This window comes from Sceloporus occidentalis, unplaced genomic scaffold (assembly GCF_023333645.1).
Source record: "Sceloporus occidentalis isolate IW3139 unplaced genomic scaffold, rSceOcc1.0.p SCAF_110, whole genome shotgun sequence".
NCBI classification, from domain to species: Eukaryota; Metazoa; Chordata; class Lepidosauria; order Squamata; family Phrynosomatidae; genus Sceloporus; species Sceloporus occidentalis.
In genome coordinates, this window is record NW_028317090.1 from 21,140 (window position 1) to 165,318 (window position 144,179).

Below are 144,179 nucleotides of genomic sequence, written 5' to 3' on the forward strand. Positions count from 1 at the left end.
CTCACATTTGCCAAAAAACATCTTGATGACGCCCAAGACTTTTAGAATAATATTCTGTGGACTGATGAATCAAAAGTGGAACTCATTGGTCCTGTATATCTAGCGTAAAGCTTACACAGCATTCGACAATAAGAACATCATACCAACAGTTGAACATAGTGGTAGTAGGGTGATGGTCTGGGGCTGCTTCAGGTGCTAGGCGACTTGCCATTATTGAAGAAGAATGACAGGACATCAGTTTGTGACCCAAAGCTCATGTGCAATTGGGTTATGCACATTGATCTGAAGCACACAAGCAAGTCAACCTTTTAACATTATGCTGTGGCATAATTTAAAAAGGTGGTTAAAAAATCCAGCTGGCCAAAATTGATTGCAGTTGTCGCCAACCAGTTATCAGGTTTAAGGGGGCAATTACTTTCTCATATGGTGTCAGGATCCACCCTGCCTGCCAGGACTATGCACTAATTATTCACTACTTATTGACGCTCATGTTGTTTTACAACCACTAGTGGCCGCCCCTCTCTCTCTGGAGCACCCAGACCTTGTTATTGCAAGCAGTTGGGCCTTGTTACCTGGATTACCCTGCCTTTATGAACCTGCCCTGCCCTCCAGACAGGGCCTTTGTATTGAAGTCTGTGGACCTTTCTGCTGTGGCTCAGCACCTGCACCATTCCTGGTTACATGCTTTGTGTCCTGATCAAGTGGGCTCCGTGCCTTTCGTACCTTTCCAAGTGGGCTCCGTACCTTTTGTACCCTTCCAAGTGGGCTCCGTGCCTTTTCTTACCCTTCCAAGTGGGTTCCGTGTCTTTCGTACCCTCCCAAGTGGGCTCCATGCCTTTCGTGCCCTTCCAATCGAGCTCCGTGCTTTTCGGACCGTTCCAAGTAGGCGCTGTGGCTTTCGTACCCTTCCAAGTGGGCACTGTGCCTTTCGTACCCTTTCAAGTTGGCTCCCTGCCTTTCGTGCCCTTCCAAGTGGGTTCTCTGCTTTTCGTGCCCTTCCAAGTGGGCTCTCTGCCTTTCGTGCCCTTCCAAGTGGGCTCTCTGCCATTCGTGCCCTTCCGAGTGGGCTCCATGCCAAAAGACTTATTACCGGTATTTATTTATCCTGCCATACGTCCGGTTTCTTGCTTACAGACTGTAATACCCTTATTTGCTTGTCCTGTCATATACATACAATACATTGCGTTACCTAGATTTCTGCTTGTGGTATCTTTGTTTGTTTGTATAATCATGCATCGTGGGTTACAGACCGAACCCAAAGTATCCCCTGCACATGGGCTCCTACCCGACCTGATTACCCGAGTCCTGACATATGGGTGATATAACTAGGGCTGCAACTAACGATTATTTTTTCGATTAATCGATTAATCGGATAAAAAAAGTTTGTAAATTTTTCATTTATTTAAAATAATTTAATAAACAAATGATGTTAAATACAAACAGCAGAATAAAAAAAAACTTTGATAAAATACATTTCTTGTCTTTATTTCCCAACCAGCCCCCCCAATTTATGCACATTTGAGCCCAGGCTTGCCACGCTGCCTCCCACACATACCACTCCACGCTGCCCCCCACATATGCCACTCCACGCTGCCTCCCACATATGCCACTCCACGCTGCTTCCCACATATACCACTCCACGCTGCCTCCCACATATGCCACTCCACGCTGCCTCCCACATATACCACTCCACGCTGCCTCCCACATATGCCGCTCCACGCTGCCTCCCACATATACCGCTCCACTCTGCCTCCCACATATACCACTCCACGCTGCCTCCCACATATGCCGCTCCACGCTGCCTCCCACATATACCGCTCCACTCTGCCTCCCACATATTCCACTCCCCGCTGCCTCCCACATATGCCACTCCACGCTGCTTCCCACATATACCACTCCACTCTGCCTCCCACATATTCCACTCCCCGCTGCCTCCCACATATGCCACTCCCCGCTGCCTCCCACATATGCCACTCCACGCTGCCTCCCACATATGCCACTCCACGCTGCCTCCCACATATGCCACTCCACGCTGCCTCCCACATATGCCACTCCACGCTGCCTCCCACATATGCCACTCCACGCTGCCTCCCACATATGCCATTCCACGCTGCCTCCCACATATACCACTCCACGCTGCCTCCCACATCTGCCACTCCACGCTGCCTCCCACATCTGCCACTCCACGCTGCCTCCCACATATGCCACTCCACCCCCACATATGCCACTGTGCCTGATACGCCTTATACCCCCTGATACACCACTCCATCCTCCCCAGACATGCCACACTACCTCCCAGACATGCCACGCTGCCCTCCCCACATATGCCACTCCAGTCTACCCCCAGATATGCCACTGTGGCCCCAGATATGCCTTATACACCACTCCGTCCTCCCCAGACATGCCACACTGCCCTCCCCACATATGCCTTATTTAATGTATATGCCTTATACCCCCAGATATGTCACTCCATCCTCCCCTGATATGCCTTATACCCCCCAGATATCTCATAGTCCCCTCATAGAGTCACAGACCCATTCACAGCACACTGACACCATACTTTTTTAAATAAGTACTGGGTTAATCTTCACTGCCCCCAGGATTTAGATTCCCCTTAGTTTGCCCCCCTTTATCTCTAACTGCACCTTAAGTTAACTTTATTAAATTAATCAAATTAACCCTCAGTCCTCATCATTAAATTAACCCTAAACACCCCATTAACCATAACTACCCCTAAATTAACTCTAAATACCCCATCAAAACAACTACCCTAAATTAACCCTAAACACCCCATTAACCATAACTGCCCCTAAATTAACCCTAAACACCCCATTAACCATAACTGCCCCTAAACACCCCATTAACCACAGCATCCCCTAAATTAACCCTAAAGACCCTGTCAACCACAACAGCCCCTAAATTAACCCTAAACATACCATTAACCACAACTGCCTCAAATTAACCCCAAACACCCCATTAACCACAGCTGCTCCTAAATTAACCCTAAACACCCCATTAACCATAGCTGCCCCTAAACACCCCATTAACCATAACTGCCCCTAAATTAACCCTAAACACCCCATTAACCATAACTGCCCCTAAATTAACCCCCACCTAATTTTATACTTACAGTTAGATGAGTGTCACAGCCATGTGGTTCTGGCCTTCTGGGAGAAGGAAGGGGCGGGGCCAGTTGTCACAGTGATTACAGGGAGGGGCTGGTAAGTAGGAGCTGCTGCTGTGAGTCAGACTAAACGGATTATATAATGAGGGGTAGTTTTCAGAGCGTTTGCTCTGAAAAAACCCTCATTTTATAATCGATAATAATCGATTCAACTAATTTCATTATCGATTATTATCGATTTTATCGATTAGTTGTTGCAGCCCTAGATATAACCTTTCATTACTCTTTTACCTTTCATAAATGAAATGATCATTTAAAAGCTGCATTTTGTGTTTACTCACTATATTTGTGTCCTTTATTAAAATGAGTTTGATGACCTGAAACATTTAAATGTGACAAATAAACAATGATACTACAAATAACCCCAAAAAATAATTTATTTTTGCGGTACTCTGTTAGTAGAGATCTATTTCAAAGTAAAGAAAAATCTATATTGTGTAGGCTCCAGAAAAGTAGTCTATCCTAGCCAAAGGAATACAATTATTCGTTCTCAATAAGTGAAGGTGAAACATCTGTTTTCATCCTTCTTTTTCACCAGCAAGGCCTCAGGCTTCAACTTCAGCTGTACAATCGTTCTAGCATGTTGGGCACCAAGGAACATTAGCAGCCTCATGTGTAGCACTATAAGCTTGCATTAGAAATGTCTGCTTTTATGTGAGTGGAATTTTTCTTCTTCTCCTTAACAATCCATACAATGATTTTTTTTTTCTTTTTTGTTTTTCCTCTAGCTCTAAACCCCTGCTAAGTAAAGTTGATAAAATAAGGCTACTTGTGTAATGCTTCACTTGCTTATTCTCTTTGTACATGTGCGTTTTATTAATTCATATACACAGATTGTAAAAGAAGATCTCCCCTTAAAATGTTTTCCATATTAGCCATTTATATATGTTGTGACTCATATTGTTGTTATTTTAGCCCAATCTACTAGACAAACACTGTGCCCTCTAGGCTTGTGGTAAACAATAGTAAGGCTCAAACACATTGACTGATAAAAAGTCTATGGAGGAATGGACTTTTTTTTATTAAAGCTTGGGGTAAACCATGCTTCACATGTGAAGAAAGCTGAAATGGTGCTCCAAGTGGAAACCAGATCCCAAAGTTATTTTACCCTAAAAGACAAGGGAGTCAAGGGAGGGTCAGATCTGAAGAGGGGACCCACTGAAATCTTTAAGGAGTGGCACAGACCACCCACACAAAAAAGCCGAGCCACAGTGGACTTTTCAGTGCAAAACCAAGTAAAAATAATCTATATAAAAAACCCACACGTTTACAACAAAAATGGTGATAGCAAAACATGTCAATTTCAGTGCTGTATGGGACCCAGCCCATGGCTGGTTTTATAAAAATTAATCCACCACCAGCCATAAACTGGTGTGAGAAAATAAAAAGTGCAGGTTTTAAGGAGCCAAGTGCATTTTGGTGCTCTTACCACTTCAGATCATGTGCAGTGGAAGTGCACCAGCGAAATGCATGTGGGCGAACCATACCAGTTGCTTTAAAACGTACCCTGAGGATTGTGAAATCTCCTCGGCCTCAAGGCTGAAGCACCGAGCTTTCCCTCCACTCAGTTACTCACTTGCTCTTAGTCATAGTTCAGTGTGGTGTTTAAGCAGGGAAAGTCAGTGTATTACATAACTGACAACCATTGCAACCCCCGGGTCCGCAGACAAACGAAGTTTATTGGAACTAGGGGAAATAAGACAAAGTTTTGTCAGTGCTAACCTACGTTACTGTATACACCACTGTATTTTATGCTTAGGGAGATTTTTTGAGGAGCTTCCCGTGGAATGATATTGTTAAAGTCTACCTCACTAGTATAGTTGCTCCATGGTTAATGTGCATTAGCTTATCCTTCATAATCTAACTTTGTAATTTGACACAAGAATTCTTTGATACAGCAGTTTTTGTTTTTTTACAGCTGTTGTGACGTTGTCAAGGATCTCACACTGGTTGTGGAGTCCAGTTGCAAAGGAATGCACACCTTGGCAAAGCCATATGAGCATACCTTTTGGGCTCTGGCTATCCTTGCGGGATGTGGCTAAAACTTACACAACTCAAGAACTATACTAGTATTTACTAAAAGATCCTATACAAATTTGACTTCTAACTAGTAGGTATACACAGTAAAAATGTGTAGTTGTATAAGATTTCTTGTGCCTTACATAAAAGGAAATATATACGTGGGGAGAAATACCTTAATCTCCACGTGGTTATGAATGTTCCAGCTGCTTCTGGAACGATACCATTGGCAGGTTTTGAGCTTTGCTGCTGAAACACATGTGACTGTGGGACACCAGAATATGTACAATGTTATACAAAGAACGTCTTCCTTTGATTTTGTGCCTTCTTCTACCATCTCTGGAATTTGTATTGAAGAGACTGTTGGCAGACAGACATAGCTACTGTATAATGCTGCCAGTGCAATACATTTTATGATGAAGACCCCACAGTATGTATAGAAATGTAATTTTATTAAAATGTTCCCAAAGGTTAATTCTTTTCAAGGTTTATATTCCAAATATAAATGTTATATAATCAGTTCTCAAGGTTGTATAGACAATGCCAGGATTCCAGATCAGGATTGTGGCACATTCGGGACTTCACAGCTGGCCTTCAGATTAGCTTTCTTGTCTGTGAAAGTGTTATTTAGCCACGACTACTTTTATTTAAAAAATTCAAATGTCTGAACTGGCCATTGTACACATAGTGCAAATGCCTATAGCAATGTACTTTTTTATGAGGATTGTACCAAATCTGACCTCTCAATCCTGTATCACCCAAAACCTCTGGTTCCGAGCATACAGAAAATGCATATATATTTTCTATATCCAAACAAAAAGTGGATATTGCTGTAACATCTGAAGAATAACACCAGATGTTTGGCAGTATATGAGAAAACCACTCCCATTATTATTGTGTGCCATTTGCTTTCCATTTCTGCTAATTCTTCTGTTTGTGATATTTCCATGGCTCATTGTAACCTGGCCCATGTACAGAGAGAGGGATCCTGAGACATCTGCTATACTATTGCCGTAGTGCTTCTTCTATGTTATGCTGAAGTTAGCAAAATGAGTAAAGAATAGACAGAAATTAATTTCCCTAAACTATTCCCATGCATTTGTTTAATTAAGCTGTTATAATTATCTTTAATAATGTTGTATGTGATACAGTGCAGTGTATACCTAGTGTCTCTGCGTGAAGTGCTGCTTCCTCCACTCCATCTCACTTACCCGCCTACTCAATACTGTCCTTATGTGCTGCCAGCCCCCATCCCATACAGGTAGCCCTGCCACCTACCCCCGCTCCTCCTGACGTTGTCCCCCCAGAAGAGGAAGAGCTTTTGGTAGCACACCCTGGGAAATTCCCAGGTATCTATATAACCAATATAAATAATGTCTGCCAGGGCAATTATTATTATTATTATATTTATAACATAATTTATTTATAAAATAATGTATTTATTATTTATTTATATAGAGCCAACAGTTTACGCAGCGCTTAATACAATACATAAATTCAAGGGATATGACAAGACAAGAATTGACAGACTAAGACAAACTGATACATTTGGTGGAGAGAGCCCTGCTATTATGTGTTTTAATACCCCTACGTCTGTTACATTTCAGTAGTTACTTTATTTTGTTCAGGGTTATAAAGTGACACTTTTACGTTTTTAAAATGATATCACATCTACCTGCACCAATGATAGCCGGGTGATTTCATGCAAACTGTTATTTCCCCTGATCTGCTAGTCAACATTGTATTTAAAACCTGCAGATACCGGTATAATATGCTTCCCTAACATACTGAAAATGGGCATGAGCCTTTTGCACTAGAGATAGTTAAAGCCACGCAGATTCCCTGTAAAGAAATTATTGGAAACATCCTAGCAGCAATCCTAGGCAGAGATTAAAAACATTTCATGTGGTACTAAGATGACAGTTCTTGCATACAGTTTCAGTACAATATAGTCTTCTGGGCTATGGATGATGGCTCCTTTTGCATTGCAATTATTTAGTTTTTTTATGAAGCTTGCAAAATGAGAACTCTCATTGGAATGCTTTATCCATTATTAAATTCACCTTTTTTAGCAAAGGATTGAACTAATGCCCTGTAAATGGTTCATCTGTCTAGCACAAAGTGCCTTTTAAAAGATTGTGCTTCCGACACATTTGTGCTTAATCCAAAAAATAATTTCAACACAGTCCAAGTAGTATGTGACATATCCAAATATAAGTATAGAAATTAGATCAAACACATACAGAGAGAGAGAAAGAGGCCAAACTGGTGTGAAAATTAATATGTGCTTAAGCCCCCACCGGATTCATAACCCAACCTCGAGAGATGCACTTGACCTGATGTCAAGTAGCTGATGTCAGCTATTCTACTCAATTACTGTTACTTTATAACTGATGGGGGGAATACCCTGTTGCCCCCCACCCCTATGAGCTACGCTAGATCTCTACAATAGGTCTCTACTATAGTAATAGTAATCAAAATGTGTTCATGTCAGAGCTCACTAATCACTGTACGCCAGGCATTGATTTGCTTAAGTATACAATGGAATACTTAGAAAGCTTTGGGTTATTAGGCATGACAAAATGCTCATAAATTGTGGCTCATTTTCACCTGGCTTAGCTAGCAATCATGCCAAAAGGCACAGATTCCACTAAAACAAATAAAACAATTCAATCTTTTGTTTTGACGATTTTAATACCATGTTTAAATAATTGGAACATACTTTATCAAGTCAAAAAAATTAAAAAGTCCAAACTGTCGGTTTTCTGCAGAACAATCCTGATTTTTGGACAGTGTCCCACTTTTGAGGGATAGTAGTGATCGTGGGCAGGTTGGGGAGATCCTCTAAGCTCCCCTGACTGACACAGTAGAATTGGTGGAGCAGCACAAGTCCTCCATTGCAGCTTCAACTTGGCCAAGGTGGCTCTTTGTGAAAAAATTAATAGTCTTGACCCGGCCACACACTTCAGCAAAGGTGTTAGGACAACTGATATGTTAGGACATGCAATTTATTTCATACATGTTAGTAGTTTGTCTAAAAGGAAAAAACTTGCACATTTCAAAAATGACTTATACCTCAGTGGCTTTACAACCAATTACTAAACAATGTTCCAGTTAGAAATTCCAGAAGGGTAAAAAGTTCTTCTCATTAACATTTTCCATGGCATTTCATTTGCTTTTCTGACCTTGTTTGACTTTTAATACTGTAGCACCACTTAATGTCTGCAAATGGAACTGGGAAAAGATTTGAAAGTAACTAATAATAATAACAGTGGCACCCGAGACTCTGCTTTTGCACTTGTGACTCCAAAATAACTTGCATGTTGAGACTTGGTGACTATTTTTATTATAAGCCAAAAAAAAAAAATGAAAAGTTATCTAGTACTCACACCCTATTGTGTAACCAAGTATCTACATTTCTAGTACTGTTTTTTTTTTGTGGGGCAGACCATGATTACGATGAGGTGACAATTGAAATGTTGTAGTTTAGAATGCAACTTTTGCATTTCTTATTTTATTTCAAACACAAAAGTCCATAGAGGTTAGGTAAAAATGATGGAGACAAGATGTACATACCTGGGATGTCTCCGGGTTAGACCCAGAGTCTCTGGGATGAAGTGCTGCTTCCTTGGGTCTCCAGGTCACGCCTCTCTTTCTCCGGGGCAGGGTAGCAGCATTTGACCATTCCCGATGACTGCTATATCCTAACCGATTTAATGCTATGTGGGGCTAGCCCCATTTCTAGCTTGACGAGCCCTGTCCCTGAAATCACTCACTCAGATCCAGGTAGCTGGCCCTAGGAAATTCCCAGGTATGAATATGTAGGTTAACAAATAGCAGCACTGGATTCTTTCTGTTCCCATTTATGTATGTATATAAATTTGTATATATTTATTTGGGATATGTAGGTGTTGAAAATAAGTTTATAGTGGGAGTAAATCTTTGTGTTTTTCTGGGCAATATATAACATTGCCGATTGACCAGGATTTATCTGTAAACTAGAAGCTGATAGCCTGCCACAAATTAATCTAATTTTCATTAGGGAGAGCATACGTTCAGGAGTAATTCAAATTTATAGGGTCTAAGCCTTAAAACAAATAAATACAAAGAAAATGTCAATCCTAAACCCAAACTATCCATGGTTCAGAAACATAAAAGGCTTGCAAGTTGCCCTAGAGCTCAGACTTGTCCGACATGGGCATACCATCCATACACATTTTTCTGGAAGTAAGAAAACCAAAGCCGTCTGTAGTTTATTTTCAGAGAAAAAACTATCTACAAAACATTGGTTTCTGATTTTAAATAGGGAAGCATAAAACTTTCATGTGGTGCAAATTGTCTGGATGAACCAAAGCCTGATGAAAAAGTTCTATGTATCTAAAATTACTAAAGGTCTGCAATTATTGTACGTGGGAAGATAAAAGCTACTGACTTAAATCAGGCCAACATCGTTTCTTGTATAATTCTTACGGATTGTGGCTGCTTTAAAAAAATCTCATGTCGTCAGGATACTTTTAGATATGTCAAAATCTTTGGAGTTAAATAAATATAATGTTTGTTTGTCCCACAGCTACACTATACTACAGTATAAACAAGCTCCTTAGAAGAAGGTAGAACACAAGGGCCATGTTTAAAGTCTTCTTCATGACAAGTCTGAGACATTCTTTTTATAAAGTAGTTAATACATGGAAACATCTTGTAAAAGCTCCAGGGCATCTAAGAACCACAGTCTGCTGGAGTAAAAGGAGGTCTTTATTCTGCTTTGTCTAGTGCCCTTCAAAAGTATTATTTCCCACTGGGAAACAATGGTGCTGGCTTGCCTTAGATCCATGACTACATACTGTGGCTAAGTACTCAAGGAGGATTGTCAACAGGTCTTTAGTGTTCCTAAAAGAAAATATAGAAGGGGTTGTAACACATCCTATTTATATATACTTATGCTTAAAATCAACTGATAATGTCATGATCTGTGTGACACTCACCTTGAACCATCGTCTGAAGTGTCCGTCAGGGCAGTATCTCTTGGAAACTAGACACCATCTGTATGTCTTTTCTTCCCCGATGTTCATTTTTTTTCTAAATAATTTCTGAGCAAAATAAATAGATTGTGGGCTCTGTTATAAGATCAAAGCCTTTGTACTGTATGTAGACAAAGACACATTTTTTTGCTCCCCCAGTATAAGATTGTTGATTCTCAGTGTATTTAATAGTTTCTGTCATATGCCTTTATGTGTACCCCTGGTTATCTAAAGTAGATTAATAGTTTTTTCCCATGGATCTCCTCTAGCTCAGGTTAACCGAAGAAAGTGAAAGATATGAAAATGCAAGCAGGCTATTGCATTAATCCCCTTTTAACAAAATAAGCAGATTAAAAAATATGTAATCGTATTAGACAGTGTTGAAGGCCCTGCACTGAACCAAACCGTAATGAACACTAAAGAGGAGTCTTTAGACACTGAAACAGAAAAGAAACTTCCACAAAATGTTACTGTGTAGGGTAGTTTTCATGTCTGTAATTTGTGATACATGATGGTAAAGGATTACAATTGAACAAAAAAGCCACCCCCTTCAGCTCATACACTGAAGTGCAAGTGAATGTATGTCTGTAGAAACATAAACTTTAACAGCAAATAAGAACCAGATTCGGCCCATTTAGTCTCGTCTTAGATTCAGGATAGTCATATGCGTATTTCATCGATGTTTTAATTCTTACATTACATCTAACCCTCTAGTTTTAGATTATGACTTTTTGTTCTAACCTTTCAAACATAATTATATAGCTATCTACCTAGTTTACTATGCATGATAACAAAACAAGAAAAGGGTAAGTGTACGGGAATCTGAGAAGCAGACTACACACAAGATTCACTTGGGTTATTTAAATGTCACGTGGGCAGCAGAAAGAATCTTGGTCATCCCAGGGTGAACCTGTCACACACTGGGTAAGCAGGTTAGCGAGGGGCCTCGGTGCAGGGATAGGGTTGTCTGTTTGTACACTGCGATTCATGGTGCAAGGTAGACAGGCACACGGCAGACAGAAGTGCGGGACTGGAACTGGCAAGGCTGATGCTGAAATAGAAGCCCACCGGCAGGGCACATGACTGGAAGCTCACTGGCAGAGCACAGGACTGGACATGCTGCTGGAAGCCCTCAGGCTGGGCACATGACCGGAAGCCCACTCGCAGGGCACACGACAAGAAGCCTACTTGCAGGTCTGAAGGCAGGAGCAATACAGAATCAGGTACAAAAGGAAGCCAGGAATAATTCAGGAACAGGACCAGGGCAAAACAGTCCTATTACTACAATGCCAAGGCCCAGTTTGCAGGAAGCTACAGCCCTTTATACTGCAGGGCAGCAGGTAACGAGGCCAGGTGACAACAAAAGGAGGAGAGCAGAAACATAGGCAGAGCGGCCACTAGAGGCTGAACAAGGAACAGTCTAAAAACCTAAATGCACAATACAGGAGGCAGGAAACCAGGGCAGAATGTCACAGTACCCCCTCTTTAAGGAGCGAACTCAGGACGCGACAAAACTTGAAACGAAGAGGGACCTACACGCTCCTGCTTTGCTCCGGTCTTTTCATAGGAAATTTCCGCATAAACCTAGTATGTGCCGGCCTATGGCCGGCCCTCAAAGGGGGGGTAATGTCACTGTCCCGGCTCCGGACGCAGCACTAGTCCTCCGCCCGCGGCACTAGTAGCGGGCGAAGGGTTGTCCGCGGGTCCCGGGAAAACATCCTCCCGGACAGGGGACGACCCTCCGCCCGAGGTAGTGGGACACGGGGAGGCTTCGGCCCCGGGAACAGTAGTTCCCGGAGCCAGTATACTTACCCGTCTTCCGGTCGTCGGTCCGCCTCCCGGGCACGCTGCACGTTGCAGGAGGATTGATGGACGGCTGGGGGGCGTGGTTTTGGGCCTGGTCTGGGAGGGGCTTGTGGAATGGCGCCAGTTTTAAAAGCCGGCTGTGCCTTTCACAAGCACCCTGTTGTGGTCTTCAGTTCCTGTATCTAGCTCGTGCATCTTGTTTCCTGTTTTTGACCTTCGGCTTGCCTGACTCTCCCTTGCTCCAAGATTCGGTACCTTTGCTTGTGATCTCTGGTTTTGACCCCTGGCTCGTCCGACTACCTGCTCCGTGTATCAGACCCCTGGCTCGTCCGACTACCCGCTCCGTGTATCAGACCCCTGGCTCGTCCGACTACCCGCTCCGTGTATCAGACCCCTGGCTCGTCCGACTACCCGCTCCGTGTATCTGACCCCTGGCTCGTCTGACTATCCTGCTTTGTGCTCCTGTCTCGTGCTGTGCCTTGCCGCGGCTGCTGCCGCTCAGAGTCTATCTCCAGCTGGTGGGAGGTTGTCCACTGTTGGGATCGTCTAAGTCCTGGACCGCTGCTGCCGGGAATTCCCCTCTCAGTAGCGGTAGTTTGGGCGGAAGAACTTCTGCGGGGACGACCTTCCTTAATAGTCCAGCGAAACAGTGACAGAACCTCTGTTGTGTCTATAGCTTTCAATTCATTGTTAGCTGTATGTTTTTTAATACTTGATATCGGATAGTAAACTGATCTGTCTGTAATAGATATCTGCATCTCCTACTACAATAGTTCATGCCTTAATTGAATAGTCGTTGGCATTGAGATTTGGGGACATCTCCCCAATAAGAAGCCGTTCGGTGTATATTTAGCATGCTTGTTTTTCTTCCCCAAATGCATAATATTACATTGATGTAAAGTGCATCTTCCACTTAGCTGTCCAGTTTCGTATTCTATTCCAAATCTTCTCCCTGTTTTAATGTTAGCAGCTTACACAATTTTGTATCTTCTGTAGATATTGAGAAATTGCCTCTAGTCGATAAGTAAATTAAAAAGGAAAGGGCCAATGAAAAACCTTGGAATAATCTATTCAAAAACCTTTGTGCATCTGGAAAATACTCCATGCATGTATTCTGTTTTTCAACAAATTCTTTATCCCAGTCCTTCAAATAACTATCCCACTATGGTTTACTTGTCTGTAATTTCCATGATCAGAGCATGTTTCATTTTTAAAAGACCACTGTTAAAACACTCGTATAGGCAGTGCTGGTGCACGGATTTTTGCCACCCTAGGCAAAACATAATCTTCCCGCCCCCAGGCTCCACCCCAACCCCCCCCTTTGCCCACTCCTCCCCATAGTGACTGCGAGTCGGTGGCTCGCGGCTGGAGCCTGCACTGCTTGCGCGGCTGCCTGCCTGCCTCCCATCAAGTGACCGCTAGCCTCGGCCGCGCTTCTAATGCATGACCGGACCGGCGGTTCGCGGCTGCAGGTTGCGCGGCTGCCGGCGCCCCCCCCCAAGTACTTTGCCTATAGATTGCGCCAGCCCTTGATATATGTTACATCAGATTTACAATGTGAATATGCCCCTCCAATAATCAATGAATACAAACTGTCTACTTTTTTATTAAGATAACCGTACAGGTACACATGCATCTATGAAAAAATATTATATCTTCATTTTATTCTCAAATCGTTGTTACCTACAACGTGGGTGTGTTTTACAAGAGTGTCCTATAAATAATAAATATAGCAGCATACTAAATTGTAACTTTTATGTAGTTTTAATGTTACAGCAGATCCAGAATGACATTATTCTTATACACAGTGATGTTTGTTACCATGTTAACAGTTTTTAATGGTGAGTAGCCCTCTGGTACTCAATGGTTAAAAAAAAAAATGGGAACAGACTTGCAAATCTGACTACATTTTATAGCAGTTTTGTAGCTAAGCTCAAGTAAGCTAAATATGATTGTTTTATGATGTCATATATAGGGATAGTGTTAATGGATGTTTGGTTAAAGCTCTACATTTCCATGAAAGCAAAGCTATATGGTCTAATGTTTTACACTATAGATTATTTTACCTCCCTGTGGCACTGTGAATTTTCTGATGTTCATCCTCCTTTTCAATGATTTCAAAATGTAAGCAATGAAAGTTTATAGCACATCTGCACATTGTAATTCATTCCCATATAGTATAAACTCACATGAGGAGACCATCATTCTGTGCAGGAGACCTATGTCAGATAAATATTTATTACTGTGACGCAACCCTCCATCACTGGGGCCACTGGAGAGGCCTGACAGCCAGCCTCCTCCCTATTGATATCAGGGCCGGACTGGCCAACATTTAAAACAGCCGCAGAGCGGCTGCGAGCGGGATTGAAAGTGGCTGTCGTGCAGCAGCCGGGCTGCCTCCTCTGGCCGCTGGCGCCTAATGAAATTAAAGGGGGCGGCGTGCATCCACCTCGCTGCCCAATTGCCGTGCCTCAGCACTTCGTCCCACATCTTTAAAGTGGTGGGAAGAAGAGCTGAGGCATGGCCATTGGGCGGCCCGGTGCGTGCATGCTGGCCCCTTTAATTTCATGGATGCTGGCCTCCACCCACTGCCCCCACGAGACACCAGGGAGTCAGAAGCAGTGGTAAGTCGGGGGGGGGAGTGTTATATGGGGGGCACAAGGCTTTTCTGGAGGCAGAGTGCCCCATGATATGCTGCCTCCAGAATTGCCTTTTAACCCCATATATGCCACTCTGCCTCTAGAAATGCCTTATACCCCCTATATGCCACTCTGTCCCATGATATGTCTTTTTACCCCCTATATGCCAGAGTGGCATTTCTGGAGGCAGAGTGGCATATAGGGGGGTATAAGGCATTTCTGGAGGCAGAGTGGCATATAGGGGGTTAAAAGGCATATCATGGGGCAGAGTGGCATATAGGAGGGTATAAGGCATATCAGGGAGGCAGAGTGGCATAAAGGGGGGTATAAGGCATTTCTGGGGGCAGAGTGGCAAGCCTGGGGGCAGATGTGCATAACTGGGGGGGCAGGTTGGCAAATAAATGGAAAGAAAAACAAAAAAATATTTTTCTCAATCATAGCTTTTATTAAATTATGAAAAAATAGTTTACATTAATTAATAAAAAAATACAAGTTTCTTACAAGAATATTGTGAAGAATAATGTGATCACTGTTTTGTTCCACTGAATAAAATGGAACTTTTTAATCAAAAAATTTTTGCAGTAGCAAATGTTTTGATTCCATTATATCTAATGTATTTAATTTATTAGGGCCTTTAAACACTTTTGCGTTCTGGAATTTTAATACAAATAATGTGATAAAAGAATGTTTTATAGTTATTTGTATGGCAAATAGTGTGACTCGGGTATGTATAAGGGGTGCATGTGGGTATAAGAGCTCAACCGCGAGATAAACTATATGGGGCTGGTCTCTAAATGTTTCCAGCGCGGGCTGCTTTTCATTCTCAGTCTATGTAAGCTAAAAGCTGTTATAGTGACAGTTCCTCTTTAAGCAGTCAAGGTTACGCCCTAGGATCATTCTTCTGAATGACACTTTCAGAAAGTTTCTTGGAAACAGAAACAAGTTTCAATGTAAAGTATCGTTTTTTTCAAATAGTATAAGTTGCTATTACTTAATACCTTTTTTAAATTTAAAAATGTAGAAGCAGTGCTGATTTTTGCAGGTACTGGGGATCCACCAATCGATTCTGGCTGACCCAGGTAGCTGTAAGATTCATGGAGATCCACGGAGGTGGGTGCTGTTGTAGGTTAGACCTCTCTTGCAAAGGTGGCTCTTTGGGTAAGGTGGGCAGGTAACCACATCTCTGACACCCCATTATTCCAAAAGGGTTTTCTAATAATCAATAAGACTTTTAAACTTAAACTTGGATTAGATAACACAAAGTGCCATTGAAACACAGAATTGATGGTTGCTGATAAAGAGCTCTGTACCCCTACAAAAGATATTCCATTCAAAATCAGCTGTCTTCAGCTACAATAGTCATTTAGAACGTTAATCATGTCTATGTTGTATTTTGGAACCATTTGAGCTTATTGTAATGGCTAAAATTAGCTTTTCTTTCAACAACAAGAAAAAGTGACTCAAAACTTTTTAACGTAGTAAATGTAATGTAAATTGGACAGAAGTGGATGGTGCACATGGTTTGCTTAATTTCTTGGCTATTTGCCTTGTCTTGCCAACCAGCCTAAAAGTTGCCAGCCTTTCTCAGGCTGTGAACTCGAAACTTACAACACTTGTTCTTTAAATTGGTGGTGTTACAATATGCTTTAAATTCCATTTCAATATATCAGTCCCTGAAACTCTCAAATGTATTAACGTGTATATTTGATTAATTGTACATGGTCTACTGACAATAGTTTCTATATTGCTGCTACATGCTGCCTGTGCAAAACCAGACCTTACCTGGCCACCTATTCTCATAGCATTAGTAATATTTATAAATATAAAAGGATAGAAATCACCTGACAAACACCATCCTAAGGAAATGTTAAAAATGCTATAATTCAGAGGCAAACTATTAGTGCACACACGTACAATTTTTATTTTTAATTAAGTCATTTAACCCCTTAACATATGTTCCATCAGAATACAATTATCTGCATTTTACCGAGCCGTACGCCAGTCACATTGACTAGAAAAAAAAAGTTTGTACAAGGCAGTGCCTTTCAAGTTTAAACAAGGCAAAGGCTCAGCTTCTTCAATTATATATAATATTCTTAATTCAAGCTGTAAGTTTCAACAAGCCCTAATACGCTTTAGACCACTGAACAAAGCTTAGTCGTACAATAATAACTTATTTGTTGCAGCAAGAGGTGCAGATTTATTTCTGAAGTGTATGGTGATTGGTGCACAAAGGAAACTCCTCTTGGTACCAGAAAGCTTCATTTACATGAGAAAAGAGGTGGGCAGTTAACTGGCTTCACTTCTACATAACACAAGTCACAAGAAGGAGACTCCCAGACCTCTGTGTAAAAGTTTTCCAAATCCTTAAACAGGCTGATTTTCATTTTCAGTTGAACTGTTGGTAACTTTCGTAGGATGAGGTAACCAACTTCAGATGCATACCTTGGAGGGAGCAATTAAGGACATCAGACAGAAGAGCGCTTGCTTGGATACTGGGGTATTGTTACTAATCATCTAGAAGATACAATGAATTGGATTTTGTGGTACTGTTGCATTATGACTGGATGCAGTAAGGTACTGGGGCAATGGTGGTGGTGGTGGGGCAGCACACAAACCACCTTAGCACCTACAGAGTCTTTGCCACCTACCACGCTTGGCACTGTCCATATCAGTGAGATGACCACAGAGGCTGCTGCTAATGCTGGCACTAGCATCCCAGCATCACAGCCTGGCTCTGAGAAAACCCCACCAACTTCTTCCCCGTACTCAGAAACCCCAGCGCCCCAGCCTCATAAAAATATAACAGAGTATTTGGGCCAGCAGAAGAAAAAGAAAAAAACCTATAAAAAGACAGGTAAATGATCAATAACAAACTTTTTCAAGGATCACAGATTTTTTTCAACTATAATTTATGATTGTTACGAGGGAATTATCCTTATGACATAACACAGTTCAAGTGTACTGGCAATATATTCTACTAGGTCACAGATGAGACATATGTAGCTTGTTTCTAGAGACAACATAACGAGAATGTTTTGTTGTGACAGATGTTTGTGTCTTTACTAAAGAAAATGCCATTCTGCTGTACTAGCAGATAAAGTAACTGACAGTATGGATAACTTTACATTAAAGATGCTGTTCCACCTACTCTGCTGAATTGAATTCTTTTGAAACAAAATTGCGAAGCAACATTTCCTATGATTTTCAATGCCCATACCTTTCCAAGAAATAATTCTTCAAACATGTCATGTTTTTCTCTCTGACGACACTGAAGTGTTCTCTAATAGTCACATAACCTAATTCGTGCATCTCAGATATTGAAGATTGAGGATTTACTCAACAGTGTGACATTTCTGTGTTTATTTGGTGGCTAGTTAAGTAATATATATAGTAGCCATGTGCTCCTTCCACGCAGAGCCCGCCTGGAGATGATGGGGTCCTGGCATTTTAGAGCCAGCGGCCACCTAATTATGTATGTGGCTGCATGCTACATATTCGTGTAGCTTGTGGGCATGTCCAGTCATTGACCGCAAACTGCAACTCCCAATCTGCCGCAGCAGGTCAGGTGATTATGCAGTGCTGCTTGTCACTGGAGCACTGGGCATTTCCCTGGGGTGCCAGATGGTCAGTCTGGGCCTGCTTCCATTTGATAAATGATCAGGAATTTATTTAAACCTTGAACCAGTCGATTGAAACACTGCCAAAATCACTAGACCATTCCCCAGATATCATATAACTAAAACTCTTATGAGGCTCAGTAATTCACAGTATGGCCCAGGATGATGGGATTTGTGGGTCCACAATATCTAGAAAGCTACTAGTTGTCTACCTTTGTACTATAGGCTTAATTTAATTATATCATTAGGTTTTTGCTTGGCCAAGCCAAGCAAGAATCTTTTCCAAATTTGGCATATAAATAATTCAGGATTTTTTGTTTTTGTTTATTTATTTATTTATTTTTATTAGCAAAAATAGAAAAGACATTTGTTTATTAATAGGACAGTAACAGAGAACCATTTACTCAATGTCTTTATTATTCTGGATGCACTACTACCATAAAAATATGTATACTGAACTACATAGTGTCTGATAATTGGGTCCCATGCTACATAAATACTTAAACTGTACAGTCAAACATCTCCATAGTGACTCTTTAGCAATTGTAAAGTAAAAGGAAAATTTTCCGCCTGTTATGGGGTTTGGAAAGGATATGCCTGCATCTTTTAATTGAAATTGTTTCTGAGCAAAAAGCTAAAAGAGACTTAATTTTGGAAAACCTAGTAAAATCACAGTGTTATTTTTTCAGTTTGAAAGCTTATGTTAAGCTATCAAACCACTGTTTACAGGTTATAATTAATTTACCCTTTAATGTAAATATAGAATTTACAATCCCCAAAATTTGCACTGAAATTTGGGATTTTGCTCTAAAGGTGCTGATTTACCAACTTCGCTAAATTTAACACTTTAGCAACTAAATTTAGTGTTAGAAATGACTACATTCCTAGTACTGTACTGTTGAATGTCTAAATCAGGGGTTCTCAAACTGCGGCCCTCCAGCTGCTGCAGGACTACATCTCCCATACTCCTCGGCCAGCCCCTTAGCTGAAGGAGCATTATGGGGGATGTAGTCCTGCAGCAGCTGGAGGGCCGCAGTTTGAGAACCCCTGGTCTAAATTGTAAATAGTTCTATAATTATTAAAACTTTGCTTTGTTCACAGTTTTCCAGAAAATGTTTAAATGTCATGTAAGAGGCACTAATAGGTTGTGGACATGGAAACTGCAAAATGTTTCTTTAAAAAATCTCTCCAGTTTTTATGTTATTTGCTACATATTATTTAGCATACTAGCACTTTCTTTCTAAAGTACCGTATGTTTTATTTCCAGCTTATTTTAGACACAATGACAAAAAATTAAGCAGCTGAAAAAAATTTGTTCTCCTAGTTTGTTCATCAGAAATCTAGACTAGACTATACAGTTCATTCGGTAAGAGGACCCTAATATTTTTTGGGTTTTTTGTGGTAGGCATACAAGGGGACTCTATGGGTGAAGCTCTGCTTCTCTAGGTCTGAGGGACACTTTTCTCTTTCTCTAGGTAAGTGAGCGGCACTTGACCATGCCTGCTGTCTGCCAACTTCCCCTCCTACTCCCCACTTACTTAAGGCTGTCCCAAGTGCCTACTCTTTACCCAAAAGAGTATTTATATATGAAAAAGTTTTCAGAGCCACGTAGCCACCACCCTCTTGCCAAAGTAGTGTCTTATTGTTTCAGATGGATGCTTGCAGGGTTCAATCTTGGAGATTATACATTGGGAGCAAGAGAAACGCATTTGCCAGCAACTGCTCATGCATAGGCAGGGGACTCGTGCTCTCTGTCAGGAGACTGGCAGCAACAATAAATTAAAATGAACATCTTTTCTTCCTGAAGTAACATTTATTTAGGGTCAAAGAAGGTCCAGTGAAGCTAACATGGTCAGCTTCAGCAGCTTTGAGAAAAGAAAAATAAATTTGTGTAATGACAAATTAGAGAGAAAAAAAACATCTGCAAGTATCTGGCAATAGTTGTTTAATAATACATAATTTATAGAAATCCTTTTGGTTAGTGAAAAATAAAGAACAGAATATTAGACAATTCTATAAAACTGTAAACAAAATATCTTTCTGAAAGACTGTATGCTACCTAAGCCGTGTAGAAAGGGTTAACTCTTGCATTGTCAGTTTCATTACAAAATGTTGCCCTTGACATTTTTTTCTCAATATTAGGCCACTTTACAGTTATCATCTGTTTTGTCTGTATGTTGACAACATGATTCACTTTCTTCTAAACATCATTGTAAATCTTTAAAAAATATATGCCACATTTTTCTACCAACAACCACATTTGAATCTTGCTAATACAATGCTATTATTTTGGGAAAATGGAAGTGAATGACTTGTGAATATTGGTGGATTAATTCTAGTTCTCTTTGTCCTATACACCACTTGGGGTTAGTTCCATATCCACAGTTGAAAATGGGATAATATGTTTCAATTGTTGAGTTGGGACTGGGCTGGAATGATACACGTTGGGTAGTGCCACGTATTAAATGTCATACATTACATTAGGAGCAATCATACATAGAAAAAATAATGAACACTACCAAACCATTTGCAAAGACAGGATAATGTTATACGGAATGGTACATAACAACACTGTTTTTCTTTTAGAACGAGGAAGTAGAGGACATCTTGATCTCCTAGAACTGATTGGCGTTCCTCTTCCACCTTCTGTTTCTTTCACCACTGGATATGAAGGGTTTCCAGCCTACAGTTTTGGCCCAGATGCTAATATTGGCCGTCTCACAAGAACATTTATCCCGCAGCCATTCTTTAGAGAATTTGCTGTGATTGCTACAGTGAAACCTAACAGCAATCATGGAGGAGTGTTGTTTGCCATAACTGATGCATTTCAGAAGATTATCTACCTGGGCCTCAGGCTATCATCTGTTGAAGATGGGACACAAAGGATAATAATGTACTATACAGAGCCTGGTTCACCAATTTCCAAAGAAGCTGCGTCATTTAAAGTGCCAATAATGACAAACAAGTGGAATCGTTTTACAATGAACGTGGTAGGAAATGAAATTGTTCTATATATGGATTGTGAAGAATACCATAGAGTTCCATTCCAACGATCATCTGAAGCACTGACATTTGAAGCCAGCTCTGGTATATTTGTTGGAAATGCTGGAGCAACCGGCCTGGAGTCATTCACTGTAAGTATCATTTAAAAATGTGTTTATCGGTTGTCCACATGGCACAGATGTAATTGACTGTGGGAAACCAGTGGTATCTTGATATTTATGCAGTCATTTCTTGCGCACACATGGAATATTTCACAATACAGCCAGGGCCGGCCCAAGGCAAAATGCCGCCTGGGGCGAATTTTAAAATGCCCCCCCCCTTATCTACCCTTCCTCTCCCTCCGTCCCTGCCCCCCCCTTATCTACCCTTCCTCTCCCTCCGTCCCTGCCGCCCCCCCCCCTTATCTACCCTTCCTCTCCCTCTTCCGGCACTCAGCATTACAAGCCGGCACCGAGACCGAACAGGAAGACTCACTGCAGAGGAGAGAGAGAGGGGCGCCAAGCGGGTACTGACAGCTTGGTAAGCGAAAACCACTCGGCGCCCCTTTCTCTCTCTTTCGCTTTAAAAAAAAAAAAAAAAAGGGCTTGGGGCGGCAAAGTGCCGCCCCTTCAAAAGTGCCGCCTGGAGCGGTTGCCCCACTCGGCTCCATTGTCGGGCCGGCCCTGAATACAGCTAAAAAGACAGTTCTATTAATTGGAACATGTTTGTCTTTGGAAACCTAAACTTACCTTATGCCAGGACCAGTAGCAAACTATTTCCAGAGCTAGTGAATCATCTTTAAACCAATTTAGCTTTTAAAGTAGCATATTTTCTAAACGTTTCAATAAAGCACTAGCCGGACATTGCAAGTTTTGCATTTAGTCATTATTATGTAAGGTCATACAAATGTTTGTATATTTTTGCACCCTGTGATTATTATAAATTTAGATCTTTGTATAAATGTTCACCTTTTATTCGCCTTATTATAAATACAATTGCTAGCGTTTAGTCTAAAGTCACTAAATTCAACACCAGGAAAGAGAACTCTTGGTTTTTATTATATATTTTAGCTTTTAATGAGAGAAGTTTTGATAATAGTTGAACTAAAAGTGCTGTTTCACTTAGACAAAACATTAACTGAACTCTCTAGTACATTAACCCATTGAGGTCACCAAGGTTTTTTTTATACATTAGTGAGCAAAAAGATTTTCACTATGATTTTGTTTAACCCTTATTTCCCCTATGTGCCCTCACAAATAATGTATTCATTTCAGATCAAGCAGTGCTTTCTCTCGAAACAATACCTATATAAAAGCTATCATTTAGTATAGAAAAAATATTTAAAAAAAACCCACATTTGCACATCCTTAGCAACTGTAAATGAGATACAGAAAATGAACACTATTGATCTCAAAATGATTTTGGAAATATCTTATATGCCTAGCATTTTCATCAGTTCTCGGTATTTATAGGCAAATATTGAAATGATAAAAATGTTTGTACCGTGTTAGTCGTTGAAAAACAGGAGAAAAGTATAGTTAAAATGATAGCATTTATTGGCTAACTGAGAGTTTAATTGCAAGCTTTCAAGACCAAGTTGTTGGGTCCCTTCCTCAGACATTAATGAAGCTAAAAAAGAATTTCCTAAATACAAGAGCACAGTTCACAGGTTAACAAAAAGTTAAAATAAACACAGAGGTATTGGGGAATTTGCTCAGCAGTAAATTAGCTGGACTAACAGAAATCTAATAGATAGATACAGTTCAGTCAGAACATCTTTGGTCAGTTTACTCCCTGGTTAGGGGGGCCATAAAACCATTAAATCGGCAGATTAGTTTGACCTCCCATATTTTTCTCTCCCTCTGGGTGCGAAATTTTCCCATCAGTACTAAGAGCTTCACATCCCATATGCTGTGTCCAGGCTGACAGAAATGTTCTCCAACAGGTGTATCTATTTTTTCTGGTTGATGGTATGTCTGTAGGAATTAAACCGTTTGTGCAATACTTGGCCTGTTTCCCCCACATCGCTGTTGGGCATTTAACACACATAATGAGGTACACCCGTTGGAGGATTTGCATGTAAAGCAGCAATTGATTTTGGGGTGTAAGTGTGAGCCTGGTATCTGCATTTTATCTGTGGGAAGGATGTGTGCACAGGTCTCACATCTCTTTTGTTGTCAGGGAAAGGTACCATTTGCTGTTTGCCTGTGAAGGGTACTCTTCACCATCCATTGTTTGAGGTTGGGAGGCTGTTTGAATGAAACTAGTGGGGGATGTGGGAATATTGTCTGAAGTCTTTCATCAGTGTGCAAGATTGCTTGTAGTTCCTTAGAGATCTTGCGTAGGGCTTCCATTTGTGGATTGTAGGTTATCACCAACGGTACTCGATCTCTTTTTTTGTGGCTGCTGGTATCTCAGGAGGTTTTCTCTGGGGATATTGATAACTTTCTGTGATTTTTATACTGTACCCATGGTTGATGAATTCCTTCCTGAGATTCTGGAGGTGTTTATCCCGGTCCATAGGATCTGAACAGATGCGGTAATATCTAATGGCTTGACTGTAGATGATTGAGTTTTTGGTATGTCTTGGATGGAAGCTGTTGTGTTTCAGGTAGGTTGGTATATCTGTTGGTTTGCGGTAGAGTGAAGTCTGAATTTACTTGCTCTTAATGTAAATGGTAGTGTCTAGGATTTGGATGTTAGTTTGGGAGTAGCTCAGTTTCAGGTTTATGTTAGGATAAAAGGCATTATAGTCTTCGTGAAATCTGAGGAGTTCCTCTTCGCTACCAGTCCAGATGATTGTGACTGTAGCCTTAAGTGCTAAAAGTAATAGTATTAGTATTTCTTAAAAGCCGACACCCTATGTCATTTCACAAGTGTCATTCTATTCTTTGGCCACTTCTCTGACAGTATCTTTTAAAGTATGTGGCCACAAAATAAAACTGCATTTTTGCAAACCCTTTGTAATTTTGCTTATGTTTTCCTATACTAGTTACATGCCACTAAAATCAAATTTACTTTCAGCAAACATGCCCAGGAGGTGGGGCAGCTTTTAGATATCCGGCTCCATGGTGTACCGCTTACTTAGTGGGCCAGTAGGTAGAGATTACCATTGCAACCATCCCATTTGCACTATGGAGGTCTATGCCTAGCTGACACAACCTTTGTAGCTCTGCTCCACTGTACTGATGCACTCTTGTAGAGCTCAGAACAGAGGATACATAACGTAAGGTAGGCCTACAGCCTATGTAACTACTTTTTTTCGATGTTGGCCCAATAAAAGTTTTCACCTCCGACTAAAGACACCATATTCTCTTGGGCCAATATGATATATGCATTCAGCTTTAGGCCAAACATTTTACTAGTAGTTTTAATATCATGGTCAGGTTGTCCACTGAAATGGTTACATAAAAACATCTATGGTTATTAAGGAGATTCCATACATATTTTCACTTTGTTCTAATTAAACTCATCCCCAGCTGTGAAAATGAGATTAATGAGGTGATGGGGAAACTCAGCTCCAGTTCCTAGCACAGTTGTGTTGAAGTAATTGCATGCACCTGACTTTCTCTAAGAATGATGGATAATTGAACAAGATGAAAAATATGTTTTAAAGTGTTTTATTCATCTTGTCTCATCTCATCTAAAATGTCTGCCTGATTTTCCACTGTATGAGATATTTGCACATTTCAGATGTCTGATTTTAGTACTGGTAATAAACATTTGGCAGACAACATGTTTGATCATCAGCACCGATTCACCAAAAAGTGATAGTAAAGAAACTTTAGAAAGGGAGCTGAACTTTCCATTCAAAATGTAAAAGCCTTTCATTTTTTATATTTTAGACATCAGCTATGGAATCTCATAAAAAAGCACAAGCTAGTTTTAGGTAATCTCCAATTGTGACATCAATTGTCCCCCTTTGAATATTATTTGGTCAATATATTGTCCCATTTCCAATACTGTTGGGTAGCTGCCCCACTGTTCTGGGGATCATAGGCCAGTGGGGGAGGTCAAATGGTAACTTTGGAAATCAATGGCGGTCTTTGCAGTTGCTGTGCACTGTAGCTCCAATGTGGTTACCTTGTGATGCTCTACAGGTAAGTAAGGTGAATGGTGACCAGACCTAGGCCATGACCATGTCTAGCATTCCTCCGTCCCTCTCTGTCTTTTGTCACACTACCCACACAGTTGTCCTGATTTGGATTCCTAAAATGTTGAGTGGTATGTTGTATTAGACACAGCTTTGGGTTCAGGACCACACAATACTAATATGGGACTATAAAGATGTACTTCTATGACAAGTCTGGGTCATATTTGCCGGTGCCTCTATTTTTCATCTTTAAGATGCTGATCGACAATTAACAATGGGCTGAAGTATTCGATATCACCACCTATCCATTCTATCCTTTTTCTTTTGTGCTGCATTGAAAAGATTTACCATGAAATTCTTTGTTTTTCTCTGGAAAAGTGCTAAATAACATAGGTTCATGTGCTGGCAAGTCAATCTCTGTTGCCAGACCTCTTCTCGAGAATTCAATAATTCTGACAATCCATCGGACACCACAGTTTTTGCTTTCCTGTCATCCCCACACATTGATCCAAATGTTCAATCCAAATTGTTACAGATGCACAGATGCTAACTACAGTGTTGGGTTAGCCACAACCTCCCAACACAACAGAATTTAAAGAGAACTGGTTTTGTTTCAAACAGGCTTTGAAATCCATGCAATTCTGCACATGAAACCTTTTTTCATAACAGGCCTACATTAATACACTGGATGACTCACTGAAGATGCAAATACAGTAGTACACCGTACCTCCTGGTATTTCTAACAGACTCACAGGGATACCCAAGCTATTGTATTGTCCTTACAGACAATATAGATAGATGCTAAGGGCAGATGGGAGACACGTTGACAAAGCTGGCAGGGATAAGATCCTGTTTTCTCTTTTGTTACGTTGTTATAGTTGAAATTAATTAGTTGTTAACTGGTATCTTGCACAACCTTCCTCATCCAATTTCCTACACCCAACCCTAACAGAACTATGAAGGACAAGGCCAGACTGGGAATAAAAACCAGCCCTGGAAATAATAGAATACCCTATATTTGCACACGGCATTTATGTGGTTTCCCAGGCCCATTTTTTTTTTGTTTGGAAAAGAGACAAACCATTCATTTTAAAGTATATTTGAATAACACAATAGTCATAAATAGGAGAGTTCCTAATATTACTGTGGGTCATGACATTATGTAATGAGTTGGGACCAATTGGGAGAGCATCTGTATAGTCTGAATAATACGAAAAACAATTAAGCTAAAGTATGACATTAACCATTTTTTAGTTTATTTAAATAAGTTACTGAAAACCAAGTTGTTCAAAATGCAAAAATCACTTTCACAGTAGATATTAAACAGCACAAATAAACATGTAGCTCTCCTAAAACATTTTAAGAGCTAAACATGTAAGGCGGCGGTTGGGGGTGGAGGAAGTATGTGAACTGCATGGATGATCAGAGAGAATGAGTGTGTAAGTGTATGTTGTTAGAGTGGCTATGTGTATGTACTGTATGTATATGTGTATGGTGCTAGAGCGGGTGAGTATGTGTATGTATGTATGTATGAGTGTATGGTGTTAGAGTGGGTGGTTGTGTATGTGTTTGTAAGTGTATGGATTTATAGTGGCTGTGTGCATCTGAATGTATGTGAAAGGTGTAAGAGTGGGTGCGTCTGTATGTATAATTATTATTTATTGTTTTAAATAGCATCATCATGTAAACAGGACATAACAAGTAATATATATATAAACATATATATATATATATATATTTATATATATCACAATTTGACTTTCAAAAACAACAGGTGAGGGGGGCCCTGCTTAAACAAGCTAGAGCAGTGGCTCTCAACTCATGGGTCGCCACCCTGTCTTCAGTGGGTCGCAGAGGGTCAGGGCCGGACTGGAGGCATACCGGGAAAATTTCACTTTCTTGGGGCTGCCTAACACATTCTAACGGCAATCCGCGAGCCGCAGGCTGTCAGAACCGCGGCCGCAGCGATCAGGGCCATCAGGCAGCCTCCGGTCCGCCATGTACTTTAGCATTACTCCCCGACCGCAAAGCAAGTTGCTTGATTGGTTTGCGGTCGCTGTGTGCTCCTGGTGGGATCTGAATAAAGTTTTTCTCTGATTTCTCCTCCCCTCTTCCTGTTGCAGTCCGCAGACAGCCTTTTCACTCCCTCATCTTTTCTGAGGTTATTTTTGGGTCGCGACTTAATGACCAAAGACAAATGTGGGTCCTGAGGATACACGGGTTGAGAACCACTGAGCTAGAGGGAGTTAGGGTGTATTACACAAGAGGTAAAAGTGCCACTGCCATACTAGTATAAGTATTGCAAATGAAGTAACAGGAAAGGTGAGCTAGGGAATATGGGAGTAAAGAACTAACGTGTAAGTTCACAGGCATCCTTAAAGTATGTATGCATGTATGTGTAAATCTAGAGCTGCCCCTGACATCATCATATCCACCCACATCCCCACTACAATCATTATCCCCAACCACCATATACATACCCCCCACCATCATCATCGTTCCTCCCCACCATCAATTCGCTATATGTGCGATTGCATGCTCAGTATTCTGTGAAGAGGATTGTACGTATGCCCATGCTTGTGTAGCCCACCTTACAGCTTTTTTTAGTAGTCTTTATTTCTATCTAAATTACATGATCTCATGATTATTAGCAAACCTTCCTATAGCTAAATGATGACTGAGTGTGATAATATGTGAGATACACAACTGTCCAAAAGCCATTTCGCATTACATGTAGATGGTTTAATAAGGTGATTGTGCCTAACTTATGTTGGGGTCATTTCATGTTGGGATTGTATCTTGTATTAGCAAAGTCTTGGGATAAAAAAAAAAAAAAGTTACCATTATGTAAGGTTAAATTTACATTAAATGCATTTATTGTAGATCTTTTAAAATCACACAATCACTAAATTACACAAACTTTGAGTCAGCCCAAGACGTTTAAATCATCAACAGAGCTATTTTAAAAATACTATTGTCTCCTTAGTTTCCTTTCCTTTGTAAGGAACACAAATGCATTTGTCTAAATCAGAGTGTTCTGAAACAGTCTTCCAGTAAATCTTCCTTTGTGAACATGTGTTTACCTGACAAGCATAATTACTTTGATTCATGCGCCTGATGACAAGATATGAATCGTTAAGCCCAATGTAAACAACAAAAAACTTTAAAGCTGGTCATAACAATTAGATTTATGTAACCTACAGCATCTATGGGTGGGCTGAATCTAACATGTTACAACAGAAGTGTATAGAAGACATTACCAACAATGATCACCTTGCCTTCAGTGGCTTTTTTAATCCCTGTTTTAGGGTTATTCCCAGTTTTGTGAAACTGTCCTGTTTGTGGGATTTTTTAATTCAAATGGTTATGCAGAATAAAAATGATCTCCTATCGGTTCTCCATATGTATAGCTTGGAAGAGCGAAAAGAGATGTGATAGAAGCATTAAAAAACATAAATTAATTTAACACAAGGGAAGTTTATTTCACAGGAGGAGAACAAGACGCCAAAGTCTAAAACTAGAGGGTCAGAGGTTTAGATGTAATGTAAGGACGTTTTACTTTACAGAGAGGGTGGTAGGTAAGTGGAACAGCCTCCTGGTAGAAGTTGTAGAGGCTAATAAAGTGAGGGTGGGGTAGGTGTAAAACTATCTTGAATCTAGGCCAAAAGTAAAATGGTTGCTGATAAGAAATGCTTTTGACTTGATAAAGGGGAGAGTCCCGAAAACCTGTCTTTACAATAGTACTAGTCCAATAAAAAAACTATTTCAAGATTCTGCAACATTCTGTTACTTTGCATGTATATTACTGGACTATGCAGCTACTCTTAACTAAGGGTATACTGAATGCATTCCTCTCCAAATGTCAAATGGCTAAAGAGGGACACTTATGTTAATATCCACATTGTCTATTTTCACCCAGTCAGCCTGATGCGATGCATGCGTCACCTCCCAAGTGTTCTGGTTTTTTGGGCACTGTGCCGCGTAGCTGCCCTGCTTTTTGTGGGCTTTGGAGATTATAGGCCAGCTCAAAAGGAAGCTGTAAAATCAATGGCATCTTGATATTTTGAAATCTTATTTTGTATTGTTTCCTCTGGCTAAAGAGACCTATGGCTGTCATTTTTGAAACCGCTGATTCTCAGGCAAACCACCAGCTCCTGTTCTTGACCCTATTTCTGGAAAGGTAAAATCCTACATAATAACAGTGTCTGCTGCTTGCTGACTGACCATTGAGGGTAAGGACTAGTCTATTTGCACAGATGCTGAATAAAAATTTCATTTTATTTAACCTTTAACCACTTTGAAGACCGAAGGCTTCCATCAAATTCCCGCTTCAACTTAAAAATGGGCCATGCACTATATTATATATATATATATATATATATATATACATACACAGTGTATATATATATATATAAATATGTATATAAATTATTTACTAGTATATTAAGTACAATACAGCAATATATAAATAGAGAGATATTTAATATTCGTATAACAATAATATGAACAATACAAAATCATTGTGTTGCTACATCTATTTTATATGGAGAATTCGTGTTATAGCCCCCTAACTATTTGGTCATGCGGTGTGCCTTGTGCTGACATTCTCTTATGCAAAGAATTCACCCTTGCCTATTAAGGGTCTTATCATCGTCATTAAAACACGCTCCTGCTGAGACTGGGTAGCACTGAACAGATGCCAGCCACACTTCTTAAAAAAGGCAAGATGCCAAGTTTAACAAATGAACGATTGATGCCAATGTGGAAAAACACTTATTTATGACTTTTTACCATTGTTTGTAAAATATTCTTCTCCTCTGCCTTAAAACTGCAAAGCATCATTGTGCTACATGATTATAATAATAGGTTATGTAATTAGGTTATGTCTTTTTCAAAGGAAATGTGTTTAAAAAATAGGAAATTTCTTGTTATAAGTGAAGAATCTCATTTGGCTCATACCCCCATTAAAATGTGGTTAAGCAGCAAACTGTACGCACAGATTTGCCTGCAAATTGTTAAAGGGTGAGGTATGGCAGCCTCCAGTGGATGTTCAAGCAAGCTATGCAAATACTGCAGCCCTGAGGAGGTACATTTATATTACCTGGGTAATGATATCTATTTCTGCGTGTTTCAAGGGACGGATTGGATACGCTCAAGGGAAATTATGCTGGAAATTCTTGCAGATTGAAATGTTTTCCCTGTACTATTTTACTTCAGCATTTATAGTCACTTCTTCTACTAAATCACTTGTCCTGGCATTTCCTTATCGGAGACAAATAAAGCTGTCAATAGAAAACACATGATTATTTTAAGGTTATGCAGTAAATTTGCTGTGTATGGGAGGCTTGAGACCCAAGCTTTGCAACTGTAATAGTAAAAAGAATCCAGACCAGGAGAGCCAAACTTCATTCCATTATATGTATTGAAAGTATCTGCTTGGTTCCAAGAGTTTTTCAAGTTGTTTGTGGGAACTATCTTCACAAAAAGCAGAGGATTATGGGTAGCTGTGTAAAACATAGAAATAAAGATAGTTACTATTGTTAAGACTTTTCGCGATCAATATAACATACAAATTCCTTACAACCATAGTACAATAACTGAAGGATGTAAAAGTATGGTGAGAGCTCCCCTTTAAAGTCACCAAAGGATTAAATTTCAGCCAGCTTTTCAAAGTAAAGCAAACTCCCTCAGAAACATCTAAAGCCTTGAAGAGGATTAGCCACGTGGCTTTATTTTTATAGTTAACAATGCTTCTTTCTTTATTAAATTTCAAAAACAATTCTAGAAATATTTACTTATAGTTAATAGAAGCGGATTTCCTACAACTGTAATTATAAACACATTCTTTGCTTTGCTTTCTATACATATTGTGGCTTTTTATGAGTGTAGAACACAGTGATATATTCATACCCAGCAAACATTTTGAAAAGAGGAAGTAGGGATTGAAAGATGAACACAAATGTGAAAGGTGTAGACAAATCACCACATATGAAGGAAGATGCCCTTATGACCACAACCTTTTAATAAGATTACAGGAAGAGAGAGTCATATGATATCTCAGGTAGGTCTAAGGTAGATTGGTATACCACCACATTTTTAGACTTGCTCCTCAAACGTGTGTAATTATCATGCCTAGAACTTGGCTGCATATGATTACAAGCACTATGGACAAGCAGGCTTTGAAGCTGTCATGCATGTTTCTGTTATGACGGATTTCCAGATGAGCTGGCAAACACAAAGCCTGTCAGTGCTTCATTCAACTGGGTGCTATGGATAGCAGTTGGTCATGTGGGGTGGCAGAGCAACAGGAACCTATCTCTTATGGGAACAGCAGGCAGACTGACATGAGGCAATTGAAGGATTGGGATAGGCCCACATTTGCCATACAAAGGATGATAAGAATAATTTAGAATGATTGGGATAAGGGCTTTTTTGTAATAATAGCACAATAATAATAGGCCCATTGACCTTCCTTACTGTCTAGCCAACTTGCAGTGTATTGAAGCAGAGTACTGGGATTTGATATCATATTGTGGCACTGTGCTTAAATATATTGCAAGGTTGGAATCGACATTTGGGTCTTTGCTGCAAAAGCAGGTAGCGGAGGTGCTCTGATATCCTTAAACAGCCCATCATCACCACTGCAAAATACACTTGTACCTCCAAAATTTCTTGAATATTTGTTCATACATTTGCATGTATCTTGTGGCTTGAGGTCCACAGAACCCCTAGGATTTATACTTTTATTTAATGTAAGAAAGTTTTATTTAATGTCAGGAAGATTTACTTTACTGAGAGGGTGGTAGATAAGTAAAACAGCCTCCAAGCAGAAGTTGTAGAGGCTATAAGCATGCATGGAATAGGCATATGACTCCCGAATCTTAGACAAGACCAAGGACTGACCTACTCCTCCTTCACGCCTCTTCCCATCTCTTCTGGCAGTATCTTCTCTGCAGAGATCAGAGGAGACCAGAGAGCAGCTGGAGAAGGTGGGTGAGTAGGTGAGAGCAGATACAAGACATGGGGAGAGGGCAAGTAAACAGGCAGGGCAAGGAGGGCAGAGAAGGCTGCGGGGAATGGGTAGAGACAGGACTCACGGAGAGGACAGGGGGTACAAAGAGAGAGAGACTTTCTTGTTGAACAAATTCTGTTTCAGAATAAAAAGAAGCCCTACAAATTTTATTTGTACCGAAATTGCAGGAAACTAAATTTGCTGTCGAAGTAAACAAAAACGAAACATAAAATTCATCCGAAATGATTTTGGTTTTCATGCACAAGTTTGCAGCAAAAGAATGCTTGTGGTCCAGCTTAAAACAGGACACTCAGAAAGAAAATAAAAATGAGACATCAAATAAATGCCCTGATTCTTCTTAATCATAGCGAGTCCTGAAATGCAGACAGTAGTGTATGGCTGTTGGAATGGTGTCAATGGTTAAAGTGGCCCACAAACCACATTCATTGTTTTCTCTTTTTATTCTCTGGTTCCACATCTTTGAAAAGAGCCAAATGATCTACAGCATAGCATTTGCTTAGTGTTATTGGCATTGAATGGAAAATTAAACACGCCAACTTGTAGGCAAACACACAGCAGATGGAGGTATTTTTCTATTGCAAAGTTGGCTTTGCATTACAGTACATATTACTTTTAAACAAACAGTTTCATTCTGATCACCTAATTACCCTTATCGTGTCATCTGCCTTAACAGTTGTCTTATTAATATACTCTTAAGTAATAATTTGTAAACTTTGCACTCTGTACATGTTCTGACAAATAAGAACAGATCAGTTTGGGATTAATTAAAGAACAAATGACTTCAAAGCCTTCATTGAAAAGGATGAAATCAGAGCCAATTTGATACTTAAGAACGTTCTTTAGAAGATAGATTATAGAAATATTTCCAAGCCCTCATTACAAAAAGATTGTCATATCGGCCACTTGATATCCTAATTCATTTAACTGTTTTCTTTTGATTATGTCTGTTTAAATATATCCTTTTTAGATTTGTCGCATGATCTTGACTGACCCTTAGAATTGATGTCTAAAAATATTGAAAACCTACCTCTGCAAACAAACAAAATTAATTACATTTTGCTTGAAAATTGATTTTTTAAAAATTGACTTTATATAGAAACTAGCAGATTCTGGAGCACTTTTACAATAAGGGACAGTAAACAAAAATAAGATTAATAAGACAAGTGTTTGGTGAGCCTGATATTAGCTAACATATCACACTTACACAGTATTAAAATATATCCAGTAGGATTCCTTGTTTCTATTAACACAAAGCAATAGATCTCTTATATTGAATTAATATGCTAGTATCTGTATATTAAATTTGAAAAACACACCATGCATCCATTGTAGCATTAGACATTACTATCTGCATTAAATGTGCTAACGCTATTTGAAAAACACTGCATATTGTATAGACTATCTACATGGAAACAGATTGTCTCTATGCTTACTGCACGTTTTCAGCTATATAGTTTTAGAGTTAGATCTAATGTGGTGCTTTAAACAAATGTGCTATTTAAAATGTAATCAGTTTCTCTATATTAAATACCACAACATGTGCATAGTTAGAACACACTATAGAACATATTTATTGTTCATCTAATTGGTCTAAATATTAACTCTAAAGACTTATTGCGTTAGTTGTAGATCAGAAGGCAAAATAATTACAATTGGTTCTTTTTCCCCTGTAGGGATCTATTCAACAACTGACACTGAAACCTAACCCCAGAGCTGCAGAAGACCAATGTGAAGATGATGACCCATATGTAAGTATGATATTTAATCATTCCCATGTTTCACTATAGAGCAGGGGTGTCCAAGTTTTTTTTGCAGTGGGCCACTTCATCAGAATTGTATACGTGCGAGGGCCGCACTCATTTTTCACTTAGAGAAAATATGGCCTTTAATAAAAAAATTAAAATAGATTAAAAATTAAAATAAAGTAAATGACACAAAACCTTTACTTTTCCTCTCACTGATTTCTGGGATTTCTGGGCCTACAAATTCAGGATTCTGGATAAGTAAAAATAAAATAGTTCTATTTATTTTAGGGATGCACTAAAATGAAAATTCTGGACCAAAACCGAAAATTCAGGGTTCACTTAGCCTGAAAGTGACCCCCCCATACACACACTTTTAATAAAAGTAAGTTACACACCAAAAAAATTATATATCATGATTGTTAACAGCAATCTCAGGCATACCCAGATTTCAGCATGTACTGGTTGGCTGGGCATTGTATTTTTTGTCCAATTTTAGTGTGTAACCACACTTTTATTAAAAGTAACAATCAACAATATGACTTGGCATGATAGGAGTGTGATTGCTAACAGCAAACACACTCTTTTCATACCCAGGCAACCAGTAAATGCTGGAACCTAGGCATGATGGGACTGTGATTGCTCTTAGCAGATTGCTGTTAGCAATCACACTCCTATTATCCTAAGTCAGCCAATACGTGCTGGCACAGGGTGGCTGTAAGTGCAGACCCCATACTGCTGGCAGCATCAATACACAAGGGGGGCAGCTAGCCAGGTTTCAGCATGTACTGGCTGACTTGGCATGATAGGAGTGTGATTGCTAACAGCAATCACAGTCCCATCATGCCTAGGTTCCAGCACTTACACATCCATGCTATCACACACACACAAATTCATTCATTCACAGATTCATTCCCTCAATCAGACATACTCATTCACACAACCTACCCCACCCCCTTACCTGCTCTACAGCTCTCAATGCCGCTCACAGACTTCAGCCTCCCTCGTTCTCCCCACAAGTAAGCAGCAGGGCTCTTGTGATCCTGGCTGCCAATCTCACGCGGGCCGCACCTCGAGGTTCCGCGGGCCCCCTTACAAAAAAAATACTGCAGTTTTTCTGAAGTAATACTGCAGTTTTTTGGACATGAAAAAACTGCAATACTGCACGTTTACTGCAGTATTACTGCACATTTACTGCATTTTTACTGCATTTGTACTTCACTGTACCGCAGTTGTACTGCAGTTATATTTGTACGGAAGTAGAAATGCAATAAAGCTACAGCACATTGAAGTAAAACTGTAGGTTTGCAATATAAAAAAAAAAGTGCAGTAAATGTGCAGTAAAACTGCAGTACAGTGAAGTACAAATGCAGTTAATGTGCAATAATACTGCAGTAAAAGTGCATGTCCAAAAAACTGCAGTATTACTTCAGAAAAAACTGCCCCTGCTATAGAGTAAGAAAAAGAAAATCTCCATGAATAAAATCTGTTCAAAGCTTGCTGTGAAAGGTTAAGAAGGAAAACTTTAATAAAGTACTTTTCATGCAGCTCATCCTTTATCATTGTTTAGAAAATATCTCCAAATAATCATACTTTGGTTATACTTTGTATCTTAGAACGAGCAATAGCTTTCACAAGATATCTGCTATGCAGAAGTTCCTGCGGGAACAGGGCCCTTCATTCCTCTTGTATCTGTATGTCAATTACTGTATTGTCGGTGCCGCTCATCAATGTTTGCCTCAGTAAATAATAGCAGTTATGCTGTACCGCATTCAATGTTAGCCTCAGTATATAGTGATGGGTGTTATGTTGTACCCCATCAATGTCTGCCTCAGTTTATAATAACAGTTATCCTGTACCCCTGTCAATGTTTGTCTAACAATAGAAGCTATGCAGTTTTAAAGTGTGTGTGTGAGGGGGTGCCACATACAGGATCCGCCCCAGGTGCCAAATACTCTAGGTACGCCCCTGATGTGGATCATACATATACAATAGTGAAAACCTACTGCTCATTCATTACTAAAATGTTCATAGATATGCTTCCAATGGCATATATTTTTTCCATCCACATAGTTAGCCTCACATATAATTTCCAGTATTCTATCCTATACTTGCCTACAGGGGTAGCTTTTGTCCCAGAAGCAGCTGCACTTGTTTGCAATAGTAGTTTATTTAGGATAACAGTTACCTGTTGCATAGGTTATATAGGTATGATGCCTGCCTGTGTATTGTTTTTGAATGTCTATGTTTAGTTGTTTCATTTATAGTAGTACAAAGGTACTGTGAAAAAGTTTCAGGCAGGCGTGCTATAGATAAAGTTAGTGTACAAACGAAAATTCTAAATAAAATCAATATTTTGTGTGACTACCCTTTGCGTTCAAGACCTCGTTAGTTCTTTTAGTCCAGGACCTTCAAAGTCCAGGCATTTTGTTAGGTGTGTGATTAAACAATTATAACAAATAGGTGTTAATGATCATCAATTTAATATATAGCTTAAAACACAATTATTAACTTAATTGTTAATAATAGCTGTGTAGAAATAAAACTGTGCGAGGAATAGCGAACATCACTATGAAGGTGAGGTTGCTGAAGGTTGATCTCAAAAGTTATACACCACGGAAAGACTGAGTACAACAACAAGACACAAGGAAGTTATACTGTATCAGCAAAATCTCTCCCAGGCAGAAATTTTAAGACAGACGGGCGGTTCCAGATGTTCTGCCCAAGCTCATTTGAAGAAGCACAAAGAAACGTGCAATGTTGTGAAACATAGGCGCAGTGGTCAGCCAAAGGAACAGTGGGGCAGATGACAGACACATCATGCTTCCCTTTACAATCGGAAGATGCCCAGTAGTCAGCTAAGCATTGAAAGAAAATAGTGGGATCCTGGAACACTGATCTACTGTCTGTAGAAGTCTGGTCAGAAGTGGTCTTCATGGAAGACTTGTGGCCGAAAAGCCATACCTCCAACGTGGAAACAAGGCTAAGAGGCTCAACTGTTCACGAAAACACAGAAACTTGGGTACAGGAAAATGACAGCAGGTGCTCTGGACTGATGAGTCAAATTTTTTTATATCTGGCTGTAGCAGAAGGCAGTTAGTTTGCTAAAGTGCTGGACAGCAGTAAAGGAATGAGTGCATGCAGGTAACAGTGAAGCATAGTGGAGGTTCCTTGCAATTTTGGGGCTACAATTCTGCAAAGGGATTTGGGGATTAATGGTGAGAAGTACAGACAGGTACTTATCCATCATACAATACCATCAGGGAGGCATCTGATTGATCCCGTCTAACTTATTCTGCAGCATGACAACGCCCCAAAACACAGTCATAGACAACGGCCCGGCCAAAGTCATTAAAAACTATCTTCAGAATGTACAAATCTAAGCATTCTGGGGGACTGGCGGTCCCCAACTTCTATATGTATTACCTGGTGGCCAGGATATCCCAAATGAAAGCCTGGTCCCTGCCTCCAGGTACTCTGCCTTGTATTGATATAGAAAGGAGCTTCATGCCATGCCATCAACTTCAGTCGGTCCTATGGCTTGATCCTCTGGTGCTCCCTGACTCTCCCATTTTACCGACGACGACCACGACTCTCACCCTTTGGCGCAAATGGAGGAGTAAACGCTCCCTCATGGGCAACGTCTCCCAACTAATGCCTTTGCTGCTCAACCCCCTCTTCCAAGACGGCGCACATACCTCCAAATTTCTATGGTGGCAGGCCGCAGATCTGACCAGGCTTGGAACACTGGCCCGGGGAGGAAGGGTGCTCTCGTTTCAGGAACTTCGAGAAACCAAGCATATCCCCAATCCGGAAATATTTTGCTACTTACAATTGAGGCACTTTGCTCAGTCATTGCTTCGTGCCAGGGACCCAGGGCCGGCCCTACAATGGAGCCGACTGGGGCAATTGCCCCAGGCGGCACTTCAGAAGGGGCGGCACTTTGCCGCCCCAAGCGTTTTTTTTTTTGTTTTTTTTTAAGCGGAGGAGAGAGAGAGGGGCACCGAGTGGTTTTCGCTTACCCGCTCGGCGCCCCTCTCTCTCTCCTCTGCGGCGAGTTTCCCTGTTCGGTCTCTGTGCCGGCTTGTAATGCAGAGCGCCGGAAGTGACGTGAATCTCCGGCGCTCAGCATTACAAATCGGCACCGTGGCAGCACAGGGAGACTCGCCGCAGGACTGTTTAAGGGTAAGTACCGGTGGGGGGCGGGTAGATAATGCGGCATTTTAAACTTCGCCCCAGGCGGCGTTAAGTCTTCGGCCAGCCCTGCGGGGACCTCTCAGCCCTTACGACATTCGAACAACGCTTTTTAACTCACAAGAGACTGCAAGGTTCCATATCATTGCACTACGCTCAATTTGTCGTTGTGGTCTTTCCCCGGCCTCCGGCTTATAGGTCTTTATGGCACAGGGAGCTTCAAGAGGAATACCCAGACAAACAATGGGATGAGGCCACAGCGAATGTCCATAAACTCACTAACACAGTAATTCGTGAGAGATCATACAAGGTGATCGCCCACTGGTACCTGTCGCCAATGAGACTTTCGCGCATGATACAAGGTGGCGGACGCGGATGCTTCCGGGACTGTGGGGAACATGGTTCCTACCTCCACGCATGGTGGTCATGCAAACACCTTTGCCCGATCTGGTCCACCTGCTTTGTTATGCTGTCAAAAGCTCTCGGCATTAAGATTACACCATCCCCAGAGCTCGCTTTGCTACTCATGGACTACAAACATATGGCATCTCTTCACTATGGAGAAAATGATGGCTACTTTGCGAGATGAAATGCAGAAATTTGAAGCCATCTGGGAGCCATGGATATCCACATTTATGAAACCCAGAGAGGTCCACTCCGCTCTACACCTCTAGAGGCAGCTGGAGACACTCATTTTTTTCTCTTTCTCTTTTCCTTTCTTTTTTCCTCTCCCGTACCTCTCTTCCCTCTCCTGAATTGTCTCTTGACGATATATAAAAACATAAAATTGTTTTGTTGTCACGACATTGTATACTTCGGGTCATTCGGGCACTTCGGTGGATTGTTTTTGGATGTTACACGTCTGCCAGTCTACTTGCCAATGCTCTGTTCAAGCTCTACTGACATGTGAAACCTGTATATGTACATTTGTTTGTGCTCTGGAAGTATTCTAGTGTTGACCATGAACTCATAATTTCTCTCAGTCTTTGTTTTGTTACCAATGCAAATAAAAAGATTTAAACAAAAAGAAAAATATCTTCAGCATAAAGAAGAACAATGATTCCTGGGTGTGATAGTATGGCCTTCATGGAGCCCTGATCTTAATATCATCGAGTCTATCTGGGATTACATGAAAAGAGAGAAGCAACTGAGGTTGCCTTGGTCCATGGAAGAACTGTTGTTAGGTCTCCTACCTGCCGATTATAAAAACTGTGAGCAAGTGTAGCTAGAAAAATCGATGCTGTTTTTACGGCAAATATTGATTTGATTTAAATGATTTTGTTCATTCGGTTTGCATTTTGCTAAATGATTAAAACAAACTATTAACATGTCTAACATTCTTACCTCACAACATTTTTTCATACCTGCCTAAAACATTCGCACATTTTATTAAGAGATTGCAAAGTGGTAAGGGACTTACTCTGCAGCTATAAAGGAAGAGGTCACATTCACACGGTAAAATAATAAGCACAGAAGATATACAAAAATGTTGACACAATAGATTTTAAAAATCTGGTTCAGCTTCTACCTGATTGAGTTAACGTTTCATTTTAAATCATGTTGTGTTCCTTAGGCATCTGGGGAAGGCAGTGGTGAGGAAAATATAAGGGAACAAGTTGGACTGTCGGAGACTGAAGAAACTATTCCACTAACCCGGTCACCGGTAAGTGTATATTTTAACCTAGTCAGATGGACTGCTGTGGATTGACATAGCCTTTCCTTCTGTAAGATAACTTATAGTTGTCCAATTTGAGGGCTTCCAAACATTAGGATTTATCATATTAGTTTGTTAAGATACAACTTAGTTCATACATTGCTATTTGGCAAAGTTAAGGATTTCCTTAAAACGCTTAATGTACTGGAAGCTAGAATTAACGGGCAGCAACTATATATGATATGCATACCTGGGAACTTTCTGAATTTGACCCAGAGTCTCTGGGTAAAGTGCTGCTCCCCCGGTTCTCTGGATCACTTTCCTCTTTCTCTGGGCAGAGGAAGTTATAACGGGTCTGAAACAATTTGTTACTCATTGTACGGCTGTAGAACTAATGTGAAACGTAACTCGAATAACTGATATTATTTATTTTTAAAGCTACAATAAATAATTATTATTTGCAAACACAAAGCTGAAGAAGGCTATTTGCTTAATAAACAGCATTGCAACACTCAGTATAAATAAAAATATTACAGGTATTTACACACAACAATGTGTACACTGGCAGACCCTCTTCTTTAACCCCTTAAGAACAATGGGCGGTCCCAAAACCCATTGAAAACAATGGATTTTGAGCCCGTACATGTACGGGCTTTGTCATTAAGGGGTTAAGGACGCTTACTACATTGCACATTAACACCCTCCCATATTCATCCATAACTCATTGATTCATAACTCACCTTTCCTAGTCCCTCTCCTGCAGTACTCCCACAATAGTAGTGTGGCCGGTCCATCCCTAGCAATGACACTTTTACCTATTGTGTAATACACCCTAACTCCTTCTAGATTTTAAGCTCATTTTAGCAGGGCCCTCCTCACCTGTTGTTTCTGTAAGTCAAATTGTTATGTTATATACTACTTGTTATGTTTTGTCCACCCATTGCACAGCGCTAAGGAATTTCATGGTGCTATATAAAACAATAAATAATAATATTAATCTATTGTGACCCAATTAAAAAAAACAACCCCTCTCCTTTGTTATATGACAGTATCATTATTATTATTATTATTATTATTATCTTTTATTTATATAGCGCCAACAGTTTACGCAGCGCTTAATACAATACATAAATTCAAGGGATATGACAAGACAAGAATTGACAGACTAAGACAAACCGATACATTTGGTGGAGAGAGCCCTGCTCGCAAGCTTACAATCTAGAGGCCACATGTATTATTTATGTATGTTATTCCTCCTAAATAAATGACTCTTCTCTTGGTTTCCCAAAAAACACGATTTTGGTGGTTTAATATAATAAGGGCATTGATATCTAGACCATATATGCTTTAAAATGTTCTATTGTTAGTATTAATGTACATAATATTTTGTATTTATGACAAATTATTATTTGTACAAATTGTATTTTTTCTTAAAAATAAGCCAGATATTCTAAGCGACCAGTTTGATATGCATACCTGGGAACGTCTTCACTCCGGCTATCCGGAACCTTCCCTTGTGGGACGCAGCCAGGACTGCCCTCTGACGTTACGGCGGTCCCGTGCCGTCAGTGGGCGGTCCAGCTGACGTCAGTGGGCGTTCCTCCATTTACAGGGCAAATGGGCGGGGAGCAATCCGGAGGATTCGGGTGTTGACTCGCAGAACCGGTGCTCCACCCGGAGATCTCTGGGTCAATCCCGGAAAGTCCCCAGGTATGTTGATATAGTGCGGTAATTCACATCTGCCCTTATGTCTATCTTCTAATCGGCATGAAGTTATGCAGTTGAGTTTATTATTCACTTGCTCTTGTATTGCATATTACAAAATCTGAACAAAGTATGAAATCAGACCAGAAAACAAATCATCATAATGATCCAAATAAAGCTGCCAAATTAATTTGTCAGCCTTATGTAACACTTAGCAACACACAATATCATGTACGCCTGTTGTTTTTAACCTGTTAAGACATACTGAAAGGGATAGAAGGCCCTGCTCTTCTAAACTTCTTTACAGTATATTAAAGATAATATAACATATGATTATATCATTATATAATCAGGTTATATAATAATCAGAAACACCTGAAACAGTACAATATGCCATGTTAAAAAATGTGTTATTCAGAAATATCTTTTACTCTTCACACAAAGAAGTTGAGTCAAGCACCAGCGCTCAACCTCAATGTGAACATTTTATCTTCGCCTAGGATGACTCACCCACCTCTGAGGTTTCATTAGCCTCAAGCACCTCAGTAGTTTTAGCTTGATGTTAACCAAACCATTGAAACATAGAGGATACCAAAAAGCAAAAAAGATACCAAATTACTTGTATTTAATTTAAAAAATAACCACTTTATTTCTTGTTTCTACTCTATGATTTGCTAACCAGGTGCTCCAAGTTTATTCTTAACTTCCAGGATGTGGTAAATTGTGGATTCTTGAAAGGAAAACTATAGCTAGCATTTTCTTTGAAATTACTGTTTTCTGTATTTTTAGGCATCAGAAACAAGACCTGTTATTACTTTTATTCTCCAGCAAGCTATATTTTAGTGTGGCATTTGATTAAAGGTCCTCCTAACAATAGACTTCTAAGAGTTATTATGAAGACCTACCCATTTTGTTCTGCATCTACTGTTTACATTAAAACTCATACTCACTTCCTGACTGTCTCTCAAGGCTTGTAGACAGGGGCAGCTCCTCTCAGTTTTGGTCACCCCAAGGGCACATTCTATCATCTAACTCTATATCCCATTTCAAGGGCCAGCTTCTACTCGGTATCCCACCCCAGGGTCTAGTTATCTTCCTCACATTATCGTTGCATGTATCTGATTCATCCATTTAGGAAAGGAGAACTAACATTAGTGGAGATGTCACACATTTTTTTAAATACATTTTCATAACTTGTGTTTTTGGTGTCATCTAGTATGGTAACTCATGGTGTTATTATCTATGGTGTCGCATAGATACAGAGTCACATACATACACACATACGCAGTCCCACACACAAAGTCACACACACAACCAGTCACTGCTCCGTGCGTGCTTCAGATGTCACCATAACATAACTTGTATTTACTGTAGGTCTGTATGAACAGACGTTACTCTCCCTTTATTTTGAGACAGTTAAAAGGAAGATCCATGATATCCCCAACCAGTCCTACTCCTCCAGCTATGGGCAGGCCAGACCAATCGTACAGGTCACACACCCCATAGGATGGCTCTGAGTGTCACCCAATGGGGTCTGCTTCTGCTGCACTGGTACATGACCTTAGTTATATGGTTGGTAACAATGGCTTAATGGTGGACAGCCAGCAAAAGAAAAATCATCGAAAGTATAATTCCCTACCTTCCAGGTGGTTGGATTCTATATATGGTAAAAGTAGACAATGACATTTATATAAAATATACAACATCACAGTGTACATGCATGCAATGCCCTTTTGGTTGTGTAGCCAGCCTATGGTGATACAGCTTAATGACGAAATTGAACATACATGTTTTAAATGTATTCCCTACCATTTAGATGAATTATCTGCCAATATCCAATATGCAATATGGATATATTATTGCTGTCCGAGCGTTGAAGATTTTTGATTTGACACATCTGCATTTTGCATTAAAAATAAACATATCTCATTTGTACTTTGCTTTATTTGGCGGCTGTAAAACTTTTCTTTTGGTGGTTTTCCAGGACAATTTGTATTAACAATTTGATTAACCCATTTCTGAGAATGCAGTAATTAGGTCAATTTCCTCAGGCAGATAAGCAAAAGATAAGTAAATCAGTTCAGGCTTGGATCAATCTTTCAAAGATTAATGATCTTCAGTTTCAATGTATATCTCATGGAAATGCAGTGGCAATAACATCATTGTCCTGAATCTGCCATAATAATAAACCCCTATAAAGTATTTTTACAACCTTTTAATCATTGTCAGCCTTTTCGATGCAAATTAAGAAATTTGAGGTTCCATTTTCTAAGATGTAGCTTTTACCCCTTTTACCAGTAGATGACAGCAGAAGTCACGTATAATTGACATATAATACAAAAAAAAGGGCCCATGAATATTCTTTAGTACCGACTATCTGTGAAAAACAGATACATTTTGTTTTATTCTGGTGACATTTGCATGGATGGTAACATATTAGCATGTTTGTTCCTATGTGCATAAAAACTGATCTTTGAAACAAATCGCGAGGACTTGTCCATTTTGGAAATGCATAGGGGGCCCTCTTTTCTATACCCCCCTGCTAAATACCCTACAAAACATGTATTTGGCCTAACAATTTCTTGAACATGATATATTCATGGCTCGGGAAAAGCTGGGGCAGCTGTAAGTACAGAATCCCATGTATGCATGATATATAGATATATATATATATATGTGGGATTCTGTACGGCCACTGGTTTCAATGGGAGCTTCCAGCAGCCAATTTGTGGCAAAAACAGTTAGCTCATGCAAAGGAAGGGCAAGCTGATATAGTTGGACAGCTTCTTCCGTGCCAGGTATTTAGTTTATTTATTATTATGTTTTTCATTTTGGAAGACTGTATGTTAAAGAGCTCATTCTTCTATAGTGGGGTGTCAGGGACATTATACTATCACTCTAATGATAATTTCCCCATAAAATGTACTGCATTAGAAGTTTAGTAAAATGTATGTATTTGTCTGTCTATTGCATGTATCTTATGCTTTGTCTGATAAATGTGAACAGTTTTTAACTAACTAAACTAACTAAAACTAACTAAAAAGATGTTTTCAACTTTCACAGTAAGTTTGCCTTTCATGTGTTAAATTACAATTAGAACCAAAAATCAATGTCACTTAAAAATGGAGATATAGTAATTGGCAACCCACAGCATCTGTTTCAACTTTTCCAAGAGAGATCAATTAAAGCACCTGATGTGTGAAGAGCATGAAACTATAATGCATTACCATAAAAAAAGTTAAAAAAGAAAAAAGAGGATTAATAAACATTTAGCAGGTGGCAACACAGTCCTAGAGTAATAGTTTATTAAAGTCTCCGCACATATGTGTCTTTTGCATAATGTTTTGTGGGGTGCTGAATGTTCCATACTTCCAAGCAATGTTCCATACTTCCAAGTGGTAGTGGGTGAAGCACCAACAAATACAAGGTTTTTGTTTGCAACTTGTAAGTGGAGCTTACTTTATCTTACATATTGGTTGTAACTGTCATTTTGATAGTTTGTCCCATGTTCCATGTAAAGTGCTGTGCAAATTGTTGCTACCATGTTCATGGGGAGAAACACTTAAATCAACATAATGTATTAAGAGGGCTGGTCCTCATTCTGTCTTCGGCACAAGACTTGGTTGACTCCAAGTTAAGAGGAAATATGCAGATACAACATATGTGACCACATTGGTAGTGATATCTGCAAAGCAACATAGACATAAAAACTGAAAAAAAAAGAAAGCCTAAGATATATTTTCCATATTCCGTCTTACCACTGGCTTTTTTTAGAATGGCTGTATGTAATAAGGTAGCCACGGTACTGTGAAATTACTCTTATGTCAAAGAGATAATTCTGAGAAAACTCTTATCATGTAACCTGTCTCTCTGTCAGTATGGTGTGATACCGTATGTGCAATTTTTCTAGTTATATTATAAATATCTGTTCATTCTTTCAGCCAAAAGCCATAACTGGACCAGTTAAAGCGCCACCTACAGTTTCAAGTTTCATTGAAGAGATTGACTATTCTGGGAATTTCGGGGTCCCTGAGCAGACAATTGCTCCAAGTAGCAGTGACAAAAATAAAGGTATTTATAGCATATAATTCATATACATTATGCTACTATGTATAAATCTGGAGGTGAAATTCTGTTTAATATTGAAACCAAACAACAAATTAGGGAAATTTAAATGTGCTGTTTCACAGAATATTATGATTTATAGTGTTACAAATAACATTTATTGTTCTGTTTGTTGTCCTGCCTTTAACGTGAAATTATTTAAGCCCTTCAATTTATTGGAAGAGAGGGACTGTTGAGTTAATAATCCTCATAGCAACAAAAAAGGCTTATTACAGTTTCTGTTTTGTTTTTATCTAGTTTAATCGGTTCAGGAAATCATTTTAATCTATTTTTTAAGAATAACATGCTAGAGAATGCAGACTAGCATATGAAGATCATAGTCAGTGCTACGTGCATGTGGTCAGAGGAGGAGACCATAAACCTGGCTTACATGTCCAACCACTTCAAGATATATGACATCATATTCAGTGATCTTTTTCTAATACATCATGTGGGGGTTGAGACTGCAAAAGCACAGACCTTGGTCGATTTCACAGCTTTGTAAGCTTGCCAAGGGAGATTCTTTGATCTCCCTAAACAGGCTGTGATCCACAGATTTCCTTGGTTGATATGGTGATAAGACCACTTATAAAGCTTTGCGCAAGAGTACGTTTTCAAACTAAATTCTCAGAATTTAGACTGTCAAATGAAACAAAATTAATCCAAAGATGATTATTTTTGATACAGCTTCTTTTAAAAAGTGTCTTTGTTAAATGCAGCATCTTCTAACAAGGGAGAGTTGGGTGAAGAAGGTGCTATAACAGCAAAATTAGAGCATATGAGAGTAAACCCTGACAGCACCTCTGCACCTGGACATTTTACAGATGGGACACAATACCAGGTAAATATAGTATGGTATATATAAATGAAATTATATATCAAGGGTGGCCAAACTTGCTTAACATAAGAGCCACTTACAATAGACTTCAGATGTTTGAGAGCAGCCAGACATTTTGTTAGAAAAAATATTTCTAAATATTAAGAAATACATGTACATAATATTACTTAGCTATATATATATATATATATCTTATGACGTTTATGAGTAAATAATATAAACTGTTAATAAATATTTTCAAAGGCTGTTTACTGATAGAGGTTTTGTGAGTAACAGTTGTTGGTTAATTAACAGAAGAATCTTCTCTTTGTTTCAAATTGCTAGAAATGCATGTGGTATTTTTTTTAGTCCAAATTAGATTTGTGCATTTGGATTCATACACACTTTAATTTTAATGAGAATTGGCAATTTTGTTTGTTCATACGAATGTTTTAAAATGAGGAGAAACCCCAACAAAACAAATGAAAACAAAACAAAGAGCTCTGAATTTTTGTTTGCATCCATAGTTTTATATTTAAGAATATGTTTGTGTGCAAATATGTGCACATTTTTTCTACATTTTCATCATAAACATTTGGTTGTGGTTCAATATTTCTGATTATTTTGAATTCCAGGGAGAAAAGGGTCAGAAGGGGGAGCGAGGAGAACAAGGACCAATTGGTCCACCCGGAAAACCAGGAGCTGAAGAAAATGAGGGGCAGCCAGGTCCTCCCGGACGCCCTGGCACAGATGGGAAGAAGGGTGAACCTGTAAGAAAAATGAATTAATAAAACACAAATACTCAGACAACGCCACAATATGAATATAAATGAAACCTCATTTTAATCTAAAATTTCTACATAAATTTAGAGTGTAGAGTGTACGGTACAATTGCCATGTCCTCAAGTATACAAGAGAGGGAAAGCTTGTAGTATTCAGCGAAGGTGGTCACTAACATGGTGACCCAAAACATATTTTGCATGTAACAGCATTCTGTAAATGCATTAACCAGTAACGACCAACACCTGTTAACCAAAAGGGCCGGTTACAAGGAGCACAGAAATGATCCATTCAGTGCAATAATGTGGCCTAAAATGCTAAATAATCTAAACATACTTATTGATATAACACACAACTAGAACTCTGGTATTGTCCCAAAAGCTTCAAATCTGTGCTATCAAAGGAGTTCAGAACAGTTTCCTCTACCTTTAAGCTGTACTTGGTCAAGAAGAATACTTATATATTAGATATTATATTTATATATAGTCATAGCAATGGTTTCGGTGTTTCGTGTATAGTCTGCATTTCATACTCCCCATTCTTCCCAAGTAACTAAACTATGCACAATGTGGAACATTCAAACATTATTTATCAATAGCTCTCATACTGTAGACAATGAGCCACTTACAGTGTAAGTAACATTATTGGCTGTATAGTCAACCTTTTGTCACTTAGGTTTGATTTTTTAAAAAGAAAATCTAAAATAATGTCTCTTAAGATGCAAACACTTGAGTTTACACAATACTTCGACTTGCAATATACTTATCCAAGAGATAAAAGTTAGTGCATTATCTATATATGGTATGGTGTGTGCCTATTGAATGAAACGGTACTTCAGAATAATTCCCCGAGATGGAAAAGCAATTTTTAAGTGTGAAGATTTTGAAATCCATTAAAGTGCTTCTTACCTATCATGGAGAGCTTATTTCAAAGCACATTGGTGTTTTGTATCTCACAAGTTGTGCTTGATGCAAGTTGGAAACTTTTAAAGTAAGCTTTTCAATTGTTTCAATTGTTTAATGCTGAATTAAAGGTGATCTGTTGCTTTCACAAATCCCATGTTTTACAGTTAAGTACACTAAATGAACATATCCATTTACAAATTATAATAAGCTGTGTATGTATACACTATGCGTACAAAAGTATTGGGACAGCCATTTTTGCGCTATGTCGGTTTAGCGAATATTCCCCTTTCCTGCCAATAGTGTACCCATGTAAACTATATATTGTTTTTTCAAGGAGAGAGAGAGGGCTTTCTTTTGATACCATAGTTAGATATATACCGTATTGGCTTGGATATAGGCCGCACCCGAATATAGGCCGCACCCTAAAAGTTAGGTGCTTTTTTAAAGAAAAAAAATTCTTAGTAAAAAAAAACCACTTACATATGCTGCCACTCTGCCCCGCGAGATATGCTGCCACTCTGCCCTCCCCAGATATGCTGCCACTCTATCCCCCCTGAGATATGCACTCTGCCCCCGAGATATGCCCCCCCTGAGATATGCTGCCACTCTGCCCCCAAGAGGTCCCCCCCCTAGACTTACCGGTGCAGACTCCCCGGGGTCTTGCAGGGCCGGCGGGGGACAGCTACGCAGTACGCGTACTCAACTTCTGGTGCTGGCACTTCCGCCGTGGGAAGTGCCGGCAAGGAAGATTGTTAGCGTACATCGCGCAGACGTTCACCGGCTGCGGCGATGCAAGCGTTAACAACCTCCGTTGCCGACACGTCTGCACGATGTGCTTTAACAATCTCCCTTGCCGGGACTCCCCCCAGTGGGAATTCCCGGCAAGGGAGATTGTTAAAGCACATCGTGCAGATGTGCCGGCAGCGGGGGCTGTTTATGCACATTGCCGGTGAACGTCTGCGCAATGCGCTTAGACAATCTCCCGTGCCGGCACTCCCCCCGTGGGAAGTGCTGGCAGGGGAGGCTGTCTGAGCACATCAGAGAGTAGGATACGGGTCCCCTGCACTGCTGCGGGGGATCTGTATCCTAACCCCGCTGCCTAGTCCCCGAATATATGCCGGACCCCCACTTTAAAGACTTAAAGTGGGGGGGGGGAGTGCGGCCTATATTCGAGCCAATACAGTATATATTCCCCTCTAAATCCTCACAAAATTAGGTAAAGTGATGGAAACTCCACTCCAAGTTTATCAATTCAGGTGTCCTGATTTCAGAAATACCTAATTTATATAGAATTTCCACACTTTCCCAGCACTTATAGGAAACATACTATAAGGAATACAACATTCTTTAAAAACTGTAGAATGTTTACATTAGGTATGATGGGATTGCTACTCTAATTTTAAACAAAGAAATCAAAAATACCCACAAAAGTATATATTTCTGTAAAGCAGACAACCCAGGGGTATTTGTGCACTCTTCGTGCAGCTATTTGGCCACCAATCACTGTCAAAGGTGGCCGCAGAAATTATTTCCTTCGCTTTTTTTCACCAACACTTCTGTGTTGCTTAGGTTTTTTTGCACAGGGTATTTGTTACAACAGAGAAACCCGGCCACAATTGTTTAGCTGCATCACCTGATTACGGAAATACCCCTTTATCTATATGTAAGGGCCATATCTATCCCTTACATATAGTACCCTATAGGGTAGTATTTTTTATACTAATGGCTTAACAGGGTTGGGGGTTGTGAACAAACAGGGGAGGAGGGTTATAGATGTTGTGTTAGGGCAATGGGATGTAAAGGTTTTTTCTTTTTTTTATTATTATCTTTTTCATAATTTTTTTTAATTCTTTTATTTTTTGTATTTTGTTTATTTTTTATATTTTTCTTTAAATTGCACTGTTCGGTTAAAGGTCCTCTTAGGAACCTCTTCAACATGTTATTAATGCCAGTGATGTCACAATGACACTTTTTTTTTAAATTATTATTTATTGTATTATTTTAGTGATTTAGTTTTATTGTTAAAAACTATTGTTGTTTTTTGGATTCCTGTTGCAGCTGCGATCCCCCTGCACCAATCACACTGTGATCCCCATATACTTGCATAGAGATCACAGTATCTGTGATCAGTGCCTCATCGGAGCGATCTGATATCCCAGCAGGGTCTAGACAGATGTCCTCCGATGACCTTCCAGGTGACGTCAGCAGTGACGCGACCTGGAAGGCAATGCCCGATCGAGTGAGACCTCAACAATTGTTCTACTGAGCGAATGGGTAAAAAGCTCCTACAGAAATGCACCAAAATCATGTGGAAAGTCTTCTTAGCAGAGTAGAAGCTGTTATAGTTGCAAAGGGGGGAACCAACTACATATTAATGTCTATGCATCTAGAATGGGATGCTGTAAAACTCCCTGGCGATATAATGGCCAGGTGTCCCAATATTTTTGTCCATATAGTGTGTGTAATATGTATATATATATATATATAAAGCACTTTCAAAAGATGGTCAGCACTCCAGGTCTTTAAATGAACAATCTCTCTTTATTCAAACAAAGTCGACATTTCAGTCAGGACATATCTATATATATATATATTAAAAAAACCATCTAACGAATAATGGCTGATCATTATTTCCTATTTGTTGGTGCTACTACATTTTGCCAGTGTCCTAAGGTTCCAGAAGGTCAGATTATATTGCATCAGATATCTCCAATACCAGATCCCAAGGACAAAACTTGCCTAACAGAAGCATTTTAACTGTTTAGAAGACAGAGCTGTTACAGTGCCCCTTCAGCTAAGAAAAATATTTACCTTAATCAACAGAGAATAAAAAATATTTGTGCGGATGTTAAATTACAAGTTTTTCATATGCAATAATTATGTTTCAGGGTGTCCCTGGAAAACATGGATTGCTGGTAAGTACAACAAATCTCTTAGCAATTTCATAAATATAGATGAATCCCTTTACACATTTCAAGTTGCTGTTTCACACAAACATAGTGCTCCATTTTATATCTGCGTTACATCATTGAAGGCTCAGACTTTTACCATATATAACCTTATTATTATGGCTTTTCACACCAAAAATAAATGCTTACCCATGCTTCTTCCATTCACACAACCTGACATGCACTGTAAAATGTTGCTATGTTAAACAAAATGCTCATGTCTACTGGCAAAAGCCAACATCCATAACCAGATTATTGGACTACTAGTATTGCTCTTCTTATGCTCACATTATAATGGTGAAATAATTGAGAAAATATTTAATAATCTAATATCCAATTTCAGGGTGAAAGGGGTGTTACAGGACTTCAAGGAAAGCCCGGGATTAAAGGAGAAAAGGTATGAATTCTGCTTTATACAACAAATAGATTATTTTGCATATGCTGACGATTGCAGCTGTTGCTCCCATGACAAATGGATATGGATTCTACTATATGTTATTCCTTGCATAATCATGCCTGCCTTTAGTTCAAGTATAGTTAAAATAGAACAATAGAATGTTTTGTGTTCTCAGAAAGATTGTTATTATAGGGGATAGAAGTATTAGATGAGGTAGGGGACTGGCAATTGAGGATATAGATTTATGCCATGTGAACCACCTGTTTCTATCATCCCTTATTGTCTGGGATTCCAATTTGAAGATAGAAAAATAAAATGCCTTCTTTATGGCGAAGTCCATAAAGGTTTGGCCCTTTTTAGAAGCAGTTGACTAAAAACACTCTTTGCAAAAATTGTTGTTAGAGTTGATTAAGGCATTTTTGTTTTCTGTGCTTGGTTTTGTTACTTTAGGGCGATGCTGGGGTTGGGATTCCAGGACCTCCTGGCATTCCAGGTCCACCTGGTCCACCAGGTCCAATGGGTCCACTAAAAGAAACGGTGAGTATTGTAAAGAAACTACACAAATCTTGTTTTTTTTTAGTATTAAAAAGGGAGTTGGGTACCTCAACTCTCTTTGTTCTTTATGGGGCTCAGACATATTTTAATCATGTTGCCCCGCTTCTTAACAAAACAAGCGAGGTGATATAGCTAAGTATATAAAGCTGTCTTAATGTTTTGTTATATAAACATGTTGTGTAAAACATATTCGAATATACACCAAACAGAAGAAGAAATTGCTTGTTAAACATAGTATCATGTGTACTTATGAGAGGACAAAAGAAGGCACTTGCTCTCCCATGGAAATTCCCTAACAGGACAATATTAGGCTAAGGCAAGAACTTTGATGTTCTTGGAGGATTTTCCTGCAGTCAGTGCCACTTTTGTGGTCTAGCAGCCTGTGATTTGAAGTCTTTGTGCCACTTGGTTGGCTGGAAAAATATCAGAGACTCCTTCACTTACTATTATGCACACTAGAATACTATTCAAACCATTTTTTATGAGCTCAGCAAAATGTTGTCCCTGCCAATGCCCCTACTCATTGTGCTGATGTTATATCTAGCTCTCACTATGACCCATGGTTACATAGTTACATAGTTACATAGTACCTAAGGTTGAAAAATTACCTAAGTCCATCAAGTTCAACCCTTCTACCTAACCTTCCTGCTCTTGATCCAAAAGAAGGCAAAAAACCCTTATTAAGCTACTTCGAATTCTGCCATCAGGGGGGAAAATTCCTTCTTGACTCCAAAAGGCAATCAGATTTCTCCTTGGACCAAGAAGCTCTAAAATATTAATTCTATTTATAGCCCTGTATGTCATGCCTTTCTACATAAATATGCAGACCCTTTTTTGAAGGCATCTAATGTATTTGATAACACCAGCTCCTTTGGCAGTGAATTCCATACCGTTACTTTAAAGAATCCCTCCATTTGTCTATGAAATCTCCGCTCTTCCAGTCTCAGAGGGTGACCTCTTGTTCTTTGTACATTTCTGTTAATGAACAGGTCACTGACGAGCTCTTCTTATTGGCCCAGCATATATTTATATAATGTTATCATATCCCCTATACACCGTTTTTTCAGTGTATATCATTTTAACTGTTTTAGTCTCTCTTCATAAGTAATATCTTCTAATCCCCTTATTAATTTTGTAGCCCTCCTTTGCACTTTTTCTAGTTCTGGTTTACCTTATTCTACCTATCATCCAGCACTTGGACAGGGCTAATACTTTGTACATCCTATCCCCCCCAAAAAATAGTTCATGCCCAGAATCACTTTTTATACATAATCCCATTGTGTTGTTTTGTCATAACAATAGATGTGGACACCTGACATCACACCTTTAAGAGCATTCTATTCCAAAACCATGGGCATTAATATGGAGTTAATGGGTGCTAGATCAGCCTCCATTCTTCTGGAAGGGCTGTCCACAAGATTTTGGATTGTATCTCTGGGAATATGTGCCTATTGAGCCAAAGAATCATTTGTCAGTTCAGGCACTGATCTTGTGCAGAGTGGCATATAGGGGTATAAGGCAATTCTGGGGGCAGAGTGGCACATAGGGGGTCAAAAGCCATATCATGGGGCACAGTGGCATATAGAGGGTTAAAAGGCATATCATGGGGCACAGTGGCATTTAGAGGGTTAAATGGCATATCATGGGGCACAGTGGCATATAGGGGGAATAAGGCATTTCTGGGGCAGAGTGGCAAGCCTGGGGGCAGATGTGCATAACTGGGGGGGCAGGTTAAAAAAAAAAAGGAAATAAAAACAAAATATTTTTCTCAATCATAGCTTTTATTTAAAAAAAACATTGTTCACATCGTTTACATGAATTAACAGTTACTGGTAAAACTTTTTTCCTATAGGGTCGTCCTATATTCAGGCTTTTTCTTTTTTCATAAATTAATATTCAGATTTTGGGGGGGGTCGTCTTATAATCGAGCAAATAAGGTACTGTTCTTCCCAATGAATTCCTGAATATTATCCCTTAATAAGCCTTCAAATACTTTCACAACCACAGGAGTTAAGCTCACAGGTCTATAATTTCCAGGCACAGAGTTTGAACCCTTTTTGAAATTAACTACTTCCAAATCAACTAATCTATTTATGAATCAGTTTGCAGACTAGGTTTTTTTTTTACCAAAACATTCCAGCTAAGCCTGGACTAAAAGTTTGTTCAACAACAAAATGATTTTTTGGAAATATAATGTTATGTTCTTTGTTTTACACAGTTTGGATGGGACATTTAATTTTGTCATAATAATTCTATTCCGAATCTATGGTATTGCTTAGTAAAATATTTTATATTTTCTTCTCTACTTCTCTAGTACTGTAGTTTACTCTGTGCTAAATGTTGATACCATAGGGGACTTTAGGTTCTCAGGGCCCTGAGTGGAACTCTTCTCTTCCACATACTTAGGGTACTGTTATGTATTGGGGTACTATGTAGTCTGTTTTGCCAGTAGATGACAGCATAATGGAAATGTGTACTTGTTCTGTTGTGTTAGGTCTCTTGTGTATATATCTTAATGTGTTGCATGTGGTTAATGGAGTAAAGAAAATAAGTTATGTTCCGCTGCTTGTCTGTGTTTGTGAGCAACATCTACATACCATTCAAATACACAAAAGGTACACCCTAAGCCATTGCTTAATCTGCATAAAGAATAGTGCCATCTCTGGTTATTCATTGTGAATTTCACCTTTTCTGGTTATCAGAAATAATTTAAATGCCAATTAATTCAACTATTGCCTTTTTTTTCTTAAACTAGACTGGAGACGATGCTGAAGGTTCGGCCAGTGGTGACATTGGAAGATTTAGAGAAATAGTAAGCAGCGTTACATCACATATGTTGTGATTCCTGTTTATCTGGATATTAAGTTATGCACATTGGAAACATTCTAAAATGGATGTATCCTTCCTATGTTTCGCTGAACAGCATTAAGAAGATCTGTACTACCTATGATAATGCATATGACTCTTGAAGACTCCTGAGTTTGAATGGGCCAAATACTGAAGAGTTTTTTCTCACGGAATTTAGATTGATGCGGCAGAATAAATGTCATGTTATGATGGCCATTCATTTATGCCTTTCTTAAAGCTACTATTCAAAATCTCTAGCATAGGATATCAGTCAAACATTAATTAGTTACCAACCCACTACATCTTTGGGCTTGATTACTCAATTGTTTCTGTCTTTCAATAATTGGATTTTCTAATAGAAATTGAAATTGGTTCATTTTATTATTTTAAACAATAAGTTTCACAATTATTTCCTCTCCTAAAAGTGTCCACCTGGTCCTCCAGGAGCTATTGGGCCACCGGGTCCACCAGGGCCACCTGGAACCCCTGGCTCTGGCATGGAAGGACCTTCAGGAAAGGATGGAAAAGACGGTGAATCTGGGATGCCTGGACCTCCTGTAAGTTACCTGTGTTTCCTTGTATTGTAAAAGCATTTCTGAAGTATACAGAAAGAAAACTGAGAAATGTAAACAAAATAAAAGTGCTATATCACCAGCATATGCAAGTTAAAGTGACAATACTCTTTCCAGAGCTGCCCCACCTCAATTTTTTTGATTTTTTCAAGCTACTCACTCAGAGCAAACCTAACTGCTTGCTTACTATTGAACGATGCTCCTACAGTGAGCAATGCAATTTTACAAAGATTCCCAGTACCATCTGTGAGCCAAAATAGGCAACTCTTACTTCAAGAACAGTGAGAGATGACTAGTATGCCACCCATCAACTGTCAGGCAGATAGTCACAGAAACTTAGGTGAATCCCAATAGATGAAAACTCCTAAAAAATTATGTGTATCAGAGATCCGAGATGAAACCATTAGATATGTATGTTTAGTACATTTAAATGTGTTATTTACATCTATTTTGAAACTATATAAACGTTAAATACATGGTTCTTTCATGTAGACATTATGCATTTTTAAGCCCCATAATTCTAAAGTGAAAGCTAGAAATCAATTAATGCTGGCAACTGTCATATTTAAAAATAGTAAGTTTTATTTTCAGGCATAGTGACAAATGACTGCATATGGCAAGCTATAATCCCTTAATGACACGGGCTCAACATGCATTGTTTTCAATAGGTTTAGGGACTGCCCATTGTCCTTAAGGGGTTAAAGAGGCGCTGTCCCGTGTAGCCTCGTAAACAAATAATACATTTTTAAGTGCTTAAGTCTACGCACGAAACTTAAAAGTGCATTCTTTACCTGTAGGGAAAAAATAAAGCCTCTTAAGTTTTAGGAGCATCTGGGAGTACCTCTTAACGACAACACAGGGATATCATTAGACTTGTGTGTGCTATTCTTGCGTGAGCACTGGACAAAAACAGTAATTTAACCCCTTCGCGACCTTTGCCGGTTCAGGACCGTCATAACAAGAAGGTCACTAAATGACCTTTGACGGTCCTGAACCGTCAAAAAATTAAATAAGCTTAGAAAGTGATCAAGGATCACTTTCTTCGCTTAAACGGCCTTGCTGCAATGCCTCGATGTCGAGGCATTCAGCAAGGCCGAGATCGGCATCGGGGGCCATGTCTGGCCCCTCCCCGGGGCGTCAACAGCCGCCATACATTGTATGGCGGCGGACGCCCGTTTTAAAAGCGTTTAGGAGGCGATCAACGATCGCCTCCTAAACTTAAATGGTGTCGCTGGAATGCCTCGATCAGGAGGCATCCAGCGACACCAAACACTTACCTCTGGGTGGGCTGTGACCGCTCCGGAGAGCGGTCACAGCCGCCGCTGCCGGTGATCTTCGCCATCAAGCAAGATGGCGGCGGCCCGGGAAATAAAACAATAAAGACGAAAAAGTTCGCTAGAGGGTCTCCAGACCCTCTAGAGAACTGGCTCCACTTGCTGGTTGAATACAGGTACTGCATTCAACCATGCAAGTCAATGGAGCCCAGCTTTCTAATCACTATGTGATTAGTAAAATATTCAAAAAAAATAAAAATAAATAAAAAATGGGAAAAAAAATAAAAAAAAATGTGCTAACATTTAAAAATAATTATGCAGTGATGTCACTAGATGAACCATCCAGTACCAGCAAAATGTGTAAAAAAAATATATAAAAAAAGTATTAAAAAAATAAAATAAAATTAAAAAATAAAGTTTATTATTTTGAGCAAGTGCTAAAATTTCTCAAAAATCTCAACAAAGAGTTAAAATAAAAGCACTTCAAATACCCAAGGGGTGTCTAATATATAAAAAAAATGGCTGATGGGGTAAATTGGAGTGGCCTAGCTCAAAGATAGGGCATAGGTACAGACTGACCAAAATGGCGAAAAAAAGCGCACTTCCCAAATGTGGCATTTTAAATCTGAAACAACCCGACAAACCCATGCATGTCGGGTATCACTGCACTCAGGAGATGTTCCTGAACACACATTGGCGTGTTGTTTGACAGTGGCATATACCAGGACCTGTATATCTATAACTAAAGTACAATTTGTGTGAAAAAAAAATAAAAATAATTACTATTACAAAGTGTAGTTCTATAATTGGTGCATGGAAAGGGTTAAAATAACAGCATTTGGAATACCCTGGGGTGTCTAGTTTTCAAAAATATATGGTTTGAATGGGTTAAATTGAGTTAACCGGCTTCAAAGATATTCCAAAGAGGCAGGGGCGTAACTAGACGCCTCAGGGCCCGGGTGCGAGAATCTGTTAAGGGCCCCCTCACCCCCCCCAAAAAAACATGATTTTTACCCAACAATTTTTTTTCAACTAATTCAACAAATTCAATTTACATATTGAATCATAATCAAAGAAAAAGGGGCGCATGTACAAAGGGCATAATCCAGGGGTGTCCAAGTTTTTTCTGCAGTGGGCCACTTCATCAGAATTGTATACGTGTGCGGGCCGCACTCATTTTTCACTGTGACAAAAAATATGGCCTTTAATAAAATATGCAGATTAAAATAAAGTAAAATGACACAAAACCTTTACTCTTCCTCTCACTGATTTCTGGGCCTTGAAAGTTTTGCGACTACAAATTCAGGATTCCCTAGATTTATTCTAGGGATGAACTAAAATGAAAATTCTGGACCAAAACATTCAGGGTTCACTTAGCCAAAACCGAAAATGACCCCCACCTTTAAAAATACTAATAAAAACTCACATGTTTAATAAAAGTAGGTAACACGCAATTGGACAAAATTAGCAATATGACTTGGCATGATAGGAGTGTGATTGCTGTTAGCCTAGGCAACCAGTAAATACTGGTACCTAGGCATGATGGGACTGTGCTCGCTGTGATTGCTGTTAGCAATCACACTCCTATCATGCCAAGTCAGCCAGTACATGCTGGTACAGGGTGGCTGTAAGTGATGTGCAGACCCCATACTGCTGGCAGCATCACTACACAAGGGGGCAGCTAGCTAGGTTTCAGCATGTACTGGCTGACTTGGCATGATAGGAGTGTGATTGCTAACAGTAGTCACAGTCCCATCATGCCTAGGTTCCAGCACTTACACATCCATCCAGTAAATGCTGGAACCTAGGCATGATGGGACTCTGATTGCTGTTAGCAATCACACTCCTATCATGCCAAGTCAGCCAGTACATGCTGGTACAGGGTGGCTGTAAGTGCAGACCCCATACTGCTGGCATTATCACTACACAAGGGGGGCAGCTGGCCAGGTTTCAGCATGTACTGGCTGACTTGGCATGATAGGAGTGTGATTGCTAACAGCAATCACAGTCCCATCATGCCTAGGTTCCAGCACTTACACATCCATGCTATCACACACACACACTCATTTATTCATATAATCATTAATTCACAGATTCATTCCCTCAATCACACACACTCATTCAAACACCCTCCCCACCCCCTTACCTGTACTGCAGCTCCCTCGATGCCGCTCATGCGGCCTCCCTCTGCCTTCTCTGCTAAAGCACAGAGGAAGTAGGAAGTCACGTGAACTCCGCTTCCTCTGTGCTGTCCAGAAGACCCTCCCACAAGTAAGTAGCAGGGCTTGAGGTGCAGCTCGTGTAAGATCGGTTGCCCTCGCTGCCGATCTTACGCGGGCCGCACCTCGAGGTCTCGCGGGCCGCATTTGGCCCGCGGGCCGCATGTTGGATGCCCCTGCCTTATTTAAAAACGTAAAAAAGATTTCGGGCGGCCCCTTGGCTTGGGCCCCCCTGCCGCCGGGGCCCGGTCGCAGTCGCGACCCCTGCGACCCCGGTAGATCCGCCACTGCAAAGAGGAGAGGGAGGCACAATGACCAAATGACCACCTGAATTACGCATGCCCCAAAAGTAGCCTTTTACCAGCCAAACAATCTGACAAACCCATGCATGTGGGGTATCGCTGTACTCAGGAGATGTTGCTGAACACATATTGGGGTGTTGTTTGACAGTGACATATACCAGCACCTGTATATCTATAACTAAAGTACAATTTGTGTGGAAAAAAAAATTACTATTACAAAGTTTGACAAAGTGTAGTTGTATAATTGGTGCATGGAAAGGGTTAAAATAACAGCATTTGGAATACCCTGGGGTGTCTTGTTTTCAAAAATATATGGTTTGAATGGGTTAAATTGAGTTAACCGGCTTCAAAGATGTTCCAAAGAGGAGATGGAGGCAGACTGACCAGATTTGTTAAAAAAGATTTGGAAATCATAAAACGCTGCTTGTACTTATTGCCCTATAACTTACAAAAAACAGCAAAAAAACATAAAAACATTGGGTATTTCTAAACTCAGGACAAGTAGTAGAATCTATTTAGCTAGTTTTTTTACTTGCTTTTTTAGGTGAGTAAAAGATTTTTCAAATAAAAGTCATAAAATTATTTTTTTAAATTTTTCACCATGTTTTTTTAATTTTTTTTATAGTAAATAAGATGATACGATCAAAATAATGGTATCTGAAGAAAGCCCATCTTGTCCTGAAAAAAACAATATATAACTTATGTGGGTACACTAAATGGGTGAGGAGAAAATTACAGCTGAACACAAGCACCACAAAAGTGTCAAAACAGCCTCGGTCCCACAGGGTACAAAACGAAAAATGAGCCCGGTCCTTAAGGGGTTAAATGGATCACTCATATGTATTAAAGAGAAAGCAATGGCCAGTGTGCCCCGTTTATTGGTTCACATCTGTGTAATGATGTCCTGCATACAGAAGGTAGCTTTCACTTGCTAAGATGATAAACTGCGCCTTACATTTGTGTTCAATTTAAATGAGTTTATTGTAAAAATATGTGCAAAGGTTTAAGTGTTCAGTATTGTATTTCTCTATGTATCTTTTTCATTAAAAATGCAGTGCTGTGATAAGCTACCCACCTCAAATGAAATAATCATGTAAAAGAGTGTATCTTTGATATATAAGTATTAAACTAACCTAAACAGAGAACAATTTATAAATAAATTGCACTGAACATTTTTGGCTAATTTACAGAAATATGCTTTCACAATTTTTCAGGTGTGGGATGAGGACATTAGTGGTTCTGGCATGGTACTGTGCTGTTTCCAAAAGAAAAGGTCAAACTGTTGTCAAAAGGCAGTATTTTTACTCATGTGTTATGTGCATTTATGCCTATTTAGAAATACCGCATATTGCTTGCCAAAGACCTGAATCATTGAGATATTTTCCTTAATATAATAGTTCATATACATAGAATGAACCCAGAGTGTACATTCTTGTATTGTACGCAATATGATATATATGTGGTGAGAACACTGCAATCCATGATATAGTATTTCAAAAGAAGCATTTGTATACATTTATTGTCATATGAACTGTTACATTAATGCTCATCTTTTTGATCACGGTTATCTTTTTTGACTATGGCTTAAAGCTTGCGTGGTATTTTATAGAATGGTGATTTCTAATATTTAGGTATGTGTGCCAGTGCATTAGGAACTCTCAGGGCTTTGTCCAGAATCCCAGGTTTTCTGCCCCAATCTCAGGGTCTCAGGGTGAGGTGGCAGATTCTCAAGGTCACACTACTCTTACTATTCTAAACTGGGATTTTTAGGGTTTTGTCACGAGTCTGATATTTCTGCTTGAATGCATGTTACTAAATTAAGTGTATCGTTAAATAATGACAAAATTTCCATGAGGATTGGTATCCCTTTTGCCATTTAGTTAACACATTTGATGAGTGACTACATAGAATCTTCATGCTCTGGTATTAAATGGTTAATATTTAAACATTATCCAATTTAGAAAGTTCCCAAGTACTCAAGCCTTAATTGTTTTCATGTTTTATTTCATACCCTTCAAGACCTTTTTTATTGAAAGTTAATAACATAATGATCGCAGTATAACGCAGAGGACAATTGCTCTACCCGTCAGCCTGCCTCTGCTTTGACCCCTAACAATGTATAAAGTGCTTGGTCAATTGAAAACTGCAGCTTTCTTGCAGTATGCAGCTTTAGGGAATAATCTCCTCAAATAAATTGGTGCTTTTTTCTCTCAATTTTACTTTAAAATATTCCACAGTGTTTCTATCATCATCAAGTCCCATCGGGAAACATGTCACCCTCTGCCCGCCAACTATTTATTTACATATTATAGACCACAGCATCATGGAAGGTGAACAGAAATGCATTCCCCTCAAAATTGGAGGTGCCTGAAGCAGCAACATGTTCAGCAGGTCTGAGGGGTCCATCATATGATCTCCTTAACCAGCCCATCATCACCACTGCCCTCAAAAGCAGGAACGTAGGGGTGTTTGGTGGGGTAGTGCCTGAAAGTCCTTGTCTGGGAGGTGTGCTGGTTAGGCAATGTTCAGTTCTTACTGTTTTACATTAGCAATTCCTAATCGTATACACTTTTTATCATTTAGTGAAGCGTATGTCACAATTGGCATAGCAACTATCTAAAAAGGCACAAACTGTCACAATTCAAAAGAGTAATAATTACTATGTTCATCTCTCAAAATAAGTACATTATAGCAAACAAAAAGTGAGAAAAAGTTAAGAGACCTATCGTTTAAATGCAACCTTTGTTTTGTTTGCGACTTTAAAAGTCTTGCTGCGTGGGAGTTTTTACCCAAATGTAACTTTGGAAAGTTTTATGAACAGGAACTCTTTCGCTACATACAATGGATGTGCATGACCCTGAATATCTTTTGCATTAGCAGAGCCTTTTGATTATGGAAACTAGTGTACCTTTTAATGTGGGAGTCCAACCCCAGCACTGGTAAAAGAATGTTATTATTATACCTAATTTTCAGAAACAACAAAGTTTAAATGGAAAAAAACACCTTATATTTATTTATTTTTGTGAAGCTAATAATCATTTGCTGTGCGGGCTTGCAGCATTTAGTTTTACTGGTTCTGCAATGTTTCCATAAAAATACTGTTAGTACGCACTCCCTGTCCTAATCGTGACCTTGTATATATTGACTGGACCCATCAGACAAAAGAACAGCTTAAATTCTGCTCACTACTATATTCTGCAAAGGGATTAATGAATAACTTTAGATCAATCATCTTGTGAGTCAGCATGGGCATACTCAAGTGGAGACAAGCCAAACCTTTTGTGGCTTGGGGTTTTCCATGCCTCCCAAGCTATGAGTCTATCAAGACGGATAAATTGTTCACAGCAGATAGCCCAGCATGGTAATTTGAAGTGTTGCAGAGACAGCCAGGTGCAGTTGGGATTACATTAAAAAAAGAGAAGGAAATGATGACAACTGAAAGGAATGGGGCAAAGTAAAAGGGGGGGGGTTCTTAAAGAGGAAAATTCTCCAAAGTTCATCACAAGTTGTTACTCAGTTGTAAAGCCCATTCACTGTCTAGCGAGTTTGCAGGTTAGAGTTTGGAATTTTTGAAAAATCAAATAATGGACAGCAAAGTCAGTGAACAGCTGCTTTAGGGAGATTATATATATTTTTTTTTTGAGCAACCAGATTTGCCCTGTATAATGGGTAATTAATGCCGAATGATTTCTTGCAAGTCATATCACGTATTTAACTATTTGTTATACCTGTTCAGCCTATCTTGCAGAAAAACTGCTCTTTATAATGCACCTTGCCTTTAGATACCTGATTTCATGAGTATACTGCCGTGATAGGAAAACTGATACTATGTGATTTCACTCTCCGTGTACCCCCTTTTTCTGTAACGAACATCTTAAACATTTGAATTTTCTTTGAGTCAGTTATGGCCTAAGTATTTGAGGTACATTAGGAGCCCTACCTAATACAATAGTGTATGCTAAAAATCTGCCTTTTGAACAACAAAGCAATTGCTTCTACTAATTCAATAACTTGCATTATAAATGTATTTATTTTTCACATTGCAATAATAATTTCTTTGTAATTTAGATTACATTTAGTATATCTACATATTGTGTTTTTTATTAAATAGAAATAATTGCTATGTATTTTTTTAAAGAATAAGTTAGATCAAACAATGAAATTGAGTTTTAGTAAGTAGAAAAGTGCTGTCTTCAAGAAGATTGAAATTATTTAAAAAATCCCTTTTATAACGGCCTTACATTTTCCTGTTGTGCCACTTGACATTCAATTTGTTGTTGATTTTTAACTCTGGTTTTTCTGTTTGCTGATTTTTAACTGTTTTTTTTTATTCTAAAGGGTTTACCTGGCCCACCTGGATTAGAAGGAATGATCGGTATTCCTGGTGAAAAAGGAGCAAAAGTAAGTTTGGGGTTATATGTCTATATAATCATCGTGACAAGCAAATTGAATGACATCTCTATTGCATGAATTGATATAAACAACATGGGAAACAAAAGAAAAATCTGTTACATTAGTTTACGTTTCAGTAATATGCAGCCTCATGAAATATATGAACAAAAATACTTTGTAGGCAATATAACATATCACACTAATCACAAGCGAAGAAAATCCATAATTTCTTTATATAAAATTGTTCTGACCAGATTGTAACATTTCAAAAGCAGGTCAATCCTTGTGTACCTGTTTGTTATTGTGTGTGATTTTAAATTATTCCACTGATGTCCAGCCAACGTTTTTTTACCTAAAGAATGAGTTATGCAGTAGTGACAATGACCAAAAGCACACAAGCAAGTCTACCTCTGAATGGCTCAAAAAAAAAAAAAAGGTTTTGAAGTCAAAGCCCTGTCTTGAATCTGATTGAGATGCTGTGGCATAGAAACAGAAAGTGACGGCAGATAAGAACCAGTAGGCCCATCCAGTCTGCCCAACCTCTGAGTACTTTCCTTTAGTACTTGCCCTTATCCTATATCTAGCTTGGCCTTATGCCTATCCCATGCTTGCTTAAATGACTTTACTGTATTAACATATACCACTTCTGCTTGAAGGCTATTTCATGCGTCCACTACCCTTTCCGTAAAGTAATATTTTCTGATGTTACCATTAAACCTTTGCCCCTCTAGTTTATGGTTGTGTCCTCTTGTTGTGGTAGTATTTCTCATTTTAAATAAACTATCTTCCTTTACCTTGTTGATTCCCTTTAAGTATTTAAATGTTTCTATCATATCCCCCTGTCCCGTCTTTTTTCCAGGCTATATAGGTTAAGATCCTTTAACCTGTCCTGGTAAGGTATATCTTGTAATCCATAAACCATTTTAGTAGTCCTTCTCCAACATTTCTATATCCTTCTGGAGATATGGTCTCCAGTACTGTACACAATACTCCAAGTGAGGTCTCACCAGTGATCTGTACAACGGCATGAGCTCTTCCCTCTTTCTACTGCTAATACCCCTCACTATACAACCAAGCATTCTGCTAGCATTACCTGCTGCTCTACTGCATTGTCTGCCTACCTTTAAATCCTCAGAAACAATTACCCCTAAATCCTTTTCCTCACATGTTGAGGTTAGGACACTATCAAATATTCTATACTCTGCCCTTGGATTTTTATGCCCCAGGTGCATTACTTTGCATTTATCCACATTAAATGCCAGTTGCCACAGCTCTGACCATTTTTCCAGTTTACCTAGATCGTTTGCCATTTGGCTTCTTCCTCCAGGAACATCAACCCTGTTGCAAATTTTTGTGCCGTCAGCAAATAAACATACCTTTCCATCAAGGCCATCTGCAATATCACTAATAAAGATATTAAAGAGAATTGGTCCAAGTACAGATCCCTGAGGTATCCCACTGGTAACAAGACCTTGTTCTGAATATACGCCATTGACTACAACCCTCTGTTGTCTGTCACTCAGCCACTCCTTAATCCATTCAACAACATTGGGATCTAAACCCAGAGATTGCAGTTTATTTAGAAGTCTTTTATGTGGGACAGTGTCAAAGGCCTTACTGAAATCCAGATACGCAATGTCTACTGCAGCACCTTGATCAATTACTTTAGTCACCCAATGAAAACAATCAATAAGATTTGTTTGGCATGATCTTCCTGAGGAAAATCCATGTTGTTTTTGAATTTGAAACCCATGTGACTTCAGATGTTCAACAATCCTTTCCTTTAACATTGTTTCCATTAATTTCCCCACTACAGATGTAAGACTAACTGGCCTGTAGTTGCCCGACTCCTCCCTACTGCCTTTTTTGCGAATGGGCACAACATTCGCTACATTCCAATCCCCAGGGACGACTCCCGTTACCAATGATTCGTTAAATATATCAGTTAACGGTTTTGCCAGTACACCCCCAAGCTCTTTTAATAACTTGGGGTGTATCCCATCAGGCCCCATCGACTTATTTGTCTTTACCTTAGACAACTGAAGTAGAACCTCCGCCTCGATAAACTCACATATTTCAAATGATTCAGTCTTTTTTCCCAACCGAGGTCCCATTCCCTCATTTTCATCTGCATGACCCTAAAACAGCGGTCCATGCTGAAAAAAACAAAGTAGCTGAATTAAAACAATTCTGCCAAGAAGAGTGGGCCACAATTCCTCCACAGTGATGCTAAAAATGTTTGATTGCAGTTGTGGCCACCAAGGGTAGCACAACTTGTTATAAGGCCAAGGGGAAATGATGTTTTTAAATGGGGGATATAGGTTTTAATATTTTTTTTTTTAAAAAGGGGGGTCCCCAGGGCCCCCTATTAACCAAGGGGATGGCTGATGATTCCACCCCATTTTCCACCACCCGTGCATGTTGTGGTAAGGGTTATTAAATAATCCTTGGGGGTATAATGCTCCTGATGACAGTAGAGAGTCCAGGCTGTGTTCTGTGTAGCATTGTGGAGATCTCTCCACCATTGCAAAAAAACCCCACTGGATGTACTATGAAGACACTGTTTTTTGTGTGGACATAATAGTGCATGCATAGGTTCCTGAAGGACTTTTTACACCTGTCTTTGTTTTCAGCTGAGCTGGTGTGGTTTCAAGCTCAATAATTTCCTGCTCGCCTATAACTATTCTTGTTTATTGCCTGCCCATGTCACCAGCTGTACTTTCCCAACAAGTCCTGCTGGTGGAAGTAGAGTTTGTGCTGGGGCACCTAGCATATAAATGTAAAAAATATGATCGATAATGTGTATAGAATTTGAACAAACACAAGTCTATCACTGTAACCAAAGAATAAGAGCTTTAACCCCTTAACGACAATTGCCGGTCCTGGCACGACACGGAAAAGCATGTGCTTTACGACAATTGACGTGCCAGGACCGGCACGTCTTTAAACGGGTGCAGAAAGCGATCTGTTTTCGCTTTCTGCACCCAAAAAACGTTGCTGAATGCCTCGACCTCGAGGCATTCAGCAACGCCGCGATCGGAACGAAGGGGCCATCTCTGGCCCCTCCACGGGGCGTCAACATCCGCCATACTTTGTATGGCGGCGGACGCCCGTTTTAAAAGCGTTTAGGAGGCGATCGACGATCGCCTCCTAAACTTAAATGGTGTCGCTGGAATGCCTCGATCAGGAGGCATCCAGCGACACCAAACACTTACCTTTCGATGGGCTGTGACCGCTCCGGAGAGCGGTCACAGCCGCAGCTGCCGATGATCTTCGCCATCAAGCAAGATGGCCGCTGCCCTGTAACAGGAACCAACAAATTTTAAAAGTTCGCTAGATGGTCCAGACCATCTAGAGAACTTTGGCTCCACTTGCAGGTTGAATACAGGTACTGCATTCACCATGCAAGTCAATGGAACCCAGCTTTCTAATCACAGTGTGATTAGTAAGAATAAATTAAAAAATAAAATAAAATTAATAATAATTAGAAAAAAAATAGTAAAAAACTAGTAAAATGTAAAAATCATTTCCCACTGATGTCACTATCAGGGGAACCTCCAAGTTGAAAAAAAATGTTAAATTTTTTTTTTTTAAAAGACAAAAAAAATATATATATATATATATAAAAAATATATTTTTGTGAGCAAGTCCTAAAATTATCATATTAGCTTAAAACAATTCTCGCATGGAAAGAGTTAAAATACTGGCATATTAAATGCCCGTGGGGTGTCTACTTTTAAAAAAGGTATGATTTGATGGGGTAAATTGAATTGGCCAGGTTCAACAACGTCCCAAATAACACCGGGGGAAGGATGGCCACACACCTAATTTCCAATTAGAAAAATGCACATGTACCAAATGTGGCCTTTTAGTTCCCACAAAAATGACAAACCCATGCATGTGGGATATCACTGCACTCAGAAGATGTTGCTGAACACATTATGGGGTGTCGTGTGACAGTGGCATATACCAGGAGCTGTAAATTCATACATAAAGTAGGTGTGTGTGGGAAAAATACACACACAAAAATACTACTGCAAACTTTGAAAACATGCTGGTGGTAAAATGTGTGCATGCAAAGAGTTAAAATACCAGCATTTAAAATACCCTGTGGTGTCTAGTTTTGAAAAATATATGGTTTTGTTGGGCACACTGAAATGGCCCGGCTCAAAGATGTACCAAATAGGGCATGGGCAGTGGATCCCCAAATGCCAAAGTTCAACATTGAAAAATGCGCATGCCCCAAATGTGGCCCTTTTGCCCCCAAACGGCCAGGCAAAATCATTCATGTGAGGTATCGCTGTACTCAGGAGATGTTGCTGAACACATATTGGGGTGTTTTGTGATAGTGACATATACGAGAACTTTTTAATTCATACCTGAAGTAAAATGTGTGTGGAAAACCAAATGCAAAAAAATGACTACCACAAAGTTTGACAAAGACTGGTGGTAGATATGGTGCATGGAAAGAGTTAAAATACTAGCATTTGAAATACCCTGGGGTGTCTAGTTTTCAAAAATATATGGGTTTATTGGGCACACTGAAATGGCCCGACTCAAAGATGTACCAAATAGGGCATAGGCAGTGGATCCCCAAATGCCAAAGTTCAACATTGAAAAATGCGCATGCCCCAAATGTGGCCCTTTTGCCCCCAAACAGCCAGGCAAAATCATTCATGTGAGGTATCGCTGTACTCAGGAGATGTTGCTGAACACATATTGGGGTGTTTTGTGATAGTGCCATAAACGAGAACCTTTTAATTCATACCTGAAGTAAAATGTGTGTGACAAAACAAATGCCAAAAAATGACTACCACAAAGTTTGACAAAAACTGGTGGTAGATATGGTGCATGGAAATAGTTAAAATACTAGCATTTGGAATACCCTGGGCTGTCTAGTTTTCAAAAATATATGATTTGATGGGGTAAATTGCATTGGCCGGGTTCAAAGATACCCGAAATGGCACATGGGGGGAAGAATTACCAGATTTGGAAAAAATGGCTTTGAAATAGCAAAACGCTACCTGTACTTATTGCCCCATAATGGGTAGAAAAAAGCAAAAAAACATAAAAACATTGGGTATTTCTAAACTCAGGACAAATAGTAGAATCCATTTAGCAGATTTTTTCATTACCTTTTATAGATGAGTAAAAGATTTTTCAACTAAAAGTTAGAAACAGTCATTTTTTTCTAACTTTTTCACCATATTTTATACTTTTTTTAGTAGTAAATAATATGATACAATCAAAACAATGTCATCTAAAGAAAGCCCTTCTTGTCCTGAAAAAAACAATATCTAATGTGTGTGGGTTCAGTAAACGGGAAAGAAGAAAATTACAGCTAAACACAAGCAGCGCAGAAATGTTAAAAAGGGCATTGTCACGAAGGGTACAAAAAGTAAAATCAGCCTTTGTCACGAAGGGGTTAATCTAAGAACTGTTATTTGAAAGGGATTGTTAAACACTATACATTATTTTTATACCCTATTGCAAACAACCTTAAAATTATGCTATGTTTTTTACTGGTGTGTGACTTCATGCCCTGGGTGTAAATGCCTAAAAATGTGCATGGCCAACAAATGAAAAAAATATTAAAATAATGCAGTTTGAGCACAATTACCTAGTATCCTTTAGTGTTATCTGACCTGAGCCATGTTTAATGTCGTATATTGCTGTTTGTATTTTTATTCTAGATTAATTTATAAAACCAATCAACCTAATTAATACAAAGAAGCAAATATATGTTTATTCTGTTTGTTTTGTAGGGTGATCAAGGTTTACAAGGTCTACCTGGTCCAAAGGTAAAGACATGTACCACATTGTACACTACCTTATTGTATCTCTTTTGCTGAAGAGAATGACATTCTAAAAAGTATTGTGAATTGTTTTATAGGGTGAAGTTGGATCACAAGGACCTCAAGGACACCCTGGCGGTCAGGGGGTACAAGGAAAACAAGGCCTTCAAGGAATCAGTGGACCCCCAGGACCGCCTGGCCCACCAGGACCACCTGGACCCGGATATGGATTTGGATTTGAGGTGAGTTTCATCATAATAAAATTATACAACATATTTATAACATATATGTATATGATATATATTTACAAACTTAATTCTAAGGCTAAAGATGAACTATTACATTTTTTTCGTTCATCAACAAAAAACAAATGTAATGATGTTTACAGATTAGAGTAAGCAATATATATGTATTAAACATGCTTTTTAAGTAAATTCTTAATAATATATATATATTCATAGCAGCACCTGAAGTATCTTGGTTTTCATATAAAGCTTACTAAATATGGGCATGGAATTTCTAAATTATTTTCCAATTTCTTAGGATATGGAAGGCTCTGGAGATGAACGATTAAGAGCAGGACCAGGAGCCAAAGTAAGTATAGAGGTTCCATAAAAGTCCAGTATGTTATTTTGCTAGCAATATGCCTGTATTAACTAATGAATTTGCTAGGATGGTTATAGTTCAATCCATAATACCATGTAAAACATTTGTTTTCCTTTAATGAGAAATCAGTAGACATCTTACAGCTCAGTGTATATTGTGAAGGAAAAACCAACATCTGAGTTAAAAAATAAGTTTAAAGTTAATCACCATATGTATTGTCTTCACAAATTAAAAAAGGAATGTGAGGCAACAAGGAGACGTCAGGTTTGTTAACTCCAGTGCACCTGTAAACTATGCCAGTGCTATATTGAATGCTTATCTAGTTTACTTTAAAAATCAAGAAATGGCTACTAATTAGAATGAAAGAAAAACAGAAAATTGACAAAATTGGAGTTGTATGCATTACCTTTTCCAAACCTCAATAATGCTAAGATGTCTGACTTTAAGACCCAGGGAACTCCTGTAAGCATTCGGTACATGTTTGTACATACAGATTAACCAAATACACCTCTGGAAAAGTAAGATGCAGTATAGTGAGATATTGAATTATTGAGCACTTATTGAGCAAGCCAAATCAAGAACCATGTTTAAAGGGACACTTCAGCCATCAAATGCACTTTAATGATTATGATTGCTGCGTGGTCCTTTTACATTTTTGTGGCAAATGCATGGGGCATTCTGCAGAATCCCCACATATTCTTTGGTCCTTCCCCACCCCAGCTAAATAGACAAACTCATACTGCTGTCCCATTTTTCAATGGGAGCACTTTCTAGCTGCTGATTGGCTCCCTCAAGCAGCCAATCAGTGGCAAGAATTGACAGACCATGAAGAAGGAAGGCAACTATAGTATCAGTTGCCTTCCTTCTGTGTGTGATCTTTTTGTGTCAGGTAACTTTTTTTATTTGGGAAGAATACATATTAATGCACTTTTACAGTGGGGATGTCAAATACATTAAACTGTCCCTTTAATCTTTGGTTTGATGTGGAGACATATATTGAGGCCCAAAGCCATGGGACAAAAAGTGCTTCAAATCACCTTCAAACAAGTACTTACTATTCACTATGCTATGGGCTAATGATCTATACATGCCCATTTTATTTTTGGTCTATACATAATAGAGAGAGCTTCTGGCTTCAGTTGAATATTTTCTGTTTAATGTGTGGATTAACAGTTGACAACAATCCCCATAGATTGAGATGATTTCTTCTCACAATATTATAAACTACCCTTGAAAAATTAGTAATGATTTTGAAATGTTTACACAGCATAGTTGTTGACTAGAAAGGTTGCATGTGTCTGTATATATATATATATATATATATATATATATATATATATATATATATATATATATATATATATATATATATATATATATATATATATATATATATATATATATATATATATATATATATACATACATGAAAGAGTCAATGATAAAAGTCTATTGAAAGTGTTGCTTTTTTATCTTACTCGTTTCATGATGGGGAATAATTCCTCAAAGAGATAATCAATCATTTACTTCATTAAGAACACTTCATTGTGTGCATTTGCTCTATGAGAAATGAAAAGAAAAAGTCTATAAAAGTTATACCTAACATGAAAAACAGAACTACTTTTTTTATAGAATGAAATGTTTTGACATGAAAAAAACCTCAATAAAGGACATTGTTGCATATGAAAAAAAAATTAAATGGGAAACGCAAAGAACTGGCTTGAATATTGGATGAACTAATCGAGGTTATACACTTGTTATACACATATGATGGCACGTAAATACAATAATAATTTTAAAGGGTAACAGGTCACCTATTGCTTAACTCCAAGTTTACAGTTTGTGCTTTCCTGACTGAATCAGGGATCAAGGTAATAGCATTTTGGAGAAGGTAGGTGAATAGATTTCTTCCATAAACAGAAACCAAGGACAACCTCAAGATTCATCATTTCGGCTCAAAACTACTTCATTGCGTTCTCATTTTAAATATATAAATAAAGCATTTGCCCTTATATTCTGGTTTCTTCTGCAGAGAAGATAATGTATCTCAGCATCCAGCTGGCATCCTCTCTCTGACTGGCTGCTTGCAAAACAGTTCTGTAACATCAGCCGTAGACTCAGAGGTGCTAACCGCGCGTGGCCTGATGTAGGCGTCATCTGTTATGCAATTCTTCTATAGAGATATTTCCAGTTCAGTTGCACAATTGTTGCTTTTGGTTAAAAAAAAGCTGGTTTAATACACAATAAACCAATGTGTGGGATTAGTCATTCTCTTTATGCTATGGCGCGGTGATCGTCAGTTATCTATTATGAGTTATCACCTATTATTCATTAGTATTACTGATCTGCACAGTATACAAAGACAAAGAGCACATACTGATAAAAGAAGTATGTATTCAAGCAAAAAGTAGGCTATTGCACTCTTCAAACTGAAGAGTATTTTCTTTTGAATACATACCTTTTCTGCAAGCCCTGTGTTCTGTATTCCTTGCTTTATATACCCAAGTGACACATATATATATATATATATATATATATATATATATATATATATATTTCTGTACACCAATATTTATTGATTGTATGTTTTAATGTATTTTCTTTTAGGGAGAAAAGGGAGATACAGGTCTTCCTGGTATAAAGGGGGAAAAGGTACAGTTTTTTTCATCCAGTGGCTCTTCCGTACGCTTTAATACTTTTAATTTGGTGGTAGATAAAAACCATTGGGCCTCTCTAGTCTGTCCATTTTTCCTGCTGCAAAAATACCAAAACTTACTAGGTCTTTGGTCTTGTCTTATAATTATACAGACTTATGCCTATCCCATGTATGTTTAGATTCCTTCACTATATCTGCATGTAATGATGTATGGGCAGTATTTTGACTTATACTGTCCATCAGTAAGACGTGTCCCAAGACGTCCTTGTGCTTTGGCAACACACAAATTCTGAATGAGGCTCTCGAGAGAGAGATCTTGTAACCCAGGGAAACAGTGAATATCTCCATTGGTGGCTTAGCATCTAAATATGTTGGTCGGAAAGTCAGTTCCTAAACAGGTTTCAGTCATTGCTTTGTGATAAAATTTGTGATGAACGTGCAATCTTTTGTATGGTGTTTTGAATGAAACACAATTGTTTATTTGTCTTGTCATATCTCACCTTATACCTTGATAAACAAGATGTATGTTGGAGGTGATGTTCTTAGAATAATTTCTGACAAGATTAATTGCTTTGACACCTTATAACTGTTTTGCTGTCATTCACTAAAGTAAAAGACATAGTATATTTAAAGTATATTGGAAACTCTACATTTTGGAGGTAACCCCCCCTCCCCCCACCATTCCCTTTTTTTATATTTTTCTATTATTTTCCATCTTATCTGTCAGGATGGAAAAGGTCTGCATTATGTTTTTTTATTCTTTCTCTGAAGGGGGATCGAGGTGAACCTGGAGAGGACGGAAAAGAAGGAACTCCAGGACTGCAAGGATCCATGGTTTGTCATATTTCTCCCTTCGGTTTATGGCTTAATGCAGCCTTATTTCAATAAATATGATACCTTTTTGACTTACTGTACTATAATTTGCACAGTTCCATGTGTCCATACCCTGGAAAAAATCTATAAACAGGTTTATTGATATTAATCAGTTTATATTTTCTTTACTATTGTGTGCCAAAACAGTTAAATCAGTAGGATGCAGATTAAATGAATAATCCCTACACTGATTACCATGCCCTGATCAGTTTGTCCAGTAAGGAACTTTTAAATTATTGACATCAGAGTTTTGTTAGCTGTGGTACAGCTGAGCTACATCAAGAATATCTGCTGATCTATGTACATATAAATAGTTTAATGCCTACAATGTATACAAATAAATCAATTGCATTAAAAGAACTCCACAGGTTCCTAGAAAAAAAATAGATCAAACTTGTTCTTGGAATTTTTGAACTCTGAGAAATTGATTACTGAACAATCATGCTGCGCTTTAGAAAGCACATCCGCCTCCTTTTCGTAGTCTTGTCTCGTAGAAGCTCTTATGGTGTTCATTTTTGAACCAAAGTACTTATTTTTATATGTAGATTTGTATCATACTTGCATAGCAAGGACATGGCTTGCAAAGGAATAATAGTGCATCAAGAGTAGTGCATCAATCAAGTGTTCATTAGGGAGAAAAGATCATAAGAGATGCACACAAGACAAAGTGTTCCAATTTCAATAGGTCTTTGTATTATTTATTATAATCATGTTTCTTTTACATATAACATTTCCAGTTATAGTTTAACATATGAATATTAGCCAAAACACATTCTTCTATGCAGACACAATGAGTTAATGACTGGCCAACACTAGGGTGCACGCAATGTGTTTATATACTAAGGTACTTAGTAATTAATTAGATCATTTTTTGTGCTTCCATTTTAGGGAAACAGGGGTGAAAAGGGGGATAAAGGAGCCAAGGTGAGTTGTCAGCACACCTAGACATCTATTCCACGAACAGTAAGTTGTGGGTCAGACACAAACAGTTCACCATAGTGGATTTATCTGTATGTAATGAAGGGCTAGTTTGACTCTTCTCAGCATGAACATTTAAGTGTGCTGCTTAAGTGATAAGACCGTGTTTTTCATACTTTTCACCAGGATCACTTTTTATATCATGTTCTTCAGTGAAATATGAAATGTCTCAATTTATCAAACCTGTGTTCAAGGCCGCCACTAGGGGGTAAAACCAGAAACCAGGGGCCCAGCTGTCCTTGGGGCCACTCAGGGAGATAAAGTCTCCTTCTGTTTAAAAAAAAAAAAAAAAAAAAGATACTCTGTCTGGTAATGGAGGGGGTTAATCATCGGAGGCTGTTCATGTCTGGTATGTATATAATAATATATGGGGGCCCTGCCTGTGTTATTGATAATTACGCTTTATTATTTTTATTATATGCATATTGTAAGAGTCAGTGGGAAAAAAGCAATATAATTAAAATTATTTCCATTCAACCATGCAGAATATTGGTTCATGCAAAACATTTAGCTAATTATGTTTGGCCCTATTGACACTGTCTGTGAATAAGATAAACTTTGCTGAGATTGTTGCTTGTTATCTGCAATATAATTAATTTTGCTACAACTTGGTTAGTAGAATTGAAAAATAACAGTTTGTTTTGTACAGTAAACAAATCCATTATGTTGACATCTACAAATACTGCAATTTATATAGGCAGCTTTTAATATTGTTTTGAAGAACTGTATGGATGACATTAGCTATACGCAGCATTTTCCAATTGGTACCGTAAAGAAAAAAAAATCGACATTTCAATAAATATATATTTGAGTTTTTCTGTGAATTATGTTCTACTTTTTATATTTTAGTCCTAATAAATGTTGTGTTATATGTAGGACAAATAATTCATTTGTGTGGGAAATCTAAATGTGAAAGAGGGAAATTATGATTGAACAGGCAAATTGTAATGGTGGCAAAATAATTTTGCTCATGAATCTTTGCTTTGTTTCTGCCCTGTCCTTAAATGATGTTGGCCAACTGCCCTTCACTGCAGGGTGAAAGAGGACAAGACGGTGCAAGTATTGTAGGACCTCCAGGCCCACCTGGACCCATGGTAACACTTCAAGATGTAAGTAAATATTTGCTGACTACAGATATCAGTAAGCACCCCCTATGAGTGAAATGTGTTTGGCTGGAAACATTTGTTCTCTTTTATACATGTTTATGTACTTTACACATGTAAACTTTTACACATTTAACAGGTAGCATATTTTGTCTGTGTATAAAAAGATTTTCTCTCTCTGTTTTAAATAGCTGCTCTTAAATGACACAGAAGACTTACTGAACATTTCTGGCATGCAACTACAGTCTGGGTCCCCTGTAAGTAGACTAGTAAAAAGCATGCACTAGATGTTGGACCCATGTATTTTCAAATGTTCGGGGTTGGTTTTCTAAAGTGTGCCAGCTTACCCCAAACATTTCAGTTGTGTATAGTGAGAAACTTGTTGTTAGACATGGTTAGAGACAAGGCAGAGTTGTGGTTAGATGTAGGTCCAGAGGAAGACCGTCCACTTACCATACACGTCTAGTTACCTCGAAATGTATTGAAGCAGAATGCTGGGATATAAGACAGTATTGCGGTTCTCAGTTGCAACATCTCATGAGATGGACTTGTGAGAGATGCGACAAATAAATTATTAACTTATAAATAAATTATAAAAGTTTAAATAAATAACACTCACTGAACATATATGGTACAGCATAACTCCTATCACCATATACTGAGCCAGACATTGACGGTAGTGCAGCCTCTGCCCCTATCACTATACACTAAGCAGACATTCACGTGGTAGGCCACTGCCCTTACAAGAACCTGTCTGTGCCACCTCTGCCCATTTAGCAGCCTGTCTGTGCCACCTTTGCCCCTTTAGCAGCCTGCCTATTCTACCTCTGTCCCTGAAGCAGCCTGCCTATTCTACCTCTGTCCCTGAAGCAGCCTGCCTGTGCCACCTCTGTTCCTGAAGCAGCCTGCCTGTGCCACCTCTGTCCCTGAAGCAGCCTGCCTGTGCCACCTTTGCCCCTTTAGCAGCCTGCCTACTCTACCTCTGTCCCTGAAGCAGCCTGCCTATTCTACCTCTTTCCCTGAAGCAGCCTGCCTGTGTCACCTCTGTCCCTGAAACAGCCTGCATGTGCCACCTCTGCCCCTGAAGCAGCCTGCCTATGCCACATCTGCCCTTGAAGCAGCCTGCCTGTGCCAATTCTGCCCTGCAAACAGCCTACCTCTGCCAACTCTGCCCCGGTAACAGGCCTTTATACACAATCCCCAGTGTGGTCTTTATACACAATCCCCAGTTGCTTCTTCTGAAATCTATTTGTCGTTACATGAAGTGGTAGATAAGAGCCTACTCATTCTCAAATTGAGTAGTGTTAAAATAAGCATGTACAGGGTTTTAACTGTATTTAATAATACGTGGGGCCCTGGGTGAGTCTCCCCTAGTGATCCCACTGTGTCCCTCAAGCCCAGCCCTTCATGTGATGTTCCCCAGGCTTCCATGGAGGATGTCATTTCAAGATGCAAATTAGATATTGTCTTTTTTGATTTCTTCCCCTAAAATTATGTTTTTAAAAAGTGTGTCTGAATAAAGTATAAATAGAATGTTACCGTAATTCTTTAATTTTTACTTCAGGGACTTGATGGGAAACCAGGACAACCAGGATTGCCTGTGAGTGTCGCTCTTCTGTTTTAATTTTTCATTTCCCACTGACCATGATGTTTTGTTAATGAAGACATCTAATCATATAACATTACTACCAATATTAATTATTAAAAATGACTTAACCCGTTAAAAGGTGTCAGATTCTTTGGAAATTGACCTACAAAATTGGCACCACTTACATGGCTTGTCTAAAACACTGCATGGTTTATTCAAAGTAAGAATGTGCAGCTGATATCTAGTTTCAACTCACCTGTCTAACAGTGTTAAAAAGGGTCATCACATGCAAAAGTCCCTTGTAAAAACTTAAATGTGAAATATACCACCACCTCTAATATATACCAGCAGCACCAATATCTATGTGCTTCCTTCAATCACATATACATTAGAACATATCAGCAAACAAATGGTGATATGCTGCGCTTCAGGAAACAAAATAGGAATTTACTCAATTATATACTGTAGTTTGGTCTCATATATCCCACCATAAACATAAAAAAGAAGAAAACTAGGATGGGGTAATATTGCAAAGTAATGGCACTTTAAACAGAGCACTCCAATGCACTCACATTCAAGTTGGAGTGCAAAACACTCCCAAATCTCTCCAGCAAGTTGGGAGTTGAAAGATACTCCAGTCATTACGTGGTATCTAAAAAACCAGTGGTTTGATTATTGTAAAGCATCTCCAGGTGTCAGAGCTGGGCCTAGGGCTCTTGAATCCCTTTATTCAAAAAAAACAAAAACCCTTGTGCATGGGAAATATGACTCCAGGCTATCTCTATGGATAAACCTAGGGATTTTAATATTTCTTGTCTGTGGACATTTGGAATTCCTCTAAACACACTTTTTGTCTTCTACTTCCAAAGGGGCCGATTGGACCAAAGGGTAATACAGGGGAGCCTGGTTCTTCTGGACCAAAGGTAACGAAAAGTAGAATAATTCTGTTACTGCATGTATACTACTTTAGATCTGAAAGGAATGTACATATTTTCATATATCACCACACCTTTTGCTTTTTAATGGAAACTTCAGGCGCCTGCCACTTTTCGGGATGTTGCAGTAGACTGTTCCAGCTATAGTCTGCCCCTTTATAACATTGTGTTTTCAATCCTCAAGTGCCTTTATTGTCCTCTAACTTCATCATCATAGAAACAAATTAGGTCACACACCAGCTTGTGCGAGTTTGGGGACAATAAGAGAAGTTTGAGGACAGTAGGAGAAATGTGTGCTTTCTCAAAATCTAAAGTGGGGACATGATGTCATAACGTTATCTCTCTGTTGTTAGGGCCTCCAAGAGTAACTGTATCATTGATATCTGTGATATGAGAGGCACAATTTATTTTTGCCTTATATTGCCTGGCCCCAAAATGTACATAGGCTTATAATGATTTTGGCTTGCCTACATTTCTGTGCTTTGCAGTCCCCAATGGCAAAAATTGTGCATTTTTCTTTATGCGGCACAATGCCAACATATAGTCCTCCTGTAGTAGTATGTTATTCTTCAATGAGATATTTAGTTAATTCCCCAGTCCAATTGATCCTGTTTAATGTAATGTGACATCATCTGGTTATCATAAGTGATAACAATACATTATCATTTTTTTACAAGAGGACCTGCAATGGATGCCTTGTAGTGGTTACCCACATTGTTAGTGAACAGTGGCAGTGCTCGGTGTTACTGACTTTGGATTTGTTGTTGTGTGGAGGTTATGTATGTATTTGCACACAACACAAGCTCGCAAGAGCAGGGCCCTCTCCTCCTTTTGTACCAGTTTATTATTGTTTGCGATTATAAATGTATCCTGCTCACCCGGATTGTAAAGCGCCGTGGAATCTGCTGGCGCTATAAAATAAACGTAATGTAACTTTAATGTAGCATAGTAGCTCCAGAAATATTACTGATACCATGGCTGCCATCACTTATTACTATGGTATGGTAAATAATCCTTTATGTTGTTTTGTTATATTGTTCAATGATTCTAGCATTCCAGCCCAAGGGGACGAAAGCTGTTCATGCTTGGCATTTTAAAAGGTTACTTCAATAGTCCTTGTCCTGAAAGTCAATTCTTCAGAATATATAACTGCTGAAATCAAGTGGCTTGTCTGAGAAAAGAGTTCATGAAATGCGAGCATACAAAAGGAAAATATAAAAAGAGGAGCTAGAATACAATGCCATTATAAGTGTACTGTATGTACAGAGTTATTGCATTCAATGTATTTAATTTGGTAAGCGCTGCCTACATGGAATAAAGAAGAGAAAGCGCTTGCCATGGAGATCCTGTAAGCAGGCAGAATTTAATTGCAATTCAGACCATGTATATACTATCTGTGCTACATTGTCACACATTTTACTGCCATTTAACGATTTCAAGCAATGGCTTTTCATCCACTAAATAATTATGTACAAAGCATTTCTAAACCCACTAGTTATTCTTCTACCAAGATGGAACCTTTTACAATGGTTATCTCCAGAGCAGACTAGATCAAATTCTATGTTTCTGTGTTTTTCGCTAAATTCTTCCAGCTATAATGCTTCAACTGTGCAAAACAATTGCCAGTGATTTTTTTCTTTCTGGGGGGGAAATAAGTATCTTTATCCCTGTTATACAGTATGTTGCGTTCTATATTTTTATATTTCTTTTCTTCTGACTTCCTGTGGTTTTGGAAATAGCAATCCTTGATAAGTGAGCAAGCATGTAGCAGTCCTTATAGTAGCTAACCTCGAAACCGATTCATATTACCTTATTTATTTACATGATCTAAATTGGGAACTGATAGATTGTAAATTCTATTGAGCAATACTTTCCACAGCCTGTAATTTGCAAAACTTTCCAAGGAATTAAAATGTCACTTTTATGGGAGGAAGGATAATACCAAAACTAGCTTATGTTCTGTGACAGAATGAGCTGTCATACAGGAGCCCAAGGTACTCAGAGATGGCTCCAGCCTGGCTGCCAAACAGGCAGGAACTCCATTGTTAAGCTCATCCCATTAACAGGATGGCTACCAGGGGGATATTCAGTAGCTAAAGGGGATTAAAGGTTGGGCTGAATACATGTATCTGTTAATTTATGTTAATGAAGTTCTGTGGCTATATCAGTCTATGTTTTACATCAATAAACTGTTCATTCCTGCTGTACTCAGTTCAAGGTAGTTGTGTCTACTTATTGGGTACACATAGCAGGGTGCCAAGGTGCGCATGCTGGCTGGTGCTGGAAGTGATTCCGGGGACAACAGGAGGATACATGTGGGTGATCTCTGGGAGTTACTACAGCCCTCTTGGTGAACCCGTTACATGTTCTAATGCAAAAGGCCAGTTAGTAAACTTATATGAACCATCTACACTTATTTTAAAGCTAAGCTTTATGCACAATGCATAAAAAACTTCATTCTTTGTTGTTTTTGAAGTATAAATTCAGAATTGTTTTGAAGCGTTACAATCAATAACTTTAACTGCAAGCATTGCCAGAATTTGTATTTTAGCTACACTGTTGGGTTTATAAATAATGTATTAAGACCATACCAATTTTGTTGTTTATATTTAAGGGTGAAAAAGGAGAACCAGGGGCGCTTATTGCCGCTGACGGCTCTTTGATTTCTGCACTTGCGGTAGGCCAGGGACAAAAGGTAATTGTGTATTGCAGACTGCATTCCCAAATCAATGACAAAAACATTTGTGTTAGTTATTCTGTATACCTGCACAAGTAATTAACCTTTCTTAACCATTTCAGAAAAATAAGTGTATAATTGTATAACTTTGTCAAAAATGTCACCTGATTATTAGAAGCTCAGGTTTAAATAACATCCTATTATAATGGCCATAACATTATCTCTTGTATCACGTGTCCTATAGTTGTGTTTATCATCACTGGGAATGTTGTATAAATATTAAATTTTCTAATATGCGACACATTCAAATTGGTGATTACGTAGTGTAATAGAATAGTAAAGTAGACACTTTACTAGTAAATAGTAAAGTAGACACTTTACTGCTTCCTTGAATAGGCAGTATGGTTCTACACAAAGTGATGCTAAGCAGAGATTTAAAACATTTCTGTTGGGTTAAGAATTCAAGGTCGGTGTAGTTCCATCAAAACTTCTGTATGATTGCTATTCCTATCAGGGGCTTTTCTAATATGTCTAGAATTTCCAACTGAAAACTGGTGAAAATGCGAGATTATAAATATTTTGTCCCATAAAGTTTTGTTTTTTTTTATAAAGGAGAAGAAGGCGTTTCACCTAATGTAAGACGTGTCTCCATTAAGATACTTTTTTTTGGATGAAAAGACATTCATAATATTGAAATGAAAAGCACTAATAAAAATATAAACTAGTAACAATGGATTTATACGGCTTTGCAAATGAGATGGCTTATTGTGTTCTAAAGATGCAAGCCTTCATTGTTCTTTATGCAATCAACAATATTTTGTATTTAACAAATTTCCTTCAGTTTCTACTGTAAGCATTGTTACATACCTCTGATATGTTTAATTAGCTGTCGTTTATTTTGTATTTTTGTCAAGGGTGAACCTGGCATGATGGGACCTATGGGGCCAATGGTAAGTGACTGTACGGGTGGCTACTAATAATGCTAAGCAGAACTGCAGAACAAGAATGTAATTTAAAATAATGTGCACAAAGAAATGGTATTTGTATCACATAGTGAACTGCAAATCTGTTGTAGATAGACACTGTAAGTGTCTAACCGCTTTCAGACTTCATTCTGTTTATTTTATTTTTTTCCCAGGGAGCAAAAGGACAACAAGGCGATAAAGGAGAATTTGGTTTTCCAGGCCGGCCAGTATGTTTTCCATTGCATGTATTTGTCTATGCAGACATACAGAAATGCGTTGTATATAACATGTTCGTGTTTTTATGGCTGACACGTCTATCCTGTATAAATGGACTTTGTCGACATAACTAGGGCCATATAGTTTAAAACTTAACTAAGGTATAAATCTCACCAATCTGCCTACATTTCCTTGACACATGATTTTAGTCATATTTATGTTGTGTATCAGCATTCTAGACACAATGCCACCTACTAAGTCTGGAGCCATTCTTTTAGGGTAAACTTTGCGACGGGATATTCAACAGCCTGACTCATAGAATCATTGTACATTCTATGCTACACTGAGACCATAGAAAACCCTGGATACATTTCACACCATCAAATCACGATGACTAAACTAAGGGTAGACAAAGAACCAATTAAACACATCTGATCTAATTGGTGGTTCGCCATTCTCACAGCCAGGGCTGGAATAATGGCGGAGCACAAAGAGCAATTGCTCCAGGGTCCTGGCGTTCTAACTGGTCCCTACCTCTCACCTGTCCCATGAAGCAGGGATGATTGGGTCCCACAACATGGGGCAATCATCCTCCATCACTGATACTGCATGCCCAGAGATGACATTGCTTCTCGGCGTGTAGTGTCAGTGAGGGAGCTACAGGCCATACAGATGGCACAGAAATGGAGGGTGTGGTAAGTGTGGATGTGGGTCAAGTCCAACGGGTTACTAGCCACGTATGTAGTTCATAATTAAATAAATATATACATTATATATATAGATATATATATACATACATATATCCTTAACCATAAACAGCACACATGTGCCAGAATAATAGGCTCCATTCTGTCTGATAAGATAACATGAACTAAGTTGATCAAAAGTGAAAAATTAGCTCAGTAGTAGTGAAGATGAATTGGAATTAAGTTCTTATATTTGTAAAGTACTTGACGGTGATCTCTCTGCAAAGGACAGAACTGAGAAGATCACATTGCCCTATGAGTGTTAGATATTGGAAAATTGAGGACAGAAAATCCATGTCACGGTGTTTCAGTCTAGCACTGATACAGTAGAATGCTGGAGATTTTTACTGCCTAAAGCTAGACTGCGTGAGACGCATGCTGTATTAACACAGAACAGGAGCTATATTGTTTTAAATGTAAATTGATTGCAACACCAATTAAAAATCTATAGGCAATGCATTGTTAATGCTACACAGTTTAAAGTGCCCAATAAAAAAGAATACATCAGATGACTGGTGTTAGAAGTAAGTATTAGTTTTTATTACAACTTCCAAGTGCAGCATTTTATATTTAACAATAAAATCACTATGAAATGTTTTTTTTTTTACTATTATGCATATGGTCCAGTTAAATTCTGTTAAAATACAATGATATCAAATTAGCGTTGAATATCCACATATAAATACTACTTAATTTGCATAAAGCAGGATAAAGTGTAGAAATATTGTTCTCTAAGGAAACACTTTTCCTTTTTTGATTTTGTGATTTTATTTACATCCATTTCTGATATTAAAGTTAAATTAACTTGTGTCCCTCTCTAGGGGATCCATCCTACATTATGCACATCAGTTCATTACATTAGTAATGCTTACTAGCATATCTGAACATTCTCTGGGTTTGACCTAGAGTCTCCTGGTGATACGCTCCTCCGCCAGGTCACTTTCCTTTTTTCCAGGCGGTGAACTATAAGTGCTCTACTTTCAGGACACTTAAGGCAGCCTGAGGATAGCCTTGCCCCATGTGGCTTTTCCCCAGGCAAAGACACACACCCAGAACAGAGTGTACCCTGTGTGGCGCAACCTGGGAAGCACCCAGCCAGCTACTTTTTGCAGTGAATTAATGGAAACCATGCAATAATAAGTAGATGTATTAAAGTATGCAGAAGAAAAATGTAGTTATTTATTGTTTTATATAGCGCCATCATATCCCACAGAGCCGTACAATGGGTAGATAGGAGTATATAACATAGCAATTTGTCTTTGACTCAAACAAGCGTACAATCCAATAAAAACAAATCACTTAAATTATAGGGTCGTCCCGGGTTGAATGGTGTAAGAGGACAGAAAGGAGAATCTGGAACATCTTTAGTTGTAAGTAAATATGCACATGTAGTCTTCTTTATAAGAATATGATTTGTATTGGGAATTATCAAAACCTGAGTTATTGGACATTTATATTTGTAGATGATTTTGTTAATTAAGTTAGTGTATTTGTTGATTCAAAATAAGATGGTGGTGGATTTTGATCTTCCTATTTAATTGCACAGTCATATTTTTTATAGAACAACATTATACTCGTTGGGTGTACACAAAGCAAAGTTAAATTTTTGAATTTTAACTCTTCAGTGTAAGTATTCCTAACCCAGAGCCAACTTAGCCCCATATTGAACCGGAAATCTTCTGGGGTTGACCCTTCATAGAGCAGGATTAAGTAGTTGACATGATTCCATCTGAGCCCAAGTTTCATAATACCCACTGTTTAGTTAACAAACCCTCTGTAGCTACAATAGATGCTACAGTAGCTTAAAACAATGTAGAATGGACTGGCAATAAAAAGTATTCTTACTGATATTCCTGAATACATTTTGAAATATATATTGTATGAATTTCAGGGTCCTCGAGGTCTACCAGGGCCACCTGGACCTCCCGGTCCACCAGTACCTGTTTTCAACATAAAAGGAGTAAGTACGTACTATGGAAATACTGAGGGGTTGAGTGATTCATGCTGGTTGCCGTATAACACAAGTATTTCTTTCTGAATTCCGAATAGAATGTATATCCAGTCCCTCCCAGACCTTACTGCAAAATGCCTGTAAGTTCCACAGCAGACTTTGTCATTTACGGTTATGTAATGCGGATACTAAACACCCATTGCAATGGGCAAAGCATGCTTATACCTATATACTTCAGAATGCATTTTACTCCATCTAACTTGCATGGTTTGTACATTCTATCTTATTATGGAACACTTATAATAAATGATATGGAGTTTCCTGGGGCTAACTACACTCCTGTTTAAAAGTCTGGGGTCACTTAGCTGTTTTCATGGAAAGCAAGGACATTTGTAGCTGTTGCAACATAATTGCAAAGGGGTTTTCTAATCATCAACTAGATATTCCTTTAAAAATCAGTCGTTCCCAGTCATTTACAGCATTAACGTCTATGCTGTATTTCTGATCCATTTGATGTTATTTTAATGGACAAACTTTTCTTTTTCTTTCAAAAACAAGTGACTCCAATTTTGAACGGAAGCGTAGATTTGTTATTTTTGGGTTAACGATAAAACTTCTATGGTCTTCCCTTGATATGTTAAAGCATGTTTACTAAAAGGAATACCAAACTATTGTTAATAATATCTAAAAAGCTCCGGTGTTCATCACAGACTGGAGCAATTTTTACCTGAATGGATAAATACGTCACACTACATGCTGATATTTACATATTTTAAAATATATTTATCTTTGTGTTGCAAATGGACAAGTGTGATAAGAATCTATATTACATTACTTTGTCAGTGCAATAATATGCATTATTTAAACTTATGATTTTAATAGAACACTAACCTTTGATAAAACATTTTTTGACAAACATAAGGTTTTTGATTGTATGATTGTGATTGTCTTCCACAGGCAGATGCAACTAATGGCGCATCGGACATGTGTGGTATGTGTTTATAATATACATTAAACATAGTGTTGTAGAATATTGCAGAAGAAACACAGGATAAGGCAGTGGAAAACAGGGATCTCCAATTGTGATAAACAAGGCAGCGGTGGCAAAGACTGATGAGTCACAGTACATTACAAACAAGAAGCTATAAGCTGGGTAAAGTAAGAAGTTAGTAGTAGTGTAGATCAGAGGGAATAAAGAGGCAGAGAGGGAATAAAAAGGCAGATGGACAGTGAAGATAGTTATGCAAATCAGATTACATTTAGAAAGAGAAGAAAAAGTAGATCGGCCTGGACAGAGAGAATACAATGTGTTGAAATTGAGTAGAATCAGAAGAAATGGGAGACAACAACATCGCTATCTTCATATTGTCACCATAAAATCATGTTTTTGTTTACATCACGCTGACCTATAGAAGTCTTTCTAGAATCATTTCTATGTATTGTCCGTCTGGTATTGGTTCTGGGCAGACTAGATGGGCTGATTGGTTCTTATCTGCCGTAATTTTTTATGTTTCTATAAAGAAGCCGTTAAATGCTTCGTGTTGTATGAACAGGCCTTGGGCAAGTAACTGACTTCAGGTATTATCTGTGTTCAAACAAAACCAAGCTAGTCTGAGGACCTTCTAAATCTTTGATACATTAAAAATAAAATATTTCAGTTTGAGCCTGTCATGAACCGGATACACAGGTAGAGAAGGAGCCCAGGTGCATGGGAATACTACAGACAAGAACAAGACAGGACACCACTATACAGAAACTAGCCTAGGACTATTGGATAACTATTGGAGATTCCGTCACATCATATGGCCATAGTATGCTTAGCCCACCACTACGCCAAAGTACTCCAATGACGGTGGGTCCTAACCCTAATCCCTGCATGACAGTGGTACGGAACAAAACAAACATGTAATCCAAACACATAGCACTGAGACATACCTTTAGACTGCAGACTGAGACAAACAGAACACACCTCATAAGGGAAGCAGAACTGAAGCAAAGAGCAGAACTAGAAGCAAGGAAAGTCTCTTGGCTGGAAGCCCTTGGGATGGGGCACACTCGGCTGGAAGCCCTTGGGATGGGGCACACTCGGCTGGAAGCCCTCGGGATGGGGCACACTCGGCAGGAAGCCCTCGGGATGGGGCACACTCGGCAGGATGCCCTCGGGATGGGGCACACTCGGCAGGAAGCCCACTTGCAGGGCACACGGCAGGTTGCCCACTTGCAGGGCACACGGCAGGAAGCCCACTTGCAGGGCACACGGCAGGTTGCCCACTGCAGTGAATCATATATGGAACCAATACCCTTTCTATTATTTCTTATTTACCGTGTCTTGTGAGACTAATATACCCTCTACCATCATTTAAAACTGGAAACACAGTGCAATTAGATAACCAATCTTTTGCATATCAAAAGTACTTTAAGTAACTGTCTTTGTTATGTTTTCTTTCAGGTCGAAAGGGAGAGAAGGGTTCTTTTGGGGTACCTGGGTTCAAAGGGGACAAGGGAGACTTAGGACCACCAGGACCTCCAGGCATGTATTATTTTGCGACACTGTCAAAATGTATTTACTTTCAGAATTGCCCACATTGTTTTAAAAATAACAATCAAAATTGGCTAGTATGATAACTAAATCGGCCGGCTGGGTAAAGCATAAAACTAGCCATGGTGTCTCCAAAAGAGAATATGGACAGATGTGTGCCACTATCAAGTGTATATCACTACATGGCTACTACTCGAGTTTTGGTCGACATCTCATAAAATAGTGCTTATGCCCTGTAATAATAATGCCCTGGTACACCTTCAACTAGTTTTGTTTTTATTACGACTGTTGGAACCTGGCACAGGGTGTTGCCAATCCCTCCCCAGGTAATTCCAGATTTTGGACTGGATAATAACAATGATGGTAACTATTTAGAATAAGGATGCAAAATTTTATTACATGTTGCCCATTCTTTGTTTTGTGATATAACATTGGCATATACGATACCTTTTAAATAGAGAGTTTAGCTCAGTCTTCATGGTAACAGAAAAATCATTTTCACATTGTATCATTTGGACTGATAGTTCATGCGGGTTTTTTCTGCTGAATGAAGAGCAGGCTATATTAGAGGTGTTAAAAGTAAACAGCAAAATTCCCGTAAAGGTCGTCAAACTGTGCTGCTTAAAGGCTTCTAGATTTCTTCATGAAATTAGATTCAGATTTTGTTCATACAATTAAAAAGCTGATGACCTTGCCATCCTGCATGACATTTACTTAGAATATTGGAAATATAAGTACATTTTAAGTACTATGGCTTGTTTTCAAAACATGGTATGCAAACTATTTGTGAGCACAGGATTATGCAGAATGGCAGTAACAGCAGTGGCGTCTCCAGGTTTCATATTTAGGGGGGGCACATGGGGGGCCAGGGACCAAAGTAGGGGGGCCAATTATAAAACGGTACATATACACTATATATATATATATATATATATATATATACACACACACACGTTAGACGTGCATTTTTAACTACATAATATGCACTTATCTCTTTGAAGTAAAGACCGTGATTAAAATATGATTTCAAAATAACAGCTAAAGTGACAGTTATTTTTCATTATTTAATATTAGCCCCTGCTGACAATATATATAAATATTAGACCCTGCTGCAGATATATAGAAATATTACACCCTGCTTCCGATATATATTAATATTAACCCCTGCTGCGGATATATATTAATATTAGTCCCTGCTGCGGATACATACTTATATTATACCCTGCTGCCGATATACATAGAAATTATACCCTGCTGCCAACATATATTAATATTAGCCCCTACTGCCGATATATAGTATTAGTCCCTGCAGCCAATATATATAAATATTAGCCCCTGCAGCCAATATTTATTGATAATAGGCCCTGCAGCCAATATATATTAATATTAGCCCCTGTTGCCGATATATATAAACATTAGTCCCAGCTTCCGATATATATTAATATTAGCCCCTGCAGCCAATATATTTGCCACACTGACTGCAGATCAGGGGAAGACAGTGAGAGTCAGTGCAGTGTTCCCTCCTTCTGACTGCACCGTGACATTGAGAGGTCCTCTCCCCTGTAATCATCCCCAGAGTCCCTTTGTCCCCTCATTCACTAAACCATAGCGCTCTTTTACTTACACCCTGTAGTTCAGGTATAGATCAAATAAACAACACATGGAAACAGCACATGCAACTGAATGAGATTAAAAAAAAACTTGTATTTGCAGGTATACATAAATAATGTATGGAAACATAGCATTGCAGGTATAAACCAACAGAACACACAAACCCAGCATTGCAGGTATAGATCAACTGGAAATCACATGAACACTCAGCACTGAAGGTTTAGATCAAATAATCAACACATGGAAACAGCACTCCAGGTATTGATCAGCTGAATAAGACATGCAAATCCTATATTTGCAGGTAAACATTAATAATGTATGGAAATATAGCCGATACAGATGAACAGAATGACACAAAACCCAGCTTTGCAGATATAAATCAATTGGAAATTACATATAAACTCTGCATTAAAGGTATAGATAAAACCCCCTAAATTACAGGCATAGATCACTGGTCACACACCCCAAAGCCAACCCTGGTGTCCACACTGCCCACATAGAACCTGACCAGCACCTAAGTTACACATTATGTCAACTTTGTCCCCAAACAGCTGAACGTACACCGTTTTTGTCCCATAAAGACCTCTCCCTCCCAATCTATCCTATCTACCCCCTCTCCCTCCCAATCTATCCTATCTACCCCCTCTCCCTCCCTATCTACCACAACTGCTTCTCTATCTACCACATCTGCCTCCCAATCTATCCTATGTACCCCCCTCTCCCTCCCAATCTATCCTATGTACCCCCCTCTCCCTCCCAATCTATCCTATCTACCCCCTCTCCCTCCCAATCAATCCTAACTATCCCCTCTCCCTCCCAATGTATCCCATCCACCCCCATCTCCCTCCCAATCTACCCCCTCTCCCTCCCAATCTATCCTATCTACCCCTTCTCCCTCCCAATCTATCCTATCTACCCCCTCTCCCTCCCAATCTATCCTTATCTACCCCTTCTCACTTCTTATCTACCTCTTCTGACTCTCTAACCCCCCCTTTGAAGTTCACTTACCTTGGGCTTGTCCAGCGGTGAGATCGCGAGGTCTCTGTATCCCTGGTTCTGCCGGCTTCACTGCTGGGCGCCGGATATGACGACATATACCGGCGCTCGGCTTGAAATGCCGGCACTGCGAACCAGGAAGAGGCCTCGCGGTCGCGGAGAAGAGTGAGAGGCGCCGAACGGTTGCTGAGAACTTATTCCTCAGCAACCGCTCGGCGCCTCTCACTCTCTCCTCCGGGTCTATTTAAAAAAAAAAAAAAGCCGGCGTTTCAATTGGGGGGGCACACCGGGGGGCACAGCATGATGTAGGGGGGGCCATGGCCCCCTCTGGCCCCCCCCTGCCGACGCCACTGAGTAACAGAAATACTTATTTCAAAGCCAAACCTTTCTGCTTTGTTTCATCTTAACACAAAGAATACAGAATACGTTTAGAGACTAAATTAACGCTTCTCAAAGCAACAACAAATGACCACGTGACTTTTATTGGATATTCACCATTTCATACCAGAACGGTATCCCATTCAATAAAGTATTGTTTGTCCTTATGCCTCATATACTCCCAAACTTCATCTTATCAAAATATGTAAATGAGAGATCTCATCCATCTTCAACGTTTCTACATTTGTTCTTGTGCTTTATTTTCATGGTAGCTTGCAGTAGCGAAAACACAGGATCCTCTCTATCATAAACATATGGAAGCAGTCAACGATTCAAGTTTTCCATGCTTTAATAACAGGATTTGAGTTGCAATATGAGCCAGAATTAGTTTTATTTCATATACATTTATAGGATCTCTGATTCTGAGAATTGTTATAAGCCCATCTCTAGTTTCCATGCATAAAATGATTGCGTTTGGATCTCTGAATATGGAAGAAATGGTAAATGTCACACAGTAAGCCTCACCTGGGCCTAGAGATGATTGCTAATGCAGCAATCATTTCATTAGTAAGTCCACTGGTGAAGAATTTTCTATGTTAACCATTATAGTATCATGTGTTAGGAAATACAATTCTAGGTAAGGTAATAATATGCTGGACTTATTGCAGGTTATCCCATGGCTAACCATTTCCTGAATCATTACCTGACCGGCATTAAGGTAACTTTTGCGTAACTTGTGTTTATCTAGCTGTCACGGTGTTTACCTGAGTTATTGAATATCATCTCCTTTGTTTATAGTTTTTAGCTCTATAATAGGCTAAATAGCTATAAAGCTTATCTATGATTTTACTTTCTGTCACCCTGTTAAATCCATCAAAGTAACTCAGGCTTCCAGCACATAGAATTATGTTCATAGTGGTTATTTATTTCTTAGGGTGAAAAGGGAGAAAAAGGTGAATCCAGTAATGGACTTTTCATCCAAGCTCCTCCAGGGCCTCCTGGAAGACCGGGAGAGATGGTAAGTTTACATTACCAAAACAATAATACATGTTCTTTATTGCACTTACCACATTTTACATGCTGGTTTAATTATGTCTTTGGATTCCAGGTATTGTTGCATTAATCTTAATCATACTTTACACGTAGAGGGTGTCATTGTAGGTGGTCATATTATGTTTAGGACTCAACCTTGTTAGGTAACAAACCACACTGCATATTGCCTTATGGAAGAGTCCGTTTGAACCATCTCAGACAAAAAAAAATAGCTTTGTCTAATTAGACCTGTGGTTTGTGCCCTGACTAGTACTGCCCAAAACCCAGATGTGGCCCTTTTTGGCTGAATGTTATGTGGCATCAACCACACAATGATTGGTCTTCTTTTATGATTGTCATTTTGCAAGCTGTGTTATTTAATGTTAAGGTTATACAAAACTTAAAAAGAGGCAAGTATACTATCGTTATGTCTGAATGCACTGCCTGGTAAGGCGGACTCTTACGTTACCGATTTCACCTAAGAACTTTAGGATTCCTTCAGGATTCCAAAGCTACTTTGATTAATCCCTTGGCATTTTAAACTTTTCTTTATCAGAAGCATATTCAATCTGCTCTTAAAACATCTATGCATCACTGTAAATATAATGCTGTTGTTCTATTTAAACTGGAATGGCTGCTCCTAATATAGGGTCTCTGATAGTAGTACAGTGTAGTTTTGTTTTAGACAGTAGAAGAAGTAAACACTTTTAATTGCTTCAGTCCATATTGCTCTGTGGCTAAATATTCTGTTTGTAATGTTTTCCTGATATCTGAATGCATAAATCATTAGTTAATAATTTTATTTTTATAGGGGCAAAAAGGAGAATCTATTGTTGGACCCAGAGGGCCACCTGGTGTTCCAGGGCTTCCTGGACCTCCTGGATATGGTATAATTGGCCCTCCTGGACCACCTGGCCCACCTGGTCCACCCGGACCCCATGCTATATTTGGTTCAGGTTAGTTATTTGCAACCTTATATCTTCGTGTAAACAGATACAGAACTTTTTATGTATCAAAGATTTAATCCAACATAAATTTTACAAAAATGGTAAACATAGATATGTATGTACCTGTTGTAGGTTAAAAACTAGCATGCTTTATACTAGCACTATAAACAATAACGGTATATTGTTGTACCTCCCTTATCTTCAAGGTTAGAAATCTTGAAACCTTATGCTACTTAAATGTATGCATTCTGAAATGTATTCAAGCATATAAAAATATTGTGCGCTATACTTTGTTTTGAACTATATGACAGAAGGCACCAAATATGTATTACCTTTAGTGGCCTCAAGGGTTTATTACCGATAATACTAGGTTTTCACAATCCTAATACCTGGTCCTAGTTTACATTGTATATTTTATTGGGCAGAGCTGAAGTATTGGTGACAACACAAAGTGATAAGTTCACAACCCATTTAGCATTTTGTTGTTTCTGGATTTTCACTATGAATGGAGAAGAAGATTGCAGATTCTCCAGAACTTCTCTGTAGTACCTAAATCTCTGGGGTCTCCTTCCATCTCTGGTTTATGTCCTCAATGGTGCCCACCTCCTCTTGCGAGTTAATTAACTCACACATGGTCAACTCAATGGATCTGAAGTGATACCAACAAACTACTCAGCTCCATTATACAGTCTTAGCTAAACTGACACAGAAGTGTTGTGATCACAGTAATAAACTTTTCCTCTACATAGGTAAATGCAGGGTAAACTGCACAATATTCTCACGTTATAATGAACTGCAGCAGTTTCTCAATAATTCATGCACATAAGCCATTTTGTAATATCCTGCAAGCAGTTTAGAAAGGGTTATATCTACATAAATATATAATCTTTGCTTTATGGTGCATTTCCCTTTTTCGTAAATGTTACAACATTGTGACAGAAAAACATTATTAAAGTTTTCAAAATGTTAAACAAAATCAAAGCCAACAAAAACTTCAAGTCCTCTTTTGTTATTATTTCTAAGAGCATTAAGAATGAAGGAAACGTGCATGAATGGCCTATAGTCACCCACTTAAATTCAATTACAGGGATTATCAATTCAATGTATGCACTCACAATGAACAAAATAGAAAGGGAGGCAGCCATGCGTTTTATCGGCTGCATTATGTATGTGTCTTTTCTACTCCATCACTCGGTACAAAATAATAGGGTATATTATCAGAGAAATGAAAATATTGATGAAAAGTTCAACAGAATAATTAAGAATTATCCTACCATGGAGAAAGGCAGCTACATTGCTGCAGCTTCTGCCTCACGAAATGGCCTTATTTTTTGTTTTTGTAAATTGCATATTAAAGTACTCTTGGCAATGTACTCTGGCCTAGGACATTTGTCCTTGTACATAAAATTAACTCAGTGATAGTTTTTTTTAATGTGAAAATGTGATTTTATGATGCTAGGTAACAAAGCCCTTAAACCTAAATACTTCCAGCAATTTGGGGTTAATTCACTGAAGCGGGAGGCACTGAGGTGAAATTAATATGCAAATTACTCCAGTGAATAATCCCCTTTTTTGAGATAGAAAATAGATATATGGCTATTTAAACTGTTATATTTATTGTAGTTGATTAAATGCACTTAGCCGTTCACATGGATTCATTCCCATAGTTGGTTTCCAAATCTAGAACTGTTTACAGATCTATTTATACCAATCTGCTTATTTATTTTTGTTATGTTATTCAAATAGTTCCTGTCCCAGGACCTCCAGGGCCACCCGGGCAACCAGGAATACCAGGATCCAGAAATTTGGTAAATTAAACTTTTTTTGCTGCTTCATAGGGCTCATCTGTGTGTTTTGGGTGATGGGCCTGCTTTGCCTACTTGGTTTGAAACTTTCTCTTTCTAGGGTTAGCACCCATATTGAATGAGTAACACCATCCACCGAGGGGTTCTTTTGATGAACTGTGTGAATGTTTGTTAAATATACAGAGTGGATGTCTGCAGTTCTTGTTTAACCAGAGTAGTGATTTATCGAAGAACACCTCTTGTGTAACTCTGCCTTGGCTTCATGAGAGCTAACCCTGTAAGAGTAGTTACTGTACCTGGGAACATCCAGACTCCAGCTACCTGGAGCCCTCCCTTTTCTGGGGTAGATGATCCCATTGATATCGATGGCTGGTCCAACTGAAAGCTGCCCATTTTTGGTAAGCAGGGGGTGGATCGTGCCACAATGCTGCTTCCTGAACCTGGAGATTTACTGTGGCGTCCCAGAGATCCTAGGTATGGTAGTTATTGAGGTAGGAAGTTTCTCAGGCAGTCCACTTTATACAGCACCCCAAGAACGTTCTTGAACACTTTGCAGTCCTTGGCTGAACCTAGTGGGCAAGCTGACAATCCTGACTATATCCTATGTCCTATGCTACTTAATAAACAGTAACAAAAGGTTATTTGTGATGCTGTTAAAATAATGATCACTCTGTTCTATTTTATTTTCTATTTTCCCTTGCTATAAATATGCTTAGACCCACAATACTGAAAGGTGCACAATTTCATACCAACGCAGCATTACTGTGATTCACCAAGGTATTATAATTGCACAGACATTCCAAGGTATTAGGATCTCGTAAACACTCAAAAGATGCAAATACAGTCATTAATGGAAACTACCAGTAGTTTTGTAAAAATTCAACAGTAGTAGAAAATGTTTCATTCTCAATTTTAGCCAAATGAACTGTCAGATGAAAGTAAAAAGAAAATATACTAAGCACATAATCATCTTATTGGGTATGAAGGCAACTGAACTAAGCCAAAATTAATGATGCAAGAATCGGGGGAAAGGAAAAAAGTACTGAATGGGTAAAATCATGATCCTATACTGTTAGATTTCTTATGTTTATGGTCTGTCCATTGTGTCTCATTTTAGGCAACAGCAACCAAAAATATTGATGACATGCTGCAAAAGACTCACCTGGTACCAGAAGGCACATTGATCTACTTGAGTGAAAGCAGCGAGGTGTATGTGCGCGTTCGAGGCGGATGGAGGAAAGTTCAGGTGTTGTATAAGTCTCCAAACATTTTCTTAAAACATTACTGTGCTGGCTTTAGCATGCAGAATTCTTCATTAGTTTATGTTTGTCCTTTTAGCTTGGCGGCCTGATTTCCCTTCCTGCTGACAGTCCCCCTCCACCTGCCATTTCAGGCCACGTAAGTTTTTTGTTTGTAAAAAAATTGCCAATTCAGTTTTAATCTACCAGTAGAAATTATTATTAGTTAGCATTGACCTTTTTGATCTAAGCAAAGCAACTAATACAAAAAATGAGAGCTCATGGCTGCAAAATGACATCATGTTGACTTTTTCAAGTGGGAAAGTTATGGCAAAATGTTAATCACATTTAATTCTTATGTAAGAAGACCACTCAGGATTTACCTGTCTTTTATACAGAAAAGTGAAAACCAGTGTTCAAAAAGTGAAAGAAAAAAGTGATAAAATCAAGGAGATACTTTCCTCTTATTGATCGTGTGTACAGCTGCAACCCTATGTAAAACTCTATACGGAATGTTGAAACAATAACTCTGAAAAAAGACTTCCGTCTAGGGGCGCTTGTAACCACCGATCTCAATGACTCAGAGAAAAACAAAAAATAACATATACAAAATAGTGTAATATGGTCAATAACCCAGTACAGGAAGTGAAAACATCCAATGGTTATACTCACAATATGTATGAGTATATCAAGCCTCCAAAAATGAGCTCTTTGATATATATCCCGATTTATCCAAAGCCACGAATATAGAAGAGAAGAAAAACATCTACCATAGGATGATATCTTTCAACACGTAAATGCGCGATAATCGGTTACACTCACATTTAGATGGATGTATCAGGCACTTCTGGTTTGTTTTCTGAAGTTTGCAATGAATCCTGGGTATCCTGGGTTGACCTTTACCTCCTGGATGGAGTATCCAGGTGTTGTTTTTTAGTGGTATATACCCATTTATATAAAGTGCTGGTGCTTGTGTAAATCAAGAAACTATTAATCGATTACCGTATTTGCTCGATTATAAGATGACCCTGATTATAAGACGACCCCCCAAAATCTGAATATTAACTTAGGAAAAAAAGAAAAAGCCTGAATATAAGACGACCCTAAAGGAAAAAAGTTTTACCAGTAAATGTTAATTCATGTAAACTATTTTTTTTAATAAAAGCTATGATTGAGAAAAATATTTTTTTTGTTTTTATTTCTTGTATTTTCCAACCTGTCCCCCAGTTACGCACATCTGCCCCCAGGCTTGCCACTCCAATATGGCACTGTGGCCCATGATATGCCTTTTAACCCTCTATATGCCACTGTGCCCCATGGTATGCCTTTTGACCCCCTATGTGCCACTCTGCCTCCAGAAATGCCTTATACCCCTATATGCCACTCTGCCTCCAGAAATGCCTTATACCCCTATATGACACTCTGGCATTTAGGGGGTTAAAATGCATATTATGGGGCAGAGTGGCATATAGGTGTATAAGGCATTTCAGGAGGCAGAGTGCTCTATTAAATGCCCCCTTAACGCCACTCCAGAAATGCCCTATGCCCCCATTTAACACACACACACACACACACACACACACACACACACCCTATACCCCCATTTAACTAACACACACACACACACTCTCCCCTCCCCTCCCCTCTCAGCCCTCTCTTACCGGTGCTTCCAGCCGGGGCAGCGGGTTGACGTCGCCTTCTGCTGCAGCCGGAAGGAGGTGGAGTTGGCAGCGGGGGTTTGTATCCGTCCGTCGCGTATACTTTCCCCGGCTGTCAGAGATCAGAGTTCCCCGCACCGGTGCGGGGAACTCTGATCTCTGACAGTCGGGGAAGGTTTGCGCGACGGACGCAGACAACCCCCGCTGCTAGCCACACCTCCTTCCGGCTGCAGCGGACGTTGCCTACGCGGATCGCGTAGACGTCAACCCGCTGCCCCGGCAATACAGCAGGAAGCACCGGTAAGTGTGTGTATGATGGGGGGGGGGGTGAGACAGGAGGATCCAGGTCCCCTGCAGCGGTGCGGGGGATCTGGATCTTAGTCTCCTAATCAGACTCTATTTGAGGTCTGATTAGAAGACGACCCCGATTAGAAGACGAGGGGTATTTTTCAGAGCATTTGCTCTGAAAAAAACCTCGTCTTATAATCGAGCAAATACGGTATATTATATTATGTGTGTATGAAACTGGATAGAGATCAATAAAAGTGAAATTATGTGGTCCACAATCTGATATAAAAAATACTAATTTATTCCGGGACTCAGCCCTAAGGGTTAGTTAAAAGATCTGTATTTAACATACGTCTAAAATATATGATCTAATGTTCTGTTAAAAACAATAAAAAAACTGTAAAAATATTTAAAAGTCTGTATCAAATTGATCCAAAGTAAAGTCCCAAAAAATGGTGATCCTTGACGCGTTTTGCCACGATTTGGCTTCCTCAGGAGGTGTAACTGCTTATCGCGCATTTACAAGTGTTGAAAGATATCATCCTATGGTAGATGTTTTTCTTCTCTTATCGGGATATATATCAAAGAGCTCATTTTTGGAGGCTTGATATACTCATACATATTGTCAGGGGCGTACCTAGAGTATTTGGCACCTGGGGCGGATCCTGTATGTGGCACCCCCCCCCCCCAAACACTTTAAAACTGCATAGCTTCTATCGTTATATACTGGTACAGCATTACTGTTATCATTATATACTGAGGCAGACATTGATGGTGGTACAGGATTACACCTATCACTATATACTGAGGCAGACATTGATGGGGGTACAACATAACACCTAACACTATATACTGAGGCAAACATTGACGGTGGTACAGCGTAATCCCTATCACTATACATTGAGCCGGGCACTGATAATAGTGCAGCATAACTCCTATCACTACTACTAAGCCAAACATTGATGTGGTGTAGGCCTACCACTTCATTGTCTGGCTTAGGGATGCAACGAAACGAAAATTCTGGACTGAAACCGAAAATCCAGCATTTACCTGTCCAAAACCAAATATGACCCCCACCATAAAAAAAATCTCACACTTTTATTTAAAGTAAGTAACACAGCAAAATAGGACAAAAAAAATTCAATAACAATATTAATATATTATATATATAAATATATATATGATTGTTAACAGCAATCACACTCCTATCATGCCCAGATCCCAGGCATACCCAGATTCCAGCATGTACTAGCTGACTTTGCATGATAGGAGTGTGATTGCTGTTAGCAATCATATATATATATATATATGTATATATATATAGTTATTATTATTGCACTCAGCACTAGAGGCATAGAATCAGACATACAAATCCCGTATTTGCAGGTATACAATAATAATGTATGGAAACATAGCACGAGATAAAACTACAGGCATAGATGATAGGTTGCACAACCCAAAGCCAGCTCTGGCGTCCACACTGCCCGCATAGAACCTGACCAGCACCCAGATTACACACATACGATTTACCATCTTCGTCCCCAAACAGCCCAGCATGAGTCAACTTTGTCCCCAAACAGCCCGGCCTGTGCGATCTTTGTCCCATAAACACCCTGCCTGAGTCATCTTGGTCCCCAAGGCTCAAACATCCTGCTCTACATCAATTATACATCTATCATACACACAAACACTTTAACAGTCACTCACTTATTCACACCTTCATTCACATAATTAATTCACACAATCATTTATTCTGTCTCTCATTCACACACATTTACACATTCATTAATGCATCCTCACAAACTCATTAATTATCTCCCTCATTCAGACAATTCATCCACACATTCATTCATTCTCTCACTCATTCTCACTATCTACCCCCCTCCCTCCCTCCTCACTATCTACCCCGCCTCCCTCCCTCCCTCCTCACTATCTACCCCGCCTCCCTCCCTCCCTCCCTCCTCACTATCTACCCCCCCTCCCTCCCTCCCTCCTCACTATCTACCCCCCTCCCTCCCTCCCTCCTTCCTCACTATCTACCCCCCTCCCTCCCTCCTCACTATCTACCCCCTCCCTCCTGCCTTCCTCACTATCTACCCCTCCCTCCTTCCTTCCTCACTATCTACCCCCCTCCCTACTATCTATCCCCCTTTCCCTCCCCACTGACGTCATAGTTCGGCGCTCAGCATGACATGTCGGCACCGCAACGGAGTTAGCGGGGGGCGTTGCCACGGGCTAGGGTGACTACATGTCCCGGATCCCCGGCAGGATCGTCACTTTTTTTTTTTTTTTTTTTTTTTTTACACGGAGGAGAGAGAGGGGCGCCTAGCAACCACTCAGCGCCCCTCTCTCCTCCATGTAAAAACAAACCAAAAAAAAAGTGACGATGCTGCCGGGGATCCGGACATGTGATCACCCTAGCCCGTGGCACCCCCTTGACGAGCGGTACCCGGGGCGGACCGCCAGCCCCCCGCTAGGTACACTACTGCATATTGTGAGTATAACCATTGGATGTTTTCACTTCCTGTATTGGGTTATTGACCATATTACACTATTTTGTATATGTTATTTTTTGTTTTTCTCTGAGTCATTGAGATCGGTGGTTACAAGCGCCCCTAGACGGAAGTCTTTTTATACAGGTAACAAAATGAGATTAATCTCAGCTCTTTACCTGTATAAAAGACACGTGGGAGCCAGACATCTTGCTGATTATTTATAATTTATAACTTATTTGAAATGCGTTATTCAGGATTTTTTTTGTTATTTTGTCTATCACTGTTCAAATAAACCTACCATTAAAATCATAGACTGACCATGTCTTTGTCGGTGGGCAAATGTACAAAATCAGCAGGGGATCAAATCATTTTTTCCTTCACTGTAGCAGTCTTTAAAACGGCTAAACACAAGGTTTTAGGAAAATGTAAATTGAATCAGCCTAAAAGGTATTTTGTGATACTCAGTAAAGTTTGAGCTCACGTCTGTCCATCAAACAAGGTGATTAAGCCAAAATAATCAGAAGTTTGAGGGGAATTGGCAGTTGGCTGCTTAGAGTTGCCAGATCACCAAGTGCTGGTGGACAGCCCTCTTCAAGCCATTAACCTTAGAAATAAAGAGAGTTATGGCGCTGTCACAAAGCAAGAGGGAAATATGCCTCATTGAAACGAAAGCTCTGATTCCTGAGAACATTCTTATAATTCAACTAAGTACACATGAAATAATCTCTTTATAATTATAGGGAAATCAGCCATTGCCTGCCTTGTCTCCTGGCCTAAATACAGGCTATGGAACAGCAAACGTGAGTAAAACAATGTTTTGCTTTGCCTCCTACAAATGCAAACTTATAGCCCTCATTATTGCCTGAGTGCTTAGCTAGACTCATATGGGATACATTGATGAAATATTTTAGACCACTAAATAGTTCTAAACACTTAACCTGTTTGTGTCTGCAAAGTCTAATGTTCAGGGCAAAACATTTACAAAGCATATAAACCTTTGAAATCCTTATAAACCATGAAAGACATGTCAGACATCAAGGTTTTATGTTCCTGTTAACGGTACATTGAATGCTGGAAATAAATCTATTACAAGTATCTGAATATCAGTCCTTGCACAGATCTAAAATAGAAGAAAATGAGATAAAATAAAAACACACTTCTATGCATATATACCTATACACATTATACACACACACAGATTAGTAATGCACAACCACCCTCCTTTACTTTTTTGCCACTAGAGATAGTTTGCATGCTGGGTTATGATTACACAGTTAGAGGCACTTTTGGCTCCAACATTTGTAGATTATTTTTTTTTTTTTTTTTTTTACCCTTCTTCACACACATATAAGCTATTTTCTTTATCTATAATGTAATAAAGTTAGCTGTTATATCGCCATTCAATTACTTGTGATGGATTTATTTCCATCTTTAAACTACTGTTTTTTCTGAAACTAAGCGTTGAAGAATATTTCTTTAAAGGGCCACGCCAACCATCATATACACTTTAATGATATCAGCCTAGTCCCTTTATATTTTTGCGTGGTCCATTTTAGCTGTAGACATTTATCTACTAGGTGCGTATTGCTAATTAAAAGCAGAATTTTCAATTTTTTTAATTTTTTTTATTATTCCTTTATTGTCCTTTTTTTTATCATTACATTGGCATACAATTAAGCATTGTAAATAAAAACTAATTTTTTACTTAATTTTGGTATTAAAAACTGCGCAAAGATGATGTAAGGCCTGAAAGGATGTAGGATGTGAAGACTGCAACCTGTGAATCCCAGATTAGATTGTAAACCCTCTTTATTTCTCTTTGTAGCTTCACCTCGTGGCTTTGAACACGCCCTTCTCTGGTAACGTACGGGCTGATTTACAATGCTTCCAGCAGGCTCGTGCTGTTGGCCTAACGTCCACCTACAGAGCCTTTTTGTCTTCTCATCTGCAAGATCTCCACAGTGTTGTGAGAAAAGCTGATAGATTCAACCTCCCCATTGTGAACTTGAAGGTAACACAAAATTACAGCATTGCTGACATCCTATATCAGTAAACACATACAGTAGGTGAAATATAATCATAAAACACGGAATGCAGAAAATCTACATCTTAAGAATGATATGTTTTTTTGGATACAATGTTGGCCCATCATCTCTCCATCAAACGGGCCAAAAATGCTTCATCGTAAAGAAAAGAAGGGTTTTGTTTTGTTTTACTTCGTTCTCATAATTGCGAACCTTTATTAAGATATTTTGACTATTTAATCAGGAGGACTCAAGAGTGCCAGTGGCCCGAAAAGTGTCAATAATTGTCTATCTGTAAGAAGCCAATGGTGTGTAATTTCCGCTGCTTCAGACAGCTTTTGCCTTATTTAGTTTTATCTGAATTCTGAACTGTAGGGTATTTCTAAAGAGTTTTGTATTGTGCATAGTTGAGAATCGCAAGAATACCTCGTTCGGTTAATTATATTATCATTTTTTGTGTGATGACCTGCTGCCAATTTGAGCCATGTTGTTTTGTTCAGTTCAGCAAGTCAGTAGATGATTTAAATACACAATAAATCATCAAAAATACATTGCACATTAGAGCCAGGTTGTCTATTGTTTACAGAAGTGTTTTTCAGACAGCGTAATAAATTTCCAATAATTAGTACGTAAAGGAAATAACATACAGTTATATTAAATTCTCAAATGGAGGGCAAAGACTCTGATGAAGGTTTAAAGGGCACTGCAATTTGTATCATTCCTAGTTTTACTGTTTTATTTTATCAGGGTGAAATACTTTTTGACAACTGGGAGTCCATATTTTCTGGTAATGGAGGACAGTTCAATGCACAAATACCAATATATTCATTTGATGGCAGAAATGTTATGACAGACCCTACATGGTAAGTTAGAATTCCTTATTTTTTTCCCCAGTGTTTCCAGATTGGTAAATCATCCCACTTGGTTTTCAGGCATGCCCTTACAAGATGTGCTGGCAGAGAGACTTGTGGTTTATAAACACAGAAGCATACGTGAAGGGGGGATTGATCTGTGCTATTACTGATGGTATACTGTAGCACTTGCTGGGCCTTCTGAGTAGGCACTTGAGGAAAGGTTGTCTTATTCTACTGCTATGTGTGGTTCAGCTCAGCAGAGGCCTCTAAGGAGCTCAGCATATTGATCTGTGGTGACAACAGCAATGGAGATAAAGATCCATGCTTCATTGCTAGTTTACTACGACAAGGTGATATGGCAGTGGAGATGCTCAAAATATATTAAAACATTTTTAAGAAACTAAAAGAAAAAAAGCAACGGTTTAGTCTAAATTGATAGTAGGAAACAAGGGACTGATGGGATGATAGATGCATTATAGGCTCAATAGTAGTAGAAACTAAGATTAATAAAACTCAAAGGAGAAAGTACAAAAGTGTTGAGGAACAAGGATTAATGTTAGAGACGCCTTGAAAAGCAGTGAGCTGTAAGAAAGATTTAAATACAAAAGAGAGGGATAGTAGAGAGCGAACTCGAGAGGTTGCGCCTTCACCATGTAAGTGACTGGGTTTCTCTGCGTGTTGTGTTTTGTACCCTATTTCGTAAAAGTTTAGAATAACATACCTGTAAATAATTTGGATGCACAAAGTTTAATAGTTTTGTTTAGTCTTCTAAAACTTTGTTTAAAAAAAAAAAAAAAATTTGTTGCCCTCAGGCCTCAAAAAATAATCTGGCACGGATCAAGCTTGAATGGCATTCGATTGGTTCACAACTACTGCGAAGCCTGGAGGACGCCTGAGATGGCAGTCAGTGGTCAGGCATCGTCTCTGCGCAGCGGGAAGCTCCTAGACCAGAATTCATACAGTTGCTCTAACAAGTTTATAGTATTGTGCATTGAAAACAGTTACATAATTGACACAAGAAAATAATGAGTGGCTCAGCTTATCAAAAAAGTTAAGAAACACTGAAATATGTAATGTATATATTGTACTTTTTTGTTTTAACAGATTGCACACTTTTATAGCCAAAGAAAACATACCTCATGTAATGTGTAAGGAATTGTGGTGGAACACTTATTCCAGGCTCTAACTTGGTGCTAAAGTCGAGGAGGGAGGTTGATTATGACTAGTCTGGCAATGTGTTAAAGATGGGCTAGATGCTAAACTTTAAAAAGCCCCATACACTGCAATATATTTTTCTAAATATCAAAGCTTATTTTTGAGGGTAAAGTTTTCTTCTATTAACTCAAGTGTTTGAATGTAAGTTATTTTAACATGTCCATTGACCATTTAAGTGCAAGCGGTGTACACAGATAACCTTTCCTGGCATTTTATGATAAAAAGTATAATTATTTTCATCTCTAAAGTAGCTTATTTATATATAACCCCCCTAAGGGGTATAACGTCTCTCTACACCCAGTTTTGTTTTAGAAAGCCTATGGTTTATTGTCATTCTGAGAAAGCTAAGCGTATACTAATCTAAAAACTACTTGGACTTCTGGTGCGTCACCAGTATATATCCCTAAATAAAAAAAAAAAAAAAAAAAATTCCACTCTGAGGAATACAGTAAGCGACTGATCTATCAACCTGGATCATGTTAGAAAATGTCACTCATGGAGAGAAAATGTTCTATAAACATTAATATATCACAGTATTACAGTATACATGTATATAAAAAGTATTGACATGACAGCTTTTATACATCACTACAGTTATTTTGAATGCCTTTTTTATATTGCAAGAACCCTTACAGTTATCAGGTTAGATAAATCACTAATTTATAAAGTATTAGATGAGTTTTTCTTGTAGACCAAGAATGCTATTACTTCTCACATTCCACTCAACTAATACAGATAAATATACTATTGTAACATTTTGTTGGGAACCATTCCTGATGTAAAATGGATCCTCCTGCTGCAATTTAAATAAAACATGCCTATATGTTTTTCTAATCTGTTATGTTTTTTTTAAGCAGATCTTGATGCTTTTATGTTTAAGGATTATAGTCTCAGTAATGACATTTTCTCTTATATTAATTAAAATTTCCTCACAGGTTATCTATACACATTCAGAATATGGGTTTACAGGTGTGAATTATCGGTTTACATAGTGTAGGGCTTTTCAAATAGTCAGTTTAGTTCATATTGCATCCTCTTTGATTAGGCCGTTTTGAAGTTTTTCAACCTGCCAAGGTAGACCAGCCACTTGTGCTGATGATGTGGTGACCTGCGCCTCAGCAGAACAGAGGACAACGCAGTTTTAAAGAGTTGCTGGCGCTGGGATATATAGGGTTGTTTTTTCATAAGCCTTGGGTTTTCGGGGCGGGGGGGCAGTATGGAACAGGAGTAAATGGAGAAGTTGTGTTAATTGACTGGTAGAGAACGTAAGATTTGGAGGGCCCCAATATATTGTTTTCATTTAACATCCTTCAGAGGATATATGGTTTTCCATTACCATCATACACGATTTCCCAACTTATGTATATATATGCACAAGCAGGTTTGGAGTCTAATGTAACTTTCTGATCGCTCTTAGCTACTAACTGGGGTGACGTATAACTTTGAAACATTTCCTGAAACACACTGATTGTAATTGTGTAAAGGCAAATATGTTTCTCTGATGTAAAGTACTGTGTTGCCTGTGCATTAGGCACAGTACAATAACTATGCACTGTACATGAAATCTGACCAAGGCTAAAGAATGTGGGTGATACAATACAATAAGTTTAAGAAAATGTGTGAGGTAGGGAAAGTTAAGCGTTTAATTTCACTGGTCATAGTTGGACAAATACCAGGAACCTAGAGAAACTCCACCAACAGCTTCAAGACAATAAACACTCAAATGCACAAAACATCATCATGTTCCATGAAAAATATTTCCATTGCTTTATTTAATCTACATTGCTATGTTAGTACTTGACATCCGCATAGCTACATCATAGTTACAACATATTGAGGTGATTGCTCTACAAATGCATACATATTTCAGAAAGAAACACAGTTTAGTAAAAGCATCTTTTAAAAGTAACTAAATATACAAGATTTTGAAAACGTGTAAATGTGGTTCTTATTATTCAAATCACTCACTGCTGTATTAAAAGGCTGCACAAATTGCATGAAAGAATCCAATATCCCAAACAGGTTTTTATGATATACAGTGTAATGTATACACAAGCCAATGCAATTCTATTCGAGTCCTATAACCAATCAATGCATTTATTTATATACACGAGGTAAACACACCTTGGCGTTTCCAGAATTGATGGCTTTTAGAGGTCGTGTTTCTTTAAAGCAATTTACAAACACTGAGGTCACCAAATGTTGAAAAGATATGTTATGGCACAACGGCACAGGGTTTACCTGCCATCATAATTTAAAAAAAAAAAGGAATGAATTTCATGGCACTGTAAAACAAAATATATAAAGCTACAACCAGTTTTATTTCCTGCAACTTGAATATAGTACCAGGATCACGAATTAAGAAATGCGTATAAAATATAGTCAAAATGTCCTGAATTCAAAGATGTATTACCAAAGCTGGAATGATAAAATCCTATTTACAAAGTTTAAAAATATACATGCGTTGTATTTTCTAGTTTAAAATGCTGATGCAGAATTACATTTTAGGGTGTATGCAGCATTAATGAACAGCTTTCAAGTTTATTTAAATGCTGTAGGACTTTTTTTAAAGAATTGTTTCAAAATAAATTGCTTTTTTATGAAAGTTCTTGGAGAGACCCAGATTGCATTCAAAAGTTATTGAGCTTGACATTTTAATGGCCCAAGATGCTCTAACACTGTTCCACCATTCTTTTTATAGATGGAAAAACCAAGGGTGTATCAATGGGAGAAAACAGTTCATTGGCATTTCTAAATTGTAAATCATGAGCTATGATAAAAGGTGAAATCGTTAAAAAGAGCCAACTTACAGAAGTTTAAATATATAAGCAACATATGCCTCAAGGGCATGTTCTGCTAGAACATATCAGCAAAACAAATTCATTCTAAGATAAGGGGTTCTATTCAATTAAGGGAGCTTTATGGTTTGAAATCCTTGACTATATATAATGAAGATCCTCTCCTAATTAGCTGCCCCTGTATAATGAATAGTTAAATGAGCTTTAGCCATAGACTATCCATTAAATCATGCAGCACACAAGCCCCTTTCAGCACTTCTAGTTTGAGGAAGTTGTCAGTGTTGGCCCCTTGTAATGAATAATGAAGGGAAATGAAACCACGATGCTCCCTTTAGTGAATAGACATGGTCCCTAACCATCTACAATGTAGTCAATATTTTGAATTTAATTTATACACGGGGCAGTGAGGTTGCACATTTATAACAGCATACATAAAACATGCATCTCAAATAATCAGCAGTTGTGAGGTATTGAGAAAATGCATTATTTTAAAAACAGCATTAATGCCTCATCTGCCCACTTCCAACTTACACTGCCATTTAATTGTACCAAGTGGCTGATTGAGGGGAGCATGTAGTTCCTGTAAATTAACATGCGCCTTTCCCTGCATCATTTCTAAGACGATGAATGAGGTACATTCATGGTTGAACAATCGCCCAACTTTCACTGTTTAAATTAGTACAAGGAACCGTGTTCATACGAGCTGATCACTGTAAAGTATACTCTACTAAAGCCACATCAAAGGGCCATTAACGGCCCTTAATAGATATATCTGGGAGCCAACTTGATTTTGTTATGGGAGGGATGTAGTCATCAAGTTAAACACAAAGGTAGCACAAAAGGCATCTAATTCTAAACTTTAGGAATATATAATCTCACAGTATTGGAGGATGGGTTAAGATGTTTTCAAGATGGCTGTGAGGAGCAACATCTGCCCGTTTTAGTTGTGAAGGTAGCTAATCCACTGAGTTAAACACTGGAACACAGCCTCCCACATCAGTGTCATACTAACTCACTGACAGAGAATGGTGGGCTGACTATTATTCCTTTGAAGTTAATTTAAATACTGTTACCTTGTAAATTTCAAGGGCTTAAATGTCAGATTTACTAATATTTTCATGCATTGCTGTTAAATGGTACCAACTCTATATAACTTCTACTGCTTCGTAATGGAGCATTAAAGGTCTGTAGGCAACCTAAAAAGGCATAGGAGTAATTTAAAATTAAAAATTACGGTAAAATATTTACAATCATAAAAAACACCAAACTGATTGATTAGGAAATTAAAATAGAGGGCTGCAGGCGTGCCATAATATTTATTGGTCCTCCCACTATATACACAAATGCAAAGCAATTACATTCTTTAAAAAAGTCTAAATTTGAAAGCACACACATATAAATAATAAAATACATACACAAATATTCAAGAATAAAAACATAGAATACCTTTGTAATAAGAAGAATGTTCAATTACATAAACAATTTCTTGAGTCATAGAAAATAACACTGCTTTGTTGACAAGAGAAATGAAGTGTAACAACTGGGACTATTGTTTCCTTGAGTAATTTCCACACTATCCCAGAGACCAACACGTAGCTTGTCAGATGCGGATCTAAAACCCCCATGAGACATCTTATGACCGCCATGATCCAAGTCATCTAAGTACACACAGGTTTGGGTTCACGTAATTTTTATACTAAAAATGAAGAATTTTATACTCACTTTAATCACATCTAATCTCAGATTTTGCATATTGGTTACACATTAGAAACATTTTGGTCTCTGATTCTGGAACACGTTTAGAGCTACATTTAGATAATCAACCACTTACTCTAAAACATAAAATAAGCGACACATTCTAGTTGACAAATTATGTTAAACATTTAACGGCTTATCTACTTGTTTACCGCCCCGGCCAAACCGACACGTGCAACATACTCCCTGCTCTCTCTAAATAAAGAAAGCGACGGACTACAGCTACCCACTATAAAAGAAAAATGTAGGACTTTCTGAAATGATAATAGGAATAGGAATGATAGCAAGAGTACACAAAAAGCCTACTCGGCTGGATTAAATATTACCTGCAAGAATAACGACTGGAATATATGGGCTGCATATATTTGAAAGCAGATATACACTGTCATGTAGAGCTCCCCATACAGTATTAGACCGTATGTTAGATTAATTTTAATTAAAATGAAAGTTGTTGATGTATCCAAGAGCAACCAATGGATTTTTAGTCCCATAAACAAGCTGTGTTTTCCTCAAAAACATAGCATGTTTAACTTTGCCAGTGGCTCTGTGCCTCCTGGCAGACAGCAGAGCCAGTTGTGGTGCAGATATCCCAGGGCTTCTTTTTGGCACATCAGCCTGCTTAACCCCTTAATGACAAAGCCCGTACATGTACGGGCTCAAAATGCATTGTTTTCAATGGGTTTAGGGACCGCCCATTGTCCTTAAGGGGTTAATATGGTGACGTGCCATGGAATTTAAAAAACGCTAAGCCAAATATATTTCAAGAGATTTCCGCACACAAACACTCTGCAAAGGTTAAGGAGGGGAGGGTTGTAATAAAGCATTAGCCTCGTTAAAAGAAACATGACTATTCCGTTAAATTTGTGTATTAAAATAACCTATGAAGCGTAATAGTTTCGGTGGTATTTGTTGACAGACTATTTTACCTCAATGAAACTGAGATGCGTTTCAGGCATAGCGCCACTTCCTGTCAGAAGTAAACTGCTAATAGAAGAGGCAATGAATATAACAATTGTGAGAACAGGAAGTTATTTGCGCTCCTGGCATACACAAACATTGTTTAAGTTTTAAAAACAAATTACACAAGTTTCTTAACTGGCATGGACTGTAAATTTGAAGAATAAGAGAGTGCTCAATCTACTGTAATACATGTGTACTCCCCGATATCCTTCTTTGTGTGTGTCTGCAGCATGCTACATCACAAAAAAAATAAATATACATTTATGTTGTATATTAACATAAACTTATTTTAACATTTATGACCACAAGAGAGAGCGAGAGGGTCTGCTCAGAAACATTTCACCAATATGTAAATTTACAGCGTGCTAAGCCTTTAAGAATAAGTGAGTATTTCTGCTCACGTGAATGCCCTAACATTTCAGATGTCCAAATCGGGACACCTTTGTTTGGGGGTGGCATAAAGAGGCAGGGAGGCACCCGGCTTCCTTACCTCTCCTGCCGGAGCCGAGATTGGGTGTAGTGTATGCTTTAGCAGCACGGACCAAAAACGCCACAAGTTACTTGGCTGGTCACGGGTTAATCAGAGGGTCTGTCCACACGGCCCATGATCACGATTGCCTGCAAAAGTGGGACAGTACCTTAAAATTAGGGCTGTCCTGTTGAAAACAGGATGACTAATATAGTTTGTAGATGACCGTGAGCATAACCCCCAGTCGTTAAACCTGGAATGGGAAGAAAGATAATTGGGGTAATTTTGTGCAAGGTTGCGTCTGTAGCGATGACCAGACTTTCCCAGCAATATATAACAAAAAAAAACCAATTATAATTGAAATATTCCACTGAAAAAATAATTCGCTTTAGTCAGAAAGACTTTTTCTAGTAACCAATATCAATTTCTGCATGTACAATTAAAAATGTTGCATAACATCTTGAGTACTGGTGTAAAAATAACATTGTATGTGGCACTTACCGGCAATACAAATAATTCTGAAGGCATGAAAGCATATAAAACTGTTTGCATAAGTGATTTCCCCAAATTGCACGAGGTATTTTTTTCCTTTTTTTCTTAAAGCAGAGTGTGCACAGGTACACATCGCTAACTTCTACAAGTAGGCTTTGCAAAGGCTTTGGATGTAATGACCAAATATTGTTTAAAAACTGATGATTTAGTTTTTTTGTTTGTTTAGAAACAAAACAAAAAGACCAGCATTTGTACCATTTTGTTAATAGAAACATTTCTAACTACAAAAGGTCCCAGGAAGATGGTGATCCAAGTAAGCAGCAAGGATCTGAGATGCCCCTCCTTCCTGAGCGGCCTAGATATCACTCTACGTCATTTCAGAAAGGCAGCACTATTAGTCCGTTCCCTCGTCGAGGTAGAACAATATATCTTCAGAACAGGCAAACTGGGTAAAAACCGAATGATGCAATTCAGTTCAAAGGGATCTGTTACATTTTTATGCCTTCTTGTTGCGTTAATTGCGATAGTGTTTTCTTGATGCGCAAAGCGGTTAACCGGGCTGCTCCATTGGCATACCAGCATTCACGCATGATTTTGGCCATCACTCTTAATGCCTGTCAGAGAAGATAAAACATTACATTCAGTCCTATATGTGCAATTTAACTGTTTGCTGCCGAGTCATAAGCATTTTAGAACACAAAAACATGGGCACTTTTCTTAAATTACAAAATGTGCCATATTATCGACACAAAAAAAAATTGCCCGTTCACAAAACATTACTTTGAAATTAACCTCTTGGCGCTGAAGGATGCATTTGTCATACAAAGCAAGGTCTATGAGGACCATTGATTTATATGTTTGTACACACACACACACACACACACACACAACTTCTGCAAAAAATTGCAATGTGTACAAGAAAAAAGGAAATACTAATATACATCCTGATGCATGCAACACAATAATAATGTAGAAGAAAAACACTTCAGTCTCCTATGTTCCCATTAGATTTGTAATCTATGGTCCACTAAGAAAGGTAAGTGGGGTGCCTTTAAGGGTCTCTCTCTCAAAAATATATACTTTTGTACAGTACTGCCTTTAACACTTAACTGCACTCTAGGTAAGGACAATGATCTCGCAAATTACCAATTTATACCATGTTGGTTGCTTGTAATGTGCATGGTATACTGAAAACTGAAAGCAACAGAGGGAAAACAAAAACTATTGATTGATTATATTCTAAAGGCGACCTTTATCTGTAGCATAAATCTAATTTCACGGTAGCAATAGCATATGGTTTCAAGTATTTCCCCCCCCAAATATAGTTCTGTATTTTTTTGCTTGTCTAGAACCGAGCAACTATTTGCAGTGGAAACATTTTACTTTGTCTGAACAGAGTATTAAGAGTCTCTACCCTGATTTGTTGCATCCAAAATAAATCTAGCAGTGTCAAGCAGATTCTGTATTAATGTTCTTGAATTATACTCAGCGCATTCATCTATGAAACTCTTTGGAAAGTGTTTCATTGTAGCCGCAGCATGAACACTGCCGAGACAAAGCTTACCTCGCAACTCTGCCATCTGTTTGGAATGTTTGGTCTAAGCTTCTGTTCACAGACCACTTTTCTCATTTCTTCCACCGATGGGTCAGATGGTACCAGGTCATAATATGGTAACTGGTAATCCTCATGGATTCCTGTACATTTCACATTAGAGAAAAAAATAAATAAAAATAAAATACTGTACAAAGTTTTCCAAACTCTAGATTTTCTATGTTCCATGGCTTCATCTAAATATAATAATAAATAATAATAATACCAACACACTGAATACTGCTTGGCAAATGCTTGATTAGCTTAATACAATAATACACACATTTTCATACAGACCCTGATGGAATCAGATTAATTGCACAGAAAACCAAACAATTGCATGCAAATAGTATAATCTCAGAAGAAAGAAAGCCATGTAGATGGATCATTTTACAACACGACATTGTACAATGGCATTGGTCATGAAAATGTATCCAGGAAGCATCAGGTATCCCACGGTCATTCAATCAGAATACAAAACAAATCCCACCAGCCTCCAATCAGCTAGGGTATCTATGCATAATACATGGGCAGACTGTGGGGTTATTAAACTATTCAACAGCTAAAAACACAAGGACGTGTAATCGCTGAACTCCTATTCATGAGGACTAAAAAGCCTCAACCTGGATCATGTTTAGCGATCTGAAGGGTAAAAAGACAACAGCAACAGCTCATAGATCAACTTACAATTGAGCATTATTATTAGGGCAAACCAAACACCAGTTACAATTGCTGCACGACCAACTTAATACCTTACTGACTGCCGTTAAATATAAAGAAACACCGTAAAAAGGTGCTCTCCAACCTATTCTGCCAAATACACACTTTTGTAACTAAATGCAACATAATTCCTAGTTGTACTGAATGTTTTTAATGGTGTAAAAGGGCACTTAATTATTTTTGCCAGGAACACTTCACAACCACGTGACAACTTGTTGCCATAGAGACTGAAAAGCTTTTTTTATGATTTGTGTTTTAATGTAATTAACCCTTCAAACCAAAATAATAAAATGAGAGACCTGCTTAAGTTTATTTGCATGAAATACCAGAGACATGTTTTGTCTAAGTAGAGCAAAGCACCTTTAAAATAATTATTCAGCCTTGCAAATTAACTTCTATTCGTAAGCTACTTTGTGCTACTTAAACCCTTTCCATGCAGTAATTTTGCCACCAGCCCTTGTCAAAATCTGCGGAGGTATTTTTTTGTATATGTCACTTTCAAACAAGACCCCAATATGTGTTCAGCAACATCTCCCGAGTACAGTGATACCCCCATCCATGGATTTGTTGGGTTGCATGGGGGGATAGAAGGCCACATCTGAGAGGTGTGCATTTTTTTTTGGGGGGGGGGGGATTTCAACATCTGGTCAGTGTGTGGCCATGTCCTATTTATGGGACATCTTTGAATCCAGCCAATTTAATTTACCCCATCACTAAAAAACTAGATGCCCAATGGGCATTTAAAATGTCAGTATTTTAACTCTTTTCATGCAAGGATTTTTGTAAAGATATAGTCCTAATTTTAGGATTTGCTCATAAATAATCTCTCTATCTATCTATACACACACACACAGAGAGGCCCCTTCGGCAAACATGTGGGGGGAACTCTGCAGAAACCCCAATATGCATGAGCTCCTTCCCACACCCCAGCTAAATGCCTTGCAGGAGCAGTGTTCAGCCGAACAGATATCCCAGCAAATTGCATTCTCCTCTCCAGCACTCCCCTGTGTGCATGTGTGGAAAGTGTTCCCACTGATTTTAATGGTACTACTTTCCTCCCACTGATTGGCTGCTTGAAGCAGACAATGAGTAACAAGAACAGGTCATTGAGGAAGAAGGCTCCAGCTGGAGGGCAGCTTCATCTGTGTCAGGTAAGAGCTTTAATTTTTTCTCTCTTTGAAAGAATGCATATTAAAGTGCTCACAGTACTTTAATATGCATTCTTCTCTAGAGGCGGTGTCAGGAAAAATATACATCACTCTTTTTTCCTTCACATGTATCTGTAGATCTTTTCCTTGTCTAGTACACTTTAGGTCCCCTGTAAATATTCTATGCCGTTTTATGGTAACTTTTCTGTTAAAGTACAAACATTTGAAAAGGTACAATGTGATTTTGTATGTGTCTTAGTTGAGCAATGAGACCCATTGCAGAGATTTTTTTAAAGGAATTAAACATTTTGGAAGATAAATGGAATTCATGTATTTCCTTAAAATGTCCTATAATCCCTATTCCATGATAAGCTATATTGAGTTATAATATACGTTAAATAAAATTGTATTTTAGACATATAATTTTCCAAGGGAAGAAAATAAAATCATTTTTTTTCTTTTTATAAGTCATATTGTTCTCCCCACTGGGCTGTAAAGTGTATCCAGATACTGGAAAGGGGTGTTTAATTGTTTAAACTATAGGTACTTTATCTGCTGTCAGGGATCTTCACTATAGTAGGTTATTATTTAATACTTAGGTTGTCTGCACCCATTTTCTTCACTGCAGAATTGTGTAAATTATTTTCCTGCAAACCCTCACTAGACATACATTGATTTAGCAGTATAATTAGCAGTCCTAAATTTGCAAATTTAGCTATGGGACAAACGCTACTTGCAGACAATGCAGAAAGGAAACAAAACACTGTACAAAAAAAATGTATTAACCCCTTAATGACAAAGCCCTGAGCTCAAAAGGCATTGTTTTCAATGGGTTTAGGGACCACCCATTGTCCTTAAGGGGTTAAAGTTTAAAAATGTATAACTACAAAACTAGCAAAAATGTAGCACATAAATTTGATTTAAAAATAAAAAATAAAAATATATATTATATACATTATATACACACACACACATCACAGCAGTCACTTACCACCGATGGAACATCGACGGGCTATTTCCCAAAAAACCAATCCCGTTGCATAGATATCAGCACGCTTAAATGACTCAAAATGCTTCATATTTATGGAATCATCTAGTACCTCAGGAGCCATGTACCTTCACACAAAAAAAAGGTTATGTGTTACTCTGAAGCATGCGTTAAGAATATGACATACCAATAAAGTGGTCTTGTTATTCACAAATGTATGGAAAGCCAGGTTCAGGTAAAAAAGGGAAGATTTATTCTATACACCAGTACCCAAACTACCAGTACATGCATAGATCGAATTGCATTTAGGTTTTAATTCATTAATGAATCTAAGGCCGGCGGATTTTCCTTGAGTTGCATTTTGGACATACAGGATCTCAGGTGTTACATGCAGAGTTTGGGGCTGCTTGCCTAAATCTGGCAGTATGCAGTGCTGTATGCACGGACAGGTATTGAGAGGGCTAGGCTTAGTATTTTTTTTACCTATATGGTTTATTAAATGAAGCTCTTAACGTAGAAGCAGCAAAAGCAACAGTAATGTTCATTAGTTCACTATAAAAAAGGCTGAATTACATGCACCTAACTGTAATATCATGCACACAGCATTATAAGCAGGCACGGTGCACTCAAAATTGCAGTTTATGTGCATGCTGAAGGAATACAAGAAACGTATATAGTGCATCTCACAGTAAGGACTAAAGGCACAATGTTATTTATTACATTTTCGGAGGTCTGAGCATCAACAAAAATGCAACATGGACATCCAATTTGACGACCAATACAAAAAACATGATGTGATGTAGACGCTTCAAAATGAGAAGATGTCCATCTGTCAACACTATACATTTCTGGTTTGTATTGTTAATCTGTCTTTACATAGTTAACACATCTATGACAACGGATATATTTTGTTAGTCTTTTTTTTTTTTTTTTTTAAATATGGCTTTGTATTACAATACAGAGAACCGGTGTTGTAGGCCCCGAGTGAAATATTATTACTTGTCAGTGGCTTACGTATTCAGGAAAGCGCAAGTATGCATTTAGAGGCATTAGACTGCTTCCTCAGGAATAATGGAGATCAAGTTAGAAATTTTTTGTACCCTTTGTGATAATGGCTGTTTGAACATTTCTGTGCCGCTCGCCTTGAGCTGTTATTTTCTTCTTCTAAGTGCTTTCTTTAGATCATATAATCTAATTCACTGTAATATATATATAAAATATAGTATTATACTTTATATTATTTTTTAAAAGCACCTTTTCTTATGTGAAAAATCTTGTGTTGTTTTGCAAGTTATACTACAATAAGTGGAACATTGCTATTTCAAAACCAGTCATTCTGCCCCCATGTCCTATTTAGGACATATCTAAATGGCAGCCAGTTCAATTGACCCCATCAAACCATATATTTACCCTAAGGTATTTCAAATGCTAGTATTTTAAGCTTTCTGTGCATTAATTCTACTACCAGCCTTTGTTAAATTTTGCAGTAGTATTTTTCTGTGCGATTTAATGATACTAACAAATATACCTTTTTGTTCCAACTCTATGATTTGGTGCAATGTCGATTGTGTCTGTTGCAGAATCGTGTCTAACCGCAAGTCCCAGGTCCGCGATGCAGCAAGTTCCGTTCTTCTTAACCAGAATATTTTTGGATTTTAAGTCTCTGTGGGCAATAGCTGGTTTACCTAGTAAAGCAAACAGCAATTGTAATATGTTTTAATATACTTCAACAGAGATTATGTCTACATCCAATTAAGGTAATTCATGCAATCAAACAGAAATAGCATTTCCCAACTGCTGGACAGAAGTTACTAGATATAATTTAATATAAGCAATATTGATTTCCATGGCTTACACAGGATTCACTGCTACAATCTTTGTTTAAAGTGGATAGGTTTTAACTTAAGGTTTTTTCCTCCCGGATAAAATAGGTTGCAAAAATCCATTCTAGAGAATTTACCTTGTGTCCCAACAATTTCCATATGGAGATGCGCCAGGCCACTCACAGTGGATAAGGAAAGTTTCAGCATTCCTTCGACAGTGACTGTGTACCGGTTTAGGTAGTCAAACAGAGACCCGTGTTCATGGTAATCAGACACCAACCACAGCTGGGTCCATGTGCCATTGTCTGCAAATAAAGTACAGGCATGACAATACAGAAACCTAAAATTTGATGGCATATAATGTGTGGGGTCCATGTGGTGTGGTACTTCTGGGTGTACTTCCTAAGCATAGGACATACACACAGCTCGCAGCAGAATGCCAAAGAACACAGCACAGTCCCTACACACCGCTTGCAGGAAAATGCTAGCATTTTTTTACTACATCAGAGACAGGCTATACTCACTCATCATGAGAGGTACGCCATTATATTACTCATAAGCTACATGTGGAAGACTTACCACAAAAATAAAGACCTAAAAAGTGAATACACATAGCTTTATGTCTATCCCAATGCATGTTTAAACCCCATTACTGGATTAGACACTCGGTAAAATAAAGCTTGCTTGCATTACACCTAACGATGGCCTCTGGTCCCAATGCTACAAACCTTTATTGTCTGCTGCGATGAACCCAAGAATATTTTCATGACGCAACATCACCGTTTGATAAATTTCTGCCTCTCGAAACCAAGAACGTTCTTCCCTTGAGGAGAAAATCTTTACAGCCACTTCTTCTCCTCTCCATTTCCCACGCCATACTTCACCAAATCGACCCTTTCCAATGCTTTCTTGTAAAATAATAGTTCTAGCAATCGTCCTTTGCACAAGTAATGGTAGCCCTAGAAAGAGAACATCAGCACCCTTTATATAGTTTGTACCATAACACATAAAATTACCATTAAGTACAGAGTTCTATACAGTAATACTGTTAAGTGCTTAAGAAAGCTTTGTGAGAAATGTTCTATATGAAGATGACCTTAACTTGTATCAATCGACTGGTTACAAATTTGGTTAGTGCTTTTTGGTTAGCCGATCAAAGAAGAGTTATTTAGACATTATTGAAAACTTAGCTACTGTGTTTCAATAATTTTATATTGTGGTCTATAATATACAAACATTCCAAATAATTGTAACATTCACGAAAACGATCCATTTAACCATGGGAAACAGCATAGAAAAATCGCATCTTAGAGGGGATATTATAACATGCTGGACCAATATAAAGAGCTTTTAAGTAACCTGTTCATTAACAGAAACGTACAAAGAACAAGAGGTCACCCTCTGAGACTGGAGGAGCAAAGATTTCATAGAGGATAAAGGAAGGGATTGTTTACAGTAAGCGCAATAAAGGTATGGAATTTACTGCCAAGAGTGGTGCTTTCAAATACAAATGGATGCCTTCAAACAGGGAGTGGTTTTTTTTTTGTTTTTTTTTTTAGAAAAGCAAAAGGATTTTTCCCCTTAAGTGGCAAAATTTGAAAAATAGCTTTTTTGCCTTCTTTTGGATCAAAAGCAGGAGGGATAGATAGAGGGTTTGAACTTGATGGCCTTTTATGCATTAGCAGTATTAGCATTAGCAGTATTGTTATTGCATTTCGTTACTTATATAACAAATTCACATTTTGGGTCATTGGTGGTAAAAAACAAACAAAAAAAAAATTACCTGAGCCAGAACCTGAAGTTGTCATGTCATAAATCAGGTCTTTTAATGTAGCACCCTCAGATATGAAGGGGCGATCTAAATGGGGATCTTCTTCATTTGGAACACGATGATGAATGACATTCCGATTATGGCAGACGTACAAAATTAACATCACTAATATGCAAATAAAGCAAACTGGCCCTGCAATCACAGCCGCCAACTCCACCGGGCTTAAACTGGGAAAATTCTTTGTTGATGGCGGCGCTGAATAAAAAACAAACACATTGCTATTAGGAATATAGTATACAACTGATATAATGCCAACATGACACATAAGAAGCATTTGTATTATTAAATAAAAGAAAAGTCAAGCCAGTAAATATTAAAATACAAGTGAAAATACAATTTATTTTCTATATGACAGTACTTCGGGATGGGAAAGGTAGGAAGGAGAGGCCTAATCCGCTGGGCTGTTCACACGAGAAGATTCTGAATTTTTATGGGGCATGCACAAGACTAATCATATCTACTCCCAACAAAGCCGTTTACAAAAACATATAGCACTTTGCCTATGTATTACAAACAACCTTTTACTTAAGGACTTGGGGTAGGTATAGAAGGTATACGGTCATCTTTCATTTTGACATGGAATTCATTTATTTAAACAGGCTTTGTGGTCAGGCATCCTTTTTGTTTGTATTTATTGTTTGACATAGTTTCCCTTTATTACTCTCCGTTACCTTAAATTTAAAATGCTCACTACTTCTTGTAAAGTTTTAGGGAGATGCTATACATCCTCCTGGGTTTACTTAAACCGGCACCCCTGCTTGTGAATCCCCTCTTTACAGACTTCCATTAAAATTGGCAGCGATTTTAATGTTTGTAAAATAACATTTATTCAACGAGCCCATCATCAAGTACACAACCTTTGTGGTGTTCACCTACACAAGTGGCGTTTTATTCCAAACCACAGGCTTTCCTTAATCCCTAATTATATAGCATGCACATGCCTTGGGGGTATTTACTCTGCCATTGCATCCGCTACTGCAAGTAGCTTTCAGGATCAAGCACTGCTATGGTGTGCCCCCCGGGAGTACAGCAGATTAGGATGAAATCCAGGATTATATATAACTATGCTAAGAATTTCTTCTGCATACTCCCAAGAAAAATACTTTAAATATATCTTGAAGTGGGAATTATTCTATCCTATCCATGCTACTACTCACGATCAGAAAGAAAAGAGACTCTAGCTGCCTTCCTACACTAATTATCTACACATTACATAAATAAAAAACAAATACTGGCGATGATATCTTGCTATAAACACAAACAAACAAAAGATGTCCTTTTTCATAGTTTATTACCTGTTGCGGGTGTAAGTTTTTTATTGCAGAAATCTTGTTCACAGCAAACAGTTTTTGTTTGAACCTCAGAATTTACGGAGGAAGCACATACAAACGGTCGTTCTGGAGGATACAGGTCGGACTGGTGAATGCACATGCTGTTGTGAGTTTCTCTGCCATCCTGGACTGTCACAGAGGCTAAACAAAGTCCATCCGTCTCGCAGGTCTGGTTGTCTTTTGTACAATGCTCACAGAGACATTTCAGCGCTAGAAGTATATGAAAACGTGAAAAAGGTTTAATACACTCAATTAATTCAATTAATCACAGATAGCAATACAAATAACCATCACCCTGCAATATTAACATTACCTGGTAAATAAAATGCAATACACCCAGATCTTTTTTGTTTAAAAATGCATACTAGTTATAATTATAAATAACCTCAAAAAGAAGTGACAAAGTCACCTGGACGGCAGGATATTTTTATGATTAATAAATTATTACTATTATCTTCATTGTTAAGGTGCAATATTATGATCATAATTACACCACAGAACTTGGAATGCATATATCTATATCCATGTATATTTTTACCTATTTATCATTACAAAAGAGATGACCACGTTAAAAACAGAATATAACATTCAAGTGTCAATAACCAAACTTCTGACCTTGTGGTTATCATAAAGGAATAAAAGGCTGTTTTAAACGGTCATAATGATTTTCAAATAATTTGCAAATAAAATAGTAATTGAGCATGGTCATCATAATGTTGCAGGCTATCCATTATTTTATTTTTTGTACCTTTTGTGAAAATGGCTATTTTAACGCTTTCTGACCTTTGTTTGAAAAGTTATTTTACTCATCTACAAAAGCTAATGAAAAAAAAAGCTAAATATTCTAATATTTGTCAATAAAATTTTTTATTTTTTGTAAGCTACAGGGCAATAAGTACAAGTAGCAAATTTCCAAACCATTTTTTTTTCTCAAATCTGATCATTTTGCCCCTATGTCCTACTTTGGACATCTTTGAAGCCAGTCAGTTCAATTTACCCCATCGAACCATACATAAACTAGACACCTCGGGGTACTGGATTGTTCCTCTTATGTCATGGTGAGATTACTAAGGGCCATTTTTATTTTTAAAATTGTATTACATTTTTACATCTTTATTTTATTTTTTTTATTTGTATTTTACTAACCACACAGAAATTAGTGAGCTGGGCTCCACTGACTTGCATCACCTGTTCTTAAGAGGGTCTGGAGAGATGCTCTGTGAACTCTTTTTGAATGGGCATCACCATCTTGTTAGAGGCAACATGTCTGTTTCAAGAGGTGTCTTGAAATACTTCTAGGAGTAATCAACCTTTTTTTGGGTTGCTGAATGCCACTATATCGAGGCACTTCAACATTGGCTGAGCTTAGGAGGTGATAGTTGTCACCTAAGCACTTTCTTTAGCCGCCACCTTATTCGATATGGTGAATACCATTGCTCCTAAGAGTGGTCTAAAGGTGCCCCAACTTAGTTTTTTGGTGTTGCTGAATACCTCTTTGTCGAGCCTTTGCAGCAACAGTAGCTGAGCAAAGAAAGCTATCGATGAATGCTTTCTTCACTCGTTCAACTCCATGATGCGCCAGGCACATCCATTGTCATTAAAGGGATGCATTTCCTTGACGGCCAGGCACGTCAATTGTCGTCAAGGAGCTAATATTAAAGCTCAGCTGAGTTGGCCCATTTAGAAGGAGGCACAAAACATTTTCAGAACACACACTCTATATGTACTTTCAAGCAGGGTCAAAAAAGTTAAAGAAGGGATTTATGGAAACCTTATGAAACTGAGCACGGAAAGCATTTAGATGAGACGAATGGATTCTTTTTACTCCGGATTTGCACTTAAAATGGAAGACTTAAAAGTCTAAGTGGCGATATCAAATAAAAAGGCAAATACAGAAAACAGAAAAAATGAATGCCAAGTGGTTTGTGGAACAGTATTACAACCAAGCTTTGTGTGAAGGGAATAGTTGGATTAAACAGCTGCATGGTAATTTAATACCTTATACTGAGCAGAGCATCCACCTAGAACAGGGGTGTCCAACATGCGGCCCGCGGCACCTCGAGGTGCGGCCCGCGTGAGATCGACAGCCAGGATCACAAGAGCCCTGCTGCTTACTTGTGGGAGGGTCTATTCTCCGCTCCAGTACTGCTTCCCCTGTGGAGAGAACGAGGGAGGCCGCGCCCCCTGCTGAAGTCAGTGAGCGGCATCGAGAGCTGTAGTGAAGGTAAGGGGGTTGGGAAGGTTGTTTGAATGCCTGATTGAGGGACTGAATCTGTGAATGAATGAGTTTGTGTGTGTGTGTGTGTGTGTGTTAGCATGGATGTGTAAGTGCTGGAACCTAGGCATGATGGGACTTTGATTACTCTTAGCAATCACACTCCTATCATGCCAAGTCAGCCAGTACATGCTGAAACCTGGCTAGCTGCCCCCTTGTGTATTGATGCTGCCAGCAGTATGGGGTCTGCACTTACAGCCACCCTGTACTAGCATGTACTGGCTGACTTGGGATGATAGGAGTGTGATTGCTAACAGCAATCACAGTCCCATCATGCCTAGGTTCCAGCATTTACTGGCTGCCTGGGTATAAAAAAAGAGTGTGTTTGCTGTTAGCAATCACATTCCTATCATGCCAAGCCATATTGCTGATTTTTTTTTGTCCAATTGTGGTGTGTTACTTTTAATAAAAGTGTGGTTACACACTAAAATTAGACAAAAAATACAATGCCCAGCCAACCAGTACATGCTGGAATCTGGGTATGCCTGAGATTGCTGTTAATCATAATATATATATTTTTTTGTACAATTTTGGTGTGTAACTTACTTTTAATAAAAGTGTGTGGGGGGGTCACTTTCAGTTTCGGCTAAGTGAACCTTGAATTTTCGGTTTTGGTCCAGAATTTTCATTTTAGTGCATCCCTAAAACAATTTCATTTCATTTTTCATTTCATCCGGCTTGCCATATTACATTTTTTAAAAAGTATTAAAGTAGCGCCGGCCGGCGGCATCAGCACCCAGCGGCCGTTTAGATTAGATTTCGGGCGGCCTGGGGGGCAATTGCCCTCCTGCCCAGCCCGCCCCTGGGCGTGGCTTCAGTGTTCTCTGGGGAGGGTTCTCCCCAGAGAACTGTGGGAGATGTAGTCCGCGGGAGACGACGCCGTGACTACAGTGTATGACTGTAGTCACGGCGTGCCCACAGAGACGGCTCGGCGTGCCACACGTTCGCCATCACTGTCCTAAAGCATACAGGCAGTCAGGGAAGAGAATGACAGAAGGGAGAGGTGTTAGACTGATGGATAAGGAAGATATGCCTGGTGGCAGCATTTGTATTCTGCTCAGGCTCTATAGGCCCTTTTCGGTGGAACAATAAATATAGATAGATAGATAGATAGATAGGAGATATATATACACACACACAGTGATTTTAAATGATCATACTTATGGTCCTTCTCCACTTTTTACCAAATCTCAATCTAACGAGAAACTGATGCTTTGCTTATGCCAATGGGATAGCTGATACAATAAGGCAGAACAGTTTTGTATAAAGTGAACATTACTTACAGCTCCACATGTAAATGGTGCATTCGCAACTGGTTTCATCATTTCCTCGCTAACAGTATTAAAAGGGAAGTAAAAACTTAATGTGATCTCAAAAGGTCTTGTCATGTGTGTTTTTTCTAGTCTAGACTTTAGACCTCAAGATGTTTAGGCTTTTTCAAACTAGCACTTCCTTTTATTGTCTTGCAAATTTTTACATTTCATTAAATTGTTATGCATTAAATTATATATATATATATTAAAAAAAAATAAATAAAAAAGAAATAAAAAAAAAATCACAATATATAGTGGAAACAGTTTATCAACTCTTCTCGCAATACATACATTCAAAGCATATGACAAAGCTAGAAGAATTGACAGACTAAGACAAACCAATATATTCCTTTAAGGGGGCCCTGCTCGCAAGCTTACATTCTAGAGGTTACCAAAAAGCAAAACAGGGGTTTCATATTATTGGTTACAAATAAGTTTTTCAATAAGCACACTTCTGATAAAATACTCAAGACTTACACGGAAAGTCAAACCATACAGAAGTAAAAAAAATGCGGTCATTGCTTGGTGGCCTTGTACGACTAACTGTGTTCTTCAATGTGAAGAGGAATATGCACAGAAGGCAACAAGGCATTTTGCGGCAAAGCGAGCTCTGTATAATATAGATCTAAAATACCAACTGGTATATTATGCTTGTAACCTTGCAATCCCAATCCTACATGACAGGCACACCATACTTCTACAACCTTAAGCAATATCATTTTATTTAAACAATCGTGCTAGTGTATATTAACCATAGTGTTGGTAAAAAGCTTTATAAAATCGGTCAATAAAATAATATATAAAATAATCATTCCTATGATAAAATCCATCCGCAAGAGGAGTGGCCTCTTGTGTGGCTCTTTATTATTCTGCCATACAGCAGAGCATGTTATGCGACATGATGAATATTACAAAAGTTGTATAATAACGAGAAACCAACGGGAAGAAAAAAAAAAAAAAAAAAAGTCCTACGCAAGACAAGCAATGTTAGCATAGATCTATTACTAACATTCCAAAAACAACAGAGCAGCATTTTAGTGAAATCTGCCATACAAGTGAAGCATGTTAGCCAAAAAATTTAACATGTTTATTGTCACAATCGTATAGACAATTTGTATGTTCAAATACAACACACACACAGAACAATACATCACAATTGCAGTATTCTAATTTAGGCCTCATTACACATGTGCTAGACCACCAAACAACGGGAAGACAAATGCATCGGAAAGCAAATATGGAAGGAACCTTCCTCTGGCACCAACAACGAGAAATCGCACAAAACAGGGGATATTCATTCAGGCTAGAAATGTACCAGTCAGCGATTCTACTCCTTTGAAGGGACTTAACCAGTTTATGTGCTGGGAAACTGAAAAATGTGCAGAGCAATGCTTCCCCCCCCCCCCCCAAAGTGTAAAGCAGAAAATAATTCCTTTTAACTCCTTAAGGACCAGGCTGGTTTTTTGTTTTTTTACTTTTTGTACCCTTTAGGACCGAGGCTGTTTTAACACTTTTGCGGTGCTCGTGTTTAGATGTCGTTTTCTCCTCACTCATTTAGTGTATCCACACAAGTCATATATTGTTTGTTTTTTTTCCAGGACAAGGACGTTAAGGGGTTAAAAAATGCCAAAGATGCCACAATGTATCAAAAGAACAATCCCACCTTTGGTTTCATGTTTTTGTAACCCCTTAATTGCTCTCGGCTAGAAGTTCCTGCATCGACTAGAGGAGCATCATGAGATCCTCATCATGACACGGTAGTGGTGTCTTTATACAGCACTGCTTACATCCTAGCGTTTTACCCCCAAGATCGGATCATATCATTAGATCGACACACACAAACATGCAGAGCGCTAACTATCACCCATGCCAATCAAACACTCTCAGGCACACGGACGCAGACACTATTCTCGAAAAACACACTGCATGCCTCAGTCACAGACCCCCAATGTTTCAGCTCTACAAAATGGATTTGCCATCATGCATAGATCCAGATTGTGTTCCTATTAGCTTGGTGTTCAGGCAATATACACGGATCCTGTTTTGATCTCTGTGCACTGAGTTTTTTGGGTCAACTCCAATAATGGGTTCAGCCCCTGGGTTGCCAGATGTAATGTATTGTGGGCTATTTGAATATTCTGCATGACAGTTAAGCCTTAGCAGCATTTTTTGTTGCACTCATGTAGGGGATACAGAGCAGTGCAGCTCTGGATGGCATCCTGCATTGGAAATACTGAAGTTATTTTTCTCGCTGTTCAGAACTGAGCTCATGATGTAAGAGCAGAGTTTCCTATTGCAGAGGACAGCAAAGGACTTTTGTTGGTTTGGTCACTGATTAAAGAGGGGAGGTGTATCAGCTCAACAGATCGAAAAGAAACATTTTGTTTTCCAACAGTACTAAACAAATAAAACAGACCTGAACGTTTACAAAATCTATCAGCCAATGCGAAAAAAAAACCCAAAAAACTTTGTGTTTTATTTTCAGGTATTAAAAGACACAAGATAAATCTGGAGGCTTCAGCGCGCAGCTATGTTTGTGTGCCTTTAGTGAAGCTGTCAATCACTGCTTTGCTTTCGCTGCATCTGAATGTAAACAATGGAAACAGCTCTAGGGTAATTTACAATCAAGCCAGCGTTTACAATGCGATAAGCATGTTTAATAAAATGTTGTTCTGTCTACTAAAACACAAGGCTACTGAGATGGTGGTAGATAAGTGGAACAGCCTCCCGTCAGAAGTAATAGCGGCTAATACAGTGAGGGAATTTAAATGTGCATGCAATAGTCATAAAGCTATCCTGAACACACAAGACCAATCGTTGGTTTCTACTGTACATGTAATATTTACTGATAATGTTAACAAAAATGGTTAGGAGGATACAGCTAATATATATATATATATATTATATTATATATTAGTATTCATTCCATGCTTCCACGTGTACACTGCTGGCGATTTTGTTTCTTTTAATTGAAAGGCACCAAGATATTATTTAGAAAAGCACTACGCGTGTAGAAGCTGGTGGCAATTTTGTGTCTTTTCATGGAACGGCAGACATCAATCCTGCTTCAATGCGCGTTTCTATGTTTCATTTTTTCCATGCCTTCACAAAAACACACAGCAGCTGAAATTAGCGGAGCAGACTATACGGTGATGAGGAATAGCTGTGTGGGTCAATGGGCACGAATGGAGGCCAGTATAAATCTGCTAGAATGTCGACGCGTCTAAGGGGGCCCTGTAGAAAATTTCCTAAAGCTTTAAAACGAATGTCCGGAATCATATGGGACAACACTTTTAATTATAAAGAAGGGGGATGTTTGTTAATGGTCAGAATGGTTGTTTTTAGGTGATGATGTGGGATTAACACCTCAGTCACCTGATATTTTCTTGAAAGAGATGTGCTTTAAAATTATATATATATATATATATATATATATATATATATATATATATATATATATCTCAATGCCAACATTTTACACGAGCAATAAGGTAAGCATATAATAAAAACAGGCAGTGCAGACGGTAAATTCAGCTAGAATGAATAAATGACATCTTTCTCTCAAGTATTCACTTAACTTAATGCACATTGTAGGAGGATAAATTATGGCAAATGGAATATCACATCATCCTTGACTCTAGCGTGCTTTTCAGTTTGCTAGCAGTTTGAGTCACATTAGATAGAGACTTTCCTGCCGCCAGCATTACGGCATTTTGAAGAGCACTGTATCGTAACGGGTGATGCGACATCATATCTAAAGAGATGTCTTTATAAAAACGCACACTACCGTTCAAAGTTTTGGGCCGTGGAAAACATTTCTAGCTGTGTAACAACTGCAAAAAGGTTTCCTAATGATCAATTATCCTTTTTAACCTTACTCTGATAATACAACGTGCTATGGGAACACAGGAATGATAGGAGCGATAGAAGTCCTCTGTCTATGAAGATATTCAAATAAAAATCAGCCCGGCCGATTTCTGGCAGCAATAGTCATTGACAACATTAACGACGTCTGCACTGTATTTTTGATCCATTTCATGTTATTTTAAACGGACAAAATTTGCTTTTCTTTCAAAAAAAAACATTTAATAAAAAGGGACTTCAAACTTTTGAGCATAAAAAATAATGTAAAGGACATAAGGTTGCGTGCATGCATTAATTACCAAAGAACGAGACAGCAAGCTCTGCAAGAACGGGACAGGCAGCGATTTACCCAGCAACAGCTGTAACCTCCATCGCTGGCTTCATTATCAGTAACGTATGTACGTCAACAACAAAAACGCTCGGATGTAGAATTTTTTTCGGGTTAATCGACATTTATAAATACAAAGTGACCTAGAAACAAATTAAACGCCCACCGCTGACACCCTCATCTACCATTCATCATGTCGCAGAAAATAGATCTAAAACAAACTGAAATCAAATAGGACAAACCAGAAACCATCACATAAACCAACTGAAGCCATGTATAGCAGAAGCCAGTCCGAGTCAAATAGATTCATCGGCATCAGCTAAACAAGTGTTGATTTGCGGTACAGAAAAAAAAAAAAGAAAGAAAAGAGACAGGTTTAGCTTTCATCAAATGAGTGTATTATTTCATCATCAGTATTATAAATATGTAAACGCGTGTGCGTGGGTCGGAGATCTGCGAGGTTGGAAGGAGCATCTGCCGCGGCTCGCATACACAAACACTCCTAGCTAGAAAGGCACAACACCGTGGGAGAGCTGAAAGGCATTTTCCTAGAGAGCCAAAGCTGGCTGTTAAAGAACACCTCGGACTAGCGCGACATCAAAAAAACAACAACAACGCGCGTGGAAATCACATCAGGGAAGAATATCACTGATAAAGCCACAAGTATCGTTACTGCAAAAAGAAATCAAATCACCTATGTTAATATATGTTACAATAAATGCATTCGCTCGGTAACAAAGCGAATAGAGACCGTTTAGCGACATGCATCCAAAAAAGCCAATTAAAAAGGTTATTGGTATTGTAATATACCTGAAGAGACCTAGAAAGCCTTCAAAGCTTGCAATCTCTTATACGTCAGTTAGCCAATAAGGGGGATCATCTTTGCCAAATTTGCTTTCTAGTCCACAAACCGGAAGAGTTATTATTAGGGAGAGAAAGGGACAGTGCTTATGATTGGTCCAGTGCCCAACAGGCTGTTGGATATTAGGGTTACAAGTAGAAAAGGGGTTAAAAAGGCGATATAATTTAAAAATTATCTAGTAAAATGCATTTTCTCCCTCCAGAAGATGCCCACGTCTCGTCAAGGTTTTAACCGTCTGATCGTTTATGATTTGATTGGTTCTATTGTACAGGTGAGCACGACTATTACGCACACATGTGACTTTAATTATCGAACATGTGGGTAGTATGTAAATTAGTTATTTGTTTATATTATATCTCTCTATACATATACATACACAGTTGACACAGAACTGTCCGGTGCAGAGATTATGACTGCGGAGATCTGTGATGTGTTTAGAAGTTTCCCCGGAGGATGCTCTCTGGTCAGCGTGTCAGGAACCGCACCGTATACGAGGCATGACTTCATTTACGCTTCACAGCCCAAACGCAGCCGTAATGAGTAGCCCATGCGTCTTGTCCATCACTGAATCTTATGTGATGGGACAACGCTGAGGTCGGCCTCAGGATTTAATTTAATATTATGCACGTGCAGGATAGATATATATATATATATATATCATACATACACACAGCATGCATCACAACAAGTACACAAGGCACCATGTCCCATGGACTACCTTCCTCCTAAGGGTTACTGGAGATGCATGTGGTTGGCTTCCTATGCTTGTTATTATTTAACAATACTGTTCTTGTACCCCGATTAACAGCCCCCATTGTATGGAGCTGTCCCTATATTGCTACTAGCATCCTCCTATAGAATAAGATCTCAGGCAGTTAGACCGGGACCCTGGGTAGCTTTTTTGTTGTACTCTTCTACACTGAGCTCGGTGGTTAGGAGAAAGCCCTGGTGTGTAATTGCAGGTACCATAAATCATCACTCGGGGAAATCCCGCTTCCTCCTCCCCCTTCACCGGCCATGTTGCCTATCTGGACACAATATAGCCCTCCTCAGCCACTCACCCGCAGCCTCCGGGAGCAGCGCGACCACCAGGAGCAGACAGAGCCCGGGCAGCCCCGGGGAGGCAGCCACCGACATGACCCGCACAGGAGCGGCGCTCATCACATCACCGCGTAAGCCGTCGCCACCACTTGTACTCCAGCTCGTGTTTGTGTCCGCTTCTTCAGCCCCGCTCCCCTACCCATCGCCGCCTCTCGCGACGTTTTCGCTCAATCACGCCCCTACCCCCCCAGCTCGTCTTGCCCATTGGTTGTTTGAATGGTAAATAAAACCACGCCCACAGTGGTTGTGAATGTAGACGTCGTTTTGCGTACTTTTACTGCCTTCACGAATAACCCGTCCTCTGGGCACGTCTGCTAACTGATGACGCAAACGGGTGTGTTCGATTCAACAAGTTCTAATGCCTAGAGTTGTAGTGCCGTCGAAGAATGTGTCTCCATGACAGATATTACTTTGGTGAGATCCGAAACGGATTACCATTGATGCCGAAAACAGACATCGTCACCTTAACCCCTTCAATCCCAGGGGTTTTTGGTACCTCAAAGCCCAGAGCAATTTTGCCATTTTTGGGGTATGTCGGTTTAGCGATGATTCTCTTTTCCTGTGAATAGTGTACCCATGTAAACTATATATTGTTTTTTCAAGGAGAGATAGAGCTTTCGTTTGATACCATAGTTGGATGATTAGCTGAAAATTTAGAATGAGAAATTTAGTAAAAACTAGCGAAGATTAGAAAAATAAACTAATTTTTTTTTACATTTTCCCTCTGAATCCTCACAAAATTAGGTAAAGTGATGGAAAATCCCCTCCAAGTTTATCAATTCAGGTGTCCTGATTTCAGAAATACCTAATTTATATAGATTTTCCAGACTTTCCCAGCACCAGGGAGCATACTATAAGGCAGTGATGGCAAACCTTTTTGAGCCCAAGTGCCCAAACTGCAAACCAAAACGACTTATTTTTTTCAAAGTGCCAACACTGCCATTAAACCTGAATAACGAGGTTTTAGTTTAGAAAAAACAATTCGTACAGTTTTTCAAACTAATTAACAGCTTTTGTTTAAAAAGAAAAACACAATAACAGAGCTTTCCATTAAACATTTTTTGTATTGAAAAAAAACAAAAAAAAAACAACTGTACACGTGCATGTATTTTTTTAAAGACACCTTTTGTGGGCACAATTAATGTGATTTTTGCTGTTGTATGCATGCTGATAACTTGTCAAACCTTGGCTCATACTCTGTTAGTTTAAGAGCAACACATACAGCACTGAGTTCATCTGTTAGTCTATTTCTGGCATCACATTTGATATAATTCAATGCTGAAAACAGCTGCTCACAAGATGGATGAAGCACCCAATACAAATCTATCCCTACCTACCTATACCAAAAATATTATTGCAACATTTCACAAAAAAGGTACATAATAAACACAGAATTGTAGAAGAGCAACTCACAGTTTTGTAGACAGATACACAATGTCCTGTGAAACCGCTGAGTCTGAAAGCCGCTGTAGATACAAAGGGCTGGAATTTAAAAAAAAAATTGTTGTCCATAGGCCAGGACACGGGTTCAAATAACTACCATATGTTATATATAGCGCCACCTTAAAGTAGATATACACTGCCCATACAGACGTACACATATACACTGCCCATACACATGTACACATATACACTGCCCATAAACGTATGCACATACACGCACATATACACAGCTGCCCTATACACACACACATATGCCTGCCCAAGTGCCCATACATATGCCTTACCATATGTATATGCACACACATCATTCTCCACCATCAGACCCCCCCACCCACCTTCATTCTCCACATCAGACCCCCCCAACCCACCTTTGTTCTCCACATCAGACCCCCCCACAACCTTTGTTCTCCACATCAGACCCCCTCCCACCCACCTTCATTCTCCACATCAGACCCCCCTAACCCACCTTCATTCTCCACATCAGACCCCCCTAACCCACCTTCATTCTCCACATCAGACCCCCCTAACCCACCTTCATTCTCCACATCAGATGCCCCCACCCACCTTCATTCTCCACATCAGACCCCCCTAACCCACCTTCGTTCTCCACATCAGACCCCCCCAATAATCAACCACCCACCCACCTTGGTTCTCCACAAATCTTACCTTTTCTTAATCCTTTCTGCTTTTTCTTCCTCCTTTCTGCTTCCTTTTCCTCCTTTCTGCTTCCTTTTCCTCCTTTCTGCTTCCTTTTCCTCCTTTCTGCTTTTTCCTTTCTGCTTCTTCCGTTCTAACTGTGCAGTGCAGCCGCGCACAGCTGTTTATGCTGGGCGCCGGGGCTGGATATAAGCGTCATATCCAGTCGCCCGGCGCTCAGCACTGAGAACTGTGGGAGATGTAGTCCGGGGGACGCCGTGACTATAGTATATTACTGTAGTCACGGCGTGCCCACAGAGACGGCTCGGCGTGCCAACAGCGGCACGCGTGCCACGGGTTCGCCATCACTGCTATAAGGTGTACAATTTTGTATAATTTTTATGCCTATGGCTTAACGGGTTTGGGGGTTGTGAACGGGGGCAGGAGGGTTATACTGGCTAGATGTTATGCTAGGGCAATGGGATGTAAGGTTTTTTTAAGAAATTTTTTTATTATCTTTTTTTAAATTTTTTTTTATTTTAATTTTTTTTACATTTTTTGTCACAGCTCATATTATAATTTTTTTTAGTATTATTTATATTATTATTTTAATGATTTATTTAATATTATTTTTAAATGACTAACCGTTTTTTTTTTTTCAGCTTTTCTGTTACAGGCCGGGAGGGGGAGTGAGAGAGATGGTTTCTCACTCCCCTCCCCGCGATCCCCCTGCACCGATCACACTGTGATCTCTATGCAGGTCCTCACAGACCTGCATAGAGATCGCAGCGTCTCTGTGCCTCATCGGAGGGCAGGATATCCCAGCAGGGGATATCCTGTCCTCTGATGACCTTCCGGGTTACGTCAGCAGTGACGTAACCCGGAAGGGAATGCCCGATCGCGCGTTTGCAACTGCGCGATCGCGCGATCGGGCAGTTTACCGGTAACAGCTTACCGGCTTTCATGCCGGAAGCTGTTACAGGCGATCGGACAGCAGAAAGCCGGCAAAGCCGGTGTCTGCTGTCAGTGGGGAGTCCAGGCTGTCAAACGACAGCCTGGTCTCCCAAGCAGCGGCAGGGATGTGTCCCTGACGCTGCACGAAGGGCTGGACGTACCGGGACGTCCATAGGGGTTTCTTTGTGGGCGTTTTTTGGACGTCCCGGTACGTCTATAGGGGATTGAAGGGGTTAAACTTGCACAGTGCTTAGCATTTTGGTTTTGCTTAAAAACTTTCAGCACATTCTGTAGTAGACTGTTTTGCTTCTGATCAATATGTACGGATTGGAGGAGTGAAGATGGAAGGGAGACGTGATAGAAACATTTAAATACATAAAGGGATTTAAAAATGACAGGAGGGAAGCTTATTTTAAAGGAGGAATAGTGTTAAAAGAATTCATAATATAAAAGTATAGAGTCAGAGACTTAGATGTAAGGAAGTTTTAGTGATAGGGTGGTAGATAAGTGGAACAGCCTCCCAGCATAAGTGGTAGACGTTGGTATAGTGAGGGAAGTTAAACATGTATGGAATAGACAGGAAGTTATCCCGAATCTAAGGTGAGACTGATTGAAGTCCCAACATAGGTGTCATGGTTTGGACGCCTGAAATGTTGGAGTGGTATTCACAAAAATCCCCTATGTAATGTTTTGCTGGGGAACAATTACCCCAAAGCTGGTATAACACAATTTAAAACCAAAATGAGAAATCTCATAACCAATATCAGAAGGATGAATAAAGCAATCAGCAAATAAACCTGAACAATAACCTCTGTATTTCTCTGAGATTACATTGTGGTGTGTCATCTATGCTCTAAAAATATCCTTTTTGACTTATCTTCCTAGCCATTATTACTTGAAGGTGGACTGGACCGTTCTGACTCAGAAGTGTAGGTTTTATAAGTATACCTCCTAACTTTGGGATGATCTTTTTATCCTATCATACACTTTACGGACAAAAGTAATGGGACGCCTGACTACTACACCAACAGGGGCTTTTATGACATTGCATTCTAAATACATAGACATTAATATGTAGTTGGCTCCTACAACTTCCACTCTTCTGGGAAGGATTTCAACAAGATGTTTATGTGGGAATTTTCACCCATTCATCTGGTAGAGCATTTGTGACGTACGTCATTGATGTTCATACCTGGGAACTTCTGGTCTCCGGCTACCCGGAGCCTTCCCTTGCGGGAGGCGGCCAGGACTGCACACTGACGTCATTACGGTCCCGCTGATGTCGGTAGGCGGTCCCCCAATGAAAAATGGAGGATTCGGGTCTTGACCTGGAGAACCGAGGAAGCGGTGCTCAACCGGCAATCTCCAGGTGAAAGGATACAAAATGCTTTGTTGAATCTTTAGCACTTGACATAACAGCTTAGCTTATATATAGTTTTATTGTTTTCTTCACAATAGTCAAGTGTAGTTGGAAATGTTACTCTCCCCTTTTTATGTTTGTTTCTTCTTTGTCACTGTTTTGAATATTATTTTCAGTAAATAAACTTGGATGTCAGGTAACAAAATGGGTCTTTGTTACAAAAACAGCAGGCAGGTAATTCAGATGGTGATGATTGGCACAAGGGCCCATTCACTCGGAGTTCTTATTGACTTTAAACTGATAAAAATTAATTTTTTTAATCTATTTTTTTTAAAGGAAAAATACATACCCAACCCGACCAAAGAGTATGTGACAGAATCTAAATGTTGAAATTGATAAGGTAAACTATTAGTATTGTAACGAAAAATGCTGGGGCCCCAGTAACATACACACGCTAACATACTAACAAGGTCTGTTCCTACAGACTTCTGTTTCAGTGCTTCCTTCAATGGCACGCGCGACTTCAGTGCTGGGTACTGGATATAACACCATATCCTGGTGCTCAGCATCAATAGAGGGTGTACAGCAAAAGGGAGAACTCTAACAGAGGCCCTGCGCTCCCCTTATTTTGGGCCAATTAGAAGGAGATCAATGATCTCCCCAACCAGCCCTGCTTCCCTTATGTTGTCCACTCCTGGAGGGAACTGGAAGGGTGACGGACACAACAAATTGTGGTGATGGACAACTGTGTCACGTACAGGACTTGAGAAAATACTGCAGTTGAAAACAAATCAAAGTTAATTAATTGAATGATGATAAAGACTTTGGTTAAAAAAAGCAAAGAACTGGGACACCTCTAAATGGCAATGGAAGTGAGGCATCCAGGGGAGGGCAAGCAGCTTCTGGCCACAGGGGCTAATATACGTTGTAGCACAGAAACTCACACTAACACTTGCACAGCAGCACATACCGACACATACGCATTCACACACATATACAAACTCACTCTAACACACTCACAAACTTACACATATACACTATACTAACATACACTCACAAACCGACACATACACACTAACATACACTCACACTAATCACACCTGACTCACTTTCTTTGCTTAGAGCTTTTCCATATAGCTGCTTGCACATGGTGCGAGCTGCCAAGCTTTTACCTCAGGGTCAGGTCACTTTGCATTACATGAGCCCGTTGCGCTCCCACCTCCACTAATGGGCCGGTCTAATTGGACCAGCAATTTCCCCCGCCGGCCATTGAACATTCTTCACAACCTGCTAACCTGTCACAGCTGTGATTCTTACAGGCAAACTCACTTGGCCAATTAAAAACACTGTGTGGCATACAGCAGCATAGAATATTATCTTGTTTTGTGTCTTTGTGTCACAAAGCTGCCATGGTTGTCACTCATTAAACACAAAACGATTAAAGCAGATCTTATGAAATGTTTGTTAATGTCCTCTCACTATACTATACTATACTATAATATACTACATATACAGTATATTAATCTGATTGTGCCATGGATATACTCTAAATATTGTAGTACAACAACATAAAGAGTTATCCCTCCTGTTTAAGACTCTGACCTCTTGTTCTAACATTTCTTTGTTATGTACTTCCCTCCTGCACCTTGTTAAATCATTTTATTTATTTAAATGTTTTATCTCTTTTTTCTATCATCTAAGTCATTGGGCTTTCATATTCTTTCCTGGCAATTTTTATGCTGCAATCTATTTACCTTTTTAGTATGCCACCTCTGAACGCTCTCCAATCTGTCAATGTTCTTTTGGAGATGGGTTCTCCAGAACTGTACACAATACTATAGGCATACCTAGGAACTCTCCGGGTTTGACCCGGAGATTGCCGGGTGAGCACTGCTTCTCCGGTTTTCCAGGTCAAGACCCGAATCCTCCGGGTCGCGGGGTCTTGACACGCCCCTCTCCCCGTCTATTTTCCCTTTAAATGGGGGTGTTTCCTGCTGCCGTCAGCGGGAACTCCCATTAATGTCAGCGGGACCGCCCACTGACGTCAGTGTGCAGTCCTGGCCGCGGCCCAGAAGTTCCCAGGTATGACTATAGGTGAGGTCTGACCAGAGATCTGTAAAATAGCAGAAACGACTCTCTTTTTACATACCCAGTCCAAAGTTTTACAACTAAGAGGTTAACTCAGCTCAACAGTAAAATGTAAAATCTACAGACACAAGATTCCTACATCTGTGTGGATTGGCCATGACAGTGATGCTTCAGGAGCATTTCATCTATATACACACAATATATGAAATGTAGTGAAGAGTTACAATAAGCTGCATATAGACTACTAGAATAGCTGGATCACATAATGTGTATTACACGGCCCTGCACAAGTAGGACAGCAGTATGCACACAGAGTGCGAGTTTCAGTGAAGACAGGGCTCCAAGGAGGATAAGAGGGCAAGGGAAAAAGAGCTGTGTGAGCTCCAGGGATGGTGTCTGATGGCAGTCTGTGTGTGTTAGCATATGGCATGGCATAGCACTTGAGGGTACTTGGTGTTACCATGTGTGTGAACATATGGTAGTATATGGTAAAAGCATTAGTGTGTGTGTGTTAGTATGTTATGCTGGCAGCACTGGCTAAGTAAACCTAACTAGACCCTCCACGTACATGCATGGAAAGCGCTAACACTGATTTTAATGGGACACTTTACTGCAACTGATTAGAAGCTATAAACAGCCAATCAGCTGCAGCTTCTCCTTAAGATAAGTATTTTATTTTTTTAAATAATGCATTTGAAAGTACTTCAATATGCATTCATCTTTGGTGATCGAGGCTGTCTGGCATGTTAAACTCTCCCATTAAGTGTTATTTGAAGATTGTGGCAGACAGACCAATAGCTATTATCATCTACTTCCCCTTCATACAATTTACAGCATTAATCCTTTGAATGCCAACCATGGATGAGAGACATATGTGGGCCCAGGAAGCCACCCATGCATTCCCCAACCATTGCTAAGAAAAAAATTAATAAGGTCCTAAGAATGCTGAGAGAGCATCTTAAGCTGAGTCGAAAACCACTTTATTTATTAATGTATTTATCAATTTATTTCACTTTCACTGTGTGTCAACCTGGTGCTACCCCCCTGGATAATGAGCCCTGACAGACACCCTGGGTTACTCATAGATACATTAATGTTAAGCGACAGTGCACATCAAGAGAAAAATTCAAGATAATGTAAGGTGCTGATGATATAGAGAGACGTAACCAGAGTCACAATAAAATGTTACAAAACAAGGTGTGCCATGCACATTTACGTTAAATAGTTGAAAATATTTATTTATCCTACCGTTTCGGTCTTACAAGACCTTTGTCAGGGCTTATACAGCTTAACTTTGCCCTGACGAAGGCCTTGTATGGTGGAAATGTTGGTAGGATAAATAGGTATTTCAACTATTCAATCTAAATTTGAGTGTGCATGGTATTTACCCTGGAATTACTCAAGCTGTATTGTATTTATCACTGGAATGTTTTGACTCTTTCATGAAGAGTCATTGTCATTTAATGAAATAAATATTTTGTAATGCACAGCTTCAGCACTAGGGGGGCTCAAGTACAATCGAAACAGCTACTCCCTGTCTTGTCTGTCTATCTATCTATCTATCTATCTATCTAACCATCTATATATACATATTTATTTGGTGTATAATCTACATGTAATCTAATCAGTGGATTCATTTATTTCAGCCTGACAGATGTATAGTGTCAAGCACATAGCCATACAATCTCCATAGACAAACACTGCCGATGGAACGATTCGTATTGCATAGATAGGATGCTACCTTTCCAACAAGTCAGTTGCTGCCCTGCTAGATATGCCCCATTAAGTGCCATTATTGTAACATCAAGGAGCAATAACAGCTCTGGTCAGAACACTTACTATCAAGTTCCAAACATTCTCTGGAAGCGATGTTGGCGCAGGAATTGTTAATTAGAAGCTTCATGAAATGAGGCTCCATTGCCTAGCAGCTGCACACAAACCTAAGATCATCCTGCACAACAACTGCAGCAGTGGAAACATGTTCTTATGAGTGGTGGATCACATTTCACCTGCAGGAGGTAGTAGTCGAACCTCCAATATGCATTGTAGCTTGTAAGTGCTTACTACTCATAAAAACTTTATAAATGGACACTTAAATGTCTTTGTCTAAATGATGTGTGTGTATATACAACACTGTTTTAACTATGGCCTTTTGTAAATGTTGCTTTTTTAAGAGTGTTTGTAGAAGAGATGGAAAGGACCCTCTTCCTCCTCAAAATGAAGTAAACATTTTTCAGATTTTTAAAAAAATATTTTACATTTCATATCAAAGAAATTTTAAACACAATTGGGTTAATTTATTAGGGAATTGTGGTTTCAAGCCCTTCAGTTCACTATACAATATGGAGGTATGACACTGGCAGGATTCTCCAGCAAGAAGTGCTGGGCTGACCCTCTATAATGCATGATTTAATGGGTTTTGAGACATTGAAGGATCTCCGCATTGTACAGGGCCAGCCATGAGCTCACTGGGGTTGGCACTTTATAACATGAAGTCAAGGAGTCCAAACCACAACTCTCATGCCCTCTCCTTTCACATGTCTCTGGGCCTTATTTAATTGTAATGTTTGCTATAAAGTAGAAGGTACTTTGCAGAAATCTCCTGGATGTCATTGTTGTAATCTGCTTTGAGATCATTCCCAATACTCATTTGTGGGGAAAAATGGTTAATACAAATGATGAGTACACCTGAACATTATACATAAGTTAGACATGTTTTCATTCAAATTTCTTTTGACGCGTGCTATAACAATTTTCAGTTAAACATGTTTTTTTGTGAAATTTTTCGTAGGTGTAGGAGAAGTTAGCTAGAAGAAGCACTGGCTATAAGGTGCAATGAAGCAAATACAGTGCTCCCATTAATGGAACACTTCAGCAATCATAAGAAATGTTAAGTTTAGTGTCCCTGACACTCCCACTATAGAAAACTAAAACAAATAAATATAAAGCTCTTATTTGGCACAGATCTTCTTTGTGGCAGTGTCATTTTTCTGTGTGTGTTAAAATATGCACCAGCGTGGTGAAGTATAGATTTTATATATTTTTGTTTAAGTCACAATGGTTGCCATTTTAGTAGATATTTAAGGAAGATTCATGTCATTTTTTCGAAGTGATGCTTTATATGTTGAATTTTAATCCCCCAGTTTCCCCCTCCCCTGCATAGTATTTCTATGGGAAAACACAGCCCTCGTTGTTGGCCCATTGGCCTAACAACATTTCATGGTGCTGGATGGGAGCCACCAAGGTTAAACCCCGAACCGTGCCGCTAGAAAATAATTCATTGGGTCCCTTTATTGTTTCCTGAAGTTATGTTTAATTGAAAAAGTCTGAATATTTTCATTTAACATAGGAACATACGATTTGATGGAAGATAAGAACCATCTGGCCCATCTCGTCTGCCAATTCTTCCTGATGTAATGACTTAAACCTAAATCAGTCCTTGGTCTCACCTTATATTAGGCATCGCCTTGCGTCTATGCTATGCATGTTTAATCCCCCTCACTTCTACTGGGAGGCTGTTCTAATCTACCATCATCCCTGACCCTTAGGTTGTGGATTATGACCTCTTAAAATTCCAACTCTTTTGAAAGAAACTTCCCTCCTGTGCTTAGTTAAATTCCTTTATGTATTTAAACGGTAATTCACAGATATTTTTTAACTCTCTTGTTACAGTTAAATAACACACAAACATACAAAATGGGTATGGAAACAGAAAACCTAAAACTGTAAATTACAGGAAACAAAGAAAACAAATGTAACATCTCAGGTTGCATCTATCGTACGGTGGCCAAATCTTTTACTGCTGGACAATTCCAACAAACTTGTACATGTGTTTCTATTTTCCCACAGAGGGAATTTTCTTATGAAATAGTTCAGTAGGGGTAATAACGCAGAGAGTCGGGGTTTGTGTATGTGTGTAACTTTTGGGTAAATATCCTCTCCATTCCTTCCAGATCTAAATCTTCTTTTCAATTTGAGATGGATGTAAGAGTGTTTAATGTTTCATGGGAACACAAAATCATTGAACAATGTCAAGTATTACATCACCATAAAATATACTGTATTTTACAAAAGATGATTTTTGTTCACATTATACCCTATAATTTATTGGATAGGGTATTAGGATGGTCCTTAAAACCTTGGAAGGATAAATAAGAGTTCCACTGCACCAAAAGTACTTTGTGAAACATCACCTACAAACAGGAAGAAATATGTATCGTCATTATAACAAACCCATCTTGCTCTGAGATAAAAAACACACACAATATTGTATCATCTCAAAACACATACAGTGACATACAATTTAAATACATAAACGTTAGTGATTTCAAAAATATTCATATTTGAATCCCTACATATACAAATTTTAATTTGCTGTCTTTTGATTGGCTCTCTCACCTTTCTAGAGCCCATGCCCCAGGTATGATGACAGTGTCTGATTCATTCCACAACTCATATTTTGGTTCCCATGCCCACCAATGTTGTCTACATTGAGCAACCTCTTCCTGGAAACTATGGTAAATGTAAATGTAGTGAGGTTGTTCATGCAGTCCATGTGCCTGCAGAGCTGTGGTCCATGGGTATCACAATCTTTTTATCTGTGACATAAAGGAAAGCATGGGTCAGTAGTGTTTGTACAATATATCTTATTTGTCTTAATTTGAACAGTAATTCACTAATATAAACACTGCACTTATCATAGTAAGGAAAGCCAGCAGTCTGTGACATCTTATAGATCCATATTATTTCCTCCAGTAAAACATGCTTAGATTTTAGGAACAATTCTTAGAGAGTGGAGCTCCCAAAATGGTTAAACCTCACACACTGTTTCATCTCTGGCTTTGTGAAACAAATTTCCCTGGCACTATATTGATGATCGTGAAAAAGTCTTATGACATAAGTAAACATAAAAGTAATAACAAACCCCAAGGTTAACCTATGGACATACAGGTAGATCCACATAAGGTGTGGCAAGATTACCTTGAGGCCGTACATGTACGTCCTGCGTTTTTCACAGCAACCAGCATTGCTTCCTGCCAACTGATCATGTGTACACCATTATATAAGGTATGCCTAATCACTTGATCAGTCATTCCGTTCCAGTCACTACAGGACAAGAAAGACGCAGCAGGGTCTGTCAAGACCTTCAGGAATCTATGATTGCTCTGCCCCGCTGGCTGATCACCATACCTGGGAGTTCTCCGGGGTTGACCCGGAGATCGCCAGGTGAAGCACCGGTTCTCCGGGTCAAGACCCGAATCCTCCAGGTCACGGGAGCAGGGTCTTGACATGCCCACTCCCCGCCCATTTTTCATCAGGAATGGCCCCGACGACAGCGGGAACTCCCGTTGACGTCAGAGGGACCTCCCACTGACGTCAGTGGGAACTCCCACCGACATCACGGGACTGCCCCCTGATGTCACTGGGCAGTCCTGGCCGCGTCCCGCAAGGGAAGGCACCAGGTAGCCGGAACCCAAAAGTTCCCAGGTATGCTGATCACACATATTCCGATGAAAGTCTATGGAGCCTTGTTTGCTGATCACAGTGTAAAGAGGAAACAAGGGAACAAGTGCATGAAAAAAACCTCGTCTTATAATCGAGCAAATACGTTTTTGGTACAGATTTTTTACATATGGTTTCAAAAAATATACATAATTTGAGTGGGTACATCAAACACGGAAGAGGGGAATCTTGAGTAAACCCACATATGGTAAAAATGGTAAAATTATGGCACTATAAAAGCCTTGCTAAGGAAAGGGTTAAGCTGCAAACTGAATGGCAACAGAATGCTGTTAGGTGGCACAACCTTATTATAAATCACTGGTTCTCATAGCTGTGTTGTCATTAAGCTGAGTTTGAAGGTGAATTGTATCTTTACTATATATTATGAAAGGCCCACCGCATGCGCTATCTGGACAAAAGTATTGGGACATCTGACCATTACACTAACAAGGACTTAGATGACATCACATTATACATACATTGACATTAATATGAAGTTGGCCCCCCTTTTCTGCTATAATAGCTTCTACTCATCTAAGATTTTGGAGTGTTTCTGTGGGTATTTTCATCCATTCATCCCGTAAAGCATTTGTGAAGTCAGGAACTGATGTTGGAGGGGAAGACCTGGCCCGCAATCCCCTTTCCAGTTCATCGCAAAGATCAGAGCTCTGTGCGGGCCACTCAAAGACGTGTTGTCCTTAAGAGGTTAATAAGTTGAAAATATCAACTCATAAGTGTGCTAATAAACAAGAAGTGACATTATACCAAGGGTTATCTCCATTCTTCAAAAAGCATTCAAAGTAATTGAATCACTAATATAATCAGTTTTTACATGTATTAATTGTTATGCCTCTCGTGTCTGCTCACACTCTTTTCTGGCAGGTTTTCCTTGTAATAAAGGGAAACAATTTATAATCTGCCTTTATCATGCATACTTGTTGACTGATCTGCTCTATCAAAGATAGAACGTTAAACTATGTGCTCCAGCCTTCTGAGGCTTCACCATAGGCACAGGTCTGCCTGGCTGTAGGCATGTTAGACAATGATGAACAGAGTGACAAAATGATCTAATCAATGTATTGCCCTGATGTTTTACTACATTATTCGCCCTATCCTTATAAAACCTGTCCAAGCCAATAAACAAGTTAACAATGATTGCTACAGACTGCAGGGGTCGCTGATAACCCCCTTGCTGCTGATCACAGAAAATGGGCTAAGGAAAGCAGGCCTGAACAAGGACACTTGTACACCCTAGTGGATATACTCTGTGGTGTATTTATCTTTGGTGCTGCACTAGGCCTAAACCAGGACAGTGCCACCAGCCACCCCTCCGTGGGTGTTGCCATTTGAAGGGCAGAAGGAAGCTATGAAGGCTGTGTTGACTAGGCAGTGCCCTCCATAGTGTTAATAGGCTTGTTGAGGAGACTAGTGGTCTCCCTTTTAACCAGTCCATTGAACGGTGGTGCTACAGCGCTCCTAATTGCCCAGCAGGGTGACTGGTTCCCACCACTCTATGCCTAGTTGGTCCAGGCCAGAATATACCACTAGGTGTACTGTAATGGGATCATAATTCTTTTCCCTGTCCCTTTGTGTTCCACACGGTCCTTCTTCCTGAGCTCTCGGCAGCAGTCTGGAGCTCACAACACCCACATAGCCAGAGTGAGGCTGTATGTAAGCTCTGCTCTGATTGGCTCACAGAAAGCTCTATCCGCTTATTCCAGTAGGTTTAATACAGCCTCGCTCTGAGTCTGTGCAATGCGGAGTGGTGCTAGCCCTAGTAGTAGACTGAAGGTGCACATAGATGGGAGGCAGCCATCACATTAGAAGGACAGCCCTGGCAGACTGTGCTGCATTGTGTTTCAGAGGAGGGGGTACTAAAATAGTAAATAGTTTACAGGATAAAAATTATCAGGAAACACTAAGGAAGTTCAATAGCTTGGGTGAAAGAAGAGAGGGAGGGGATTTAAATACTTAAGGGGATTTAACAAAATAACAGGAGGGAAGTTTATTTCAGTGGAGAACTGCTGGAACAAGAGGCCATAGTCTAAAACTGGAGGGTCAGATGTTTAAATGTAATGTAAGGAATAGATGGAACAGCGTCCCAACAGAAGTGGTAGAGGCAAATACAGTGAGGGAATTTAACATACATGGAAGAGGCATAAAGCTATCCTGAATCTAAGACAAGACCAAGGACGCTATGTCAAGAAAAATGGACACACTAGATGGGCTGAATGCGTCTCATCTGCTGTCAAATTCTAGGTTTCTATGTGTCACATAATGTGGACACAAATAGAGAATCAAGGAGAAACATAGAGCAAAACTTGGAGCTTCCCAGGTCTTCTTCTACAGAGCTCTCCTGCTCCTTTGGAGGAGAAAATTCACTGATAACAATAGTAGGTAACTAAAACATAGCAAGAATACCCAGTGAATGCTGATAAAAAAGCCCCACTTATCTAAGGCATAAATCTAAGGCGTTGCTTAGCCCGTCACTACCCCAAGTTTGGTGAGTCCTATCTCATTTTTCATGGCTATGTTGCTTACCAAGGATGTGAATCAATGAGACTACACATTTAAGCCA

The 144,179-nt window shown here is 39.0% G+C and overlaps 2 protein-coding genes across 6 annotated transcripts; one reads left to right on the forward strand and one right to left on the reverse strand.

Annotated features, from left to right (window-relative positions):
• The first annotated feature begins 20,841 nt into the window (after positions 1-20,841).
• Positions 20,842-103,780, forward strand: LOC149283161 (collagen alpha-1(XV) chain-like). Its single transcript, XM_089497881.1, has 25 exons — positions 20,842-21,420; positions 34,068-34,142; positions 39,904-39,993; positions 41,597-41,694; positions 47,245-47,379; positions 54,950-55,006; positions 55,467-55,598; positions 69,566-69,601; positions 69,694-69,837; positions 73,629-73,691; positions 74,619-74,654; positions 75,743-75,767; positions 78,269-78,322; positions 85,847-85,880; positions 87,339-87,419; positions 91,082-91,131; positions 91,348-91,431; positions 92,257-92,401; positions 94,139-94,200; positions 95,315-95,443; positions 95,536-95,595; positions 100,617-100,670; positions 101,702-101,887; positions 102,648-102,763; positions 103,567-103,780. The coding sequence occupies exons 1-25, from the start codon at positions 20,842-20,844 to the stop codon at positions 103,778-103,780; spliced, it is 2,739 nt and encodes a 912-aa protein (XP_089354007.1).
• A 7,151-nt stretch (positions 103,781-110,931) lies between these two features.
• LOC149283162 (TGF-beta receptor type-1) lies at positions 110,932-129,654 on the reverse strand. Of its 5 annotated transcripts, XM_089497890.1 has the most exons (9): positions 129,579-129,654; positions 119,840-120,085; positions 118,497-118,739; positions 117,442-117,672; positions 116,851-117,018; positions 116,419-116,575; positions 114,894-115,018; positions 112,008-112,138; positions 110,932-111,057 (listed from the first exon to the last, which is right to left on the reverse strand). In XM_089497890.1, the coding sequence occupies exons 1-9, from the start codon at positions 129,652-129,654 to the stop codon at positions 110,932-110,934; spliced, it is 1,503 nt and encodes a 500-aa protein (XP_089354016.1). The 5 variants fall into 5 exon arrangements, with proteins under 5 accessions (XP_089354016.1, XP_089354017.1, XP_089354020.1 ...); XM_089497891.1 differs by lacking the exon at positions 129,579-129,654 and having other exon boundaries at positions 118,497-118,738; positions 119,836-120,077; XM_089497894.1 differs by lacking the exons at positions 118,497-118,739; positions 129,579-129,654 and having other exon boundaries at positions 119,840-120,077.
• Positions 129,655-144,179: the final 14,525 nt, after the last annotated feature.

Excerpts from the sequence above, each read along its gene's own strand:
- LOC149283161 (XM_089497881.1), top strand. The coding sequence starts at position 20,842 with ATGGTACATAACAACACTGTTTTTCTTTTAGAACGAGGAAGTAGAGGA. Across the intron at positions 21,421-34,067 it reads CCGGCCTGGAGTCATTCACT|GGATCTATTCAACAACTGAC; the intron begins GTAAGTATCATT and ends TTTCCCCTGTAG. Across the intron at positions 73,692-74,618 it reads CAGGACTGCAAGGATCCATG|GGAAACAGGGGTGAAAAGGG; the intron begins GTTTGTCATATT and ends CTTCCATTTTAG.
- LOC149283162 (XM_089497890.1), bottom strand. The coding sequence starts at position 129,654 with ATGTCGGTGGCTGCCTCCCCGGGGCTGCCCGGGCTCTGTCTGCTCCTG. Across the intron at positions 120,086-129,578 it reads GCTGCTCCCGGAGGCTGCGG|CGCTGAAATGTCTCTGTGAG; the intron begins GTGAGTGGCTGA and ends ATATACTTCTAG. Across the intron at positions 117,673-118,496 it reads AACTTCAGGTTCTGGCTCAG|GGCTACCATTACTTGTGCAA; the intron begins GTAATTTTTTTT and ends TTCTCTTTCTAG.